General features: G+C 43.2%; 1 protein-coding gene and 1 long non-coding RNA gene across 6 annotated transcripts; one reads left to right on the top strand and one right to left on the bottom strand.

The window, feature by feature from the left end:
• Nucleotides 1–75,838: 75,838 nt before the first annotated feature.
• LOC134173734 (uncharacterized) lies at nucleotides 75,839–90,220 on the top strand. The gene is made up of 3 exons (XR_009968375.1): nucleotides 75,839–75,924; nucleotides 87,320–87,437; nucleotides 90,170–90,220. It is a non-coding gene; the product is annotated as an uncharacterized LOC134173734 (long non-coding RNA).
• Nucleotides 90,221–91,396: 1,176 nt separating this feature from the next.
• On the bottom strand, nucleotides 91,397–134,558 carry LOC134173733 (core histone macro-H2A.1). 5 transcript variants are annotated; one of them, XM_062638069.1, is made up of 9 exons: nucleotides 134,413–134,558; nucleotides 126,338–126,538; nucleotides 115,073–115,179; nucleotides 113,402–113,599; nucleotides 110,762–110,869; nucleotides 104,580–104,679; nucleotides 99,079–99,168; nucleotides 96,468–96,642; nucleotides 91,397–92,147 (listed from the first exon to the last, which is right to left on the bottom strand). In XM_062638069.1, the coding sequence occupies exons 2-9, from the start codon at nucleotides 126,507–126,509 to the stop codon at nucleotides 91,982–91,984; spliced, it is 1,116 nt and encodes a 371-aa protein (XP_062494053.1). In that variant the 5' UTR covers nucleotides 126,510–126,538; nucleotides 134,413–134,558; the 3' UTR covers nucleotides 91,397–91,981. The 5 variants fall into 5 exon arrangements, with proteins under 5 accessions (XP_062494053.1, XP_062494055.1, XP_062494052.1 ...); XM_062638071.1 differs by lacking the exon at nucleotides 104,580–104,679 and adding an exon at nucleotides 103,020–103,110; XM_062638068.1 differs by having other exon boundaries at nucleotides 110,762–110,872; nucleotides 134,413–134,557.
• Nucleotides 134,559–144,179: the final 9,621 nt, after the last annotated feature.

The following is a 144,179-nucleotide window of genomic DNA, read 5'->3' as shown; positions in this document are numbered from 1 at the left end:
TCCAAAGCAAACCCTTTCTGCAAGCCCATGTACACAATGCTCGGCCACAGCCTGGACAGGACAGGCACGAATGTCCCAAACTCACACGTCCGAATCCACGTCGCCAAGGACAGGCGGTTTGCGCCCGTGGGTGCCGGTGGGAGCCTCCATCCCTGCGGCAAAGGCATCAGCGGCATTAATATTCCAGGCTGTTTCCAGAGGGGATTCCCGCACCACCTGGTGGACAAAGGGGGCATTTCCTCTTTTTCGTTTCACGGAAGGCGGAGGAGCCCTTGGGAAAGCCCAGTTTTGGTGGGGAATCCGGCTGAGCATCCCCTGATTTAAACTGTGCGCCATGAGAAATGCCATCTTGCGCTGTTACCTACCCCGGGGTAAGCCCCAAGCCACCCCACATTAATCAAGCATCTCTTTCTTACCCGTTGCTGAAGTTTATGCAATTTAACGGGGAGTAAAAGCTGTTCAATAACAACTACCACAGTCACCTAAACAAGCAAATAACTTTTCCCCTCCCTAAGCTGCAGGATTCATGCTTTTATTTAGGCTTGAGCAACTCCTTTCTGATTTTGAACCGAATGTGCACTTTGAATCCCTCCTGTGGCCAGTCCCAGGCAGGCTGCGAGGGACGGAAGCACTGCTAAGAAGTCTGTGGAGATAGAAAAAATGTAAGTAAATAATAGTGGATGTTCCTGGCAAGTGATGGTTTTCATCAATTTATGAGCACAAACATCGCAGGAGAAGCTCTGTTCCCAGAGATATTTTCGTTTGAGGATTAGAAGTAAATCCCTGAATTGAGGTGCTTAATGAAATGAACCAAAGTGCCTTTTGCTCTCAAATCCCTGCAAGAAGTGCCCAAACGGAGCTGCCAAATAGCTGCGAATCATGAATAAAGAGTGAGAAAACTGCAGTGTGCTGAGAGCACATTTCAGAAGCTGTCGATGCCGGCTGAGGAAATCACCGGTCAGTTTTCTCCCACTAGTAGCAGTTTTACATCCTTCTGCTTCAACCCTCTGAGAGAAACCCTGCCTTTAGTGAAGCCCATGGAAACTTTAGCAGCGATCTCACTTGGGCCAGGATTTTGCCCCAAATCTTTTCCTAAACTCAACAAAATGACTACATAAAAATATAGAGCACAGACAAAAATCAGGGCCAGCAGCTGCTGGTAGCTGATGCCGCATGAAACAACCCTATAGAAAATGATGCATTTCTTTGTGTACATAGCCTGAAATCTCTGTGGGCAGAATGGAGCTGAAATTTGGCTACAACCCTGTAGCTGACACCCCCGACTGCTGCAAAAAGACTAGCCCAAAATCCCTCTGCCAACAATTAGCTTGCGCTGTGATTTTATATCTCACTTGAAAGACGACGTCTTCATAATACCCCATTTAATCTTTTGGGGCAGTAACGCTTCTTCCCCAGGACGTTCAATTGAACCACCCAAAGCCCTGGCTTTGTTTTCCCAAAATGAAGGGGGAAACGAGCACAAATTAGACATATTTTGACTTCAGAATGAGAAAAATCATGTGTTTTCCTTGGAAAAGAAACAAATTGCTTTTATTTTCTTCAGTGGCAAAACCCATATAACTTAGACTGTCCAGAAACGGAAAGCTTTTAATTTTCAAGGAAAATAAACTCCTTCCCTCTCAGAGATTCAGCTTTCACTGATTCAGAATAACTTGCCCTGACTGAGATGAAACTGAATATTTATTCGGTTTGTTTTAAAACCATCTGCAACAGTTAAAAAAAAAAATATGGCTAATAATAAATAATAATAATAAAAGGAAACATGAACATGTTTCACCTAAAAAATGCAGAAACACAGCCTGCAGGATTTCCTCACCCCTTTTAACGCATTTCCCCCCCTTGGAAGTTGTTGTTTAGTGAAATATTTGCTCCAAGAGCTGTCGGAGGACAAGAGCTGCTCTGTGGGCAAGCAGTGGGTGCTGCCTCCAGCCTGGTGTCTGCTGCATGACAGCACCCGCGATGGGGAGGAGAGCCACCTTCATCCTGTATCATCGTGGTGTCTGCTGGGGACATCACTGCGCGGGGAGCCAGGGATAGAGTGGATACAGGCTGGAATGGGGCAGAGGGAGAAGGTCAGGAATGACGGGACATTTTTGGGGTGGGGGAGCACAAGTGGCTTAAACCAGCTTTATCAGCGTGCTATAAACCGGCAATCAGCAGGGCTGAGATTTGGCAATCAGTCAATAGCGGCTCAAAAAACAACCTGGAGAAATGAACCTGGGACCCACTTCAGGTGACCTTTGGAAGGAAGAAAAACAAGTTTAAAAGAAAACAAATGCTTCACAGCGGTGTTCCAAGCAGCTCCCTGTAACCCAGGGTGTGTAAGGACATTTCTCCTCGGTGTGTGAGAACTCTTTGTGTGCCTGGAGCTTTGTGGGGACACGACAAACTGGCTGCCCTCGGCTGGCTGTGGATGCCCCACCTGCGTGTACAGGGGACCTGTTGTCTCCTGGGAGCTCTCTGATGCCTCCAGTCCAGCCCAGTGAAGCTGGGGAAAGCAGCTTCAGCATACCCTGGGACAATCCAGGGCTATATGCTAACAAAGAGATGCCTCCCCTATTTATTCCCTTCCCAAATGCAAGCAGCAGTTGCAGGTATCCCTTAACATGGGTCCATATTCAGAGGTGGTTGAAATCCCAACCAAATTCAGCCTCAGGTTTGCATTCCAGTTTGAAGTTGGCTTGTGGTATCACAAGAACACAGCAATCCCACCTGACCATTGCACAAGGCAGCCTGGGAGCAGTGGCTGGTTTTTACCACCCTGAATCTCCTGTTCTGCTATGCCAGGAATGAATTCCCCACAAAAGCCCAATCCTTCCCCATCTTCCAACCAGGAGATGCCAGTTTCTTTCCCCCCAGCTGTTCTGCTAGCAGCCAACTGCCCTTCAAATGCTGGATATGAAGCCCTGCTTCCGCCCAGACTCTCCCTTAAACCTAATAGGAATATGTGAAATGTTTGGAGGAGCTCAAATCACCACGGATGGCGTGTAGCAGCCCCACTGAGATATCTGGTTCCTGTTACGTGTTTCTTTTCCTTGCATTATCTGTATTAGAACTTATAAAATGGATGATTTGTATCAGCTGTCCTGCTTTGTTGTTACTGCCATGTCCCCCTAAAACGATAACAAACTGCTTGTCCCCAGTCTTTCTTCCCACAAAACATCCCAGCTATGTGATCCAAAAGGATGCCATTTTATTGCAGGGCTGAACCAAACTGTATAAGAAGCAAAATGAAGGGTCTGGGAGGGGCACAACTCCAGGGAAGTGGAGGAAAAGTTGGTGGAGAAGATGGTAACAGGGAATGCAAAAAGGAATTACGAGCCTGGAAAAGTATATAATGTCATTTTGCAACCACAAGTGGGAACCTCATACCTTCCCCCAACAAATCATAGCCTGGGACACTTAGATTTGAAAGGGCAATTCCCAACTTCCATATGGGATTACACACTAAAGGGTTTTGGGGAGAATTTAGAATCATAGAATAGTAAGGGTTGGAAAGGACCTTAAGAACATTCAGTTCCAACCCCCCTGTCATGGGCAGGGACACCTCACACTAAACCATCTCACTCAAGGCTCTGTCCAACCTGGCCTTGAACACTGCCAGGGATGGAGCATTCACAACCTCCCTGGGCAACCCATTCCAGTGCCTCAGCACCCTAACAGGAAAGAATTTCCTCCTTAGATCCAATCTAAACTTCCCCTGTTTCAGTTTTAACCCGTTACCCCTTGTCCTGTCACTGCAGCCCCTAATGAAGAGTCCCTCCCCAGCATCCCTGTAGGCCCCCTTCAGATACTGGAAGGCTGCTCTGAGGTCTCCACGCAGCCTTCTCTTCTCCAGTGTTCTCCATGAATTTGGGGACATCTGGTTCACCTGAATGTCCGGGGGCTGGGGAAAACTATTCCTTGAATGTACCTAATTTCATGAGGTCATGGAGAGTTTTGGATCTGCTCACCCAAATGGGTGTTCCTGATTCTTCCCTGGCGAGCCTTCCCCGAGCCATGTGCATGGCCAGATGACTGCCATCGTGCATTCCTACACAATAATTCCCTCACTCCTCAACTGGGAATTTTTTCCTGCTGCATCTCATGATGAGGTTCTTCAGGATAAAGACAGCACAGTCTGCATTTGTGCATCTGTGAGCTGAAACCCCTCCTTGTGTGTGGTTCATTAGATCAACAGCAGCGTTTCCCAGGCTGCAGAAGCCCTTGTGCACACACTGATTTCAACGCAAACTGCGCCCCAAAACATAAAGTTTTATATGGCTCTGGTTTGGCTCCTCCACCCAGCTTTATGGTGTCCTCCTTTCCAGTGACCACAGTTTTCCGCAAAGTATTTGAGGTGTTTATATCCCTTCCTCACTTTATTTCTTCTTTCCATCACTTGCGTTGTGAGGTTGGTACAAGCAAATATAACCTGTGTTTTTCAGACTACAAAAAAGAGCCAGATCTGAAGTGATTTATCCTTGAAGGAAGTGAGGCCAGATCCAGACCCATAGCTCAGGAGAAGCTGTGGATACTGCTCCTTTGCCCAAACCATTGAGCCAGACCCTGCTTAGCTTTGGTAGTCCCACTGCAGAGCTGCTTTTGGAAAGCACTTATCTTCTGAGTTGCAAATACCGTGACATTTCAGATGAAATCTCATTGAGCAAGAGGAAATAGTAAGGAACTTAACAACTTAACACTTCAGCAGTGATAAAAACATATTTGTCTTTTATGCAGAAAAGGGCTGACAGCCAAATTCTGTAACTGAGAATGCTTCCTTAAATATAGAACACTGAATGAGCAGCAAAAGGGTCAATTCATGTGTTTTACGAAAACAAGCAGAAGTGACTGTTGTGTTTATATGACGTATGCCTGGAGCGTGGGCATCCCGTCTCATTCCTGCCTTCGGAGGTGATGCAAACTGTCACACAAAGAAAAAGCTGGAATGTCCAGGTGAAAAGAACATACAGGAATTGACTTCAAGACAATGGAAGTGATAATTTATCATCAGAAAAAGTGCTGGGGTCAGAACTGGTACTAGTGCTTCAGTGAGGCTAAACTAAACTGGAGGCAGGGAGGGTTTTCGTGAGTATTAAGTGGTCTGGCTAAAGACTATCTCCTTGCATGGCTTCGCAGTGCAGTATTAGTTATTATTTAAAAGCTCAGTACAGCTTTTGTTTCTCCATCTTTCTGTTCTCAGCAAAAATTGTACCTGATTATAGACCTATGCTGGCCCTTCTGCAAGCAGAAGGTTTTCCACTTTAATCAGACATTTTTCATTTGCATCTAACTTCCTGTTGAACGTTACTGACTTCAAAGAATTGAAATCCCTGCTTCTGGTTCAACAAGAAAATAGAGCTCTTTTCCCCCAGATAATCAGAACGAGAACAAAAACTTTCTCTTTTTGCCCCCCCTCCCTCTTGTCTGCATATTTTAGAGAAGTCTTGCTTTGTAGATAAGTTGGAAACCCTTGTCACAATCTCATTAGTAAAGTCAAGTGCTAAATGACCCCCATAGAATAAAGCCCCAATAAAAGGCATGGTTTGTAACTACTCATTTTTGCAACTGTTAGATAAAACTCATACATCTTTTCATGGTGATTCTTTCTTTGCTGGTGACATCCATTTATCCTCTTTCTCCTAAATGCCTATGCTCTTAAGCAGTTGTAAATGTGCCCCCTTCTATCTTTGTTCCTTTTGCAGCCATGCAGCTGCCTACCTGCGGAACTGCTGGTCCAAACAATCCTGGTTTTCCTGGCTAGCCAGAGGAGCATTGCCAGGAGTTGATGGAATTTGAAATGAAAACTGCTTGCAGGTCAGCTGGGAATTGCTCTGCAAATTTGTCTTCAGTTGTTGACTGACTCCCTGGATTACAAAGGCAGAGAGGAGAAAACCTGCCTTAATCCCAAACGCAAAGCACAGGTGGAAACTATCCAATAAAATAAGGGGTTGGGGGGGGGGGGGGTGGAAAATTCTGTTTCATCAAATTGCAATTGTTTTTGCATGAACATGTTCATTTTGAAAAAAACCACAACCCTTTGCTAGAGAGTTTTTTCAAATCCAGGATGTATTTTCCTGCCAAAGCCAGAAGAATCAAGGACTGTCATTCTTCCTGCACAACAGCCCATACAAGCCACCCGCCAATGTAATTTCCCAGAGATAAGGGGATTTAGGCTTCAGCATTTTCTTCTGTCCTTATATTTCCCTTGCAAAGTGCCAACCCAACTTGGCATGGCTTTGGACTGGAACCAAAGGTCAAGTCCTGATTTCCATCAAGAAATGCAATTGCTTTGCAGCCAACCCACTTTGGAGAGGTGCATCGAAGAACAGGGATTAAATTTGCATGCCAGATCATATGGTTCAGAGTAAAGAAGGTTCAGTTATTTCCCTTTGCTCTTCGCAGCAAGAATGCCTCCCAGCAAAGTACCCTGTGTTTGAATTTTAGATCAAAACCGTTGCTGTGCCTCCAAAGCCATGGCTCAGCCATGCCTGCAAACAGAAAGGAGGCCAAAGGAGAAAACTCTTTAAGACACAAGTCAGAGCGGGGAGGGAGTGGAATAAAAGCTACTGCTTGAAAATCCATTCCAGAGGATGCGAGCCAAAGGCGGGGGAGAGCTTTCTGTAAAGATGCTCATGCATTGACTTGCTCCTCCAACAGCTCCGTCACTTTGAAACACCACAATGCTGCTTGCAGAGAAGCTGTCCTGTACCTAAAAGACTGGTCAGCCCTTCATAGAACCCAGAACCTGTGTTTTGAAGCCTCCATGTGCAGGAGAGGTGGAGGGCAGTTCTGCAGAGCAGCAGAAATAAGCTGCACGCTTCAGTTTAATCACAGTCCAGATCTCCCCCTTGCATCCCTCCAAGCTGGTCCCGCTTTTCCCTCTGCCTCCCACTTCCTTCCAGAGGTTTCTTTTAGATGCCTGCTCACTGTAAGCCTTGTCCTGGCAAAGGGCACTGTGGGTTTTGTTTTGACTGGATGAGACGGGAAAAAATGTTTTCAGAGGGAATTTTTTCCCTTTGGTGCTTAAAGGGAGCCAAATTATCGTATGAAATCGTAACACTGCACATCACTCCATGCTCAGAGCCTCTGCTGAATCCTTCGCTGTTGCTATTCAAACATCCATGCCTTTCTCCAGACAAGTATACTCTAGGATGGAACAGGGCAAGAGCAAACTTGCTCCTGTGATGAGAAGATCTTGCCAAGAAGTATCTGGCCACCAGCTATTTGAACAGAGCAAGATGGACATTTTGTGGTGCCCTAAACTCCATTTCAGGTGGTATGCTATGAATTGTTGTATAAAGATTTATTTTCAAGCCAGTAGGAAATGAAAAATAGAAATAAATAACTGGGAAACCGCAGTTTTGGTCTAGATTAGATGCAACAGAAGATACAGCTCTTCTCCCCTCCCAGTGCCACTGTAGCTTCCTGGACAACACAAATACCTCACTCTGAAATAGAACATCAATATAAACCCCAATAAGACTCTTTGAGGTACCAGTTCAGGAAGGGACAAGTATCAGTAATATTCAGAGACCTGCTGGGAGGAGCATTATCCACAAGCTAGTTAGATTTCAAGAGTAAGTTGAAATGCTGCAAGCCACTCCATGTCTTCTTGTTTTGGCAGTAAAATTACGGCTACATCCAGTTTTCCTGCAGTATTTCCATTTCCCATCACCACCACACATGCATGGCAATAACCAAACATTTCAAAAGCAAAAATCCCCCGGCACTTACCAAAGGAAAGATGCTTAACAAACGTTTGGGGTCCAAAGAAGTGGGCACAGCAACAGCACAGGCATGTCCCAGCCCAACCTGCCTTTCCAGGAATGCAGGTTTCCTGCAGAACTGCCCTCCCCACCTCAGGGCAACACCCCCAGCACCTCTCCTCCTGCCCTGCTCCGTGGTTTTTGTGTGCACAGATTAATGGCACAGACCCGTGCACTGGGCTGTTATTGCTGGGTAAAGCTAATAAAACATTTGACTCACTATGAGGAAGCTTTCCCAACTCGCTACACGCCTGATCTTCAGAGTTACCCGTGGTTGCCTCCTCACCTTTGCATTGAATGATGTTATTCTAACCTCTTTCATCTTTGGCTTCCCTCAGTCTTTTCTGCTTTAAGTATATAGTTATCTTAAGTTGAGCAAGATGTTTCAGGCTACAATAACTGGCTGATGTTTTAAATTGAAATCTCCTAATATGCATTCAATTTACATGCACTAAGGCTCTCATTCAATCTGAAATACCAACCAAGTATAAAATAATAGTGACACTTGACATTTTCACAGGGATTTACAACTTCAAAGGGTTCTACAATATAAACCAATGAACTCTGTACTTATGAGATGGGTAAGCAAACACTATTAGGACAGAAAATGGATGAGGAAAGACTGCAAAACTCGCCCAAGGCCAGGCAAGGAGCTGGTGTCAGGGCTGGGGTCTCGGCTCTCTCTCATATACCCAAGCCACCAGGCAGCTGGTAACTTTAGAAGCTGAATTTCCAACACGGACAAGTCAGGCAGGTCTACATCCCCAGCAGATGTATGAGAAATGTAGGCAATGGAATTGAATGCTGTCATCCAACAAAACACACCCAGTCCCTGCCTAGCCCTGGCAGCTTCAGGGCATCATGGATGCTGCGGTTCCTATTTCGGAGGTGCCTCTGCACTGGAGATGTGGTTTCAGCACACAGACTGGGGATGGGTGGGATGACAGACACGGGTAGATCCTGCTTGCCCAGCACAGCGTGTTTCAACCCTGCAGATGAATGATACAGCTGGTAGGAAGTCCTATGGACTGATTGTCTTTAGTAACAACCGGTGCACCTCTCTATGAGGGTGGTTTCAGCCTATGTTCTCATTTGCAAACGGGCCGGGTCCCTCCCTTGTGACACAGCTTCATGGGGAGGAGATGGCTTTGGAGCAGCCTGCTCCAGTAGCCTGAATTAGAAACCTGCACGCTGCTTGATGGATGCTGCTATTGTTAACACAAATAAGCGGGTGGATGTCTCATTAATCACAGCCCATAAACCATTTTGACTAAGCGAGAAAATATTTCCTCTTTCCTATTCACGCAATAGTTTCTCTGAGCCTTTTAGCCCATTTGTACGGGCTGGAGAATGAGTTGCTACCCGTTATACAGCATGTCCTGCCCTTCCCTTTCTTTGTAAACATGAGCAGCTCAATTCCATGATGTGTTTTGATGAACTGCCAAGAGCCAGCTAATGTACTGTTTGCTGACAAGTATTTGTTATTAATCCAAAAGCACTGAGCTTGTGGGTTGGGATTTTATTCTTTTTTTTTTTTTTTTAATAAATATCAAAACTAAATTAAACAAGGGTGTGGAGATTCCTCAAATGTAGCTACTGTTTATTCCGCGATGCAGTTGCAAATATGCAGCTTCTCCAATTCCTGTGAATCACTGAAGTCATTCTACCCCATTATCACATTCATTTTCCTACAGATATCATAAAATCTTAACTGCGTGTCCTTTTCTGATGATCATTTCCAATAATGAGTTAGAATTTTAAGGCAGATACAAGGGGATAAACCTGTGGCAGCACTCCCTTGTACATGTCTTGCTGCTTCAAGTGGCTCCCTGGGACCAGGTGGTGACAGCAGTGTGGCAACAGGTCACCAGCAGAAAACCCTCAAACTCAACATCTGTGTGACCCGGGAGGGATGTTGCACATCACCTAATAGGCTTCTTAGACAAGAATCCACCTTATAACCTCCATGGCTTTTGAGGATGTGCTCAGGGCTCCAGCCAGCATCATCCCCATCTCACGTCCAGAAACAGCTCATGTGAGGGCAGTGTGTGGAGCACAGGAGGCAGAGGGGGAAGATGTGTTTTGAAAGCATTCCCAAGCCAAGCACATTTGAGGTGAGTGTCTCCATACCAGCCACAGCGACACATCAGGCTGCTGAGCTCACGGCACCAACAAGCTTGTGCAATGGGACCCCCCACAACGTGGAGCAGAAAGTGCCCCGAGGGCAGATCAATTTTAAGCTTGATGTAAAAAGATGACAACTCTATATGAGCCAAGCAGGCAGAAAACACAGGGGCTTTCATTTCCATGTGCAGGGCACCATTTGCCTTCCAGATTCAGCTGACAGCTTTTGAGGCAGTTCTTTCAGGTGACAAATGACAATAAAGCTCCTATTTACACTGTCTGTTGACTCATCTTAGGTGGAATTATGTACCGAAATAAGTAAATAGCTTCCTATTCAATGTGATCCATACACAGCTATGGGCCAGAGTACAATGCAAAGCTCCTGTATAGACAAGACTCTTGTTTGTTGTGTGCTTTTCTAGGTCACTTAGCACTTTGCTTCATAAATGTGCTTTTTAGGAGTGAGACTCCGGGTGTGAATGGTCTTTTCCTTGTACAGAGTATTTCACCCTTAAAAGCTAGCAAAGCTATGACTGCTTTTTAATTTACATTGTAAACACATTAAAGAGGAGCTGAGCAAACCAGAAGGACTTAGGATGCCTTCTTACATACCTGAATATGAGGGTTTGTGCGATTTATTTTGTTAGTATTGCCATTTATCTCTGGAGTTTTGGGATTGCTAGGAAAAAAACACCTTGGAAAAAGGTTTTCAAGGTAATCGCATTTCAGATGGTGCAGTTGCCAGCCCCTACATGTGCACCTAGCGTTTTGATAGCTCTGGTTTGTGTTGGTCAAACTAGTAGCCATCTTTCTCTTTTGATTCTTGAAGGACTGTGGAGAAGCAAAATCCTACTTAGCTGACAGACTACCGGGGCTATTTTGGGCCACCTACTCTGTAAGACTGCCCATGTAATAGCCAAGATGGTTGATCATTATCTCTAGCAGCTGTAACAGATCCAATCTTGTGGTTTTCCATACATAGAAACTGTCCTTACCTAAAAAATGATGTTTTTGTTCCCAGAATTTTCCGGACCAGCCAGTCTTCAACTTTCTTTGTAATCAATGATAAAGGCCTTGCAATAGTTAGAGAATTGTGGCAAGTAGAAGTTGCATCGAAGGTGGTTAAAAAATGCAGTTTCTTAGTTGTTGGCACTGGAACTTGAAGCAGTGTAAGGAATGTATCTGAGGATTTAAAAACGTAAGACAAATTTCTTCTTCCATTAGATTCTTCTAAGAGCGACTGTAACAACTCACCCAGTGTGTGCAGACCAAGTCATTATCGAGTTAGCATCCAGCCAAAGGGGCATGACTGACAGCTCTTAATTCTGTTTCCTTTATGATTGTAGACTTGACTTGAAAGTTCCCAGCATCTCCAGGCTGCCTGGAGATTTTAGCACTTGTGGAAGAGGCAGGGTTGAGGAGGGAGTTTGAGGAGGCTTGTGATGAGGTACACAGGGACAGGGAGCATCTCATGTCCCCTGGTAACCCTAAGCCATATGCTGCATGGTTCCTCTTGCCTTTTCTTATCTTGTATTATTAGTGTTCATATTTAACTGTTCAATCTCTCAAAGCAATCCCAGGTCTTCCAGCACTGTTGCAGGATCATGCCCTACCACCATTGCTAAGAGGAATCTTTCCTATCTCAGAAATCTGTGTTTCTGTGCAGAGAAGATCAGACCTGCATGTCTGATACATACACAAATGCACATGCACCTCTGCTGGAAGACAATAACCATTGTCTTCTGTTGCTGGAGAGGAAAAGAGAAGTAGGCGAAGGTGTTGCCATTCTCCAGAGTGCAAAGTGACCTACAGCCCCTCAGTGGGAGGCATGAAGTTATGTAGCTCATTAAACCTTAAAAAAGCAAGGAGAGAAGCTGCTTCCAATTATCAGGATGAAAATTAATGAAATAAAAACTACAGACAGGCTGCAGAATTATGCAATAAAAAGGGCTTTGCTGGCATTAACAAGGCGGTGTGTAATATTTGTGTGGTTCTAGCTCAGCCTTGGCTTGAACACGTGGTGATTCCGCACATAAAATGTATCCAAATTAATGAATTAAAAATCCTTGATAATCCCACACAATTTTCTGTTCCTAGTTCAGTATTATTAGTTGGGAAATCTCTTGGAAAAGGGAAAATGAGGTTGTGATCTGTTGTCTGAGAAAATAACCTCTTTGTTAGTACCAAAAGAGTCATGTGTGGAATGGCTGGTCTGATTCATGGCAAAGCCCAACTGCTTTCTTGTGGGGAACAAAGGCCCAACGTAGCAATAGCTCCATATAACAGGCTCCAGAAGAGACCTACAATTTGGGGGACTTGAGACTGGAATGAAGTGAGTATAGCAGTGAGTATACATGAGAAGGTGTGCCTTTAAGAATAGGAACAGCCTGACTAAAAGGCTCCATATCATCCCACAGAGAATATCTTCCACAATGTTAGCTCTGCCTTGGGATACCAAGAGTGCAGCTGTATTAGTCCACATCTAAAATCAATCTAGTGCACTCTGTTATAACCAGAAGCAATAGCCTTTAATAGATTAGTGCAAAATTTAACAGACTGCATGAACTTGATGGAGAAAATACTGTTTTTTCCTCTAAAATCCAGGGCCACCCCTTCCTTTCCGCCTTCTTTCTCCCCATTTCTGTAGAAGGACAAATGGCCTTTCTAGGCAGCTGGGTGAAGAAGTCCTCCTTTGCTTTGCAGACTCCATAAATGTAATCTTTGTTTCTGTCGTAGTGATGTTGTATGATCCAGAAAGCGTTCACCAAGGACTGAAGAGCCTGCTGGCCTGGTAAGCAAGGCACAGTGAAAGCAGTATCCATGAAAACGCGTTAGTGAGATTGCTGTTCCCGTGCATGTAGATACAGAATCTCCAGAGAGGGGAGAAGGTTGCAATCTAAACATTTATATATACATAGAAAAAGCGAACATCATTTGCTTAGACATAAATTAGCCCCTATGAGACAGATTTATTGCAGTATGGAATGTTTTAATGAGAAGAGGGGGTTCCACAATCACAGGATACATTTTGCATCAAAATGTTTGATATATAAATAACGTTTGGGTGAAATTCTCAACCCCCCAATATTTAGCGCTTAACTGGGGATGGGGAAGGAATCCAAGGCAGAGGGATGTGTAAATTGGTGTTTTCAGTTAAATTCTGAGCCCTCTGAAGCCTGACGTCAGGTTTACGCACGGGAGCCGCGCTGGGATGCCTGCCGCGGGGCAGGGAGAGGTGAGAGCTGAGGGCTGAAAGGCTCACAGAAGTGATGCTTGTGGGGAGCAGCTCTGCTTCTCGCCTTCCTACATGCAAAGCCCTTTCTACGCCTGCTTCTGGGCATAAGGGAAATGACAGGACCACAACTTCAACTGTTTGGCTTTCACCCCCTGCTACCCCAAAGTCCCGTATTTCACATGTATCTAAACTGTTCAGTTTAACAACAATTATTATCGCTATAGGGATCAACTCCAGGCTCCCTAAATGGATCTGAAAAAGAAGGTAGAATGCAAAGCTGATAGATCAGTCCCTGGCTGTGTGGTGGTGCTGGAGAGTCAGTTCCCAAATGGCAAACAGGAGGATTTTTCCTACTTCATATTAGCTATGAGTTTAACATCCTCTGTAAGGAAATGCTAATGTGTATTCAAAGTAATGAGCTGGGTACTGAGCTGAGCACATCTTATTTCTAGCCTGCACTTCTGCCAGGAGCAACTTCTCTTTGCTAACTTCTGATTGAAAGATGACAACAGCAGCTCCCAAAACTCTTCCTCCTGGTCTGATTTGCTGAAGTGCACCTGAATAGGAAAGGGGGGGGGGAAGAAAGAATTGTGATGCTATTATATTGTCCTGATTCATTCCCTGAGAAATTAGGAATATAACAGAATATGGAGGGATTTGGATTTGGATTTGAACAACTCAGATTTTGTCGCTTGTGACAATGGGTATTTTTTAGACCTTTGAATAAATGCAGACAATGAGCTATGGATTTAGGGGCTTGAGCTGGTTTTCACTCCAAGCACAACTGCAGGGGGGATGCTGAGCACTGGCATCGGGAATACCCTTTGGCTGGGGCTGAAGGCTTCACGTTTGAGAGCGGAAAGCGGGTGTTCAAGGTGTGAGTCTCGTTTGCCACCTCTGAGAACTCAGCAGAGGTTTGGGGGGCAGCTGCGGCAGAAGCAGCGTGGTGATTTCCAGTTATTGCCAATTCTGTCTGAAGAGCCCAGAAGAGTTATTACCCTTCAGCTCCTGAGCTCAGTACTGTCACCTCTGTCCTGGTTTTGGGCTGATTTTCCTGGTGTGATGCCCTGAGCACCTGCTGAGGACATGGCCTCTGAAGACGTCATCCCTGGAGAGTTTGCACTGAAATCAATGGGATGCTGGTTCCAGTGAAGGCAGCGGGATGAGCAGGAAACGGCTGCTCCTTCTGTTCTCAGGGGTTTTCCTCATCTGGCTTTCCCACTCCTCCAGGATAAGGAAAAGGAAAAATGCTGGCAAAGCCAAAGCTAAAAACTGCAGACGTTTAGGTGTTTAACTGCCAAAACTGAGGAGAGAAATGGAAAAATCCTGGGACATTACTGGGACAAGAACTCAAACTGTGTGCCTGCCTGGCTGGCTCCGAAGAACATGAATTATTGTTTGGCTATGTAACCTAAGTATTCTCTCTAGGATGCTCAGAAAGATTCTAATGGTCATTATGTGTTTCCAAACCCATGGTGAAGAGGAAAGCATGTACATAGAGCTTATTTCATGCTTATTAAGAAACACAGCACTGTATCAGGTTGAGGAAATGGGCATGCAATGTCCCCCAAAAGTATTTTAAGCTCAGCCACAGCAGTTCTTTGAGTTATCTCGTGCATAAAATTCACTTATTCTTAATACTGAGAACAAAACGATGTATTTCAAGCAATAAGAATAGTAATTAAAGAAGCAGAACATCTCTTGCATGTGTACAAGGCAGTAGTGTGTGCAAACCCCACCGTGGGACATGTGCCAGTGTGGGACAAGCGATGCAAAGGCTGATGCAGGTGACAGAGAGGGTGCAAAGATGACTTCGAGGGGCACCCTGGCACTGCCTGCCTGGATTTTCTTTGGTACTCTTTAAAGGTATTTTTAGCCTGTTTTTTTCTTCTTCCTTATGTTTCACCATCTTTCACTGCTACAGATAAAAACATGAGTGTTTTATTCAAGGGTGTTATCTTCAATAGCACAGTACCTGGAGGAAAACTATAGAGTGTTCAGCTTTGATGTATATAAGTTAAGGGAGGGAGAGCGAAATAACCTCTTTCCTGGGCTGATAGAGGAATTTCTAGCAGTTTGGGGAAAATAAGGAATATTGAAGCCTGACCTTGAATTTGTTGAGGTTTTCCACAAGAAAAGGTCACGTTGAAGCAGTGCAAATGCCTCATCGTTCTAGGAAAAGCTGTTTTCACCTAATTCATAACATGTTTGCAGTTCTTATGTTGGTAATGAACTGCACTGATTTTGCTGTGTAAGTAATAAATTCAGTGACTAAATCTGGCAAAAATAGCAAGCCTGGCCAAATTTGCAAGATCTTGGGCAAGTCATGAAACCCATCAATCCTGGCCTTCGAAAGTTTACAAAGCTAAACGTTGTTTTACACGAGTGCTGTTCTCATAATTTATACATTTCATTTAACATTTCTTTTACTTAATAAGTATATAATTCATACAGGGCAGAAATGAAATTGTACCACACTTGGTTTCAATTTTGCAGTTCCTATTAGGGGAGTTTAATGCTCTCCTATTATTGCTGCAGAGTTTTTTCCCGGTGCTTTCGGTCCTTATCATGCATGTGTCGGTCAGCTTAGATGAAAAGCCACACTGCACGCACTAAACCTTCCTAGCAATGCCACCAAATTAATCAATTCCTACTTTCTGACTACTCAACCTACCCTAAGGTGAAGGAAACACGATCCACTGAGGATCATCTTGCAATTAAAACAGTTCTCTATGAATCAGCATGACAATGCAGGTGCTAAGCAAGCATCTGTTCAATTAAGTTGGTTTAGCAGTTTTGGGACAAGTCTATTTTGCTTTTTTTTCTTCAGATCATTAAGCTTACACTTAATGCTGGAAGCAAACAATAGCTCATTAGTGGATTAGGGGTAATTACCAACAGCAGTCATTATTCCTAAGGCTTAATGGGCCAATTTGCTGCTGTAATAGTACCCCAGTATTGTGGTGCTCCAGCAGAAAAGCTGGGGGTGCTGGAATGAGCCATTGCCTTTGAAGGTCTCAGGACATGCCACCATGGGGTGAATGGGGCCTTGCTGCCAGGTGGGGGGTCCCATCAGCTCCATTTTGGGAGCTGGGTTCAAGCAGTAGAACACCCACTTGTGGACATCTGCCTGTTCCCAAAGCTGCCCAGATCACTGTCCATAGAAAGTTCCATAGGGAAAGGGGGGGACACCACAGTCTGTGCCCGCTGGTCCAGCTGTCACTGCCCCACCTGGAGCATCTCTTGGCCTTTCCTCCCCAGGGATGCTCGGGGGTGTTTTGAACGCTGTTCTCATTCAGAGCAGAGACTGAGAGCTGACATCTGGTACAAAATCTTTTATGAAGCTCTGTAAGGTACCAGCTTAGCTAAAATTTCCCAGGCATCTTGGTCTGCCTGCAGGTCTCAGCATCTCCATCCTCTGTACAGTCCATGGGCAAGGGCTGAGCAGAGAAATGAAGGAACCTGAGTGCAGAGGACTGAAGGGGCCATTAGGAGAGTTGAAGTATGCATAATTGTAGGCGTGTTTGCAAGCAGAGTAAAATGATATTGACAGCTATGTTTTTATTTCCAGCATTATATTCTCAGTCACACATTCAACCTAGAGCGCCGTATCATTTTTCTGCTTTTAGGAAGGGGATTAAGGAGGCAAAAAAAAGACATAATGCTATAGTGGAGTTAAGTGCCACTTCTTCAGGCTACTGTCAAATCTTCTAATTTGGAATAATTGCCGGTGTCAGGTTTGGGGAAGGAGTTTGATGCAAATTGCCTCGATCTGTGCTCATCCTGTGAGAAAAGAAAAACAGTGTTAGCAGGCAGAGGGCTGAATAGGCATCACCAGGAAAATCACTGTTTAAGCAGCCTTGCTTTTATATACATGACTGTATTTCCTTTCCATTTTTCTTCATGTCATTCAGATCTGGGCAAATCCTGCTCATGCTGAGACCAATGGTGACTTCTCATTTATTTTAATAGCCCAGCCGATAGATCCCCTCTTAGCAGGAGGTCTTGTGGCTTGCTAAGCATTGTATTCATTACTATATATGATCCTTTAAAAGGCAGGGAAAAGCTAACCAGACTTATTTGTAGCTCCATTCAGGGAAAAGACAAACCATCTTCTGCAAGCACCCTCAAAAGACGTTTGGGGGAACCCATCTGGATTAGGTTCAGCCTTGTAGTCCCTTCTTGGTGTCCTGAAAAGCCTTAGCAGTGATACCTGTGTTGCTGGGTAGTACAAGTGAGGGTGATGGAAGTTTCTAAGGGGATGCGTCCACTTCAGTCTGGAGCTCTAGCTGATGTGGAGCAAGAGATGCCCAGGCTGGAGCAGGGAAAGGAGCCAGTCTGGCTTTGGCCTGTTGTCATCTCCCATCCACTTTCTTGCTTGCATCTGCAACTCATCTAAATTTTTAATTTAGAAATTTCTTTTTGATGGGGAAAAAATGTCCTTCTCAGAAGCATTTGTGTACTTTTAGTGAATAGAATCCAAAACCCAAACCCCATAAAAAGTTGAAAATAATCAACCCACTCTCTTGGAACACGACTCAGAAAACAGAGCATTTTTTATTTCTTTCCATTTTGTGTGCATAAAAACCCATGCCTCGTTTTTCCCTCTTTGCAATTTCTTTTGAGTTATGGGAGCAGTTTTTGTCCGTGCATTGAAATAAATCACCGCCATAAAAATCACAGTGTATTGCCTTCTCCACTTGGAAAATGGCCTTCAGATCCTGGCACCATCACACATGCTGTGATAGGAACCCAAGTAGGTGCTTTTGCATTAGAGGCTTTTGCAAACATGTCCAAATTTGCTGTCCCATTGTCATCCCTAAATCCAAGTGTTCCCGTCATGCCACATGGGGATGACAGGATGCGATGCTTGGTCCTGATCCGTTCTCAACTGAGCACCTCTGCCCGTGCACCAAAGGATGCTGGTGCTTCACGGCACCAGCGTGACCTGATGGTTAATGTAAACATCCTCTTCAGTTGTAATTGCCTTTAATCATGGCAATATCTGATACATGGCTGAGCCATGCACTGGCTGAAACAACAGCCAGAACACTGCTGGACTTCCACAGCCATCAAGTGGGTTTTGAGAAGGGACTGCTTGTGGCATGCAGGTGGGTCTGAGCAACCCATGAGTCACCACAGCAGGTTTTCACATGCAGGTGATACATGACCTCAGCAGTGACATGGGAAAAAATGTGCCAAACCCGATGGAACCTGTTGCTTTGAGAGGTTCCCAGATTTCATCACAGTTTGTGATGGGGTAGAATTGATGGCCAGTCAGACTCATAAGGGCATGGTTTCAGCAGCAGCACACATAGGCATCTTCTGCTCTATTGCCAGCGCTCAATTCCCATCTCAACTCTAAATACTAATGACTACTGCAGAGGCTGAGCAAATAACGAGTCCTTCAAGTGGTTGGTTACTCCATAGAGTTAGAGATGCACTAGGAATAACTGGATGCCAAAGGATCTGAGAAGGACTTTGCACTTGTGCTCAAAGCTATGCTTCCCAAAGGTCTGAGGGCTGAAAGTGCTGGACACCCCATACAAAGAATATTCATGTTACCATGCTTGCTGGTAAGGGCAGTGATGGATGGGAAGGAATGATAAGTGGGCAAGATGGGGCTGCTCTTACATCATGTGGAATTTAATAGGCAATAAAATCAGGTTTGCCAGAAAATATATTTACAGATTATTCAATTGCATCATTGCAATTATTATGAGTTATATTCCAGCAACACTGAAGGGGCCCAAGTGAAGCCCTGCTCTGTGTGTGTTGCTTAAATATGTCAGGAGAGGTTGTTTCTGCGCTGCAGTTAGTAATCTAAACTGAAAAAGATAAATCAAGCAATTGGCCCAACTTAATAGGAAATTAATAGATACTGAGCTCAATTTATTGTTATTATTAATAAACATCTTATTAGTTTATTATTGATTTATTATTAATAGATACTGAGCTCTGTATTGAAGTCACTCAAATCAAGCCCCAGGCTCTAGCAGATGATGCTGTATTCCCTTTTGTTTATCCTGTGTTAGCTTTTCACTATAAGCGTGCCCTACAGTTTACCAAATCATGCAACACTTGTAGTGTTATGTGGGTTGCTTGTCTAAATAGTCCCTTGTTACAACTTGTATTAGGCAACAGATCATAATACATAGTTAGAGCATAAAGGCGGTCAAAATAACATTCATCTGTATCAAATGTGACTAGTGAGAGCAGGAATCCTGCCAAGCAACAGCCCAGCAGTTGCCCATCGTGAGGCTGTGAGCGTACGGTTAAGGAGATCTACGGTGGCTAATCCTGTTGTCATCTGAATTAACTTTCTAATAGGGGGAAAAAAAAACCCGGCAGTTGCATAATAAAAGGCTTAAGGTCTTGAGCTGGGGAGTAATGTGTGTATTTTGTGCATGCCTGCTTAGCAGTAGCATCTTCAATGTCATTTTGCTGTAAGAGGATTGTTTTCCTGAGTAAAACGGGTGATGCTCTTCAGCTCACTCCAGCCATGAGCTGACTCTGTGTGTGTGTGCTGAGAGCCTACAGTGACAGTTAAGAATCATTCGCCTGGCTCCTTTAAAGCACCAGTGGTCCTTTAAAATGGAAGGGGTGAGCAGCTGGGTACCAGTTCGCTCAGGCACCTTGCAACCAGCTGCTCCTGTGAGTGAGGGCTCTTACACATGGTGATGCAATTGCAGCTTTTGGGAGGTATCTTTCAATCAGCATTTAATTTTCTCTGGAATAAATCATAACCAAGATTCTCAGGGGAGGGAGGCAATTGCCTTATAATACAGCACTTGAAGAAGTATGAATTCAAAGGCAGATGGGAACAGTGCTCTTACTGATGGATGTTCGCTGCTTGGTTTGGACTATTTCCTTAAAAGCAAAAAACAGAGAAATGGGTTGAGGTTCAGCACCAAAGATGACTATTTACTGGAGAAAGATGGCATCATGTTCATGAGTGTGTTTTTGCACTGGGACCCGTTTGGTTGTCACTGTCAACGAGAATTTCCCCCCTGAATCCTCTGGGCATTGCATTCAACCACACCTGAGCAGAGCTCTCAGCAAACAGTGTTCTCAGGAGGCAGAGGGGAGACACTGGCATTCAGATGAACTGGAAGTATCATCATCCTCTCCTGGAGGAAAGAGCTTTTCCCCCAGGGCGTGGGTTTCAGGTGAGATCCTGCTGCCTTCCCAAAGGGCTCATGTGCAATACTTGGCCAAGTTAAGGGTACAGAACACTGCATTCCCCAATGGTCACCTCATTTGCACTGGTCACTCATGCGGCTCCTGGTGTAATCGGTGTCCCCAGAGATCCCACCCAGGGACCAAGGGCAAACCTGAGGTGAAGGAGAAGGCAGGGAGTGATGGAGAGCCTGCAGCTTGGCTGTCAGCAAAGGGGCAGAGAGCCTGCTGAAAATGCTCTGTAGCTTTTCATGCTTTTATTTCTACAAAGGGATGACGGAGCTGAGCCCCGAGGGGGATAACTGCAGTCCAGTGGCCCATCACTGCTCGGCTGACAGCTCCGTGGGTTCTCCAGCCATTGGAGATGATTGCCAATATTTAAAGCATGCATTGTTGTGGTTTAAACTTGGGAAGGATTCTTTTAGGAAAGCTTCATCTCAGGATAAATGCCAAAGAAAACAGCTTGCAGCTGCTCATGCACATATTGCTGCAGATGCTCTGGCGCGGGCTGTTTGCTTTGCAGCAGCACTGCTCCGAGTCTGTCCTGGTGTGGGATGTGGAAAGTACATCCATGAGACAGAGCGATTTCGAGGGAGCTGCTCCTCTCTCAGCTGGACAAGGAGATGTTTCTGCTGTTCTGGTCTATTTTGCAAGTCAGAAACAGAGATTTTGCTGATAACCGTTATCGGTCCAGCTCTTCCACCCCCTCTGCTGGCTGCTGCGCAAGGTCCAAGGCTGAAGCCCTGCAGCCCCATGGCCGGACCTCAACCAGCAGAACAAACCAGAGCAGCTTGACCATGCTGTGTGTCCCCAGTTGCCTTTGTCCCCCGTGCCATGAGAAGTGGCTGTTGGTAGGGAATGGAGGAGGGACAAGGATAACCTTGATGCTGGCTTCCCTTGGGTCTCCCATCCCTTGTGTCCCTGCTGCAAGGGTGTGCAGTTGTGGACTTCAACACCAAAGAGCCCTAACCCCTCTGAAGGCTCTTCTCGCTGTGGTGAAACGCTGAGGAAGGCTTTGCTGCCCTTTCAGCAGCACCATGGGGACTGAGTGGCTGGGTTTGGGAAGGGGAGGTGGAGCTATGCGCTTCCAGACCTGATGGTCATTCCGTGATAAAGTGATAATGCTAATAATCCCTAGGTCCTTTTTTCCTTTTGCCTTTGAACTGAACACTGTGCCTGTCTCAGCCATGGCTGCCTTTTTGAACTGTCAGTTTGGGAGGATTAGATGCATGTTTAGGCTGGGTGAACTCATGAATGAAAATATTTTCCTTGGCAGTTTCTAAAATGCTTCCCCCCTCTAAGAGCTGAACCCTTTGGCAAGGATCTGCTTTTTGCCCAGATTACCACTGTCATTTTGGGAGGTCTTTTCCCGCAGAACAAACAATGGAATTTTAATAATACAGTGAACTAGATTCGGGACTGCTTTATTTATGTTTTCTTTATTTATGCTTCAATACTCAGTATGCAGCTCCAGCAAAGGCAAATTTAAGCTTTGTCTTACTTCAAAATGATGGAATAATCTATGGGAGATTTGCTGCCCCAGAAAAAAGATGTTTTGATTCGCTGCTTTGAGCACGTCTCAGAAAAGCAATAAATAGCAGAGAAATTAGAAATAAGGATAAAAAACCTCAGTAAAAATTTCAGATGCAAAATAGAGCCGACGCAGAGCATTTGCACCGCAAGTCCCTGCTTTAGTGAAGGTTTGACTCAACAGTTCACTGACCTAATGCAATGATCACCAGTATAATGAGGCTAAATTAATTCTGGCCTTCTATTTAATGCTAATTCCCACTTGGATCCATGCACTAAGTGCTCAAACCAACACCAGCTTTTGCTACCTGAGCAAACAGGCTGCTTAAGCTCCCGATGCCATTGCCTGAAGGACTTTGCTTGCAGAGCATCTTTCTAAATCATCTAACTTCGTATAGAAGCAATGAAGTCACAGAGTGATGCAGAGTGAATTGGGAATCACCTGTGGTGAAGCATAAAATAGTATCTATTAAGGCTCTGAGCTGACTCTGTTACCAAACTGAAATAATGCAATTTATGTCTTGTACAAGCTCACCTCAGAAGCCCTCAAGTTTGAACATCAGCTTTTTCTATGCCTAGGTTTGCACTGATTGCAGTGGTAAATATTATTCTACTTGACGATTAACCCCTTAAGGCTTCTTATGTGTATTTTTCCCCACAGGAGAATTCTCTGTTATTTTATCTTCCCTGCACATCTCCTTCATTCCTGATGCACCATCCTCCCAGCTTCCCAGACAAGGAGCTGAGGAACTGAGATATTCACAGATCATGTATAACTCTGTTCCCAGGTTTTCAGTGTTAAATAGCTCTCTGTCAGATAAGGCATTGATATGCTGCTGTATTCAATTAAGACAGATGGCACATGGTATAGATGGAAAGCAGCCATATGTTCCAGTGCTTCCAGTTCTAGACAGACTAGATAGAGACAGAAGTGTACTGGAAAGAAGTGTTGTGTTGTGGGAGGTGTGGAGAAAGGGAAGGAGTTAGGGCATTTTGAAGGATGCACTGGGTATTATTTGTGCCTTATTGTTCTGCTGATTCTATCCTAAATCAAGTAATTTTAGCACGTGCAGCTCATTGCTGCGGCCCTATGGGAATCTGAAAAAGCCAGCGAGCAGAGCAGGTCTCTGAAACAACCTTTGCTGAGCATAACTGTGATTTCTCAGCTCAGACCTCGCCAGCGCTTGCTGGCATTCACTGCAGACTGGAGTGATGCAGGCACTGGCTCTCTTGCTGTGTGTGACCTACCATTTGCTCCCCTGTGCTGGACAAAGTGTTTCTGCAAAGCCCCATGTGTGGTTGCCTGCTGCATGCTCCGGGTCCTGCATCCGCTCGGCTGACAGCTTGCGGGAGGAAACACCAGCTAAACCCTATGAAAGTTCCATCTGGCTGCTGCCAGAGCAGAAGTGAAGGGGTTCAGCCATCTCGCTGCTGAGATACGATAATTACTGAGCTACTGTACAACTGTATCTGCCAAGGATATTACAGCTGCTTTTCCATTTCCCTCCTCTTGTAAAATCCAGGGTGAAGAAGCTGCAGGAACATGGCTTGAGTCCAGGAATGTGATAAAGATGCAAAGAAAAGCAATGATTCATGGGGGAATTAACATCCTTGGCCACTTGCTGTAGCTCTGCTTGCCTGGATCGAAGATGCTGTTGCACCTGCTCTGCACAGATGTAGAAGATGCCGTTCTGCCTGGATCAGTGGGACACACATGCATTCCCTCCTGGAAGGGTGGCTGGAGGTGTGGGCACAGCTCCACAGGCACACCCACGGTTCACCTGATCTGTGGCTATACCCAAACCTGCTGGGCAATCTCAAGAGCAGCCAAGAACACCCAAATCAAACAAAGTGTAGTTTTGAGTTCATTTAATGATCAACTGAATTTTATCAGGCAGTCCTGCAATGTGAATGAGTTAAGCCAATAGCTTTAATGGGGATGATAGTTGGGTTTTTTGATTTCTAGTCAGCGAAGTCAATGAAAACACTTTATTTTTTAGCTAATGCCAAATGTGAAGTCGGTGTTTTCCTCCAACCACGCTGTACCTGCCTTCCATGGAGTCTCAGGTATCAGCGTTTAATCAATAGTAAATCATCCTCATAGTCTAAGTGTTTGCTTATGTTGCATCAAGAACAGCGGTGGTGCCCCTAATCTGCTTTCACTGGGCTCCCCAATACCCTAATTATGTCATTTAGAGAAGGACATTTCCTGGCAGCAGTTCCTCAATTCACTGCAGCAGCCTCTATTGGAATATGGACAAAACAAGGGTGTAATAGCTAGCACATGTGAATGATGGCTACAGGGACAATTAGCCTTCATTTCAGACTGAATGCAAGTCCATTTTGTTTAATATTTCCAAATGATGATACCTTAACAACAAGCAGAAGTGGCTCTGAGTTCCAAGCTCCAATATTTACTTATCCAGTGTCATGCTCAGGTGTATCATCATGTCAAACACCCCCGTTAGCAGTAAACTGTGGGTATTTGTGATTGCAGTGTAATTGATATATTCAAATGCACCGTATTTCTGTGCCTAAACTTGATTCTTGCAGGGTTAGAGCAAAGGGTGAAGGTTTTAGCTTATACAAGAGCCTGTGACCACATAGTGGTATAAGACACACATTTACACTAGAAAACCAATCCTTTCTGGGCTTGTTTGAACTCCTAAGAACATTGTTCCCATCTGCAGAACTTGGTTTAGGAGTACTAAAACCATGGGCACCTGTGCAAGATGGTGGCAATAAAACCACAGCTGACCTAAATCCACTCCACACACCATCTACCCATTTACTGACCCAAGTGGGCTTTGTACTGCTGTGGAGAGTCCAAGAAATCATTTTATAGAATTAATTTTAAAAGCCTTATATTTGCTTTCCACATCGATGGGCTCCCTCTGCCTTTCTTACTGGTGTAATCCTACAACAGTATCTTTCTGCTGGGAAAATGTGGAGCTCACAAGTGCAATAACAAAACAAAACATCCCCAAAATGGTTTAGCTTATTCCTCCTTATTTCTGCAGCTCCCCTGAAAAGCCATGATCTATGGGGAAAAAGACAAATGGAAGAATTCATTTGTCAGTTATAATAACTAATGTTAATAGAGACTTTAATGGCTGGCTACAGGGTACAAACACTGAACATCTTTTCAAGGCAAAAAACCTTCAAAGTGCTGCAACAGTCGATATTCCAGAAGGAGCCAGGTCCAGCAGTTCGCTGTGCTGATGCCCATAGTGTCACTGCCATGAGTTCCTGAAATCCAGCTATTTCTTCTATTACAACTTCTATTAGGGGTTTTTTATGTCCACAAGTTTTCAGATAGAAAATTGATCTAGAAATACAGGTGATGGATGGTTTTAGGAAAGCCACTCTAGTCCCTGCTGCAGGTCTTCCCAGTTGAGGAGGAAGGGCTGTGCTGTGAGCTGGCTGCTCTGACTATGGGGAGATGACATAAACCTTCCTGATAGCCAGAACCATAGGGAAGCTAGGGGAAAAAAGAGAAAAGAAAGAAGAAGAAAAAGGTGGAATAATAATAATAATAATAATATCAAAACCAAGGGAGAATTTCCACTGATTCATAGCACCTAATTGACTTTTTTTCCTCTGTGACCTGCCTTGGTAAAGCAAGGCACAGCTCCCTGGGGCAGCTTTGTTTGGCTCTGATGCATCGAACATGGCCACCAAGTATTGATAAAATCATATGAGGCTCAATAATAATAAGCCTCCACCGACAGTTTCCTAAGAGTCCATAGTGAGGTTTTGTTACTCTTCCTGCTAGCGTTTACTAAAGGAATAATCTTATTAGTAAGGGTTGTAAAAGCCTGATAAGGTGCTTCTAATTAGTGAAATATCAGAGGTCAAGATTTATGTTAAATGCAACAGAGGATGAGAAATAAGGTTGATAGAGTTTGTGCACTGATGAAAAGTTCTTCATCTGTTTCACATTCACATATGGAACATATTCCCTGGGGAGAGCGAGTGGCATAGTTTTAGGACACTGTTTCATCTTAGCAAATCAATGTACAGGCTATTAAAACTCCATTTTTTCCATGAATGATAAGTGTAATTATATCTCCCTTGCAATAAAAGCTAGTGCTTATTAAATGTAAATATTTAACAACGATTAAAATAGATTTGAAGGAAACTTTATAGCTTTCTTTTATATGTCCCCATCTGGGTTGCCTTTCCTAAACCACTCTGCTTTTCAGAGGGCTATGAAATGATTATTTTGAGAAGGACTAACACTCTGCGTGTCCCTTGCTTCGATTTTAATTCCATACACTTTCAGATTTTATTGAAGCCTGGTGAGTTTCAGATTCAATCAATGCACTATTGTATTTGTAGAGCTGCATCAAGGGGAAAGTGGCTTCGCGAGGTAGGAAATACCACGTTGGTGCGTCTTTTGTGCGGCCGATTTTGATGGCCAGATATTGTTTCCTGACTCCACATGCTCCGACTCCTATTTGTTTCCAAAGGCAGAAAGTTGGTCCCTTAAATGGGTTTCTTCAGTTTTACACATAAAATGCAATGGTATAAATTGCAGATATGTTTACGGAGCATGATGCATGTGAGTTGCTGACACAGGGTACAATTCATGGCTATACATGCAGCACTGACCCTTCACAAAGCAGCATAATAGGATTACTCGAGAAAGGAATTCACCAAGGGTTTGTCACATCCTAAATACAAACCCCGTCTCCAGCAAAAATCTTCCCTATGGAAGGTCCTTTCAAATGGCCAGGGAAGCATCCTGATGGATTTTAAGAGAAATCAGTTTTCAATAAAGTTCTGCAGTTGGTTTAAAACTTGCATTGCAGGGATATAAACTATTACACTGCTATGGAACAGCTAAAACCCTTCCAGAAAGGACAGCACTCCCTGTTACATTTTTATAAGTGCTTGGTATAATTGTGCTCTGATGTGCTGGTTTCACCTCTCTTCACTTTTACAAGGGCTGCGCTCTTCCAGCGATCCCTAATGCTCTCTAATTGTTGCTTTCTTTAAGGAAACACATCAGCGTTCAGCTTCATACTCAGGATCATTCCGAAAGGCTGGAGTTTATTTTTAATATAACTAGTAATTTTGGTCCTGTAAGCAATATCACTGAAGTTAGTTACTTACTTGAGAGGGTGTTAACAGGATTAGGCCACTGAGAGCTCATTAAAACTCCTTACCCTGCAAAGAAGCAGGAGCTCGAACTGCTGCTGAGTTTCTCGGAGTCACCAGATTGCCCTTTATGGCAAAAATCATGCTGTAAAAGTCACTACTTCTATAACCTAAACCAATATTAAAATAAAAGAGACAGAGAAAACTCAGTAGCTTTGTCCAGCGTGTTTAAAAACAACAAATAACTGCCCCAAGCCATGCAAAAACCTGGCGAGGGTACACACTGAAAGCATCTTTAGGTTTTACACCCTCCTCCTTTCAGCCTATTAAACCCCTTTAGTAACTCAAAGATGCTGCGATAGACAAAGACTCAATGTGGATGTGTGGCTTTTCAAACAGCTCTTGCTGAGGAGGAAAATTTCTCCTTAAATAAATTCCCCTCCTCTATTGAAACGGGTACTTAAAAATCAAACCTACCCGAGGAAGCAGCTCTTTATTTCTTCAGTAACACACAGGACATCGTTGCACAGCAGTGTGTTCAGTGGTTTAAGTTACAGCTTATGAAAGAGAAAATTCATTTCAGGCAGTGATTTTCCACAAGATAAACCTTGGGAAAATGAAGGTTTATCCTATAGGAAAAGCAATAGTAGTACTACGAAAGGGCTTGGCAGCGTGGGCATCTTTAATTGCTCCTTCAATTAAAGCCCTCAACAACATTTTCTTGTATTCATTTTGTACGTATTTTGGGGGCTGAAAAACACTGGTTAAAGTTAGAACATATGTTTGTTGGTTATAATTACAGCTGTGCTTTTTCCTACAGAGCCAACAGCACCTCATGAATGCAGCAACAATGGAATAACACAGGCAACCTCTCCTGGTGACTTCTGTAGCCTGTTACACAAGACAAATACTTGTGTATTTTTGGCCGCTGCTGTTGGCATTGAAGTCAATGGGGCATGAACCCCGGTGGGAGCAAGAACAAGCACTTTCTGATACAGACGTGACAAAATAATCTAAGGCACTCTGTTTCTAGGCATTTCTGAGCTGGTTTCGCACAATGGTTAAATAGAACACACAGTTGGATATGCATATGTGCGTGCACACGAGCTTTAAGTTCAAATCTTCTAAATACCTTACAATTTCTTCAATAATATCAGGCACTTGTGGAAAATTAGATGTGCTTTAATAATCAGCCCTATCTGTGTATTTTACCAGTGGAACTCATTGCATTGAAGCCATCGCGTCTGCTTGTCAGGGTGAGTTAAGAAGGATTGGCTCAAATAATACGCCACTATTTTGATCTGGGATACAGGAGTTTATTCCTTGCAGTCTCCATCAGTTTTCACTTCTCAACGTGTTCAAAATGTAATGCCCAGATCTAGTTCACCTTTACGAAAACAACCTTTCTTCTCTGTGTTGTAAAAGCAAGCTTTTTTTTGTATTTTTGTATTTATTATTCCTCTCTTCCATCTTAAAAACCATCCTCCTGGAGGTGCCTTAAATTTTAAGTACAAATGAATGCATTTTGCGTGTATACAGTGGAAATAAAAGCCTATGAGGCTGCTTTCACAAGCATTAAGAAGGGGAAATCATTGCCTCCACTTCTGCCCTTTGTTCCCACACTAGTTTCTTGAATTGAAAATTGCAATACAACATTCTGGCTTTAACCTGAGTGCTTCACTCTGACTGAAGCTCCTTTCGTCTGGTTCCTGACACAAATTAACTATCAGTCTGCCAGCATTACCAGGTATTTCAGCGTGGCTGGTAATTGCCCTTTCTGTAATTCTATAATGGCAGATTTACTGCTGAATAATGATGCATTATAGAGGATAGCAACTGGCTATGGGAAAGAAGGACCCTTTAAAATCGTGGCTCTTTTTTTTCCTGCATGTTAAATACACGTAGAGCTGATCCAGAGCACATCAGTGACACCCTTCTGCACTGTATCAATGTTCCTCCACATGTAAGCCTGCGGAGATGGACACCCCGCTTCAAGGTGGAAGGGCTGAAACTCTCCCTCTGTATTTCCTTATATCATCATGCCCAGGTAAGGATAAATGTGTTTGATTTAGGTGGAAATCTTGCTGGAGAAAACAACTAACCTGTATTCTCTGTGCTGTTTCCATGTGTGGGTCACATTCACGATTGGAAATACAGGATTCAGGACAGACTTTGCATTTTTGTTGAATAAATCATTTGCAACCAAAACATTTCCATGTCCACGCTGCTTGCAAAGCTGAGGCCACTGAACCAGATTTACCAGCAGAATTCCACAGAGCTAATAAACCCTTTTTCTTTCTAATGAATTATTTCAGCACTTCACTGTCTACCGGTTTCTCTTTGCACTTTACAGCAACCAAGCAATTAAATCCATGCTTTCCTCCAGCAGACACCTTGGTGTTTAGACTTTTCCATAGTGCTTTTATAGGATTCAGATCACTCTGCAGAAGCCCTTGTGTGCAATATCTGCAGCAAGACTTGGTCTCAGGGCTGGGGAGGGAGCCTGAAGCTCGTGCTGTGAAGCCCTGGGCTGCAGTGCTGGTTCCTATGCCTTTTTGCTGAGGGTTTTTAGCCTCTTGCTCGGCAGCCTGGTGTAGTACTATAGAGAGTGTAACAGGGGAAGGCGGTGAACACTCAAATCGGTCTCTTGGCTCAATTGCTTATTGAAAAAGAGGGACTGCCTTTAAATGCATGAAGATTTCTCGCTTCTTGATGGGAAAACATTAAGGCTGATGCTTTAATCTCGCTGTATAGCCCCGAGTTCAGGGCTTAAAGCTGAAAGCTTGCAGTTCCAGCTCCTGCTCTTTCTGCAGAGATTTCTGACAGGACAAAATGTAGCTCACAGCAGTATTAATCCCCTCTACAACCCCTCTAACAGTGACACCTTCCCATACCACCCAGGCTCAACGGTCCCAAGGCTTGCGGCAAGCAGAGATAAGGCAGCCCTTGCTCCCCGGAGCAGGAGGAGCCCCTAATTGCTGGCATTTATTACCTTTAGGAAATCTGGGAGACAGCCTAGCCCAGGTCTTTCCTGTGTTTCACTGCAAGACAAGGCCCACCGGCTTCAGCAGCTGCAGGATCAGCCCTGAGTTTTGCCATCAAATCCGAAGGAGCTGCACGCCTGGGGAGGGAGATTTAGGAATCCAGATTTGTACTGCTGCAATTAAGTGCAAAATCTGGCCTTAAAAATCCCGCTGATGTAAACAGCAGGGCTGCAGGTCAGCACCAAGCACACAGCCCGGGATTAGCGGCAGCTCACTACTGGAGCAATTATCTTCTGGCAAAGCCCAAAATCTCCCTTGTTAAGCAGCCATAGGGCTCTCGGTGCTCTCCCTGACACCTGTAAAATGCCAGGTAAGGCCACCAAGCCGGAGTTCCTAGAGCTCCCCTGAGAGAGCAACTTAGTGAGCAGCGTGTGCTTAGGGTCGGATGGAAAATAAATCTCGGAAGAAGAGTCGAGGCTGAGCTGAGTGGCTGGACCTGATGTTTACTGGGAGAGTTAACTGGCAATAAACCCCGGTGTCATGATGGCTCTGAAGAGTTACATTTGCTTTGGAATTTACTCCTTTAAAAGCATGACATTTTATGTAGACACAAGATCTATAACCACCGATATAAAAAGGGGTTTTAGTATCTCTGAGAACAATGGGCTAGATTCCACGCTGCTACTGCAGGACAGATCTTGTATTAGGACTGTAGGATCAGAGCTTAGTGAGTAATTCAATATTGGTTATTTCATCAGCTTTGACTTTGACGAGCATAAAATAAGATTTTCTTGAATCCATTTGTTAGAAGACCTTTTTTTTAAACGCCAATCTCCCTCTGACAGGCTTATCCTTAACATTTACTATTGGAAATTCAAGCTGGTTTGGTTTCTTTTGTGTAAATATGATTGCAGAAATTATTTTCTTTGCCTTCCCCCCCCCCCCAGCAATGTTTGCCCACAATTCCTTGTTTCCAGGACAGCATCAGTCAGTACGAGGACAATGGCACAGGGAAAGTGAATTCACAAATCAACTTGTAAACTTGAAATAGAGATGAAGAAAGAACATTCTGGTGGAGTTTGTCCAACTTTCTAACAAACATCCAGCTTAATCCTCAGACTCTTCACAGAGAAATAAGGCTTTTTCCTCAAATTCCTCCCCCCACTCTGCTTCATACCACAATTTAACAAAAGCTCAGATTTTACCACTGCATCCAGGCAAAATTCCCTTTAGCAGAGATAAAAGAAGATTTACACGAGTAAACCTCGAAATGTTGAGGATAACAGTTGTCTTCTTCACGTCCGGAATAAAAAGTGCAATTAATGATGCTGGGTAACCCCCCAAATTAACTTAAATCGGGGCGGGATTGGGCGGGAATACGGGAATTTACTTATCTCCTTTGGCAAAAGCCTGGCTTTCCTGAAAAGAGCAGTCACAGGAACTAATGGGATCAGTCCTGATTTTTCCGCCGCCCTCGGCGCCGCAGCTCGCAAACCCCTGGTGTGCGTTTTCATCCCTCCCCAAGCTTTTCCTCCATGCATCAGACACTGTTGTGGTGCTTCCCACAAGGCACCCATCCTTCCTGGTGAGCAAGGAACCACACTTATTTGTAGGCGTGCTATTTAAATCGGTGCCATAACATTAGAATATATCAGCACGTTAATGTGAGACATCCCGTCGCAGTATTCTTGTTACTATAGGAGCAAAATACATGTAAATATTTAGGTGGATGCCTTCCAAGTGCAAAGGGCAGCTCTGAAAACACCCGATGCCCTAAGCTGGGACAAGCCCTGACACACGTGGAAAACCCAGGCAGGTGGGCAGCCCTCCCCTATATCATTTCATGCCAAGATGTGCACTGCTAAATACACACCAGTGTTGGTGGGACTGATGTCTGACTGCTTAGGGGAATAATCCCACCAAAGCCCTTCATAAATGTTTGCAGGATCAGGCCAGGAATGATTTGGGAGAAAGTTTCCCTGGTTACTTTTGTTTCTTTTCAGCCTCTGAGTGACAGATGACGTGTAAGAGTCTGTCCCTAAAGATCCCATGCATTGCAGACAGACAACAGCCATAAAACTGCCCCTTCCCTACAGGTCTCTCTCTTTTTCTGCAAGGCCTGATTTCATGTTTAGGATGGTTGGGGAGAAGCAGAAGGAAGGCAGAAGGAGTCCTTCCCTTGACTTTACTGTGTAAAGAAATAAGCTTTTGAAACAACTGCTTAGCTGTTAAACTACATCAGACAGAAGAGGACATTTTAGGTCTGTAAAAATACACCAAAACAAGAATCCTAGAGCTGCATCAGCTGTAAAAGAAACCCATGGAAAAGGGCTGGATTTACCTCCCTGCTTCACTGGATAACGATGCTAAAATGTATTCTGAGTGACTATAGAATTTAAATAGAATGTAAATGTCTCTTTCTTGCTTTCAACAGGAGATAAATTGGTTTAAGTCATTTAGAGCACAGGGTTTCTTGCCTGACATTAGTGTATGGAATAGCCAGTTGTCTCTGCACTGTAGTTTATTCATTGTTCGGGAGAAAAGTAACAAATATTGGCTCCCCACCAGTAACTGTTTGAGAAAACCAGATACGTGCTGCAGAGTTTGGCTGTGTTGCTAGTCCTTATATAAGCAAAACGGGTTGTTTCTAAAACACTGCGCTCGTCTGAACCAGGCGTACAGATGGTATTTGTACTAACCAAGCGCATTCTGCCCTCCACAACATCCGCGCCAAGGCCACTGCCAAGCTTGTATCCCATTTGGGAGGAGTGTGGAAAGGGGGAGCTTTGGTTGCTGGAGAGGCACAGCAGTGTGGGTAGAGATCCTAATTCCCCCTGTTTAAACCTTCCCATTAGGGAACAGAAAGGAAACCTTATAAATTCCCCTCAGCTCCGAACCCCTTTACAAATCCCTCCAGCCCTCCTGCCTGAACCATGCCATGCACCCTCCCACCTGCGGTCCCTCCTGTTTTATGGGACAGGGACTCCCATGTAGGGTGCGTGTCCTTAGGGTTTCCTATGGGCTGCAACCAGTACGATATCCTGCATCCGCAGCAATCATTGCAACCACGGCTGATGCAGTGGCATGGCCCAAACCTCCCCATGGCCAGCTTCAGAGGGAAACCCAACAATGGTGCACTGTATTTAATCCTGTGTGCTGTGGGAAACGGAGACAACACAAATAGACTTTATATTACAACATAAAAAAATGTTACACCCTTTGGTAATATGTAACTAGCAACCTAAATCCATTAAAAATCTGTGTTCTGTACGATGCCGCTCACAAAGAGAGCCAAAGCTGTAAAAATTCATGAAGGAATCAGTAGCAGGCTGGCTGGGGTTACAGAATCTACAAAACCTGCTAGAAGTCACAGTTTTCTCCGTGGAAGTCATGGCCATGACAAATACACCACACAGCTTGCTCTCTAATCCATTCCCAGGAAGCTGCATTGTGTGAGGCTGAGTGGATCTCAACATCCAGCAAGGTCGGGAAGCAACAGGGGCAGAGAGGAGAGTGTGCAAGGATGAGATGGATGCAGGGTCCCACTGGACCCCAAAACGTCCCTGACCTTCTAGACCTGGGTTTGCCCTGTGCTGGATGACGCAGAGCTGGGAGTTTGAGCACACTGGGAAACAAAAGCTGCTCCTTGAAGAAAAGGGCTCCTTTTCATTTCCGTTCCCCGTGTCAGGCAAAAATTAATGACTAAAGGAACCTTTCTCTGATGTTGTCCATCATGCAAATACCGGTGGGCAGGAGTCAATATGAACTTTAAACACACCTGACACAGGTGGCTCTGGCTTTTCAATGCTAAATGGCCACTGGCCAACAATTCACGGCGCAGTATAAAGGAATCCTTGTGGCGAGCAGCCTTCCCTCTGTTTATATTTGTTATTTCAGAATGAAGCTATTCATCGGGGCTGAGATGAAACTGCCCAGGTGAATAACTTCCTGAAACCCATAGCTCCTGCAGGAGTGCGACCAAAATCAACTGCGAAATGAATGTGGTGTGTGAGTTTGAACATCAGAGGGAAAGCACGGGAATTGGAGGGATGATGGAAGGCAGGATGAAGCAGGGAGGAGATGCCCGGTTGCCTGGACCCTGCTGCCCCAGCATCCTTGTCCCAGTGTCTCCCCCAGGCACTGGTCAAGCTGAATCATTGCCCTGGGGTCTTCTGGTCCTTTGGGCCATGTCCTTCTGCCAACGGACCATGGATGGAAAACAGATCAGTGCATGGTGTTACGTGTCCTGATTTTAGCAGTCTGTGGGTTTTCCCTAAAACAGGAATCTGAAGCACTATAAAGCACTCACAGCTTATCTCCAGGAAAGCAGATGTAACCCCCATGTTCTTCAAGTACTTCATACTTCTGCAATTTCAGTGCAAGCCTGTGTATTAATTTCTCCCATTTGGATGAAGCGAATCCTACTCTAAAATCTTTCCATCAATATAAAAAATAGACTGTGCTGTATCCCAAAAAGACACACAGACAAAATATTTTGGTGTGTAGTCACCAAAATAACTGTAAAGGGGATTTTGTAAGAAGTTTGGGAAGTTTTCTTTCGGCTTATGCAGAGAAAAATCTTTCCATACTATCAGGGTCGGGATTAATTTATCACCAAGCCCAGGAACTGTTCCCAATCGGAATTAGCCACACTAATGTCTGGAGCTGACAAGCACAGCTGCAGCAAGCTCGCTCATGTTTATTGTTGTAGTTTTTCTTGTCTTTTAGCAGTTTGTACCCTAATGGAAGAGCTAAAACTGCTCATCTTTGCCCTGCTGTTGCAATGGGTTCGTTCAGACAATAAAGCACCTTAAGGCTGGTTTTTAAGCTCTTGATGGGATCAGTATAGGTACAGAAAATAGCTGCATGCTGCTAAGTCTTTTCTAGCTGTTCTTTTAGGAAATCTTTGGAAGTCAAGGGCAGAAGTTGCATTCAGTCTCATCTTTCTCTGTGGCTTGATTCCTGCTTTAAAGCCTGCTTTGGAAAATAGTGCTGTGTAGCAAAGGATGGGAGAGACAAGCAAGCAAAATTTAAAAGAAGGAAACTTGAATTTAGCTGGTGTATATATACATATACATACATATATATATTTCAAATATGGTGACTAGCAGAAAGAGGGTATCAACCAAGGCAGCTGGCAGAAGTGGGATATTATGGCATCAAACATGCTTTATTTTCCTTGGTGCATGTGCCGGTTGGAAGTCATTCTGCCTCTGAAAAGGAAATGTACTGACAGCATGAAAATCTTGTTTATTCAATAAGAAATTGCCATAGATCAAACTGACAGGTTATCAACTGGTGTGTATTAAACTCCCATGCAGTGCTCGTGGTATAATCTAGACCTTAGGGCTTATACCAGGGCTCCACCTTGGCTGTAGACAAATCTCTGCACTGGGACCCACGGCCACATTAGTTCTTTTGGGCTTTGCTGTGGCTTTGGGCCTATGTCCTCATTTATTTTCCCCATGGAAACCATGGAGCAGGGTGAGAAAGCAGGTCTGACTTCTGTCTCACCTGCTATGGGAGCTGGGAGACAGCCAGGACAGGCATCTGGACTGAGGACTTGGAAGCAATTCCAGGTCCTGTATTCTAAGCAGCGTAATAGGTCAGTAATGTGTTTCTATCCTCAAGCTCATTCCGAGCATCATGTGTACACTAATTCATCTGGAATACATCCAGATTATCTATCCATTTATACAGGAAAACAGCCAGAGGCAGACCTGCCGAGGAGACAGTGCCGGTGACTGCCAGATGTCACGTATCCCACAAGATCCCTGTTTGGCTGGTGGCCCTCATCCTGCCTGCTTGGACCAGGCACCTCTGCCAGACACGAGCCACAGCACCTGCCTCAGGGTCTCTCTGCTCCCCCCCAGCCTCCTGGCCCTGTCCCTATGTTGGGATTTGGGGAGCTGCAGGATGGGAGAAGCAGTGGGGAGGGATGGAGAAGGAGAGGGGAATGAATTGCAGAGGGACAGAAGAAGGGGAGAAGAAGGGGGGCTTCTCCCAGTGTTTGCATCGCCTGGATGCTCATCGCAACCCCGACGGTATTCACCCCGTCCTACCTGTATCCGCTTCTCAAAGAGGAAAGAGCTGCGCTGGCAGCCTGGCTCTGCATCTCTGCTGCTCCCCCAGGTGGGAAAACCCAGAATTAACTCAGCAGAGGTAATGCGCTTCCCAGCAAGCCTAGGACCGAGGAAACACTTCCCCACCTGGTCCTTCTGACAAACCCATCTCACAAGGCTCTGTGTGCGCGCGTGAACCGCTGCTTCAGACCCAGGCTAAATTTCCTCACCATTTTCCATCATGGATAACTACGTTTCCCTCAGCCACCCATGGGGATTAGGATACTGTTAATGAGCTAATGGAGCCCTTTACCTGCAGCTACCCAGCAGTCCAGTCCAGCAAACCTTAAAGGCTGTATTTTCAGCTGTAGAAGAAGGAATGGGAGAAGGTATCAGTTCAAACAGGGAAGCAGCTGGGAGAGGAACAGACTTTAGGATTTCTTTTGATTGATGTTTTTGCAGGAAAGCTGTGAGGGAAAAAGCAAGAAGTACTCCGGCAGAGCACGGAGGAGGAAGATAACTAAATGAGACTGCTTGTTAGGGAGATGGGGAAGCAAATTAATTGCTTTATCACCTTTGCTTCTTTTCTCCCACCCTTCCCCACTCCCCTTTCCCTCTGGCAGGTTATTGCAAGTATCTCACTAAGGTTGTATGGCTACAGACACACAGGTTCTCAGTCCCCTGGGTGGCTGCAGGACTGGAGTGGCTGCTCTGTGTTCAGATGTACAAACCTGCTGTGCCCAGGGGCCCTGGGGTCTCCTTTTTCAGCTTTTCATGCCAGTCAGTGCCAAAAGCAAAGAACAAGCAGGTAGCAAATGAGCTGGGTGTTTAGGTTCCTGCATTTGTGCTGACCGGCATCACTAAGCCTTGGAGTGGACTTGCCGAGCATCCCCCTGTGCTGTACCAGTATCAGGTAAACACCTTGTGCTGCCTTTTCCTTCATGTCCATTGGAGGGCAAGCCCCGGGATGGATTGCTTTGCTGAGACAGGAGCTGGGGTACAGGGGGTGTCTCCGTGTTGCACTGACCGGGAGGAGAAGGTGTCACTCCAATTAGAGACAGTGAAGGAAAGCTGCATCCCTTCCCTTTGCCTCCAGCACTATGCTGCTCTCCTATAGTTATATTCATTTCAGCTGTATGCCAGCTTGAAGGCTTCAAGGATTTTCCTGCAGTGACCTCTAAATCCCTTCACTGGTCAATATGATGCATCACCATTCAGTATAATATCCTTCTGTCTGGTTTGCTTGCTCCAGACTTATTATTTTGGGTTTCTGTACATTAAACTGCATTTTCCATTCACTGGCCCAGGCAACCGGTGGATTCAAATCCCTTGTTCCTCGTTATTTGTTCCCTCTCCAATTTTGTGCCCTCTGCAAACTTTGATAGTTTGTGGAGGTACTTTCATTCAAGTCATTTGCAGGTATTATAAATGAGGGAAGTCCCTTGGTGTTCTCATTTGTTGAGCCTTTACAGTACAGGATTACCTTTTCAAAGGAGGATGTAGGGTTTAACAGCATGACTACTGGATATTAATAGATACCTCTTGGTACAGAGCCTCTGAAAGATGCTGCTGCTGCCACTGTGGCTTTCATCTTTGCAGAGATGAAGGCTGTGAATCAGAGCAAGGGCTCATGTCTTTGGTTAAAATTGCTCCAGAATGTAAAGCCTGTGAAAAATGGAAAGAGAAAAAGGGGAAAAGTAAGGCATTAGGAATAGCAGCTGATTCGGGTGTGGGAGCTCTTGTGGGAAAATAGGAATTTGAGGCACCTGAACTAATGCTGTAGGTGCAAAGGGGAATTTGGATGTGGAATGTGGACAAGACTGTAAAGGAAACATGCTGCCTCTATTGATGCGTTTCTTTGGCCCTGCTTTGTACATCACCCTTCCCATCAGCTTTTAGCCCTGCTGCCTACCCCTGGTTTTCTGGCAGGTTTCTCCTCATGTTCCGATTGGAAAACCGGAGCTGCAACCCCAAAAGCTGCAAAATTAAACTGGATCCCTGAGCCTGGTGTCTGACCCCAGCCCAGTGCCACCGAGGGAGCAAGCACAGGCCACCAGCCTGCAGCAATGGCACAAGCCCCGTTCAAGCCCGGATTCCTTATGGATATTTACAGCCACCACGGCACCACAAAGGGAAACAAAAAGGTCTCCCCATCAACCATGCAGGTTTTATTAAACATGTGTTTTGGTTTGAAGCCAACCTGTGCTCCGTTGTTTTATCACTGTTTATTCCTGTCTTTCACAGCCTTTATCAGTTATCCACATCAGACCTGTGAGCACCACGAGGGCTGAGTCACACAAACAGTGCTTTTATCTGCACACAGATCTCAAATCAGGCAGCAAAACCCCCCTCATCTCGGGTCTATTTAGAATCCCAGCTCAGGGTCTTAAGGAAAAAGGGACTTCAGAAAGGAATTTCAGTAATTATCCTTCCCTTCCATCCCCCAGATGTTGTTTTGTATGATATAGGTACCTGTGGATACTTGAAAAGAGAGCTCAGAGCTGCCGTCTCTTTAATGGAAAGACTTTTAGGAAAGTGAACTTTAACTTTTAAACTTCCCTATGAAAAACAGATCCATGTTAAGTTTGATACCATTTGCCTCAGGATGATCTCAGCTCTTAAAATATGATGGGTTTAGTCGGATTAAGAGCCTATATTGTTGCTGAAGAGAAAGAAGGGTGCCTCTTTAATTGCAGCTCAAATCTACCTAACAATTGCCACATGTTGAACAAGATTTAAGAGTTATTAAATATGAAAGCCTCTATTGCTCCTCCACCATGAGCAGCCATTGGTTTTGAAACCTGGAAAGCACTAAATAAAAGGGGGAGGAAAATATAAAAGAACAAACAGAAAACCCTACTGAAAAACTGAGGTTTTTCAGTATGAATTACGAAGAGGTATATTTGCTGTCTGTGAAGGCTGAAGTTAGTGCAATGAATTTCTCTCTGCAGCAGCACCCGCTGTGCTAACTGAAACGAACTCCAGGCAGGTCTGATAATCTTATTGCTAGGACAACTTTACACAACCTCACAACAGTCGTTGGTTTGCTGCCATCGGTTATCTGAGGTTATTTACAAGCAATGGGCTGGTAACCTGACCACAGCTGTGCTAAGCAAAGTCTCCTCTGACACTGGAGTTGGCTCCTGATCTGCATCTTGACTGCTGCCATGTTTCCCTGGAGCAAGCCTGCTGGCTCACCCAGCAGCAAAGCCCTAGCTGCGGCATTAGATGAGCTCACATTGATGGCATCAGTTTGGGTCACTTGGCTTTGCAAACCAAAAACGCACCTAAGCCCAGGTACCAATCCCAGGGTAGGCAGAAGCCCTCAGGCAGGGCAATCTGCATCCCTCTCTGCTGTGGAGGAGGTTTAAGTTAGTGGGATGCTCAGGGACCTCTCTGTGCCTAAGAACTTCTGTAGGAAAGGGGCTCTTCTGCAGAGCTCTCTACTAACTTTGCATCCCTCCATGCTGTACATTACTCTTTGCTGCTTAGAACACTGATCCCCGTGGTAGCTCAGCTGGCTGGATCCCAGAGCCCTGACACAGGTCTGGAAGGATCTTCAAAGTGGAGCATTCTCTCCTTCCCCAGCTGTGCTCAGAACAGTGCGGGTCGTTCACGAGACTTCTACCATTGCTCATCAGTGTGAATTTTCCACTGAATGTGCCACATTCTTTTCTCTTTTCATGCTAGAGATAAACCTTCTGTGGACAGAAGCTCTGCTGGCCTGTGGTGACTCTATGGGGATGGTCTGCGTGGCTTGAGCTATCAGCTTCAGTCCCAAAGTAACAAGCCAGCGCATGCACTCAGCTGAGACTACAGTTAGGCAAGAGCAGACATAAAACAGGTCAAGGGAGTAAGAGGTGTTTTTTATAAATCATCTGTTGCAATTTGTAGAAAGTTAATGTTGAAGAGTTACAGCCACTGTATCTGAAAATAAAAGGAGAAAGAAAACCCTAGCCCATGGTTTTCAGAGGTCAGTGATTAGATTTCTTTTCAAATGTTAGCCCTCTACTCCCTTTCCATTGTGCTTGAGAGTATTTCAGAGAGGTCCTCAGCCTCCAGCAGCAGGATTCTAACGTTATGCTAACAGAGTTTTCATACAATACATTATTCATTTGTCTAGGTCTCATTTAGCAATCCTGGCAGCTGAGCAGGATGGTATAGTTTAGGGCAGGGGCCACTGCAGGTCTTTGCAGTCTGGCAGGAGAGCTCAGCTAAGCCTCTCAGGTTACAAAGGAAAAGCAATTTTCATTTTCCCTCCTGCTCAGCAGAGTAAAACCCAGCTCCTAATTTTCAGCAGAGAAATCACAATGGTTGGACTTTCCGTGTCTGATCTCAGACCTACCCCTGTAAATCTGGAGATGCTTAAAGAGCTGGGAACGCTGTTCCCTCTATGGCAAGGTGTGGGAAAAGGGAAAGCAACTGGCTTTCCACCCCGTTCTTAACCTTCCCTTCCTATTGGGCTAACAGAAGCCATTTATTCCTCCCAAGCACTTTGTACTGTCTCAGCGTTGCCCCCTGAGATACCTGCTGGGGAACCCTCCTGCAGCACATTCTCCAGCCAGTTTCCAACCTCTCCTTGCCATAGCTCAGTGTCAGCCTCTTCCCCAAACACCAGATCAGCTGCTCGTGGAACCAAGTCCTAGCTGAGGGTGTGGAAATGAAAGGAGGCCAGCAGAGACGCAAACCTTTTCCACAGCCTAAAATCTCCTTGACTAATTGCAATTTGTGCTTACAAGGCGAAATTAACCCCCTTCATCCTTACAGTAGGTGGAAGCGTTGTTTAGAGTATGTGGTTGTCGCCAGGAGTCCCAGGTTCTGCTTTAGTCCATTCTGATGTGTTTCTATGGATTGCATTCCCCCGGACATGATGTTTTGGATACTTGACCAACAGGACCAACTTCCAGAACAAAACCAAACCTTTGTCCTCTTACCCATCCCCAGGATAGAAATGGAAAGTTGGAAGAACAATTTCTTGACTAATTGCAAGGGGAAAGGGAACAATTGGGGCATTCTGGGAATAAACCAGATTTCCTGAACTTTCACTCTTTGGCTCCACCTTGTTCCCTCAATAATAAAACAGATCTTCAGTTGTTGTGCTAACAATTATGTGGACAGGGAATTGGCATTGTTTCTTCTTCTTTTCCTTCTTCATTTTCTTCTTCAACTTTTCAACTTCTCTTTATTATAAAATTCCAACTTCCAGCTGACCCTTGAATAATTGGTTTTGTTGCAAGGGTTATTTGAGGTCTAAATGAGCCTGATGACATCTGTTTAATTTTAGATGCCTGGAAAATGTTCGGAAATTAATGAAATCCAAATGTACGACAAACTAACAGAACAATTTTATTTATTAAAAAAGATGGTCAAAATAATTCTGAACATTTCAGGAAAACAAAGGAGGTGAATGGGATTTGTCAGTGTTTAAATTGTACTTTATTAAATTACATTGCAGTGAAATGCCCTCTCAACCTTGCACAGTTCGCTCGATTTCCTCGTCAGGCTCCTTCCAGCTAATTTGCTTTGATAGAAGCAGAAAGAAAAGAACTCAAGAATCAAATGCAGTCATCCAATATTTGGGGTCTCGCTGCTGATTATAGCCAGATACAAATAAGAATGAATGGAACTTGCTAAAAGTGGGACCATGTTATTAATTCTTCATGAATATTTGGATGGTCATGGGAAATGGAGGAGGCCACACAAATCTCAGCCGTGTCACAAAGTGTAGCTTGAATGCTTGCTCCTTTTAAAAACGTGCAGCTGAAATGCACAATTTGCTGGGTTTCTCTTTAGCAAGTCTCAGTCCACCTCTTTGGGCTGCAGAAACATTAGGTGGCTTAAGACAGCAGTCACAAATCAGGAGTGAGGAAAGGTGATTTATCCATTTTATGCACTTGATTTGCTACATGTATTCTTTCGGAAGGAATGCTTAGCCAGGGGAATTACACAGACATCATGGATCAACCAAGGCACTATTTCCGCTGGCATTTGTAATGGTCTCAGTGCAACTGGTACTGGGATTCTCTTTAACTATCACCTCTTGTGTGGCTTAAAACCCTCCAAAATAAATACAAATGACAGTTTATGGGTGAATATATGCACAAGTATAATATATGTCTTTTTATAGGAAATAAGATAGGCTAACGTGGGGTTTTATGGTACTTTTATATACTATAGTACTATAAAGTAAGTGATAAACAGCAAATTGGGCATCACAAGTGACTTCTCTTGGTTCCTTGGTTGAAGTTGCCAGACAAAGGTATTCATATTGCAGGTCTGCTTTTGTACTCTGGCAATTCACAATTGTTGTTGCAGGTTACTTTGCTTCCCAGGTAAAGGTAACTAGTTTCTGTCACAGGTCAAAAGCTGCTTAACCTGTTCCCAAATTCTCCGAGCAGTGTTGTCAGCTAGTTTGGTCCTTCCTCAAATAGCTGGATATTTGAGAGGAATACCCCACCTTGCATAGGAATTGCAGGCAATTTTTGATGAAATTCCAAGATTTCTGTAGGGGTGAGCAGAATCCATTCTGGTGCCTGTGAAATCTGTCAGATTCTTAAGAATCAGTGATTGACTGGTAGCAGTAAATTAGGCTAACACTGACAAATAGGTAAAGGATTGGTGGAATCAGGGTGATCAGCACCATTCTGGAAGCTGGTTGTATTTGCTATACTTATATCTGATAACAAAGTAAAACTATTTAACCATAGTTTATTGGACATTTCTCTGTAGTACAGGTGCTGAGCTCCAGATAACTGTGTTACGTGGCTCAGTGCTTAACCTTATCATTCGGTCATTTTTAGCTCAGTTGACAGAAGGATCACTGGTGTAGCTGTAATTGGAGTTTACAATGTTTGCAAGTATTAGGTGACTTGTAGCTTAATGCCATAACTATAGGGACAATAAATTACACGGTCATTAGAGGGCTTTAGCTATTCATATAGTATTAAGCATAAGAAGGACAGTAACATTTCTCTAATAACACATAAAATGTATATTCCAATTAAAACCATAATAGGATAGAGTTGGCATTACATTACAGCCTCTCATGAATTTCACTGCCTAGAAATTATTACCGTTACAATCATGGTTTCAAAGACTGCACACTGGGGTAATAAATTCTCATAAGTAGGTTTAGACAGAAGCATTGTGCCCCCATGGAGGAAGACCGTGCTTTAAAGCTGTGAAAATGCAGTTAGTAAGCAAAGGGTTGAGGGGTTGGGTTTCTTGCTTTCCTTTCTCTTCTCTGCGTTGGCTGGCTCTCCAGTTGCTTAATTAAAAGCAATTGAGTAAGCAAAAAGCAGTCAAAAATGATATTTAGAGGCTTTTACCTTCTTCTAGAAGCAGTTCTGCCCCTGTGTTATTTGCTGTGTTCTTGGGAGACTTACGTGAAGGAATGTTGAAGCCATCGTATTTTTAAATCCCAGCCTCTTTTCTATCCTTGATATGTGCAGGGTTTCATTTACCGCAATGCAGGTAGGCTTTGTCTAGGAAACATTTGAATGTAATATATACTCCAGTGTTCAAATACGAAGTTTTTGCCTCTCTTTCCCCTCACTATTGATGTCCCCAAGGACAGCACACAGCTGCTATGTGTGTGTGTTCAGACATCAGGGCTTGGTATATTCATTATCCCAAAGGTATGTTTCATTTACGTTTGAAGGTGTTGAGTCCTATGAAACTCAAGCATCTGTCTCACTGCAAAGAAACAAGAATGTGCTTATATGACCTTCCAGAAGAAGGCTGCTGGTCAGAATGGGACCCCCTTTCTTTATCTGAGATTAGGCCTCCTTGTTTGTTCACCCACCACTTCATCCTTGTAAAGCTGTAAGAGATACGGAGCTGTTTGGAAGACAAACTGAACTGTGCTTCCTTGGTGAGTTCTTCACCCCTCTCTCCCTGCCCATCCTGCAATAACCTCCATAAGTCTCGGTTGTTAAAATGGTTATAAACTCGCTTTGGGAGATTATGGGTTTGCATCACAGTTACACAAAGGTTATTTGAAGTGTGGTTAACATGGACTAGGAGTTATCTCCCAAAGCTGTTTCACAACAAGCAGAACTACTAAAGACCTCATTCCAGATTGTTAGGAGACTAGAAAAGAAAGTTAAATGGGTCCCCAGGGAGGAAAAATGAAACACCTTTTAGAAAACAAGAATGTTTCTTGAAACACAGTTTCAAGGATGGCGAAGGGGTGAAATTACTGTTTCTCATCAGGAATCTTCAGCACCAGGCAGAAAACAACAACAAATAAGCAAGACCGAAGCCACTACTAAGATGAGGAGAGTATCAGAGCCCCGTATTGAATTGGCAACTGCTCCTTTCCCTACAGTTGTAGCAGACCACAAAACTAGATGTAAGAATTACCCTTCTTGCACTGTTGAGGGCTTGGCCGAACAATGTAGACTGAATAATTCCAATCAGCTGCAAGTTACATCCTTCTGGTGCATTCCCCCATAAAGGACCCCTCCTCGTACTTTAGGGGTTGAAGCACAATCAGCCCCTGCTCTTCCCTACCAAAGTTTCTGGCATATAATGAAAATAAACAAAGAATAGTCTCCAGTGCACAGGCCAAAGATCTTATGGTTGCTGTAGGAAACATACACAGGCATCTTCCAATGGAAACAATGTGATGTCTTCTTGCATGTCCAGAAGTTTTTCATTCTGTCATAACATTGTGGTCTCTCCACTCCTTTTCGTAAGCCCTTCATCCCTCTTTGCTAATGGTTTACAATACAGAACAATTTAACTGTATATATTGATGTAAATCATGTCACCTTCTCTGTGAATTATATAAAATAATTCATACTGAAGAACTCATGGAAGGGGCTTTAAGGCTGCAATTCATCTTCCCTTTTCCATTACCCTGGGCAAGAATAAAAGCCAGATACAAATTTGGCTCTTTCCTTTGGAAAAGATAAAATGCAGTTATTTGATACCTGAAAGTGTAGCTCCTCTATATTGCTAAATTGGACTGTACAAGCTCTGAGAAAGGTGTGATAGCCTGGACTCTTCACTGAAATCAGTGGAGCTATGGAGAGCAGGCAGCATAGGTTGTTTTTGTTTGTAAAGTCCCAGCTGGTCAATAATACTAAAATAATTAGAGAGAAAACCAACTTACCAGGTTCTTGACTTCCTACTCAGTCACACTTTTCATAGCAAGTCTAATCAGTTGGTGCTTGTACACTTGGAAATGGCTATTGGATGGTTCGATGAACTGCCTCTTCTCCTGTCTGTGTAGTAAAATTGATGTTAGTGAGCTTGGACCAGGCTGCATTTCATGCCTTGCTCCAAGCTAGCTGTGATGTCCTACAAACACAAGAAAACATTGGCTATCCAAGACTCCAGCTTGTCACTGTGCACTGCCCTTGGGGTAGCCATAAAGGATGGTACCACTTTTCCTTCCAAAATGCTATAAGAAGCATCCACAAATTCACCCAGCAAGAGAAGGGAGGAGGTATGGACTGTAGAAGCTGCATTACCTTGGGAGTGAGGAGTCCTGTTCTATGCTCACCCTCTGCTCACTGAATGCACAGGGTTTGGATTGGTGTCACAGACTGGATCCCTCAACCAGCCACCATGTCTATAACCAGGAAGGACCCTGCACATTCCCGAGCTGAGAAGAAACACTTTTGTAATCTTTGCATCCTTGTAGCTCTTTGGAAAGCTTTCAGGCTTCTTTAAAAGGGGTCATATTTTATTCAACTTGTATTTCCCCAACCTCTGGTTGCCAACACTAGCCCACAGGGCTGGCTGATTTGCACGTAAGATCTGATATTGAAATACAGGCACTTAAGCAAGTATTGGGGATTTAAATGGTCCAATTTGAGTATATGAAATAAGACTTTCATGCATTTTTTCTCAACCTCACCACCCAAAAGTGAGATTTAGATACCCATTTAGGTGGCCACATCTGAGAAACTGGCACTCAAAACATATACATGCTCATTAAGCATGCAATTGTGGTCACTTAATTGTGGTATTCCACCATAGGGGCAATTGCTTGGATTTCCTGTGGGGAGAAATGAGCATGCGTCCTCTGTGGAACAGGAGAATATTCGAACTGTATGAGGCTGTACTTGTATGCACAAAATGCGTGGAAAAGCCTTGATGTGGGGCATCTGTGTTCAAACCAGACAAGGAGAGCCCCAGGAACTCAGGTATTAGGAGTTAACATTATAATAGCACAACTTTTAAAATCCCTCCTTGTACTGTCACTTTAAATGTTTTATTGATTAAGGCCTAGATTACTTAACCTAAAGCCCTGTATTTATATTTAGCCAAGGTAAGTTATGAGTCACGAGTAATCCTTTTGATCCAGAGGTTGCCATGGGTCACCAGAGAAATGAGTTGAGTTATAATATCCTAGCAAACTAGCTGTGTGTACAGAAGAGTAAATTAAATAAACTCTCCTTTAGCAAGTCCCAGTGATTCCGTCCTCTGTTTCTGTTTAACCGGAAAATGTTGTGTTTGTTTTCTTTTCTCCAACCCCCCCCATCTAAACCCGAAATCTATTTGTGATGACAAATGCAAATACAGCCGCTGAGGTTTGCAGCCAGCTGAATTGTCTTTCCACCAAGGGTGTCAGCACTTCAGTCCTGAGCGTTGCCTGCTCCAGATGAGAACTGAAAGCTTTAAAAACACATGTGAATAAATCTGAGCTCCAAGTTGAAGTGGCATCACCCAGGTGTGTTTGCATCTGTCTGAGCACGTCTGTTGTTCACTGCCACAGCCAAATAAAGCTGATCGTCATAAACTTCCAAACCCGCAAAGCAGATGGAATACAAGCATATGTCTAAGTATTCCCTTGTCTGTGCAATCCAAACCTAACTGCAGTGCAGGAAGTTATTTCAGTTCTCAGGCAGGCCAGGTCTGTAGACCCTAAGGAGAATAGGAATTATTTGGTTTTCTTGCTTTTTATAGTCTTGGACCCTGTTAAAGAAGGTGGTGAGGACTCCCCTTCAAATCCTGCAGCATCTCTGCCTTCCAGGGATTGTTGCCTGTATCAATCATGGATGCAGAGAGCACCTTCAAGGACTGTGTGGTGCTATAGGATTTTACACCCACCCCCAGTGCACACAGCCACGCCACGCACAGACAACAGTGTGAGAGGACTGAGTCTCTGCATACCCTTGGGAAGGGTGCAGAGGGACTCCATAGCCCTGAACAAATCTGTGCTTGCAAGTTCTCTCTTTGGGCACAGGAAATTTTATACTAACAGACAGAAATTTTACACTGGCAGACCTCGAGCTTTAGTGCAGACATAGCCCAAGCCATAGGTCTGAATTCACTTTGAACTGAAATTGGTATCATAAACTTGCAGAACCTTTTGCCTTGTTTGCTTTCTTTGGTGTGGTTTATTTTTAAAATGTATGCATATTTCCAACAAGCATCTCGAAAGTTTCTTTTTATCATGGAAATGGAATGCTTCCTGGCTTTTTCGAGTCTCTTGATGTAAGCTAATGTCTTAGATCAAGTTAGCATTAGCAATTGCTTACCAAAACCATGTAGGAGAGATTGAAACAGATGTGACTCCCCATCCAAAGCAGGTAGAACTTGCTCATATGAAGATGGATGACCAGAGACTCAGGAGACTGTCCACTGAGTTCTTTTGGCATACTCTAGTAACCTACCGAGCAATACATTGGGATTTCCCAGGCTTGCTCAAAATATGAGATACCTCATAGTCATCAGAACACAGATGATGAGTCCCAGATGTTCAACACTCATGGATTAATAAGGAAAGCAAATAGAGAGAACAACTTTTAAGGACCTAAACAAGAAATGTCTGGTCTGGTTTAGGTTCCTTGCTAAGAGGGTGTCTGTTCGTATCCAAATAAGTGTGGGAGCCCTGGGACTGTAAAATCATTACATTAAAAACTCTATAGATCACATGCAAACGTGGCAGCTGGCTGCGTGTTACTTCAGCCTCTAAGTCTTCTCTTAACAAGTGCTCTGATTTTATAGCAGAAAAAGCCAGATTCAGGAAAGAATTTTCATCCCAATATCTGGGGGAGACTGGAGGAGTTTTTGAAGTACATAACTATCAAAACTTCCATTTTTTATTAATACACACTTCCATCCACACCAATCTGTGGCTGTGTAATTTACCGGGCTTAGCTGCACATAACCCTAAAGTATAACTCGAAGAAAGATTTGTCCTCAAGAGATTTCCTGTTTCACAAGTGGCCTGTTTCTGAAACAAGAGGATAATAAATAAAGAAGTGCTTTACTACCCCAGTTCAACAAACGGTTCCATGTTGATAAACTCCAGTATCCAGCAAGGGAAGGTCCATTTGTTTCTTCTTTCCACACACCACCAGCATTTTCTCTTGAAGTCCACAGAAATCTGGATACCCAGTTTAACCAAAAGGAAAGTTAATCTGGCAAAAGTGCCCTCTACTTTCTTTTGCACGATCGTGTTTCCCTATATTTGGTGCTCAGTTATTGGTCTGCAGCTCACAAACCCTCCTGCTTACACACTTCAGTGAAGACCCTGTCCCAGGGCTAAATTCCTGTATTGCAATGTTCACTTTTACAGGTTAATAGTTTGTCCTTTGCTTGAACACACAGGAACTCGTTGGCAATTCATCATTCTGCCTGCATGCCTTTTGTTGCATAGGCAGGTCCTGGTAAAAGTGACCTTTGCACAGGTTTAACGTTTCCCCTTCACACCTTCAAGGCTGAGGAGTTTGACTGACATCAATAATTAATTTTTGAGCAAATAGGGCACACCTTTCCCTATGGTTCCTCTGACAGATACGAGCCTTTGTGCATCGCAGTTACTGCCGTGTTATGAAGGGGGGAGTCCAAAGGACACTGGTGGGGACCGAAGTCTAAGATTCAGCTTGTGTTGGTGTAGTTGTTAATGCTGTGTCCCACCTCTGCCATGCTCTCATGTCCCTCTGGGTGCCACAGGCAAGACAGAAAAGTGTGTGTGACCACTGCAAAGCTCAATACATTCAGCTAAGGTTGCACCACTTGCACTGAACAACTCTAAATAGCTGCTTTGGGCATATGCACCAACCATGATGGGTAGTGCTGGGAGCAGAGTTGCTTCAATTGACTTTGCCAGAGACAAGAAAGATCCTCAGATCCTGGCCAAGCAAAACGTTCTCAGGGGAGAAAGAGGGAATGATATGGAGAAACCCAGCAGATGGCTATGCTGCATCCTTAGCTATTCTGGTCTGAGGTGTTGGTTTGCAGTGCCACACTAGCACTGGAACATCGCACCACTTTTCTCACTTTCTAGGTGACGTAGGTGAGATGTAAGCCAACTAAATGGAACAGAAACTCTGTCTTCATTGACAGCCTGGTGGGAATAAAATACTCCCAGAGAGTGATGGAGAAAAGGGGAGAAGATGACTCATTAAAACATCTCTCCTGCATGGCTGACTATTGCGTGTCTCTACTGATCTGAACTGATCAGTAGTGGCACAAGCAGAGCTTTATATTCTTGGAGGCTGAAAAAGTTATTAAGTGTGAGAGAGAATGATGCAAATTCTGAAAGTACCCTCTTGTCAACCTTGCTAATGACAGCATGTGCTAGCAAGAAAGAACAGATTAAAAAGGCTAAGTCACTAGAATGCACAATTTGTCTCATCTTTTGCTTGTTGGATACTTGTTACTACAACTTTTGTTCTGATCAAGGACATTCAGACTAGAGAGCCAAGCGAGCTACAGCCATTACTATTTGTCTTCACATGTTTTGACTTAAATTCCTCAATTTTTGTATATGAAGCTCCTTTAAAAATACCCCCTTGAAAATGTGGGTAAGCAACCATCCCCAGTGACCTGAATCCTAAACCACGCTGGCCATGGCTTGACCTTGCAGGAGACTGGTCTGGGAAGAAAGGAGGAATCTGGACAACAGGTGCTCTTGTCAGCATCCCTCGCCTTTGAGGGCAGCATAACTTACAGTGCAATTTGTATTGCAACATAAATCATGGCTGCCTCAAGTTCCATGTAATTCCTCTGGTGCAGAGTCTGCAGTTCATGTGATACGGTGGGGGCTGAGAGCTGGTGCTGCAACAGATGTTGGTGAAGAAACTAGGTGACAAGTGACACAGCAAAGGTTGATGGATCGTGGCCTTTGTATGACAAACCCAAACATATGGAAGCAGGATGGAGGTGGGACATGGTTCTCATCTAGTCACACTCCTGAGTAATGTTCTTGTCACAAAGCCCTCAGAAAATGGCACTGGGACAGATGTCACTGTTCTTCAGCCAAACCCCACTTCTAATCCCCCTTTTTTGTGTGTTTGAGACAGACTGTAACCAAAAAAAGAGGAGGAGAAGAAAATCCAGGAGAAACTTAGACCTTTCCTGCACATACCACAAAGAGGCACCACGGTGGAAAGCCCTGCTGAGCTTTGAGGAGCCAGCAGACTTGGAAGCTTGCAGACAGGGTTGCAGGCAGCTTCCCCTTTTACTGGGACTTGGAAAATTCATTAGGCCTGCAGATTGCCAGCTCTGCTCCGAAGGGAGGGGGGAAGGCTCATGTACAGCTTGGAGAAAATTCAAACCCCTTTTCTTTTAATTTGCAGATTGTGAAAAATCAACCTGGGCTTCCAATTGTACCGTTTTGCCTACTAATAAACTGGGGTGGGGCTGATCCAGGCAGGAGATACAGTGATGAAGTGTTGGGCCTGGGCAGTTTCTACTGGCAGAGATCTTCTGGAACCCAGATTGGGTTTTAAAGCTCCCTGTAGGAGCAAAGCTGGCCACTGGTGCTCATTCTGTTCTGCTTCTTCATCGGCACTAATCCATACATGCAGCAGCACCCCAGTTATTTATAGCTGAGCTACATTCAAAGTTGGTTAGGATTGTGCACCAAAAAGAGGCAGAAGGCAACTTAGAGGATACCTACATCAGAGGGATGTGTAACCAAAAGGAGAGGGCAGGGGTAATAGTATGGAGCAGGTTGATAATGAGTTTTGAAAGCTGGGATTTGTTGGCCGCTGATTAACAAAATGAAAACCTGAGGCAGAGTGCAATGAGGAGGATTAGTGTGAGCTCCTGACTCCTCCCCAGCTCCTGAGAGAGTGGTTTGTTAAAGTGACCTTTTGCGGGGCTGGGCTGGAAAGATAGAAATGAGCTCATCATGCAGGGGTATTTTCATTTCATAAAAGTGCCCCCAAATGTGTTTGGAGTTCCCAGGCTTCTCAGGAGGAAAAGAAAGAGAGCTATTATGTTCTACAAAAACAGTGACATTTTACCCTCTCTGTTTATTCTTCCAATAGAAAATCTGCAGTAGGACAAGATCCCTATCACAGCAACACTTGGCACTTCTACTGTGCATTTCACATGCTGCTGGACAACCAAATATGCTTGGAGAAGCACTTTGCTTCATTCATCAGTCAGTGCTTCACCTTCCCTGCAGTAAAATGAGTTACTTTAAAGCCTTCCTGACAAATAATCCCTCTCAGCCTGAAGAAGGATGGGTTAAAAATAGACAGAGATGAACAGAAAACCATTCAAATTCCTGCATGTGAAATCTGGGAGCTGCTGGAGCCACATCTCGAGCAATCCCCCAAGCGCATTGAAGGCAGGTGAGGCAGGACCGCTTGGTACCAGTGACCAGTGAAGCCCAAGCATGTCTTCCTTGTGCCTGCTGCTTCCAAGATGAGAGTTAAAGGAAGGGAGGGCCTGGCCAACAACTCTGAAAGCTCAACAACAGCTCATAAATGTTCATTTGGAAACGCCAGTCCATCCCTTGTGCAATGCTGCATGGGCGAAACATGCTGAGTTGTCCATACAGCAGTGATGTGGGGAGGGTCAGGGGAAAGCAGCACCAGGGTTGGGGACCCGGGGCTGTGTGAAGTGATCACCCCTCTTTGCTCACCTCAACTCCTTCAAGCCAAGGCACACATGGAGGATTTGGGGCAGACACTGGCCATGAGGCATGCCTGAAATGAGCCCATTGCTTTCTCAGTGTCCCCAGTTTAAACCCTACATGGTGTTTCAGAACCATGGATGCTCGTATGGTCAGATGCATTTATGAGTCCCCAGCTCATTTTGCAGAGCCTGAGAAGAGGAAAGCATAACTAGAAGGAGAGTCCGTGGGCCAAGTCTCCGGCTCTGCAATCTCAGCACTCCAATCTGAGTTGGGAGAGGCTATAGGCTGGCTGGGGCTTCCATACAGGAGATGTTTCAGCAGAGGTTGCCACTGTTTCTTGTTTCCACAGCATACTTTTCCTTGGCATGCATGTCCTGGGCTGTTAAAGGGCAATGGCTGCCTTTACTGCAGGAAAGCTGAGGAGAAATGGAGCCATTGATAAGTCACTAGAATATCCACTTTCCTTTGAAAGCCTCCCCGTGTGGTTTGCTTGAGTACCAAGCAACTTAATTGTTGGACATATTTAAGTAATATTAAACTCTGCCTTTTTTTTTCTTCATGTTCAAAGGGAAAGAGCCTGTATCGGTACAGTTAATTTTTTAAAGCCTTTTAAAAGTTCTCTTTGGCAATAGCTCTTTGAAGTCTAATCCAATCTGCAATATACGTCTTCCAAGTTAATCCCAATTTTTTCAGGACAACCAGTAACGTTACATAAAGGCCTTGCAAAGAATAACAAGAGTGCAAGGCACAATGTACTTAAATCTCCTGATAAGGGGGACAATTCTGCTGTTATTTACAACAGCATAAACCCACAGTGAGTTGCCCATGCAGGACGAGCCCTCTTTACATCTCAGTTTTGTGGGGTTTACTCTGCATTTGCCCCTTGAACTGAGATTTAGGTTCAAAATGTTAATTTTTAGTAAGGGAGCAGTTTTATTTTGGAAGTCTCCAGGAACCGTTTCTGGTTTGTGTTCACTGCAGAGCTTTATGGCTTTCTCAGGACCTCTCTAGATATTCCATACGCATTTTCTAAGTACCTTTCTATGCAAGCTGCGCTGTGCTATGTTTGACCCCTGAAGAGTGAAATTAGGGACTCCTTCTTCTGGCATAAAATAAGACACTGGATAAAAAAGACCCTTAAGTGGAAGGAAAGGTCCGTAAGTGGAAATGAAATTCTAGGTTGTGCTACCAATCCTTAAATGTCACAACTAGAAACCTGTTCAAGGCTGGCAGACAAAACAACGAAGCCAAGCATAGGAAAACCAAAAGTGGAACTAAGAAAGTAAACTTTAAACACAATGTCAGTTATCAATGGAACAGCTTTGCAAGGGACATAATAGAGTCCCCATCACTTGATCTCTGGTCTTATTGCCCATTATGATTTTCCTCACGCAACCTCCTTCTCCGGCTACCCCTCTAAAACTCCAGCTCTGTGTCCCACAGGGTTAAACATGACCACCTTCTTCAGCTGCTGATCACCCTTTTCGCTCAGACTAACAAAATGATTAACACAATCACACCAAACAGAGGTTCTCTCAGCCTGTGTTGGGCTTTTGTGCCCCAAAGCTTCTCCATTGTTTTCCAGGAATATTTGGCTAATGGAGAAACATCTCCTCACAGACTGTGCCTCTTCAAACCATGTCCTGTGAAAAACACTTCCAGTGGCTCAGACATGTTGCTGTTGAGTGTGGTGCAGGAAGGATTGACTTCAATGAAGAGAAGGGCAGCCCCCATTATTCCTCTGTTCCTTAGGGCCTCCACTCTGTGCCAGACTGACCTGGGAAGGTCTCTATAGTAAGGTTTCCCCCCAGAACACGTTCAGAACTGGGTTATTACTTGTTCTCCATCAGAAGAACACCTGGGCAAAAGTGGTGTCCGGTCTGAGCTGTTTTGGGTTTGATTGTGCTTTATGTTCCTGGATGGTGGATGCGGGGAGACGTTAATGTTCACAAGCCAACTTTTCTGAGCCATAGCTGCTTTCCAGGACTTTCATTATGTGGTGCAGGTGTTCTGCATTAGAACTCATTTTTCACTCACAGGGCTGTAAGAAGATAGTGCAGTCCTGCTTATTATTGTCTTGTTTTACCAAAGCATCTGTATTGGTGCTTGCTATTCACTGATGGCTCATTTGTGTCGTCAATGGTATGATATGTCTAGTAATATGACCCAGCAGATTTATTGCACAGTTGGCAGCATTAGAGCACCCTCAGATGTCAGCCAGAATGAAGTCCAGAATAGATTAGGTGGATTGCTATTGCAGATACAACATACTCTATAATGTTGTTCGCAGGGTTCATTTGGATACTGTTAAGTGCGTTTGGCTACGAAACATAAACCTGTTTCCATCTACATTTATTTACCTTGCAGCATGTACACGCTGTTTGTGTGTACACATCAGTGCATACACATGTGCCTGTGTGTTCATCTAGATGAGGTTACATACACGTATATGTATGTATTTACCACTGAAGTATTTTTCAGTCCAAGAACCCCTCACATGTCATTCCATCTGTTCCCTTTTACTGATTTAAAAGGCATGTCTACTGAAAACAGTTAATCTTCCCTTGCTCTCTTCCCTGAAGATGTGCTGCAAGAGTAAGGAAATGTGATCAAAACGACTGTTTATACGAATGAGGCATGAATGAAGAAATGTAGCATCCACTTTGTGGATAGATGTTATTGATGTGTGGAGCTGATAAAAGATTGGGCAAGATTTTGCTGCAGAAAATGTGATGAAAACAAAGTTTCCATTAAGAGCAACTTGTTGGCAGGAACTCATGCATAAAATTTGCACTTTTCAGCAGATGCGTTTCAGCACCCGGGTTTTCCTTTTCCCAGTGCAAAGACAAAGCTTTTAGCAGAAGGGAAGCACTGCACATGAATTTATTGCAATTGGAACAATAGTTTTCCACAGAAACAAAAAAAGAGATTTTTTTAGTTCTATTTTTTTTTTTTTAAATAAGGCCTAGCTGTGTGGTTTTCTGGCTTCAGACTCTAATTCCAGAACTGGCTTAAACTAATATCTGGCAAGACGAGCAAACCTCAGTTAGATTTAGGTCATATGTTGAGCACTGATGTCCCAAATTATTGCCTTGTTGCCTGTATGACTTCGTAACGTCTCATCAACACAATCTGATCCCTTTGTTGGACAGATAGCACATTAGATCATGCTGCCATCTTCAGAGTGGGTTAAACCCCTTTTCTGGTCAAAGAACTCCTCATGCTGCCTGCGATAAGTAGAGGACTCACCTCATCAGTTAGTTACAGAAGTAATAAGTTTGCAAAGACATAGCAGGGCTGGACATAACCCCTACTGCAGTGGTTGCACAATAACAAGGCAGAGTTATGATATGATTTTAGGCTGAGAAATGCCATATTTCTGTCCGGGTCTTGCTTTCACCAAGTACACACTGCAAGGTGACCTCTGCAAACCCAGGGGCTGTGGGGTCCTTTGGCTAGGCAGTGGCTGCTATTGCTCTGAAGACAATGCATTTTAAGTGGGACAAATGGAAGTAAAAAAAGGATTAAAATGCCCAATCCCCCATGGTCAATATCTGTACCATTGTTATTCCCTTCTCTAATCATTGCCCCACATGGAGGCTTTCCCAAAATGAAAAGGGAACGGATTCCCTTTTTTCCTGGCTGCAAAAGATGTGGCCTTGTGCACAGAGCAATGCACAAAAGTAATTGCCTTTACCAGACTTGTGTTTCCAAGAACGCAGTCCCTGAACAACAGGGAAAGCAACTTATTCTTTTCATTTTAAACTGAAAACTGAGATTCCACTTCACATTTCTGGGTCTCCGCTGCCAAGAAAAGGAGTTAGAAAGGCCAGTGGCTTTGCAGACCTATGAAATTCCCCCCGAGCTGTTCTGAAAATAAACAGCATCAAAACTAGATAGTTCTGCTGAAATATAACCCTGCGTTAATAAAACAAATGAGTAACACTTTCTATTGGTCTACGTAGAGTAGTACATGAAACATACGTGTAAGCAAGTCAAGATGGATGAGTCATCTTGACTTCATAAGGCTTACAGATACTTGCTGAACATTTGAGAAGTCTCATGCCAGGAGCCTTCATCACTTGTTTTGTGAGACTCCTGCTTTGCCAAGCCAAACCAGTCAGAAATCATAAAAAATAATGCACACAATCTGTCTGAAAATGCAGGTTTTGAGCAACATTTGTCTTGGTTTACAGCAGCGAGTCCTTCATTCCACCATCAGAATTGTGCAATGGGGAGCACGACTTCCTCTTCTCATAAGGTAAGCAAATGTTTTGCATTTATCAAGTTCCCAGAGTCTAAATGGAGATAGAGAGTCAGCAGACCTCACATGTTTATGTTTCTGTCCTGGAAATGAGCCACGGGAAGTTGCAGTTAAAAGGTTGCTATGTCCCAGGGTTCAAGGGACACAATAGACTTGAATGACTAACATAGCTGAACATGTGAAGCCCTGTTTGCCTTCAATATGAATTATAAGTGCTCAGAACCTCCTTAAAGAGGGCAAGAAACCAGACACCTACATTTATTCTTGAAGTTTATGCTGGTTTACAGCCTTGTTTTCCTATTAAAACACTAATTGCAGCCCCCACCCTATCAGTCTAAATCCCATCCAATCTAGAGCTGCTCCTACATCTGGGTTTCCCTGGACACATTTCCCACTTCTCCTGAAAACTTTGGCAGTGTAATTTGGAGATTGAGTTATTTATTTATTTATTAGCTTTTAGGGATGGATATCCAGATGTTTGGCAACCCAGTTCAGCTGCTGGCCACCCTGAAGTTTCAGCTCTATCTGTTGCCCATGATTAGATCAAAGCAATCACAAATGTGCATTGAGAGAAGTGCTTTGGGAATAGTCAAGACCTACTGCTCGTGAGCTGCAGATGCAATCTGTGGTAGTGATACATGTGATGTGTTCAAGACGTAGTGGGCTTGTACCGATACATGTAAAGAGGGACTGAGTCTTCCCAGCAATGGCAGGATCATTAAATATGCCTAAAAGTGGAAATACTCAAGTGGTGTCTGGAAAGCCATACTGCAAGATAACCCAGCAGTGCATGAAAAGGCAACAAGAAAAACTCATTCCTTGAATCAAAAGCAGGGAATGGAACCGGACAGGTGAAAGGATTGAAGTTTCAGTTCCTATTTCCCTCCATATTACTGGTGTAGGTTGAACCAATTACTCCCTAAGCACAAATGTAATAACCAAGAGTCAAACAGGCTGCTCTTCCCTTGCAACGGCACTCCATAAATCAGAGCTCAGGTGTGGCCCTTTGGCAACAGAGGTAAATGAGTGATTGAATGTCAGTGGAACAAAACAAGTGACAGAAAGGGCTAAACATTATACACCGGGTTGCTGGGGAATTACATTAGCTTAATTGACCAGGGATGGATAAAATTTCTCTTGTTACCTGTCAGTTGTGTTACATTCACCATCTAAGGGCTTAATGCAGATTTAGCTCTCTGCTGTATGCATGCTCGGTGCCTGGGAGGAGTTGGTGCACTGCTGAGCTGGAGTTCTGCAGTTATAAACAGGAAGGAAGAGCATTTGGCTTTTACTGTTGAATGTGTGTCCCGCAGCCTTCCTCCCATCACTTGTCTCTGACATGGAAGGAGCAGCCACATTACTGGATTAAAGCTGTTGAGGCAGCTCCCTGGACCACTCCAGATTTCTCTTTCCACCCTGGAGATGGGAATTCAACACAGGCCCTATGTGGTAAGGTAGAAAAGCAGACTCCCTCTTGGGGATGCCTTCACAGGATTTTAGAGGAATATCAATAAGCTAAACAGTTGTAAAAAATAAGCAATATAACCCCACAGCAAAGCAAACTACACAGGGATTTATAAACATGGATTCGGGAATTCTTTTGTCTTTGTTGGCTGCTTTCAAGGGAATCAGTTGGTACTATGCATCAATGACAATACCTTCACTCGATTTATGATGTTTTTAACTACTGAAATTCAGTGGCCAAACCGTGGACACCAAGATGAACACAATTAGTTATTTATTAGTGTTGGAATTTTAATGACTAGGACTCTCTTTCTGTTAATGGAATACTTAAATGGAATGGTGTTTTCCCTTTTTGATGGTATCAGCCTTGGTGTTACATCCCTTCATAAATAGCGACACACCAAAGATTTGACACTACTGTAAAACAGTCTGAATTATGTTATTAATTAGTATTATTAATTATTAGTATGGACATTATTAATGTATAGCGCTTCTTTTGCCTCTTTTCCTATGGTTTTCAGAATAAGGAAGTGATTTACATGCTGGAGTAAAGGATGCAGCACCCCTTCCTTTTCAGCCATCTTCTTTGTGTTTGCTGTGCACTATGTTCCCCCTAATAAAACAAAATATTCAGACTCCCATTTTACAAGCTTTTAACAGAACACCAGGCTCCAGCGACTTGGTAAAATCTCTTGGTTTTTAACCAAAGCTTAAAGAAAAGGAGAAGGAGTAGATAACTTGGGAATGTGCGGCATTCGTATTTGCTTTGAAAGCCTTTGATTTCACAGCATTCGCAACCACGTTTTGCACGCGGTTGCTCAAGACAAGCAGTCACTGGGCTTGCTTATCTTGGGCTGTACAGATCCTCAGTGGGAATAGCCCTTTTTATGTACAATCTGAGGTTTTTCTTTAGCAAAATGTGCTTTTGCCTCTCTTGTTTAATTGCACTCGGACTGCAGAATAACTCTGACAGTTTTAACATTACAGTTATCTTTTAAATTCAATTGTAATGTTTTCATTGTGTGTGCTTGTGAGAAAGATCTTTAATTGGGCCTGAAGGGAGAACATGTTGTCAGCACATTATTATTACTCATAATATCAGAGTTTCAGTTTCTTACTTCATGTTCATTTAAATCTAATCTACTGAGAGCTTTGCAAATCTTTAAGATGACCTTGGAGAACTCTGAATCAGGCCCTAAAATGCTTTAAACTAACTGGAAAATACAGTACCAAGCAAAAAGAGATGCAGCAGAATATTAACCAGAAAAGACTGCATTTTGTTTGATTCCTACAGACTAAAATGGGTCATTTCAAACTATGGAAGTTGTTGACTATTTTCACAGAGAGATTTCCTCAAGCCCTATATTTCTGAAATCACTAAAAAGAAAGAGATTGAAGTTATCTGATTATATTTATTTGCTTTATTCTGCATGTAGAACCCCCCTGCAATCAAATCGGCTTTATTTTTATGACATAAAAATGGAAAGGGTTTTGAGCTAAGAAAATGTTTTCTCTATGCATCAGCAGAAACAACAGAGAAACAGCTTACATATCAGTGGTGGATCGTACCCTTCTCTTGTTAGTCTGCGCAGCTGAACTATATGATAGCAGCTTGTTAGGCTATAGGGTTTTATTGAAATGCCTATTGAGTAAAACATAATTCATGCTGCTGTTCGCCCTTAAAACAGGAAATAATATACCCATTTAACTTAATCACAATTTATATTACATGTGCATATTTCTAAACAAGTGCTGTAGATGGAGAGTTTGGTAGCAATAATATTTATGAATTACACTTTTAGTTAGCAAAGGAAAATGTGTGACCTCTTACATTTTGTTTGACATTTGAATTTGGTATCCCGTATATGTGACAGGGGTGATGGATGCTTATTAACAGAGTGTATAAACAGGAAATGCTTCTAAGCTGACCATTTATTAGCACAGTATGTGTGCAAACTGAAATCTGAATTTTAGCTGCAGTATTCCTCCCTGACAACTGAAATATAAGGTGGGTTTCTCTTTTTTCTTGCCTGCTTTCCTCTACAGAATGGACAGATTTAACAGCATATAAGGTTTATATCTAAATCAGTTTTCGATATGGAGCCTGAGTAAGGATATGAACACAAAGGCTTTCCTATGAATTGTACGAAAAGGAAATGTATCCAATGGAATTCCTAGCAACTTTTCCTGGGCTAAATACATAAATATATGTACCCACATTCCCCTTCGCATCCTGACTTATGCAAGGAGCTGTTTTCCCCTTTACTTCATCACTGCAGAAACGCATTGAAGAGTATCATTGACTTCACCACAGCTTTGACTGCCGATCCACTTCTGATCTGTCCCTTGCAGGACTGGAGACATGATCATTTTTCATTCACACTTAATAGCTTCTTTAAGAAAACCTCAAATCCCTGACAAATATCCCAAAAGCTTTTTTCAGGGAAAGTTTCAACACTTCATCTTATCAAAGCAGCAGTGAAAAACACATATTTAGGTGGATTCTTCCAGTGGAGAGCAGCTTAAAAAGCAACCCCTCCTCTCCAGTGTTCCTGATGATTTACTGGGGGAAAAATAGACTAATACAGAGAATCTGTTTCCCTCTCTGTATCATATTTAGAGCCAGCCCTCAGGAGAGAGAACATGAATACGTTTTTTCCTAAGCACAGGCTTAATATTCCGAAGCATTTGGATAAAAATGATTTGTTTAATAAAAGCATTGTGATAAGCCAGTAAAGTATCTCGAAGGGAAGATTTCATTTCAAATATCTCTGTCCAAAGGGTTCTACTGTATTGTACAGTGTAGGTGAAGGAAATTATTCTCTGTTTAAAAAGTCGGTGGAGAGCCTCCATCTCTTGCAAGTAGCAGGTATAAAACCAACTTGACTGCTGCTATTAATATTAAATATCTTCACTAAATACACAGCTTTCCACATTTCAGGACCCAAGCACAGGAAGGTTAGCAACCTGGAAATTGAAACTGGCAGATCTTTAATCTAACGTTCTGCTGCTCGGTGGAAAAAGAAGTAATGTCTTTATAGATGGGAGTCAAAGGTTAAATTTAGTTTGTATCGGATTACAAAAATATGCTTTTGGTGAGGTTAGATTCTCATGCTCAGAGCAATTCGAACTGTAATGAAAGCAAACATTGGAAGAGATAATCCCATTAAAGATGAACTATTCACTTTAACCTCAAATATTTGGTGACTAAAATAAAACCATCCTAGTAGGAGGATGAAGTTCAGCTCCGAAGGGAAGCTGGAACTCAATGCGATACCTCAGAGTGCACGAGGCAGAAAACAGCACTCCTGTTTCTAAAAGAAAACCCTATTTTGGGGAACAAATTAATTCGTGTTCTCATCTTGAGGTCTACACCAAACAGTGGTGACCTTTTTGATGGTGTGGGCTTGTGCACTGAAGGGTAAATCATGCTTTGCTCCAAGGAGCAGTGAATCCCATGCGGTGTTGTTGGACAGCAGGGACTTGGGAGCAGGGGGATGGATGTCTGCAGCTGCGAGCTGGCTCAGGCTCATGTGTGACATCCCACAGCAAAGGTCTGTGCCTACTCTTTCTCTGTGCCTATTCTCCCATACATTCCATGCCTTTCTTTCACATCAGTCCCCTGTTTCCCTCATCTCGTTTCTGAGAGGGAACTAAAATTCTGCTAAAACCCTTAAACCTGAGCTCAGAATAAAATATCAAACCAACCCGATTTCAGTTATCCCAGTCTGATCCCTGTGTCCCCACAGCCTGGCATAAACTGGGGAGTGTAGCGGGACTACTTACCTGGGGCTTGGTCAAGGTACTGAGTGTGGTCTAGAGGTGCTGGTGATTTAAAATGATCCACTTTTCTGAACAAGAAGGGGAGGAAGAAATAGTTTTAAAGCCCCATTGCTAAAGAATTGAGCCCTTTGATATAATATGACAAAGCTTCTGGCTTTCAAGAAATACCAAGAAGTGTCTTTAATCCCTGAACTTCTGATACCCCAATGAAAACTCACCCCTAAATGCAACCACAGCCAGAGTCTTTCTTCATTCCCAGAGGCCTGGATGGTGATTGAAAGAATTTGGGAAGAGTCTCATATTCTTTCCTTTTACAACTTAAAATAGACTGAAGAGATTCTTTTGCTAAGGTTAAAAAAAGAAAGAAAAAAGCAATCATAGACTGATATTTCTTTTTTTATGCCAAGTTTCAGCCTGGAGAAAATTTTATGGCTGAGTTCTAATCCCCCCCAAACCCTGGTTTATAACAGAAATGCTGACACAATGATAACTACAGCGTTACGAATGCTGGCGCTATGGTATTTATTGCTCCCTCGTGCCAGCAGGGGTTAATCCTTATTAAATGCATTCATTTTCTGGCCTTGTGGAGAACGGATCTTTTAGTGATCAGGCAGAGTATGGGTCCCTGGTAGCGTTAATGGAAGATATCACCCAAGACATAGTAAGTGAGGAGCATATAAGGGCTACTGTAGGTGTTTTTTGAGGATTAAGTAGTCCTCTCTGGAGGCTTGAGTTCAAATCCAGAGTGTCTATGTCCAAGAAGTGTCTTTGCTGCAGCAGAGCAGCACTCTGAGAACTGTATTCTTTTCAGCATCAAGTAAGAGTATGAAGGGAAACACGACATTATCATCTCCTTCCACAGACAGCAGTGGAACAGATCCCACACATGGGAATTATCGATCTCTCGCACCTACATATCCAAAATCCTCTTCTAAATTAACCTGTCCTATTTAAAACTGAGGAATAACCAGATCCCAATTAAACATCTACCAGCTGATCCTTCTATTATTTACCAGAGAAAGAGAAACTTACAGTTTAATTGCATTCAGAAGTCTTTCACATCCCATCCTCATAAACATGTGTTTTAGCAACAGAAGGAACTGCAAATCTCACAGAAATTTTCCCATAAAGCTATGTGGGATGATGGGTGTTTTCTTCCCACACTGACACGGTGTTTGCTGTATTGATATGATAAACTGGACAAGCATGAAGGGGTGTTGCAGATTTAGTTTCGAAAAGAGGGGGATACAGTGGACATCTTCCTCTTGCTCCGGGTTATCCGGTATGAGCCTGAAATCACCTGCCAAGCTCTCAGCCTTAGAAGTCAGTCTGCAGAGCTTCAGCAAGGGGGTTGCTGGTTATGAAAAACCCATCTCAGGACAGAGGGAGTGAGCATGCGTGCAAAGTTCATGGTGAGTTCAGTGAATGATCACATTTTCCCCACAATAATAAATACTTCTATAATTTATAAATGCCTCGGAAGGCTGAGATATGTGGGGGATGCAGAATCAAAGTGCCTTGACAGGAGAGAGACAAAGGAATGAGCCCGAGAGTAAGCTGCCTGCTAAAATTCCTCATCTCTGATTTGTTTCTCTTAGAACTTGTCCCCAGAGAAAAAGCTGCACTTTCTAGAGAGGCTTAAACAATAAAAAGAAATCCTCTGGGCTTGTGAACAGCCAAGGGGAGTTTAAAACCCCTTCAGTTTGAGCACAGAGCTGAAGGGCAACGCTGAAGGTTTTCTCCTATTTGCTGACTGTTCTTTAAAATAGGAGCAACGAGACAGAGACAAAAGTGAGGCTTTTTATAAAGAGATTAAAATCACAGATAGGTTTTCATCATTCCAATGTTCTGCTTTGCTGCAAGTCTCTAGTCGAAGAGAACCAAAGTAATTCCTATCAGAAGTACTTAAAACAAACCCAAAGTGTTCAAGAGATAGAAAGCCGTGTCCTCAGAGCTGGGAAGAACATGTTTCCATTAAAGAGATGTATTGAAAGAAAAGGGGCTAATACACATTGCCTTGGCATGGAGAGGAACTGGAAAGGAAAATAAAACCAGCTTTATTTCTGTTTAATACATCCACAGGGCAAAATACAAAGTCATGACCTCCTCCAACTGATAGAGAACAGGAAAATGCTCGTGTGAAGAAAACAGCCACTGGAACGTTCAGAAAGGTGCCTTTGGAAATAAAGCAGGAAGGAGTAATTTTGTTTTGTCCTTCTGTGGGGAAAACCAGCTGTGTGTGGGACCATGGGCTCCAGGGAAGCAGGTCAGACCAAACCCAGGACTGCAAGGTCCAGAGCATCCCCAAAACCCACTGATTTTTAATGGGAGCTGTGGAAGGACCAGCAGGGTCAGACACAGCCCATTCTTATCTGGCCTGCCCACTGCACCATCCAATGGGAAAGATGGTTTGGGCAAAGGTTGGCACAAGGCAGTTAATGAAATTTCCAGCATAGGGGAATTATTGAAATGGGGAAAGAACAATATTAAATCCTACTGGAGTGGTTGCAGGGGTGCCAAGAGCTTCCATGGCCGCCTCTGCAGAATGGAGAGGAAAACTCAGAGATTCATTCCTCACTTGTAGGGTTTCTTAGCCTCACCTGGCTGCTAATTTGTTCCCTGCCTTCATTTTGAAGGAGGATTGAGGTCTACAACTGGAAGAAATGTTTTCTCACCCATTAGCCATTTGACAGAGATAGGTTCACACAGAAATCAAACCCAGCCTCCTATTATCTGCCTCACCAGCATAGAGTGGTCCAACACAGCTTTCTACAGCTTTGAAGTAAGCAGCATAAGTAAGCCAGGTCTTTTTATAAGGTTGCATGTGAGATTGTCAGAAGAATGAAACCATTTGCAGATGGTGGCGTGATAAAGATGGTACAGTATCGCAGTGTCTCACTTGTGCTTGCCCCTCATTTCCTTGGGAAGAGAAGGAAAAGGGGAGGAGGGAAAGGAAAGAAAAAAGGCAGTGGAAGGAAAGAGAAATGAAATTCCTTTGACAACACAGTGTTGAAGGAGTAAGTGAGATCTCTGGCAAAACCACCAGGACTCTGAAGACAAGCTGACTGCTGCAGTATTTATTACTTTGCTTTCATGCAGCCTCTGACATCAAGGACTTTGTTAGTGACTGATTTTTGTCAGAATAATGCTGCAGGAACTGGAAGTGACAGATGATTTTTTTTGGACATGAAGCCTGTGTATAATGGCATGAGAAAGAGGACATAAAAATGTCTGCCCTGAAGCAGCTTAATGTGGCCCTGGAGAGCAGAGCTGTTATCACTGCTTACTGATGTAGTCACAGCAAGAGGAGCTGCTGCCGAAGAGCTATAGTGAAGGCAGACAGCTCAGTGTGGGGAAGGTTTTCTATGAGCTGTGCTCCCTTATCCCAGCCTCGTGGAGGCTGGGACAAGGCAGGAGGAAATCAGGCTGAGGAATGAACCTCCAGAGATGAAATAGGAGTTGTCTTCATTGTGTCAGGTCTCTCCCCCGTATTGCAACACCACAAGAGCACACGAAGCAGTGAGAAACATGCTGAGCTTGATGCACGTTGCTGGGGCTTGTAACAGGCATTGACACAGAACACAATATCCCTTTGCATGTTCTTCTGTATTCCTGAGCACAGGGCATGCAGGGTAAAAGCACACTGATGTGTCTACCAGGAGGTGACTGCAGCTACGCACAACCCCACAAACCTTCCAGAAGAAATGGTCCCAGACCAGCCATAGGATCGTATAAGCTTGTGTGCAGCCAGCTTTTCAAATAGCAGTTAGTACCTGATTACTACAGAGCATCCAGGATTATGTGAATATAGAAACTTGGGGAATAATTGCGGATGTGAGCTTGGAGCAGCCTGGTCTAGTGGAAGGTGTCCCTCCCTGTGGAACTGGATGAGCTTTAAGGTGCCTTCCAACCCAAACCGTTCTGTGATTCTAGGTAGTATACAGTAGTGGAGGGTATTTTCAGTGTCAGTAATTGCTTATAATATTAACCACCTTTTTCTCATGTCCATCTATACATTCATAGAATAGTTATGGTTGGAAAGCACCTTAAGATCATCGAGTTTGAAATGTGGGAGAAACCTGCAGAGCAGTCTAACTTGGGGAAGATACCTCTTCTGATTTTCTTCCTATCAAAACCAGAGACACAGCTACAGTGCTCTGCAACAGGATGGTCATCTTTAAACCTAGAGGCCGGTGTGGCAGAAAAACCCCGCAGTCCTCGGGTATCCCAGTGCATTTCTCTGTGCTGTACAAACACGTTTCTGCTTTGCTTGCACCTCATGCAGTGCAGTCAGGCTTGCTTTCCATGGGAATATTGTGTGGTGTACAGTTGGTGCTTCTATATTTTGGTGGAAAAAAAGGCAAAATCTTTTCAGACCCCAAACGATGTTTTCATTAAAATCAGATTTGTTCCGACTTGCCTAATACCGGTTGGACATTGAGATGTGGGCTTTATTCAAGGCATAAATCTGCCTGAAAAAGAAACTGGACAAAATGCATTGTAGCAACTTATATTGTAAGTGTAGAAGAACACCTTCCTGAGGGGTAGATACAACTTATTAGCCTAGGGAAGTAGCGTTGCTATTGGGCAATTGGTTACTCTGGGATGTGCTGAATTCCTTTTGTTACATAGAAAAGGATAAATAAGCAACTACTAACTCTCGAAACATCTGAGGCCTGGAGTAGGAATTTATAATTCATACATTCTCCAGGAATGTGACAGGATTTCCAAGTGCTGGAACAGCAAACTCTGCGAGATGCTGCAAATTAACCCACATGTGGAACCGCCGGCTCCGTCATTCCTGTTCATTGACTCATTTCAGTTGAATTGACAAGGCAGGATTTCTCCCTGGATCTCTGTGTGTTACATACACCTGTCAAGCAGAAGCTTCAAGCCAGCCCTGGGGGAACGTCTTGAAAAGACACTCCTGCAATACCAATGAACCCCCCATCCACCGGCAGGCTGGTTCTTTAATAGGATCATCGATTTAAGAACACACTGACCAAACCGCTGTGATTTACACAGCGTGCTCTAGGGCTGAGTGTGATAATGCCCAGGTTTGGACCTGCACCTCCTCTTGCACACCCACAAGTGAGGGTAGATCTAAGCAGACATCAAAGGGCACTACCCCCTTGCAAAAGTGGGATGAAGAGAGGGCATAGTGGCTGGTATGACTGCACCAGTACCTTGACCTGAGGGAGCCGATAAGCATTTCTGAAGGAGCTCTGGCATTCAGCTATGCAAAGTTACAAGTCATTAAGATTTTATAGTAACCCTCATGAGTGTTGCTCATATCTCCTTGATAATATTGCAATGTTCTGGCCCCATTGTACCCGGGTGTACAAAGCGCATCCACGAGCAGTACTCAGTGGAGCTGCCATACACAGCCCGCAGGTTGCTCCAAGCAACTGGTCCCTTGACTTCTTTCTACCAAGGGTTTCAGGGACTCCACTTTCTGCTGCTCTGAGTCAGGCTGGCTTTGCCTTGGCATGGGTGTGAGTAGCAAGGGCACAGGGAGCTCATGCAAGAGGCTTGGAGCCACTGGGTCTCACACGAACCTCTCTAAGTCCTGTCTGCTTGCTCCGGAACGTATATACCAACTCAGCCATGGGCTAATGAAGCAGATGAGTGTTGCCTTGTGCTTCAGAAAGAGCATCTTAACCCCAGCAGGACTCTGCTGACTGCTCTTAGGCAAAAAACTCTGTTGTTTGCTTTGTACGAGATGGAAGGATTCGGCTGATGGTTTAAACTGGGCTAAAATGTGTCACTGGCTTCTTTCCCTTTTCATTGTACTTTTGCAGTGTGTTCTGGCTCATAACTTTACAAACTGGTTTTCACAGACTCTTTACAAAAAATAAGCATCTTTGGGTGGTTTAAATTTGTCCTTAATAAGTGGAAAGATTTACTAAACCAGGCCTGATGTGAAGACTTGGGAGGGATTATTCACCCCTGATGCCAATATATTCCAGACAGCCTGAAGAATTAAGCAGTCTGGGTGTTGAAAGCAAGCTGAATATCTCCTATAACTTGTGCTGAGGAGAGCTCCTGTCTGCAGGGAGTGAGAGCATCAGGAGTCCAGGGCAAGGCAAGGGACTGCCTGGCAGGTGAAGGCAGGTAAGACCTCACTTTGCATTTTCAGGTGAGCTTCTCAGACGGGTGAAACCTGCCTGATAAAGCTGTGGGGCACGGCACAGCGTTGATGAATGGTTAAAATCACATTCCTCCCAAGTGCTGCCGTCACTCACATCGTGTTTTATACTAATGGGCGTTGTATCCCAGGTGTTAGGAATTTTCCCTTGACTCCCTTATCCTGCTTGTGCTTTCCCTTCTCTTTAAGGAAACAGATTTAACCGCTTATAAACAGAATCTGCTAACAGTTTTTAACAGCGGTCTCTCAAACGGAAAAGGAATCCTAAGGAATTGCAGACGCTCCCAATGGATCGATGCATGCCGGTAGCACTGGTAGAAGTCAAAGCAGAGTCCTGGCAGGATGGCACATCCTGTGAGAAGGGCTTTCCAGTGAGGTCATTCAGGCATTAACGTGTTGAGAAACAGGCAAAGGGAATGCCAGGAATTATTCCCCAGCATGGCCAAAGCTGGCGTTGGTGTAGGATGCTCTTTGGTAAGATAGGCTCAGTTCCATTTGATGTGTTTGCCCCTGTGTGAGTGCTCTGCAGAAGGCAGAGGTCTCAGCTTATATCATGGCAATGTCCTCTGGGCAGTTTTCCTAAATGAGTGTTTTCCCAGATCAATGGACAGCTGGCAAGCAGCAGGGAGCTTATTTTCCAGTATTGCTGGCTTTCTTCCTCATGTCTGCCTGTTAAAATGTCATATAGACTGTTAAATACCTATGTAAAGATGAGCTTGATATATTACTTTTGCTGTAATAACTAAAAGAATGTTACAGTACTGTGAACAGAAAGAGAAAAGGCTCATTTAATTGCAAATGAATAGACTCATCCAATGACAGAGCCTTGAAACCCCTTTGTAGACCCAGAGTGGATACTGATTTGTTTTGCTTATGTTAGAAATAAGTGTGTACCTGCTTAATTCTATGTATATACATGAGCCTGTGTGACCTGTGGAAGGGTGTCTGCTAAGGAGACTGTAGAAAGTTCCTCTTGGCATGTCCTTTTGTATGACATAGCTGGTGATCAAAGCACAGATTCCAAGTCTAGTTTAATATCTTTCCTTCCACACTTATAGAAAGAGAGGACAGCGTGAGGTGCTCGAGTTATTGCTCCAGCAAAGAAGTTCTTCACACCAAACACATGGATTTCCTTATTTTCTTGTTTCTGGTGTGTTTGTGAGGGTCCATTCGAAGATGCCTTGACTACAAGGAGTAAGAGCAAACTGTAAGAGAAATCCTTTGACATCACTGGTTTGGTTTCTGGCTTTCCCTATCAGACAGTCACCTTTGAAACCAAGGCCTGGCAAGTTTCAGCTAGGGAAGCGGTGCCAATTCCAAGTCTGGAATCTCACTTCTGCTACACACACAGTTGCCTGTGTTCAAAGTTAGGGGCTGGCTGAGGCTTCCCTGGAGCTAAACACTAGCCAGGAAGGTTGGGATCCAGATGCCCTTTTTACACACAATCTTTTTCATATCTACACAGCATGCGAGGATGTCAAGATCATGACTTACAGGTACATGGGCAGGTACAACTCATGGAATTTTATGTTAAACTGCCATTCCCAGTGTTCTCCATTGGTGATGTAGCCTCATGGTGCATGGTGGATGACAGGCTGCCAGGGGCAGCACCTTTAGGACTCCCTCTTTGGGAAGTAAACACTTCAGTGAGAGCTGGGTCTGGCCATAACCTTTGGATCTTCCTCTCTCCCTCTCTTGTGAACATCAAAAACCTTTATGGGCTTTGCTTACAGCCAAATTACTTTGCTGTACAGTATTTCTTTATAAGAAGTTATCCTGGCTGGAAGACCTGATTCACATTTGTCCACTACACAAAGCACCTCAGAAGGCAGTAAATTGTACAGCTAAGTCCCCGGTGGTACGAGACAATGAGCATCTTCCCTCTGCCCCATCCTTAAGTATTCCTGGAACTACCTCACTGCAGGAAAATGAATTGGCTCGATCCATATGAAGCGATTCCAGCAGGGAAAAAGCATCATCAGCTGCAAGATACATTTTAGCCTTTTGGATATAGTTTCAACATTCAAGATAACCATTGCTTTGAGGGGCTCTCACTATAAATCCCAAAGTGCCCGCAAGGAGTTGGGTGGAAGCCAAAAATGCCAAGTCAGAGGGAACTAATTGTTTTCAAATGGAGACAAACCTGGAATGTGGGCAGAGAGCAGAGGGGTTGTGCTGCTGAATGGAGATAGCCATGGAACGCAGGGCTGTGAGCACTGTACACTAACCAGAGCCTAACGTCTCCACAGGGTGCTCAGCTGCTGCGAGCGCAGAAGGGGACTGGTCTGCACTGGTCTAACTCACACGGCAGAAATGATATTGGAAGAGAATCTAAAGACGTGGGGTTTAGGCAGAGTGTGCACTGCTAATGCTTTGACTCGTTCTGGTTTGGTTTCCAGAGGTGAAGAAATGACACAAATTATTGCAATGAAAATAATTTGTTGTGCAAGGCAATGCAATAAATATACAGTCAAGAATGTCTGGGGATGAAGGATCCTTCGAGTGGAGGCTTTGCCACTGGTGTTGGTTTGGGTTCCTTCGTACCCTGGACAGGTGCCTGTGCAGTGTGGGAACACGCTGCAGAAACTGCAGTTGCAAGTCATGTGGAATCAGCTTGAGGGAGCCTGATGATTACTTTCTAAGGACATCTGCATATAAAAGAAGGTATGCCTGGTGGTATAAATCAGCATAGCAATGCTGACTGCAGCATAGCTGCATCCATCTACTCCAGCTGAGCATCTGGACAAAAGCACTTAGGCAGCACAGGGGACTGAAAACTACCAGAACACCTTTAAAGCTAATGTGCCAGCAAGCAAGGGAGGCATTCAGCTGCGTGGAGTAGGCTTCTTTCATCTGGGGTAGTTCAAGCAGGAAAGTGAACTTTAGATTCTCACCATTTTACTGCATCTGTTAAAGCAGTATTGGCTTTCAGCAGTGAAATGAGTGCTCAGGCCAAGTGTCTCTGCAGAATTTCGGGCACTCCATGAACGGATAAGATTTCAATTGCAGAAACAAGAGAAAGTACCAGACACAAATGCACCACGTATTACATTTAAGGGAAGACAGGGAAGCGGGCAGGTTACACCGTGGGAATAGGCAGCAGCTGGTGGCTGACCCTGGTGTTATGATTAAGTCATCGACGAGGCCATAGGAAAGTGAAGAACATCAGTAAGTGAAGGCAGCCTGCCCTTAGAAACCCAGGAGGGCTGGTCTGTGGGATAGAACAGAGAACCACTAAGAGCTGGGCTTGGGCTCCAAGCTGCGTCCCTTGTTCCCAAGCAGACGGAGTTGGCAAGAGCCCGCATCACTCTCTGGTGGCCCCTCGGGCCAGAAAGAGGAGGTATATTGGCAGCCCAGCGAGGGAACAGCAGCCAGCTCCCCTTGCCAGAAATCAGGTTGCTGGGGAAAAGGCAAAAGCAGGGCCCCTTTGATGCAGGAGGCATGGGGAGCCGCACGGAAAGGACCTGTGCCCGTGCCATTGGGATACAAGGCTGGAAAAGCCCAGGCCAGGTGGGACTCACCAGTCAGACGCCTGCTGGTCCAGCGAGCGATCCCGGTTGTCCTTGCTGCTGGCATGCTGCAGAGCCGGGTGCTGGCACAGCCTGGGATGTGAGTCACTGTCCCACCTGGCCAGAGCAGAGATTTCCTGAAGACATCTGTGCTTCAGCAGCTCCTGCGCCTGGAACGGGCTGCGGCTCTGGTTTCCCCATGCTCAGGGCTCTCTGCATATGGCTTTTCTCTTTCCACTGCTGCTCTGGACAGGCCACCCGCTCATCCTTTCGCTTCATTAAAAGGGCCTCAGCCCCTCCTCCAGCATCTTTAGAGACAGTGCTGGGAAAGTCAGCAGTGACAGGAGTGACAGGCAGAACCGGAGCAACTACTGCACCCTTCCACTTAAAGCCCCTGCAATTACCTCCTGTCTAGGTGGGAATCTCTCCCAGTGATTATCTGGCTCTTCTGATTTTCATCAGCTGGAGAGCTGCATCTTTGGGATTATCCTCTCAGCATCCTTGCTTACCCCTTAATGTCACAGGCTTTGGCCAGTTAGTCCGGTTATAGCCTCACTCAATTCCAGCCTCATCCTCCTGCAAGAGTAACTCACAAATAAAGCAAAGTGGGAGTTGCCATGTTAATGTGCTTTCCCCGAGCCCTCAGGGAAAGGTCCTGGACGTGATTCCTTCCGCTTGGATGGAAAGAGGCATTTCTGTTCGAGCCTCCATGAAATTACAGTCTTCTTTTTCTCTTTTATGAAATGTAAACCAAAGTCAATATTACCTTAGAGTCTCTTATTCGTGTTGCAATAAAATGAGACACTTCCTTGGAAACCAGTTTTAAGACCCGAGTCTTGTTCACATTTATTGGAGTGGAGCTCACGGCTGACCTGAGCTCCGGAGGGTTTGGAAGCAATGGTCTATGTGAACTTCCAATTCATTCTCTCCTTCTCCAGCACACGAGGTGCAAAACTGGTCAGTTATTCAGAGACTTCCCCACCCTTCATAAGCTCGTGTGCTCATATATCTCTCACGGTACATAAAGAATGACATATTGCAGTGAATCCGCTAAGAATAGCTTGTAAAATACATCATTATATGAATCAGCCTCATTAGAAGCCTCCTTCTCTCATGATTTAAAACAGACACAGCACTTGCAGGAATGGAAACCAGGGCTCTTTTTCCCCCTCTCTCCTGCTGGCATGTTGTGCTCCACCAAATGTTGAAACAGGAGAAAGTAATTCTCTGTTCTCAAGGCCAGAAGCAGAAAGCAAGCACTGCATTATCCTGATGCCTCTCTGGCATAATGAAGGCCTCGGGTGTTTCCCTGGATATATGGCTTTCCAGATCATTAATAAAATGTTATGTTGCTCTTCTAAACAGCACCAAGCCGCATTCTTTGCATACTCCAAACCCCCGGACTCAGGACCCTCTAACACCTCACATTCAGCATCCTCAGCCATTGCAGGCTTTTCTCCCCCAGCTGCTGCTGTGTTTATGAAGGGGATTACAGGACATGGTGCCTGTGATAGCAGGAGACAAGGCTGGGTGACCCACGAGGCCCCTCTCAGCCCTATTTAATGCAAGGACTGGTGCACCAGGTGTGGCAGGGCTCAGACCTTGCTCACGTTCCTTGCATTCACTCAACGGAGCCAGTGTTTTCCCCACAGCAGATGTGATCCAAATGACACACAGGGATCACAGCAGCGCTGGGCTATGGCCATATCACGCAGGACACATGGTGGAAAAGGGGTGGCTCTTTGCTCCAAAGCAATGACATAAACTCTTTCACTCCCATTTGCTCTCAGCATCTTGCAGAGGTCATTGACAAACTGCTGGTGCGGCAACATTTTAATGCTTCTCCCTTGTCACTTCAGCATCAGAGAATGTTTCTTGCTGTTATTTCTTTTATACCATGCCAGCACACACCCTTCACAGCATGTTCTGCCTTATGAGCCTCTGGCTCTGAATCACACTGAGTTTTTAATCAGTTGCGATAAGTACAATTACTCAGCTATCCTCGGTTGCTCTGATCTCTTAATGCTCCCAAACCATGTAACCCAAGCCTTGCGTTGTGGGCTTGTCACCAAAGAGCCTTCTTGGCTGAACACTGCAGTATGTTTCTGCCTCCCACCCATGATTTTGGGTCACGGACCTCATGAGGAGCCTTGTCACAACCAAGGCATCATGCCTTTGAAGTCAAGCTGTATTTATCTTGAGCTTACTTGTTTACTAGACTGCTTTGAGTAGGATGCTAAGATGGTGAAAGGCTGCACTAAATAAGCCAGAGAGAGACAGGGGCTGTGTGTCCTGCAGCTGCGTTAGGGAAGGAAGGTCTTCAAGTCTCTCTTGTACTTTGGACATCATCTATGCTTTTATCAATAGCAAATACAATCCCTGATTTTCCTTCTGCCATAGTTTGGCTCTTCCAGCTGGTGACCAACCGATGTCTAAAGATGAAGGAGTGTTTGCTTGTACTCTGCACCTCACTCTAGCAGTGGCAGAGAACAAGCACATTTCCTCTCTGTTTCTAGACCTGCTCATCCTTTCCCACACATTTGCCTCATTTGTCATGATTTGGAGGAATTCTCCTTAAGAGCAATTCACATAACCTTCGCATCACTGCTGGTTTGCCACTGACAGAAGCGGGTTTACGTTTCTTTATCATTCACTTTGCTTATCAATAACTGCTTCACAAGACACGCTGCGTTTTAGCTGTGATTTTTGCCTCGGGGCTCGGCATCCTTGTAACGCAAGTCTTGCCTTCTGTCCTTTGGATTTGATGGGGAGGATCTGGTTCCCAAAGCTGGGATTTCACAGCTGTGGTCTGACTGGCTTCCTATCAGCACATACAAAAGAAGTGAGCGCAGCACAACAGCTAAATACCCACTTCAAACTTCAGACTTCTCAGCTGGAACAACTGCTGCGGTTTGAAGTTGTTTTGTTAACTTCTTTGGCTAATTGATAACATCTGCATCTCACCACCCTTGCCTTGTGTCTCAAGCTACTTCCAAGGAGATTGGATAGATAATACTGGGGCAGATCTCAGTTTCTGTAGGAGAGAGATGTCGTTCCGCTTTGGAAAGTTGTGTGAGAACAGGGACATGTCTTCAAATAATGCCTCCTTTATAAGGGCTTCTTTCACACAGCCACGGAAACAAGCCCAGAGACACTAATAAAACCCCATGCGATTCATCTGGCATTTCTCTCGTGATCGTGTTCAGATAAGAGAACTTTGGATTTCACACTTTTTTCCCTTCTGTTTTTCCCTACTGCAATTCCGAAGTTTGAAATTTACATCTGGGCTTTAAAATATGGGAATTAGCTTTTATTTTTCATCAGTTTTCTTTGCATTACAATGGATGGATCAGGAACGGGTATACGTGATATTATAGTAAATAAAATCCTCGTATTCAGGATCACACTTGAAGTCTGGTAATACACAGTGACACCATATAGGTCCCAAGGAGACATTATGGTTGTAATGGAAATATCACATATCTCATATCCCAGGTCTGATATATCAGCTCAGCAATAAAAAGAAACAGGATATTTGCAACTATATTTTAACAGGGATTTTGCTGTTACCATGAGAACATGGATTACTTGGAAATTTTGGTGAGAAAACTCTTTAATGGTTTCATCAATGTCCAACCCCAGGAGATTTCAGTTCTTTCCCTGCTATTGAAAGACCTATTAATGCAGTGAAAATCAGAAACGTATGAGTGTGCTTCGTTGGTGTCTTACTGTACATCTCAGGCTCAGTCCATGTCAGATGGTCCCTTCTATCACATTTCAGGATTCCCAAGATCAGATGTGGGTTATGCCTAGAGACACACGTCCGCTAAGAGCTCTTCACAGCTTGACATCTTCCCAGCTTTGACTGCTGAGAGGTTCCCTCCATCTCCACTTCCCTCTGGCTCTTGGGATGGTTAATGCTGTTACTGAGCAAGCCTCGAGATGCCTGCAGGCCCTGTGATGTGCAGGGAACCAGGCTAAGCCAGGACTTGAAGGCTTGACATGGCTCAGCCAGCCAGAAAGGCCTCATGAATTTCCTTGTAAAAGGAATTTCTTAGGATTCAGGGAGACTTGTATTACATAATCCTTTGAAAACAACATCTGACACAGGATAAGGCTATCCCCTTTGCGAAGTCCCCAACAGAACCTGCAAGATGCCATAAGCACCGTTATTGTTGCAACTCGCTTTGTGCCCTTCCAGCATCGCTAGCATCCACAAAAGAACTTAAACCAATTCCCAAACACGGATCTCATAACTTCACCTCAACACATTTGGTCTTAATCTGAGTGCCTGGACCGGGATGAGCTCTGCAGGGCTGTAATAAAACAAATATTTTGCTGCACTGAGAACGGCTCAGTGGAAGGTTCAGTGTCAGGTCAGCACAGCGAGTTCTTCAACCACGTTTTGTTAGACGTGGACCATGTCTTCACCTAAGGAACTGTCGCAGCTCCATAGCAGCTGGTGGGGTGGAAGTGATTTAAACCTGGATTTGGTCAGTGTTTGAGGGCAGTGGGCACAGCCCCAGCTTCCAGAAACAAACCCCAGCAGTGAATGAGGGACTTCCTGTGGTGTTCCCTTTCCTTCTCTGCCCTGCTCAATTTGGATTACTTACAGAAACAAAGAGAACAAGCAGCCTTGTTGCACAGACTAAGCCCAGGTGAGTTACTGGGAGCTCCTTAACAACTGGCCCTATAGGGAGAGCTCTTTTAATTGCTTTTACCAAGCAAACCTGAGCCACCTGTTCCGCCCTCTTAAAGCAGGGAGGAAAGGAAGGGAGTCACAGATGTGGTATAAAAGGGAAGCAGAGCTGCTTGGGAGAGGACCTTGCTTTTCTGCTGCAGCATGAGGCAGAGCTTAGGAAGTCAGTGATGCTTCCTTTGTGCTGCTATTCAACTGGGGCAGAGCCAGTATGGACATCAGAAGGATTTGTGAAGGTTAGTAGCTCTACGTTCCTTCTCTATCATGCTGTTTATCAGTATGCCATGGGTGAATGGAAAAGCCCATCTCCTTGCCAGGTGATTATGAAAGCCCTTCCTATAGAGAATGCTGCTATACTGAAGTTCTTGGTAATCCTACACCTGTTTTTTGCCACCTTTCTTGTAGGTGGGTGCTGCTGTAAGGTCAAGATAGTTCCCTTTCAGTTTAGTGAGAATAGACTATGAACCTTAAAGTTCAGCTCTTTAGGTGGTAATTCCTTAGATTGAACTGATTTATCAAGTGGCTTTATTAAAGGTTTATACTTCCCTTGTCTGGGAAGTGAATCATCTTTTACCTAAGTGAGCAGGTAGCTACTGAATGGTAGCTCTATTGTGCCTGTTAAAAGCACCTTTCTCATTTCTAGACTCATACCAGCCCATACAGAGAGCAAAGAGGATTGAGAAAGTTCATGAGGAGGACTATGAGTGGCACTGGAAATAAATGCAGGGGGGTTGGTTCCAGGTCTTGGACCTCTTGCTAATTAATTACTCACTGATGTGCACTGGTCTTCAGAAAGATCAGCCTTACCCACCACAGAGTATCTCAGCTCAAAGCGGAGCTATCAATACACACTTGCAGACCTGGGTCAGCAAGGAAGCCATTGTGTGCTTGTAGCAGCAGTGGATGATGCTCTACACCTGGGCCTGGTAGTTTTACTGCTCTGTTAATTCAGCAACTCCATTTACTGTAATCTCATGTCTCTTGATAGAGCCTGGCTCTTCTTGTTCAATGAGACAGTTATTTACCAAGATACTTCAGGAAGAGAAGATGCTTTCTTGGTTGGATTTACTGCAGAAATCCTCATTTGGGATGTCTTTTCAGGAGAGGACATTTAAGGAAAGATGGATCTAAGCACACATTGTTTGTTCCGTGGCTGCCAGTAGAGAGGTTGATGTGTTCTGTCCTTGTAGGAGCTGGTTAAGTGAAAGTATTTCTTTATGGCCATTGCCACTTATCCTTTCATTTTGGAGCAGCACTAATCTTTCTCCTTTTAGGGTGTGTCAGTACATTTACAGTCTATGATAAGTTGCCCTGCATTGAAGGGTTTACAACCATATGTATATTTCTGATTTTTTGGGACACATACAGAGCATGTTAAAAACCAGAAGTCCATTGTTCAATCAATCAAGTTAATCCTGGTGCTCCTTGATAACTATAGCTATCGCATTTCAGAGTGATTTTATTGGATATTACCGGGATTACTTGTAGTAGCCACTCAGTCTAGACAGGGGTTTCTATTACAGTGAACACAGACAAAAGGGTAAGAAATATTAATGCCCAACATCCATTAACCATGCACAAACTGCATATCGGGGAGTGGATCCTGTTCACTTGGCTGTGGTTCCCCCTCTCTTTTGTACATCTCTCAGGAGGGCACTGGCTTTTTCTTAATTAAAAAGAAACAGGTTGCCTTAATAAAGGGAGTCTGGGGGGATGGAAGAGCAGCTTGAGAAGAGCTTTGAGAGAACTTTGTCATTTGGAAGTTAGATGCTTTGATGAACTGTCCTAGTGTGGAAAGGTCCAAGTGTTTTGGCCAGAGAGCTGTCTTCAGGATGGTTTTCTCTTGACCTTTCTGCAAGATGGGAGCAGGGGCATGGTGATATTCCTTATAGAATCATAGAATAGTTACGGTTGGAAAGGACCTCAAGATCATCCAGCTCCAACCCCCCTGCTATGGGCAGGGACACCTCACACTAAACCATGGCACCCAAGGCTCTGTCCAACCTGGCCTTGAACACTGCCAGGGATGGAGCATTCACAACCTCCCTGGGCAACCCATTCCAGTGCCTCACCACCCTCAAAGTGAAGAACTTCCTCCTTACATCCAATCTAAACTTCCCTTGTTTAAGTTTTAACCTTGGATCTCTGAGGATCCTCTTGTTGCAAGAAGTGTGGTGAAGTTGTTCTCAAGACTGTCATCAGCGCTGCATAAAATTATCCTACCCGTTGTCTCTGAAACAAACCCCTTTAGAATCACAAGCGCTCCAGGAATGCTGCTGCTCGAATGGATGTAATGTGGCAGTGACCAGTGACGTGCAGTTCCCACCACCCCCTGCAAAACAAGTCTGCTACATTAGGGCAGTTGGTGGATTAAAATTAGGCCTCGTTAACAAGGCACTGAGTGGGGTGGTGATGTTAAACTCTAAAGCATTTTGAATTCTACTCCACACGTTCAGACTCATAACATGGGCAAACATTGCAGTGCTGCCTAGACCATGGGTTGTGTTACAGATTGTAGTTTGGCTATGGTGTATCATAGACTGGTTTGTGTTGGAAGGGACCTTAAAGCTCCTCCAGCCCCAACCCCTGCCATGGGCAGGAACACCTTCCACTAGAGCAGCTTGCTCCAAGCCCCTGTGTCCAACCTGGCCTTGAACACTGCCAGGGATGGGGCAGCCACAGCTTCCCTGGGCACCCTGTGCCAGCGCCTCAGCACCCTCACAGGGAAGAGCTTCTGTTGGCTGACCTAGCTCAAAAGTAGGTTTGGTGGCTCCCAGGTCTCCCCTCCATGCAGAGGGGAATGAGCCATGTGGTTGGTTTGGTTTGTTTTCCCTGTGAGTTGTGTTTGTATCCCTATTTTATGACATGGGAATGTTGCCATCGTGAGGTTAAGGGCCCAGTTTATCAAACTGTGCAAGTACCTTGTTCTCTGGGTTCTATTAATTGGTAGTTATGTTCTTAATCTTGTTATTAATATATTAAATGCATAAAACCTCTAGAGCAGGACAGTGCAGTTGGCTTCCTTCAGATTTTAGGCTTTCCAATGAATGTGTGTTTCCTCTTGCTGTGTATATGTTCATCCAGAAGCTGAAGGTCTGTTTGGCCTGATGCACCTCCTCCCTTGGACTCTCACTGGTAACAAACCAGGTATTTCCAGGCTATTTCTCATAGCAGCATCAGAAAGAAGAGGGAAGCATAGATTTCTGCCCTCATTTCCAGGAAGATCATCATGAGTGGTGTGTTGTGCACCCTTGTTTTGAATGCAAAGCCTTTCAGGTAAGCCCAGGGCAGCAGCCTTCTCCACGCAGTCAATGGGTAGACGTAAGCTATTGCTTGGAGAACAAAACCAACCCCTCCTTGCAATAGATTTCCTTGTGTTCTTGCAGGTGTGTGCACTGGATGTGACAGTTCTTGCTGTGTCTTCTGCTGTAAGGTGGAGGGTGATCCAAAGGAAGCATATGGTGTGCTGTTAGAGCCTGGGAAGAACAAGATAGGAAAACCTCCCCTATGGAAACACTGCCTTTGTCTGGGCTGTTTTGCCAAACAGCATAACCTGGCTCTATTGAGAGAGTTGAATTATTGCTGTATAGCTTTAAAAACACAGGATCAAATTATCCCTATAATTTGAGGCTGTTTTTTAATAAGGGTTTTCTCTTGCCTGTGGTTCCCTCTGGTTTCAATGCTCTCAACTCCTTGGTCAGATAAATAACAGCCTAGAACAGCGCTTCTAGGAACAGATGATGCTGGGTGATGCCTGGGGTTTCTGTGGCTTTCACCACCCTTTAGAAGGCTTGGGCTTATGCGTGTGCTCTTCAAGGAAACAGGGAGAACAACTTGGGAAGGTTTTAGCTGAAACATCATTTAAGACTGTTCACAACTTCCCCTTCGACTGGGGGAGCTGATGGGAGGGTTTCTCTCAATATAACTGGGCCCTCTCAGTCTGTGTACACTTACCCATGGTTTTACCTTATTCTTTTGTACTTTCCTCTGTCTTGCTTCCTTGTTGCTCATCCATTCTTTCATGTCTCTGTGCTCCTCTCGCTGTTTCTACTTCGCTGTTTCTCTTCCCAGTTCTCCTGCAGTTCAAAATTACCTTGTCTAGAACTGTTCCAAGCAGCCCTGGCAAAAGTCATCTCCTTGTCAAGGCCAAATTATGCTCTTGGTCTAACGTGGAGATCGCATCTCATCCCAAATGTGCCTACATCGAAAGGGACAACACTATAGAGATGCTGGAGATGAGGGCAGGGAAGCTTGGAGGAGTGTGCCATGGGATGTCCCTGCTTCACTTCAAGCTTGTTTCCACAGGGCTATCAACAGCTGAGGGAGGATGATGAGGCGTGAATGAGAGCAGAGAACACAGCTCAGTGTCTCGGATCTTCTGGAGGCAGAAGATGGGTCCGGGTGCTCTGGGTCTGTGGGAAGCTGTATGCACAAACTCAAGGCCTGGGTTTTATTATAGAGCTTTATTAAAACATAGCTGGGGATGGGAAAGTGACTGGGCCTAGGAAAGCAGAACCAGAGAGGTCCTTACCATGGAGCATCCAAAGGTTTTTGGCTGATTCCCACTGGCCTGTGGATGAGGTCAGTGCTTTGAGGAAGCTGGAAGCAAGGAGGTTTCTTCCTTGTGCCAGATCCTCTTTGATCCCTTCTCTCCCTCCTGCTGGACACCCTGCAAAGCCTGGCCCTGCAGTGCCAGTGGATGGCAACCACCAGGAACAGCCTGTAGCGATGTGGGATTAACCGTTGTGGAGGATGACTTTCAAGTCCTCAGATTTCCCCTTTTCTGCCCAAATTATGCTACTTGACAAATCCACTGCTTGAGTGTGCTGTCACCTCCCCGCAGCTCCCACTTCCCAGCTGTGCAGATCAGCTCTGGATTTCAGGGAGCAAAATGCTCTTCAGACCTAAAGGCAGTGAACTGCATTGATTTATGTGGCCTCTGTCTATCCTGTGAGTTTTTCCATATTCCATTACTTCCCAAATGCCACTTGGGCTCCTGCAAAGTGAGCAATCAATGGGACAGTGTGCTAATGTACCAATGGCATTGACGTTGCATCCAGACTTTTCTCTTTAACGTTCTCAGGGATGTGGACACTTTGGAAGTTTCAGGCTCTGAAGGAGGTAATAATCATCTGTGGGAAAGGCTGACTGATAGCTAGTTCTTTGGCCATCTGGCTGGGAGATCCTGGCTTGTACAACTTCAGGCAGCTTTAGAAAGCCTGAAGATGTAGATGTTTAAATGGTGATTAATAACAGTTTTCATCTCGGTGATTCTCTTGGCAAAGCTCTTGCTTTAACATGGGCTTTCAATAAAGCTCGGCCATCTAAAACTTTCATTTTAAGCAGAAAAATGCTTCTAAAGTTTCAGATTTAGAAGCTATTTTGGATCTTAATAAGAATTTGCTTTTGGGGCAAAGCACAGTTGGTAGCTGGACTGGTGGCTTCTAGGTAAAACCACGTCCCTTCTGTTTGCTGCACTTGCAGCTGCTGAAGTTCTTGGTCTTGCTTCATCTAAGTATCTTTTACTATCTGATAGGCATGAGAGAGAAGGGGGGGAAAATGCCTCCAACATCACCAGTAGAGAGGACTTCATTTTAGTCTCTTCCATGACTCTTTGTATTGATGTGGGAAGGATCTGGACAGGTACCAGGGTGCTGGGGAGAAGAGGATGCTCTGTAATGCACACAGTAAATGGGATGGTCAAACACTCCACTGTGCTTCACAAACTGTTGTGGGGTACACAGGCAGCAGGATGGCCAAGTCCACCAGGCCTTTGTGTAGGAGCAATGTGCCCTTCATCCTTATCTGTTCCATGACCAACCTGCCATTAACAGGGCAAAGTGCTCCAATATATAAATGTGTTGGGCTGGAGGCTTCTGGCTTAAGTTGCATATAAGGTCCTACAGAGACAGTAATGACTGTGGTGGGAATCCTCATAGATGCTGCTGGGTTTGGACAGATAAGCAACAGCAAAATAACCAGAGAAATGTGGAGTATTCAAAGAGAATTATATAGGGGAAAACATTCACATATGAATTGAGTGGGTAAAATGACTTTCTGGGATGTGGCTCATCCTATTGCCACATTCCTGCATGCCTCTCACTTCTCCAGGAAGAAGTTAGCAAAGGGAATAAAAGGAAATCAAAAAGTTAATCTCTTCCCTAACTAGTAGCTGTATCTCTTTACCGGCTTAGCACTTCTGGGGCATATATCCATGCAGGAACCCCAGTTGTAGCTCTTTTTATGTGTATTGACTTAGTGGAGTGCAAACATGTTAAAAAGTTCACTTTCTCCTTTATACGAGTCTATAAAAAAGCTCTTAAAATGGAGTCATAGGGTTTCAATGAGACAAATGCATGATCAGCCGAGGCCTAACAGCCCTTCCCAATGGATTAGGTGCTGCAGTGTGAGAAACTCTAGGATGATAATCAGCCTGGTGAGTCTTCATGCCTCCAGCACTATGTAATGACACCGAATACAGTGATGCCTCCAAGTTATGATGGAATAGGTGAGGAGGATGCAGTAATAGCTATCACTTGTGATACTTGAGTCCAGTTAAAACTCTGTTTGCAGAAATCTCTAGGCAGCAGAGATTTCTTATGCATTTATGGGAACTTGAGTAAAACTAACCATGCACACACGAGCTTGGAAGTGTTTCCAACAGCTCTTTGGACACAGTAATGCACAGACCTAATTGTAAACACATGCACAAGTGGATCAGTGTGTTTTCGATGCCTGCTTTTAGGAGGAGTAAGACATTAACATATTTTCTGCGTTTTACAAATGCACAGCCCAATTGCAGCTCAATAAACTCCACTTTATAAGTTCTCCTAAACTGATGACACCGGTAGAAAATCAAGATGCTTTCCAGTTGGGATTTGGGAAGCTGCAAGACGCGACAGAAGCGTTCCTAATAGGAGGTTTCAGCACCAACTTGAACTCCCACGGAGTTATCGGCAGTCAGCTCTGCAGTGAGGAATGGATCTGTTTACAGCGCTTCCCGGGGAAGGGATCGATCCCACTGCCAGAGCAGTAAAACACACATTTGCTGCAATAGCACAGAAGCAGGTCACAGCTTCCCAGAAGGAATCGCTTACTGCACAGAGCTGCCTTAGTGTGCCTTAGTTCTGCACACTTGTTGTCCTGTCGCTTACTGCAGCCGTGCGAGTGCTGCGTTTGCGTTCTGTGCTGGTTGTTGAGATCCCAAACATGATCAGCACTGGGAAATGAAGGAGAACAAGCAGGCTCATTCCTCTCCATGTCTTTCTAGGGGTGGTATTGATTTTGGGGGGGGGGATCAAGAGCAAAACTGAAGTGTTTGAACGCAGCCCCCAGCACAGTGCATTCTACAGGCTTCACTGAGCATCAATAGGAAGCACCTGAGCTGGTGCTGAAGTGGTTAACTGATAGCACAGAGCTGTTAGGAAATCAGCCTCCATCCCTGGCACAACTGCTGCAGGAATGCTGCCAGGAGCCAGTAGCTGAAAGCCTCCCTAAAAACAACAGGATGACACTGCTAAATGCCTGGAGTCTTAAATGGTTGGTAGCTTGTCAAGGTGACATGCTTGTGGTCTTTACTGAAGTGCAGGTTGAGACATACCTCATAGACATGAGTAAGCAATGCAGTTTGTGGGCACTTCTGATGTCATTACAAGAACAAAATGTTATCTGCATAATTATGAAGCTGTATTCTGATGGGGATTCTTATTTAAGCCTGTTCCATGCTCCAGCAAAGCAGAAAATCCCTTTCTGAGCACCGTTAATAATGGAGCATTAAGAATCCATTGATTTTTCTTTCTTCATATACATCTATTTACTTTTAAAACAACAGTTTTGGTGCTTTCTAGGGTTGCTTTCTAAGGTGCTGCAGAGATCTTCTCCCTGGACCTGGCTACAAGAAGGAATGGTTCTACAATCACCTCTGGTCATGTTCCCTGTGCCTTGTCAGCAGCATCCTTCTTCCCAGTGCAGCCCACGGCAGGGCCTGGGACAGGGATTTACGTGGGTGATGTAGTGAGGGGGGGTATGTTGGCTCTAGGCAAAGTGCATGGGCCAGGAGAGATTGATGATGTTCAGAGATTGGTTTTGGTAAGGATCAAACTGAGCCTCCTTGTGGAGAAATGAATGATGGTTAGTGGTGGATTTGGCAGTGTTAGGTTAATGGCTGGACTTGATCTTAAAGGTCTTTTCCAACCTACATGACTCTATGATTCTACATGATGCCAGAGGACTAAAATACCTCTAACTTCCCCTTGGCAATCTTAGTAGAGTCCACGGCCATGTCCTCAGGGATGTTCCAAGCATGGACTCGCACCTAGGCAGTGCCTCCAGTGGTGGTGGGGTTCTCCTGGGAATGCTCCTTGGGGACTAAAAGGGCTTTTCGGGCTGTGCTGACCCAGCCCTGCCCTCTCCAAACCCAGTGAGTAAAGGTGCAGCATTGTTGTGTGCAGAGCTGTGATAGGTTTGGGAAATAGGGTGTTCCTTGCAATGAAAAGGGAAGGGAAGGAGTGTGAACACTACAAAGGGAAAGAAGGGAGAACGCAGGCAGGAGGGAAGGACGGATGGGTGATTCCTGGTGGTTAAAGCTTCCTGGAGGCAACCCCAGTCCCCCCAGAACCTGCCCGGCTGCTCCTTCCACTGGTGCCACTTGTGCACACCAGATGCATTGGCACAAGCAAGGGTAATGCAAAGAAATGGCCACCATCAATCAGGCTTTGCTTGTTGAGCCACTGGGAGTTTGTACCTGGAGAGGCTGAGGAACTGGTCCTGCATTTAGTGCTGTGTCCAGCCGAGATGTGGTCAGACAGACAAGAGGGGACCAGTCCAAGGAACCTGGCTCCCTCCAGGGATTCCCACAATGCAGAGCCCTGACACTGAAGGATGTCAGCAGGCTAACCCACATCTATTCCACTTAATACAGCTTACTGCTGGGATCCATGGATGTATCTTAATACAGCTTGCTGCGGGGATCCATGGATGTATCTTAATACAGCTTGCTGCGGGGATCCATGGATGTATCTCCCCAGGTTTAAGGCACAACAGTGAATTGAGCAGTAGAAAAAGAAGGCAGAATGAAACCCTTTCTTGAGCTGGGCTCTTGAAGAACATGTTAAGTATAACACTAAGTTATGAAAGTATAATGTTAAGTACAGCATTAGCATTATGTGGCTTTATTATGGACACGTATCCACTTGGATTTAAAGGCCAGTGGTTGGACGGTGGGAAGGGGAGAAGGGGAAGCATCTCTTTTCCTGTGTCAGTACAAAGGATGATGAATGATACCAGGAACAGCTGCAGTGCACTTGAAACCATGGGAGCCCAGCTGATTCCTGCCATGCTTCCCAGCCAACAGGCACCACCTGAGACCTGCCAGGTAAAAACCAGGCTCTGTGCTTTGTCCAAGTCATTACAGCCCCACTTGGGGAGCAGAAAGCAAGGAACAAGCTTTGCTTCATTGCTTAAAGAGCTGCTCCAGAAGGGGAAAAATACCTGGAAGAAATGTTTCAGTCCAAGGTAATATTTGCTTGGGTGCTTAAAAGTCTGTGAAATGCCCCGCAGGTCACAAGCCATCCATCCTGCTGCGTATTTCTCTTTAAGAAGGTGCTTGTAAGTACTACTGGAACACATGTGGGATGAGGGGTTGCCATGGCAAACAGGTCTTGGCACTATTTAAGACAGGGTTTTATGGCAGGGCAGAATAAATAAGCATGTTAAAGCCACATACAGGAACTTGTTGGCACATACATTAATGCTCCCAAGGGCTGCAATAACTTAAGCATCCTCCCTTTAAACGTTTTTCAGTGTTTTTTCTCTTTTATTGACTACATGCATTTAGTATTAGGGTGAGGAATGTCCCATTTCCACCCCCCTTTTGAAGTGAGTGATTGAGGCAAAAAAGGGGGACTGTCTAATAAATCAGAAAGGGGCATTGTGCACGGACAAGAGGGGCAATTTTCCCATTCCTGACATACATGAGGATAAGCCAGTGTGAGACCTGGCTGTGCACTAAATCCTGGCTTTAGATAGAGTAGGTTGGCCTGTTTGTGTTTCTGATGGGGCCTGAATAACCAGCAAGAGTTTCACACTGTTTGCTGCTGCCTCTTTCGTGCCAAGCCCGTCTCCTACCACATCACAGCAAGGAGCTGGTTACTCCGGCTTTAGTCATCTTATGAACCACTTGTTCTGTTCCCAGTTTGGCTTCCCAGTTCACACCAGTGAGCCCTGTCGGGTCTGGAAACACTCCCAGCTTTCAGGAAGTGCTGCAGGGAGGCAAGAGGCAAATCTGTGCCTGGAAGAGGGCTCAGGGTTGTGGTGCTCTTAAAGGTGAACATAAATTACTCTTGATAATGAAAGCTCCGGTTTAAGAAGCGTTATTAGTGCATCAGGCTGGGCTTTATTAGCTCGGAGGGCTCGGAGCCATGTGGGAGGTGTGACACTGGCTCCCTCTTCTGTGGGAAGCGGTAACTTCCCTGCCTTGGAGGAGGAAGCTGTCAGCGCAGGCCAAGCGCAGTCTCCCCCATCCCTTCCCACTTCGGGTCACCAGTAGAAAGCGCATCAGTGCAGATGCGCTCACATAACACAGCTGGAGGGCGAGTGGTCCAGTTGCATCCTCCCCGGCGGAGCAGAGGATGGCTGAGGCTGTCAGTAATTGATTTCTGCTCAAAAACTAAGGAACTGGTGAGTGGACGGACCTGATTCTGCCTGGTTTGTTGGTGAGAAAGTGACTTGGGAGACAAGTCTGGTTTTACTGGTTTATGAGGAAGAGCATCCTCCCTGTGAGGGTGCTGAGGCACTGGCACAGGGTGCCCAGAGATGCTGTGGCTGCCCCAAGGCCAGGTTGGATGGGGCTTAGATCAACCTGCTCTAGTGGAAGTCATCCCTGCCTGTGGCAGGGGTTGGAACTGGATGAGCTTTAAGGTCCCTTCAACCCAAACCAGTCTATGATGTTCTCTATGGTTTCAGGGTGAAAGCTGTAACGTATTTTGCCTTTTGCCCCATTGCCAGGCTTAGGCCAATCGTCAGAGCCGCTTGTTTCTCCTAAACTTTCCTGTATGCTTGGCAATCACTGAAGCTGGCTCAGGCCTGTGAAATGGGGAAGGAAACGGAGCAGCTTATTTCATGAAACATACATGTTTAATACTGCACACTGATAGCTTCATTATGAATTGCAATTTGCTGAATAAGAGAGCTCACAAGGGAGGGACAGTGCCTGGAGAGAGAAGGAAGAAGAAGAGGGAGGTGATTTTATGTCTGTAAAGGTGTCTCCCGGGTATAACTGGAGTTGAAGACCTACCGTTTCCTTCCAGCTGTTTGGATTTGCTGGCAATTAAAGCCTAGTGGAGCTGTCAGGGGCTGTTGACAAATATATTATAAGCAACTTCGGTTAAGTGAAAGTTACTTAGAATTAATCCATCCCTGCACAAGACTCCTGTTTCACTTCAGAGGAATGCGCCAGGAGGAATTCGTACGCTCCTGGCCGCGTTCGGAGAACCTCCTCAAGGTGGAAACTTGCAAATAGGGCTACTGTAGTATGTAATGAGAAGCTGCAGGGCTTTCAATTATCCCACATAGTCTGTCTCCTTGCAACTTGACTGACAGTTAATTATGCTGGTGCCATTTTTTTTTTGGCAGTGGAATTTAATCTCCCAGATGGAAAGCAAATCAATCTGCCCATCGCTGCAGCTGAGGCATACTTTGGCTCAACTTTAATTTATTCTCCTAAGCCCAAGAAGGCTCTCGTCGTTTCAAGGTACAAGAATATCACATTTCTGCTGTTACCCAGGCTGGTGGAAGAGTTGGGATTTCATAGGCTACGCTGGGAACCGTTGCTGCTCCTTCCTCCGCGTTCGGAACCAGCGGCATCCTGTCCCCTTGATTCCCGTTCGTGGAGTCTGATGGGGAAGAAGCATTTATGAGCAGGTTGCTAGTGATAATGGTTAAACATGAGTTGTGGAGGCATTAAGTAGGATTCTATGGAGGAATGAACTAAATCTCTGAAGAAGTTGACACGAGAAGGAGTCGGTGGCAATTTTCAAGCGCTTTAGCCAGTGTGCAATAGCCTGGCTCCCCTTGGGTTTCATGTCAGGGATAGGGAAACAATCCTCTATTTACCTGTACTCTTCAAGCCTATCAATTATGCTGCTCCCTCCGAGCTGCTGTTACAACTTGAGGCGTTACTGTCCTCTGTAAAACCATCGCAGAGCAGTGTATGTGACTGGTTGCCACCGGCTACAGACCTGATCCGATCCTCAAGTACTCGGGCACCTGCAGCTCCTGTCAGTGGGAATTTTTTTCAGGCTAGAAAACCTGATTTTAGCTAGGATCAAGGGGAAAGGAGCTCGCAAGAACATGGTGTTAATGAGTGCTGGGAAATCAGAGCCTTGTTGTTCTGCAGACTTCTGTTTGGTTTAATGCTGTTTCAGGCTGGTATGGTACTGATGCTTCTGCCTTTTGGGATACTTTGATTTCTTAATCTGTTGGGTTATTCAGTGCATTTTTTGGAGCATTTACAAATAGAAAGGTTCCCAATTCCCCTTTTTAATGTAAAAAGCATTTCTAAGAGTGTTTTGCTTACACCTAATGAGTCTGATTCTCTTTCTCACACTTGTACAAAAACACAGCTGTTTTACTGACTCTTCCTTAGTACATTTGGAGGCTGAAGTGTTACAGGCCCTCTTACCTCTAGCTCTTAATACCCATATTCATATTATGCTTATTAAGTTGATGCTGCTCCTAATAAGCCCTTGAATGACACTTTAATTATCATGAAATCTTGTACACGGAAGCATTTGTTCATGATGAATCTCTGGAGAACAGATGTTGTGATGCTGTCCCATCACTGCTGTGCTGTGTGATGTATTTCTGCAGTGTGGTAGTTGAGGCAGCCTGTGTGATGGCCTCGCAGCCTGCAGCAGGGAGATCATGCAGTAGATGATCAGAGCACTAATTAGTCTGCAGGAAGAGTGATCAATACCTGGGGAAATTTGGTGCAGGAGCAACTGCAATTCCTTTGGAAAGAAATGTCCTGTGTGCCTTGTAGCTACGTTTGAGGTTATAAATGCTGTTTAGAGCTGCAGGTATTTTGTTGAAAGTGTGCATGGGAATTGAGCTCACCTGGAAATCACCAACAAAATGGAGCATCATGAACCCCATCACTGCCACCAGATGTTCAGACTCAGAATTTTGGTAAATTCAGGGTTACATCAGCCCATGGCAAAGCTTGGCACATCAGCGCAAGTAGGTGGCAAAACAAAGACCAACCCCAAACTATGGAAGTATGGTTAAGACTTTTCCCAGTTCCATCCCTGTTTGTGGCATGGGGTCCCCATTTCCCCATGCTTTCAGGTGAGCAGGCAGCAACCAGCAGCTGGTTGTACAATATGGTACATATTGTCATCAGCTTTAAACTTCTAGGATGATTAAGAACAAAACTGAACATCCAAAGGGGTGACATCCGGCAAGGAGCTGAAGGAAAAGCAGTGGGGTTTGTTACTGGATCTTAAATGAATTGTGAAGTCTGGAGGGCTGATTTCAGTGGGATGTAACACGAGGCTGAAAGTCTCACCTGTCCATCAGCACACTAACCAGCCAGCAGCCTCATCTGCATTACTGCTAGCAAATAATCCACCCTTCCCAAATCGTTTCAGGCAAAGAAAGGTTACACAAATGTTGTTCATTGCTCCCATTTTCAGGATTAAAGGAAGGACTTCAGGGGAGCAAGGAGAGCTACAGCATGGTTATTAGCTCTCTTCTTTAGGGGGGGAAATGACCCCCAAACTTGGGTTTTTGCTTGCTTCCTCTCTAGGGCGCAGCCAGGCTTCTGCTGGGAGCTAATTGCAGCTACACCCAGCCTGGCAACCAGGCCATGAACAGGGCAGGGTAATTACACATCTCACACAGGCTGACAGCTCGGGGTGAGGGGAGCTTCAGGAGGATGATGGCTGTAAAATCAGAGGGAGCTTCTAAAGTTACCCAATTTGGTGCACCCTAAGGACAGCATTACAATGAATTTTTGTACAGTTGACTGGAAGCAGGGAAGTGGTGAGAGCAGGATTTGAAACTGCAAGTTGAAAATGCTGTTGGCCATAAGATGTTTTTCATCTTTTAAAGTATTGAAACACTTAAAGAATGTATATTTTAACTACTGTTTTCAGGTAAGATCCATAAAGAACTTACCACCAGTAAGAAAACAAGCTGTAAAGGCATTTTAACTGTGGCAATCCCAAAGTGCAATTAGTGTATTTCCTTTGCAACTGGAGCTTGCACATTTATCTGTGACAAGCAAAATGCAAGAGAGATTCTCAAAGCAATGTTGTTCTGGCTGCAGTGCATGTTAGGAGGAATTCCTTCTCTTGTTTCCCTTGTTATGCATGTAACATGGTATAACACTTTTCAGGCTCTTGAATACACACCATAACCTACTTGGGCTGTCCTGTGTGTCTGAGTTCGAGTGTGTTCTAGGATCTCTGCCTTTCCTGACAGAGCCTGCTGGATCCTGGAACAGAAGAGGCTTCTTCAGGCTGTGGGGAAGGCAGGTGAATACTGATGCAGAGGCAGGGCCAGACTGGCTCACCCTCTGTGTACAGAGACTGTACACAGGAGCAAAACATAGGGCACAGTTACCAGTTAAGATGGGAAGAGAGGCTTCCTGGAAATGGCTGGGCTGTGGCCTGGCCCACCATGGGATAGCAATGAAACATCTTCCTTGTTGAAGATGTTGTAAAGTGTCCTTGCTAGGTGATTTTTGGTTGCACAGGGTTGTATACTAGCTATAAACTCTACAGTGAAAAGAGACTGAGAGCTGCAACCTGTACACACATTTTGATGTGCATGTTCTTTCTGTGTTAAAAATCCCCTTCTGTGCTGAAAACATCAGGGTCCTTCTCACACCAGGTGTTCCCTGAGGTACCTGCTCAGTTGTGCTTTATTTTCCAATCCTTTTAGTGACACCTAGTGCGACCTGGGGGAAGTGCACGTTTTAGTTTTCCTCACAAGAACCCATGCCACTGCAGTTAACACACTTCAAAATCAAACTGAAGTCCTTAAACTACACATCTTTAGTTTTTGGTATTCCTGAGCTGAGTGAACAGTCAGTTGGCTTTGGTCCACTCATTCCCGAGTGGCTGTGAAATCTCTTTCAGAAATGAAGTTTTCCACAGAGATGGAAAATGTGTGCCTCCTACCTCAAAAGCAGCCTAAACACTTCAAAGGAAGAGCTTCCTCCTCTAAGTGAGCATTCCCAGGCAATGGCTTTTGGACATGTAACCTCTTCTTTCTCACAAAACTAAGTGGCTTCTGTAAGGGTTTATGTTGGTATGGATTTCAGCTGTGTGAATGATACAGCAACCAATACAAACTGGGCTCATAAATGCTTGGAAAAAAAATGCAGAATGGCTTCAAACAGGCCAATATTAAATGGCTGGAACTAGTTAAAAATTCCTAGGCCTTGCTTGGGCTAAAAGGCTTCAACGTCCTAAACTAAACCACCCCTGAAGTCAGATGCTGAACAGAAGGATCCAAAGCACTAAGTGGAGAAAGCCCTGACCAGAGCATCTCTGAGCATCCATGGGTTCAGCCAGCCCAAGTAAAAGGCTCAGCATCACCACACACAGTTCCAGGCCACCAGTTCTGATCTGTCCCTCTCACAACTAACTATCCACTTAGAAAACAAAGGCTTAAGGTCAAAATTAATCCAAGTACACCACCAGCACCAGTTCAAACATTTTACTAAATCAATTCACACAATCTCAAAATTGTAAATATAATTAAGGACAACAGGGTTTCTGTATCTGGGTTTTTTTCTCTTCCAGATTTCTCATTAAGACAATAAACAAACACAAATTAGGTTTATAGCATCTGTTCTTTAAAAAAAGATGAAAGGAACGCCACTCGATGTATCGATAAAGCACCACAACACAGTTACAAAATAGGGTTGGCCTGTTTCTGTCACAAGTAAAAGACTACGTACTCCTACCAGCTTCCTGCCTCAATCCAGACTTCATTAAAATAAAACTATAAAATCTCCTAGATTACACTAAGGTCAGACGATGCCTGGTATACAGTGCATTAACAGCAGTAATGCCAACTATCAGTGCCAACAGAAAACAGTTTAGAAAGTAAAAACAAACAAAAAAAAACCCCAAACAAAATAAAAACCAACAAAAATCCACCTTTATTCCCCTAGATGAGCAAAATTCAAAATAAGGGGTGCTCTGCTCCACAATGAGTTAAGGATTTGGGGAGGATGAGGGGTAGAAGAAGGGGTGGGAGGGCTGGTACTGCAGCTTTCCAGGCTTAGTTGGCATCTAGTTTGGCCATTTCCTGCACGTAGATCCCTATACTCTCGCTGTCAAAGAGCACGAAGTACACAGTCTTGATTGAAGAGGACATTGTTGACACGAAGTAGCTGGAGATGGCTTTCAGGATGAGCTGAGCAGCCGTTTGCTTTGGGAAACCATTTCTAGGAGAGACAAAAGGAAGGAAGGAAAATCAGGACTTGCTGACCCAGCTTCAGATGGTGCAGCCTTGCAGGGAATGTGCCAACTTCTCTCTACCGCTGCATGGTAAATACCACTGCAAGGCTCAGTGGTTACAGCCTGATTTAGAAGCTGCAAACTTGTCTTCTTACACTTATAATATTCAAAATTCCCAAAATATGGATACAGAATCTACACACTTTAATGGGTTGAACCTTACAATATCTGATGGGTCAATTACTCTCATTTAACAGACAGGTAAACCAACAGCCTGAAGGGCTCAGGAAGCAGCTATATATATATATCAGGGCTGCAGAGTCAAGCCTGTCCTGAAAGCAAACCAACCATTAAAGAAGAATAACAAGGGACAGAGAACTTGATAAAGAAAATGGAGCATGAAAATATAGAGTACAAAATGGTTTTACCACTACTAATGGTTAATAATAGAGCACAGCATTTTAAAAGTTACTTGTACAGCCTTGCTGCAGGCTGGAAAGGAAAAGAGAGTGAGTGCTAGTAGTTTGGTAGCAAGAAACAACTCTGGCAGCACCCTGAATCACTTCACATGTGGTAACACAAGTAAAGCAGCCCGAGTGATGCGGAGAGCCTCCTGGGTCACATCAAGCCTTGTCTGGATGGATCAGTCTAACTTTACTGGGGCTGGGAAGCAGAAGTACCTGTGTCAGGTCTGACCTAAGGGACCTGGTGGCTTTTCTATAAGCCAGCCTCAGCATCACTTCCAACACTCCTTACATCCTTTTTAATTACAGGCTGACTCAATGTAAGTGCAGTCCTAAAGAAAAGATCTTGAAAAGCCATCTGCTTCGTATTAGCTGCAGAGATCTGAAAACCAGAGGCCTTTCTACTCCTCCAGCTCCTGCCTCCTCCTGGAGAAGCCACAGCCACGCAGAATAACCCTCACTGCTTTCCTAGAGGACAAAACTCTGCATGACTGTATTTCAAAGCTCACTGCCCAATCTGGGACCACTTCTCACAAGCTTTCTCACATTTTTATCCAGCAGCCCTTGTCCAAAAGTTGTATCTAATCTTAGAACAGGTCAAGCACAAGTAGAACGGTCTGAACAAAGCCATGACTTGAACTCTGAAGTTTTATAGGTCATGGCAAACTCCTGGTAACTACACTGAATGAGGTCAAAAGCTCTGCTGCTCCATTACCCATGAAGTACTGCTGCCCACCGAGTGGGGTTTCACTGCAGCCCAAGTCTTAAGCGCTCCCCAAACCACAGTGAAGCATGCTGCAGTAACTAGCCCGAAGGAGATGGGACACAATCACTGTTACAAGTGGGACCCAAACAATGGGAATGAGCCCACTGAACATCACCTGGCTCCCCGTGCACTTAGAGACCCACAGTGGTCAATATTCCCCATTATAAAGCATGTAGTATTAATACTGAGTCACAGATTACACAAGTGACTGAGTTTGTCAGAGTTTCCTCAGCAATTCCAAGAAGCTGGGCTAAATCCACCTCTGGCACTAACAGGCACCACATCGCTTAGCATTTGCTCACTGAAGCACCACACTGATCATACATGCTGTTGTACTCTCCTTCTCATTACATGCTGCAAGACACAAAATGAGAAAGGCAACCGGCTGTGTCATGGCCCGCTTACTGCACATTACCTTACCATAAGATATACTCTGAGAGCAATGCTGTACTAGTGCTGCCTGTAATGTGATATTATACCTGCTGCCCAAAGATAATGCTTGTTATATTTCAAAAAATGATGTCATGAAATAGCTCATGCTATTTCTTTTCTGAAAATGACAATTTGTCTTTTACTGAAGAAGGGGGGGGGGAAGGCAAAAGGTGTTGTGAAAAACCTTTGTATTCTTCCAAAGCCAAATGAGCTGGTCAGGGAGAATCAGCTGGGTGACAAGTTAATCAACTGAGAGCATAGTTTTGACACAGGAGCTGCTTCCCACTGCCAGCTTACCTAGAGAACAAGACACAGACTCAGCATGCCTCCACAGCTGATCACTTGCTAGTTACTTATGAATGCTGCATCCTGGCAAATACTGAACAGATCTTCAAGGAATTTTGCTCCTGAGCTGGAATTGTCATGCAGGCCAGTATCAAAACCAGGGTATGCACTGCTATTGAATCGCTCACAGAGGACACAAGTCATCCAACTGCCACTTCAGCAGCATGGTCACCACAGGGCAAGTGAAAGAGCAGCAGCCTGGTCAGAAGGAGGCATGCACATGGGGAAGCCAACAATGTAAATCGTTTAGGACCACACTCCCAAAAGAAAGGAGAGAGTAGAAAAAGGAGAAGGAAGGTGCTAACCATGTGGCCATGGGCTGCAAGGAACAGAAGCCTCTTGCACTGATCTAGTGGTCTGAGTTAAACTCCTGCGAAAAGGCAGTGTGAGGCTTTACCAAGCCAGTGTCAATTCAGATCAAAGTCAGAGCCTCAGGATGAAATCCCTACTCCAACGATGGTTTTACATTCAATCCCTAACTCTCCCTTTTCTCCTGCTGGCCCTACCAGACTGAACTCCAGGCTACCTTTGCACCGCATCCAACTTGTGCTTTCCACAAGTTGGCCGTAGCTGAGCATCTGGCCCGCTGAATGCTACAAGTATGTGATTTTATTTCCCCCCGTGATTTATTTGAACTGCCCTCATGTAATCCCATTCCTCAACTATAAAAGAGAATGAAACTGTTTATGTGGGTTTATTGGGTGATGTCTGCTTGACAGATGTCTGTACTGGAGCAGCTGCATACATGTGGTGTCTCTGGCATTTGCTGTCTTTAAAAGCTTGACTTTTATTTTTCTTTTAATGCGTCTGACTTCATAAAGACAAGTCAAGAGCATTGTCAGAACATATTATGTTCTCTCCAAATTTAATTTATGCTTAAGTATCTCTAATTAAGAGGAAAAAGAAAATACACAACCTCATCTATTTCTCAAGGCCTTTTGATTCCTCTCCATCGTTTAAAAGCACCACTTCAACTGGCTTGAGTGAGAATGATGTGCACATGCCAAGTGGAGGACTTCGCCTCAGATCTTGCCTGTCAGTAATCAGGTTTCATAACAGAATGTGAATCTAATGATTGTTTGGGGTTTTATCATCTTCCAATACCAATCAACTACTTCACAGTGAGGGTTGGGAATGATTCTTCCCTGGGAGCTCTCCAGGAAAGACAGGGAAGATACACATAGTCTTGCTTTTAGATAACCAATTCCATAGTTGCTCTACAGGCTGTGGAGGAATAGAGTTTCTCCCAAAAGCAATTCAAAGCTTCTCTTTGTAGTGACTAGCCCATGAACCTCACAGCTAATTCAACAGGTTAGTACAAACCCTTTGCTATACTCCTCTACTGTTGCACAAGGTTTGCTCCTGTTATCCTCTTAAAAAGACTCTCATGCAAATTAACCTTATTTGGAGCTTTGACTCACACAAGTTGTTTAAATTCATTATCCTTATTTATTATATGAAACTTCTACGTCTTTATTGCCATTCACCCAAAAGCTCAAATATCGCTTTCTGTTCTACCCCACAGAACAGGGAGGAATTAATCCAGGGCTGCAACACAGAGCAATGGGAAGAATATTCTTCCTGTACCTCAGCCAACTTCTTTCATGGCAAATTCAAAGGGGGCAGGTGTGCAGGGTTAAATACACAACCATGTTGTTCAGCCTAGAGTTGGCCTCATACAGAACCATCATTAAGGTCCAAGTGTTCCCTCCCCACCCCAAACCCAAGAGCCTCATATTAACAGCATAGCCCAGACTCCACAGGCACTGAGCATCTTGCACAAAGCTAGAGGACCTTAACTTTAAACTTTGGCTTTCAAAGACCACATCTTGAGAATCAAGGCATTTCAGGTTTGCTGCATAAATGAACACTAAGTCACATCTTCTGGCTATCCTAGGACATACATTGCAGTAAGTTTAATTATGCACTAAAACTAGGCAAAACGGACCCCTTCATGTCCTCCTCTACATCCCAATTTATGTGAACTATTTGTCTGAAAAAAAAAAATCTCTCTTTTAGTATCCTCTTTAGAAGTTTATTTTATGCTATTTAACCTATTTGCATGCTTTAAGATTCTGCAGGGATTACTATGAGACCTGCCTGAACTAGCGTTCATACTGCAGGCTCCACACACAGCTTGAACCAACCCAGAAGAAGCATTTCATTTAGGGAATGGATTTAAACAAAGAATAAAGTCAGCATTGTACTAATGGGTTTGTACACGAGAAGGGACTGCAACATATGAGATGGCACTTAGAAAACGTGACCTATTTGGCACTGGGTTTGTGTAACAGCCTTACCTGCCACTGCCAATTGAAGGAAACGCAATTGATTTCAGCTTCTTTTCATCAGCCAGAGCCAAGCAGTTCTTCACCGTCTTTTCCAGCAGCTCCTCGCATTTGTCCGAGCCCCAGCCTGGGCTATTACAGTGGATCACAAATTTTGCAGGCAATCCATGGCCAGCACTGACAACAGCTAGTAAAAACCGAAAGTGAAACATAATTACTTTCCTCTCCTTAGGATTAAAAGAGTGCAAATGTGATTAAAATCGCAAACAACTGACAGACATTCCTTTAGCCCCAGTGAATGTTTTAGATTACAAATCACACAGCCTTAAAATATAACAACATGATTACAGAGACTTTGTATTTTCCATTTCCAGCTGCACTTTGCTGTGGTAATTTATAAATCATAGCTATAATCGAGCTTATTTTCAAGAGAGCAAGAATTCATGGCTGACATCAAAGGAAACATTTAAATTGGGGTTTGTGCAAACCTGTGCAACTTGGAAGGAAAAAGGCAGGAATGTTTTAGAAGCTAAACCTGTTCAAGGGATGATCTTGCTTTGGTTCAGTTTATTGCAGAGCTACAGTAAGTGTCAATCAGGGTGCTGGACAGTCACATAAGAGACTGTGAGACCTTCAGCTAAATACAATTTGTTTAGGTTGTATGTAAAAAGAAACCACACTACTCACAAGAGCATAAACTGAACCTTCACAAAGAGTCAGGCTCCTAACACGCTTTGGGATATAATTATACAAGCCACAAAAGCGTAGGGATAAAATGGCAGTTTATGCCTTCAAAAACAAGAGTAAAAATGCCAGTAATTTAAAAAAATAATAAAAAATAAAGAGGTTTGTAAAGGTGCTTGGAGAGCAGAAATCCTCCACTCCATTCTGGAATGTTTATGAGGTATTTTGTTATTTAAGTGTAGTAGAAAAAACCTCTTGGAGCACAGTCATCACATATGGATACTATCCTATAGCTGCTGCAGGAAAGAGAAAATAGACTTTGTCCTATGGCATTCTGACTGGAGGTGAATCAGAAGACTGTGTTCTTAAGGACAATGGAAGCATGAGCATTTCTGTTCTGATGGGTTTGCAGATCCCCAACATGTTCAACAGCCTCACTGTTAGGCAATGTTAATTTGTCATAATGTGCAACTAAAATGTTGGCAGATTCAGAATACATCATAAATCCCAGGGGAAAAAAAAAAAAAATCTATTAAAAGCAGCTGATGTATCTCTAGTCAGATGTGAAATGTGGATAATAACTTCATCCTGCAATAATAAAACACTGTATTCACACACATCACCAACTTCACTATTTCTCAGGGACTGTTTTCTGGGGTTGTCATTAATTAACTCATTAGGATGCTGTTGAACTGTTCATTACCAAGAGCAGTTGTCCCTTAATACAAATGCAAATTCAAATGCTCTGAAAGGGGAAGTTATGCTTCTGCTGTAGAAAGAGACAAGCATGCAAGCATTCTGTGCTGGGTACAGTTACATTCCCGCTAAGGATCCTGATTATTGGTAGATTAAAGGGATATCTATATAATTGAGAAGTCTGAAAACTGGGTATCCATATGACTGAGAAACTGACGTGTATCAGCTCTTCTCTAGTCCTCCTACAAGTCCCTGCCACCCAGTTTCTCACGGTGCAGTGTAGAGCTCCCCATGGGGTAAGATTGCCAAGCAGCTCTCACATCTGGGGGAACTTTCCTCTCCAACTTGCAACCTATTTGTAAGCAGCTGGATCTGGGCTGATAAGGAATGCTGTACAGAAGAAAAACATAAATAACTGATTCTACAAACTTCTGCAGGACAAGAATTCCAAGCAAAATGTATTAAAAATTTTAATAAGCCAGGGGAAAAATAACCCCAACTCGATGTATTAAGCACCAGAAGTAAACAGTTGTAATTTTTCCTGTCAGAGCTGAAGCCTTACATCTCCCCTTCAGCTTTAGTTAGAATTCGTTTACAAAACTGCGCACACTGTATTTATTTTTATAGCATAAACACAGATGGCAGAATCAGCCTCCTATATGAACAACATGTATCAGCAATTTCACAGATGGTGTAAAATTATATCTCGCCATTACCACACTTTATTACGCATATAGTAGATTTTTCTCAGATATTACATAAATTTTGATAACTAGGCATCAAAAAGTCATAAGCTTTTATAGTGATGATTTTGGCACTGACTAAACCAAGTGCCCAAGCAGATGCTGAACTTTAAGCATGTGCTGAAGTTCAGTGAAAGTGGGCAGCATTTCAGCAAAGCAGATGTTTAACAGAGTTGGACTCAACTCTTCTGAAAAATAAGAGTCTCATGAACTGCTTTTCTTAATAATCAGTGTTCACTGTGTATGTGTATACCTGTTAAGAGACTGCTCTTACTAGGAGTATCACACCACTTTCCTGGTAATGGTGACTTAAGATGCAACATGTGTACATTAACTTTGGAGAACAGAAGTATCATGTAAGCCATAAAAGCTGCATGCAGACAGTAGGATCCCAAGCATTGTATTAGGGCACTAGTAGGAGCTCTGCTGTCTGAATGCTGCAGACAGTGAAGCCAGTGCCTGTGTGTTTTGGCTGCATGCTCCCGAGTGCAGATCCTCACCTCCAGCTATGTCCAATGGCCCGTTCTTTTTGCGGAGCTCAATGACAGCTTCCACAAACTCCTTGCCGCCTTTCTTTTCCAAAGTGCTCCCTGAACAGAGAATGGTTATTTTACTCATCTGATCCCAGTTTCCACAGCAAACATGTGACTCATCATTATTTTATGACATTCCTCTAGAGTTTTCTACCCAAACATTTTTTTTTGGGGACTGCAAAGTAAGATCTAAACCTTTTGGGACTTGAGAATTAGCTACTCATTAAAAACAACAACAACAAGAACAGAAAGTAAAACCAAAAGAGACAACCCTAACAACCCAAAAAAATCTCACATTGGTTTATCCCTTGCTAACATTCTCCAATTTCAATGTCAAAACATCTGACATGACGTCCCTACCTCCTTCCTTACCACGAGCATCTGTTAGGGTGCAATGTTCGAGCAGGATGTGCTAGCTCAAGAGTGGTCGAAGGTTCATAATTCCTTCCCCTAAGATTCATTTTCCCCTCTCTCTTACAAATTGCTTTAAAGAGCCATTTGCCACAATAAGAATTTGAAACTCACCTGTTCTTGGTCCCTGACCCCAACAGGTGGCACCAGGAATGAAACAGTCTCGTGAGTGCAGCGGGCTGCTTTACTTGGTAACTGCCCAGCTTGTTGAGCCACCTTTAACCAAGAGGAAGAGCCTCAGAAATAAGGAGAATCTCTAAGGAACATATTCCTCCCATGAACTTCTCTAACTACAGCTAAGGAGCTGGACAACGCCATTCTGGGAGGAGAAGAGCTGTGCAGTGTTTCGGGGCAACCAAAATGTATGCTGTTTACAAAGGCAGTCCATCACTAAATGGTTTAGATCTTATTTTGCAGCTCTAGTTGTAAATATTAATGTATAAAAAAGAAAGCATTTTCCTAACTACATAAGCATCCCACATAATTTTGTACTGTGCATATTAATTATAGAGGTAGATAACACAAAAAGCAGTGATGTTTCATGAAGTCTCTGATTTATTACTTTGAAAACTGATTTCCATCAATTCAGAACTAGGATCTATAAAGAGCTAGACATTCATTTGGTGAAACCCCTTACTTTCATTGATAAAGAAAGAAAACAAATGCATTTTCTGATGGAAGTGCACATACTATATGCTCAAGGAAGCAGAGCCCTTCCTCCAAGAGTCCATTTCCTAAATAGGGTTATAGCTCTAAGTACTAAGAGGACTGAAAGATGCTTTTGTTTTGACACCATTGCTAAATTTCTTCCAAACTGGAGATTAAATATTGGAAACAATGCATTCAAAAACTGACCCTGTGGCCCTGCCTCTATTTTGCTATTGGGAAGTTCTTGCTTTTTGAGGTACAAAAGCTGAGGACGATTATAAAGTGTCTGTCCTTCTTTCCTTTTGCCTTTTTTCATAGCCATTTCATACTGGGTGCTTGCCAAAAGCTGGATTGTGAGGTCAGACTGTGGAGGTCAGAGTGTGATTTTCTTTTTGTGCTCATTTAAGCTTTCTTATAGAAATACTTCAGTCTAACCTTATTCATAATCCTAAGAAGTTTCTGAAACTCCAAGTAACCCATCCCTGTGCAGCTCGGATCTCACAAATCTCTTGGGAAAGGCAGTAACTGCTCTTTCTGTAGCAGCAAAGAGTCTTAGGAGAGTGCTAAGGAAACAGATCCACATCAGCACGGAGGTGCCTGGATATGTGCTGCCCTTCCAAGGCAGGGACGTGCCAGGCAGCACGAAGCCCTTTGCTCAACCAGCCTGATGCAGCAATCTTACACAATCACTCTGACAGAGAGGGGATGGGGAGGGAAAGCAGCAGTCTTCCATTCTAGTTATATCCCTGTTGTATGTATTTCCATACCATTCCTATTTATATTTGCTTATATTCCAGTTATATTCCCCTTAAGTCCATGAACTCAGATCAGTCCAAAACCCCATGACATGCATAATCCTTAATTTCTCTTGTTTCAAGGGGAAACATAATTAAGCCTTGCATAGAACCCAGGAACAGAAAAGATCTATTAAGTAGGTCATTTCTTTGCCATTGCAAAGCTGTTGTACATTTAATGGAATTTAGCCTAGTTTGGTTTAATTCAATCCAGAAGGATCAGCTTTTTCCCTTCTACTGGGAATTAATTCATAATTAAAAGCAATGAGCAACACTGTCAGTCTATTTCACTGAGCTCTCTGCTTGCAGAGCTGGTCTATAGAAGAGCAAAAGCAGCGTTTGGTATGACTCAGTAAGGTTTTCTGCATTTACTCCTCAATTATGTTCTCTTTCTGATTAATAGCAAGGGTTTATATTGAAATTATATTTCAGAACTAGGTTGTAAATTAGCTTCATCTGGGAAAGGACAGACTGTAGTTAAGCATTTTCCACTACATTAGCAAGTTTCTTGATGGAAGTCTTGCTTCACAGCTTCAAGGTTAGTAGCTTATTTGCTCACAGGCATAAATATGTGTCACTCCCATGAGAATAAGATCATTATCTCATGCTTTCCAAGCAGGCATTGGTATCAGTGTTGAAAACAGCGTTAGCAGAAATTTAGGCTCTAAAATTCTCAGGATAAAACCCCAGTACATTTAAATTGTTAGGGAAAAAAAACCAACAGAACTTAAAAATAATTAAAAAAAAAATTTAGATGGGGAAAAGTTAATCATTGGAAGCTAAGCATTTGTGCACTTCTATTCTTTCTTACAGCAGTCAGAGGTAACAGGAACCTACGCTAAGGAATGAGCAGTACAGCTTCGAGAGACAATTTTCTCTGTAGGGTAGCAAAGCATTTCTTTGTCAAAGAGTAGGAGGCACATGAGCTAAATGGGTCTGACTTTAGAAAGTTAGAGCTTTAGACAGTTCTAGACTTTAGCAGTGAATGCTTCAGATACAAAGTGTTATGACACTTATTTCAATGTCTTTGCATGATGTTTAGCCAGCCAAGTCACAGCTGTTCCTGCCCAACAGGCCATACAGAGCTACATTAGTCTACATGTTACGTGGAAAGTAGCCCCTTTGGAAAAAGCAGGAGTTGTGGGCCATGCCAGCTCTGCAGCAGGACACGTGTCCCTCTAACCAGGCACCGGAACAGGGCTGCAGGCGTGGAAGCAGACCATTTGCATAGCGATGATAAGGTTAAGGTGAGATGTAGAGCAGAGCCTGGCAGCTTAAGCATGGTGGGTCATCACCTTTACCAGTAATTCCACATTCAGCCCAAATGCTGATTTGCCTTCTCAAATTACCAAGGCAGTTCAGTTAAATTACTGCTACCCTTTTAGAAAGTCCTTCCAAATACCGTAGAGTGGGGTGTTACTAAGGGAGGAGTTACTCAGGGACACTGGAGATACTGAATTGAGATGTCACGTTTTCTATCATGCCTTCTCTCATCGGTGTAGCTTATGGGACTGACTGCCTGAAAAACATATGTAGCATCACTACCTGCGTGCTTGTGTGTGTGAGGACTGTTGACTGGGCTATGGATATAATCAGTCCATAAAACACAAGAAAACTAACCTTAGAGTTCAGAATATATGGATGGGTTAGATCCAGCATGTCAGATGTGAACATCTGAAACTTGGCATGGAGAGGGTGTACTGGAACTGGTTAGAAGTCTACAGATCAAGACTCAAACCACATTCAAAACAGGCACTTAACATGTCAAACAAACAATGTGGTAATTCATTTTCCTTGGTCACATGCCTGCACTGAACAGACTGTTCCTGCACTTCAAATTTTGGCGGTACAATCTATTGTTACTTCTGAAAAGCCTGATTTGGTGATAAAACCCAAAAATGCCTACTGACTTTGTAATTCTTCATTTCTTTTCGTATCAGTCAGGACTGCTGGAAGTGAGAAATGAATGCAAATCTGCATAGCTACAACAAGCTTGTGGCTGCTGATTGACCATGCACACACATACAAACTCCGCAGCACTGAACTTGCCATTACCTACTTCACCACCGGTGTAGAAGTCAGAGTTTGTCGGGTGAACGACAGCATCACTGTCGATCGTGGCAATGTCAGCCTGTACAACTTGCAACTACAACAGGTAAACAGATGTATATCAACCACGTTGGACAGAGACCCAGCACAGGCTCTACATTTACACATGTACCAACGTCCATATTTTCCTACCTTTACATCTCCAAACCTTGCGCCAAAGGAGTATGCTGAGTTGTGTGTGCAGGTGTGTGTAGAGAAAGGGGTGTAGGGAACAGGAGGAGGAATATTGAGTATGACATGATCAAATAAATGTTAAAATGACAAGTCAGAGCAATCACATGAGATCATTTCCAAAGCTTTAAAATCAGCTAATACCCCATTTCACTTGGCAGTAACCTAGAACAACCAGTTCCCCACAGAGCATGACACTAAAATATGGAATCTGTTTAAAAAAAGAAATTCAGGATCATCAAGCCAAACAAAATAACTAGTTTCTCCATTTTGTCAGCATCAATAAGCTGACAGGCGCTAAGCTTCATATGGATAGGATGCATTGCTTTGTTTCTATAAACGACAGTCTCCTTCAGATGGAGGAAACTGTACCTGCAGACAGGGTTGGACTGAATGGGCTTTAAAAAATAGAAACGATTGTTCTTATATTTTAAAGGTTAAGACACATTTTCTAGTTATGTGTTGAATGGCTGAGACACTTGTAAAAATGTACATATTTCTGGGAAAGGCTGATTTAAATCTTTTCCTTGTTAAATTACTGTGCACATTCCCATAGGAAATACAGTAGTAGAAGAATTATGGGGTATATTCCATTAAGGAAGTTTAAAACCAAGACAGCAGCAGGTGTACTCAAATAAAAAAGGAACGCAGTACTTCATGCATGGCAGTTAATCTTTCTTTAACTTTTGCTGAAGAACAGACTTCTGTTGAAGAAGGATTTACTTATTTTTCAATATAGAATAAGACAGAAGCTTTAGAAGCGATACATCATCTACAATAGTATCTACAAGTTCAGTGTTGGTATAATATCAGTATTTGTTTTCAGCTGAATGAAAGTGCCAAGGAGTAATTGAAGTGTAATGGAAATAAAACTATTTGACTGAATTAAACATGAAATTGAGGTAGGAAAGATTTGGGAATAGTTAATTATTTAATCAATCCTCTTTAGAAATATTTATGCCTACTCTGAGTATCAGAAAAAAAACCCAGATTGCAGTGAGAATGGAGAAACTGCTTATTTTGAAAACAACCTGACAAAGAAGTATTTTAGTCCTCAAAGTATCCAAATAAGAAACCCCCCAAGATAGCTAACAGTCACATATGATCATTATGGAAAAGAATTTATGAGTTTTGCTTTAACAGAAATCAAGACTAGCAATTGCTGCGAGTAATCAGATTTGGTGAAAAAGGAATTTGAATGTAGTTCTTCAACAAAACAGAACCTGCAGGATTTGAATTTCTGCTCTTTTTAAATATAGGAAGCCCTAGAGAGTAAATTCTGAGTTCCATAATTTTCATGTGACCATTAGTTGTGTCAACCCATGCCCCATTTACCTAGGTCATCTTTAAGGTCAATGTCAGCATTGGTAGGATTGATAATGGCCTCCACCTCGAAGCCGGCTAAATTACTGATTTCACTGTGAATAAGGTTCAGCTGAAAAGAAAAGCATGAGGTGGGAAATAACAGGACAGCTGGGAAATCACAGAGAAGCTGCAGAAAAGTGAGCTTTGCAACACAGATGGAGATAGCATCACTGCAAACAAATATGCAAAATAAAAGGCAGGTCATAAAGGAGGGTTATTACCCAAATAAAATTCAAACACAAGACTCAAACATTGTTCACACTGGGGGGGGACATAAAGGTACCTACTAACAAGGTCTGGTTTGGCTTTATGCTGACCACTATCTGGGATTGTTATAAGAGGGTATCTGTTTCTCCTCTAAGTATAGATGAAGGACACCCTGACCATTTCTTGAAGTACCAATTACAGGAATGTGCCATGACCCTCGGGCACTGAAACTTGGATAAAAGATGCTGCTCCTCCTCCTTTAAGCCAGTAAACTTGAGAAAGCACACGTGTCTCCAGCAATCCCTCCAGCCTAACAAGGGGACATGTTCCCTTATGAGTGGTCAACACATTCTGTATTGCATTTCAGTTTTCATTTGCACTGCTCTGCAGCCTTTGGGAAGGGCTGGGGACGTCCCATAAGGAGGCACTATTATGTGCTTACTGCTGCTAGGTTTTATTTGTTTTATTTCCTTTTGTCAGTTACGAAAATAGAGATTTTGCCCCCATCCATTAATGCTCATGAGCTTCTCCCACTAACACCATGTATTTCAAGCATGCCTTTCAATTTCTGTCTGAACTGCTACAAAATTGGAAGGATTTCTCATGGGCACACAGTAAATTGAGAAAGTCAGCACAGATAATGTATTAGGAAAATATTCTTCCCTGCGAGGGCACTGAGGCACTGGCACAGTTTGCCCAGAGCAGCTGTGGCTGCCCCATCCCTGGCAGCGTTCAAGGCCAGGTTGGACACAGCGACTTGGAGCAAGCTGCTCTAGTGGAAGGTGTCCCTGCCTGTGGCAGGGGGTTGGAACTGGATGAGCTTTGAGGTCCCTTCCACCCAAACCATTCTATGATACCTCACATCTGTACTACCTGTTCTTAAAAGAATAAAAAGAATTAATGAAATATGAGGAAGTGCAGATTTCAACTTCTAACAACACATTCTGAGCAAGACTTAACAAAATATTGTATAAAATAAGAAGTCAGTGAAAAAGTCAGACCAGCAATGGTAACAAACTGATCCTGCCATGTCCTTCTAGTAAGAATGCTTATTTGGAAGTAGTTAGAGGTCTAAAGTGACAGCACAGCTTGCTTCCTACTGATAGTAGAGAAAGTTCTCATTCGTTTATGCAAGCCTTGAAGCCAACTGTAGCTAAAGCCAGGTTCTCCATCCAATTCCAAACCCACCGGGTTCAACCTCTGAAGCGTAACATTCAGGCACAGCAATTTATCTCACCAATAATAATTTTGTCTCTTGGTGTGTATTCCATGCTCTATAAAATGAACTCTTCATATCTCCTCCTTGTGTCCCTCAGTTTATTAATAGGGAATATGAACTAATTCATGAAACCAGTACAAGTGAATGGGTCATTTAAGGAGGCCAACATCCATGTATTTAAGTTTTATGAATAAATTGTTTCCATTTCATTCATGTGATTATATGAATTGACCTTCTTTCTCTTCTTAAAAGCCTGCAATTTCATGTAATTTGCAGATGGTGCTTGACTAAACTACAGTCCCTCAAAATAGGGTTATTTTGGCTAAAAATGAGTGTAATTCAGCTCTGCTTTAAGTATGGGTCTGTTGAGGAATTTGTAATAAAATCTAAGCAGACTTGCTTTCCAAATAGCTCAGAATCCTTTAATATTTCACACATGGTGACTTATTCATACTGGAGTTTGAGTCTTGAGTTTGACTACAAGCAACTGCTGTTTAAAAAATAAAGTCAAATCAAATCAAACCAAAATGTTAAAAAAAAAAGGTGAATTTTGAAATCACAAAAAGAAAAAAAACCCAATGACAAAACACATGCACACACCAAAAGACTGTTTTGTGGGGATTTTAATATGTTCCTAAGCATATTTTGTTCATTTAGGTGATGCTCTGATTCCTGTGTTCTACAAGTTTATGCTCCAGAATACTGGCTGCAGAGCATTTTGGTTTCAGACCTCTAACCTATCTCTGCGCCTCATATATGGGATTTACATAGTAACTAGATGGCAATTAAAGTTTCAATTTAACAGTAACATCAAAATGCTTTAAAAGATGCCCATCCCTGACGGCCTCTGTTGGCAGCTAAACTTTGCATTCACTGCTCAATGCAGTGTTAGCAATTGCCCAAAACAAAACACCCCAGAAGTTTTCCTATAGAATTAAATCCTCCAGTGGGTTGTTGCTCAATTTTACTACCCAATAGTATGAAGCGTGCACTAAGACCGAAGTGATCCCCCCTAAAGAGCCACTTAAAACCATATAAATAGGCATGACTTGCACATACATGTGCAGCAAAGAGTGGATGTAACTTTAGGTAGCATTTAAATCTAATGTTAGATAAAATGCAGGTGGTACTTAGCACATCCATGTGTATTCTCTGGGGCAAGCCTTCCATTTCTTATTTCAGACAAAATTACCTTCAAAGTCTGGGGAGTGTTTCTGGTATGAGTTTCATACAGAAAACTGAAGACGCCTGTTGAAGTCAACAAGCTGAGGAGCTTGGAAATTCCAAACCCTAATGCTCAGGCTTGAGGCCTTACACCTCTGCCTCTACTCTGTAATTGTCTCAGGAAAAACAAACTAGTTGATGCGCAGAACATCATGTTTCCATTGGGACATCACTTGTAGATGTGCAATCATTTACCTATTAGCTAGATTTTAACGCTTAGTGTGTTACTAATATACTTCTAAAGGTGTAGCTGAAGGGTTTGTTGCCCTTTCCCGACCTCTAAGAGTTTCTAGCTGAATGTCAGCAAGATTTAATGATTTCATGTCAAGATTTAATGCAGTAACTACATTCTAAAAACTGCGTAATACCCAGGTTTGCAGCATTCTCATTTGTGTTTTCAGTAATTAAATCTGCGGATATTAGAAGCATGAAGAACTACTCTTGCAAATAAAACCCTTCCCTTCTGCAAGCTTGGAGCCAAGATTTTTCCCATTAAACACTTCTGAATGACGCGATCCTAAGGATTACTTTCTCCCTTCTCTGCATTAAGTCCATTATTTCCTGATCTACCAGGTAGTGGTTTTGCAGACCAAAGAGACATGCCGTAAAGGTGTCCAAAGACGTCACACGAGGTCCAAAAGGTACAGATTATTTGTCTGGCTGGGTTTTTCAGTCTCAGGTTTCTGTGTTTGCACTGCACTTTATTAAGAACACACAGAACACGAAAATCTGTATGTACAAACTCGAGAAAAATCAAATAACTATGACTAATATGAGTGGGTTTGCTTTTCAAATGGAAAAGCTCAAAGTGTTTTATCAGACTAAGCTTTCCTACCATCACTGTGAAGAGTATCTCCATTGTGTCTCCATTACACAAACGTGGAAGGCAACAGAGGGAGAGGAGATGATTTACAGTACCTCTGACTTGGCCAAAACCAGAAGCCAGAGTCATGGTTTCCAGGCCTCCAGCTGAACATGAACCCACTATCCTCCCTACCCAAGAAACCAGTGTATTTCTCCTTCCCTCAAAATGCTGTTTAAAGGAGTGCAGGCTCTGCTGAACAGAAGGAAGGTCCTCCTCTTCTGCCCTCATGCTTTCCAAACAAGCAACACACACACATCTAAGGAATCAAACTGCAACTCTGTCTGCAGTCACTACTGACAAAATTCTTAGTTCATTATGTTGATGAATACCTTGTGGCATTCACTTAAAACAACCCTAACAAATGTGATTTTCTGCTGTTAAGCAGACTTAAATTTAGACAACTAGTTTAAGAACCAAACAGTACCTTTTTAAACAGCAATTGCATGTAGAAATGACTAAGCAGAAGCATTTACCTGATTAGAAGCCACTTGAGTTTTTATAGAGATTGTTACATTTAATTTGTAGATTTGCCAAACAAAGGGCACTTACTTGGGACTGCCATGTGTCAGTTCACTAACAACTACATTAGCAGGCTGCTAAACCTGCACGTAGCAGCAGATATCCTGTCACACTCAGGATCTCCTGGCCCATGCAAAACACACCTCATGTTTAGGAGCATTCAACTCTCCCCAGTTCCATTATTGACAGTTTTATCTTTGTCTTTTTTATCACAAGAAAATCAAAATTTTTCTGGGTAGTTTTGAAAAGGCATGTTTTGAAATTAATTTCTGGGGAATAGTCTGAAAATATTCCTGTGAATAGGCCAGCATGGGGTTTTTTTGGTTATTTTAATGCTAAATAAAATCTCTTTGATCACTACAGTGTAAGGGGGTTTTTGTATTTTAAGCTTTTCACATTTCCAGTTTTAAAAGAATTTAGGTTGGTCTCAACATGCTATTTTGGGGATAAAAATCGGAACAGATACATGAATGCATTATTTAGCAGCTCAAGCAAGGCAAGAATTTCATTTTTAACTCAGAATACAGAAAATTCTTATATTTGTTAGACATTGCCTATCTTTAGATTTGTATGCTAACCATTCACTGCCTCTGAAGGCAGTTTCTGCTAGGGAACCAGAAGCGAACTATAATCTGTGCTAGACAAATGTGCTACACTCATATCCACAGCACCTATGCATGCTCTAGCCCTCAGAAAACAATCCATTGCATTTAGAGTGTTTGCTCCTAATGGAGGGGGTTTAATTTTTGTTACAAATAAAACCTGTCCCCTTCTCACATGCAGGGCTGACAGCAAACAAGTACAGGGATGGACATGTCATACCATTGATTTTTAATAGGGGGCTGCCCTCCAAGTGAAGGAGAAAGGCAAAAAGTCCACTTCCCAGTGCAAGGGTCTCACTGGAAAGTTCTACAATAGGCACTGGCTTTGCTCATCATAGCTTAAAGCAGTCCCAGCGCTCCTGACTTCCACTGTGGCTGACAGCAAAGCCACACTGATTTGATGGGTCACTCTTGCTGGAACACAACACTAGGCATTACTACAGGATTCCTATGGTAACTAAAAGCTGTTCAAAACCAGATACAAGACTCTGATGCTACTTGCTTTCTTGAAACACTAATGGGTTTTACAAGTTTGGGGTTCTGATTTAGTCAAAGTATGTTCAAAACCAGCCCCTTAGTGGTAGTCAAAAAACCACCCCCTACCAAAGCAGCAATTCAGCTCTAGCTGTAAAATTCATTGTGGAAAAATCAAAACTCTTGCAAAAAATAACAGTACTCTCATGCATGTTAAACTGAGCAAACAAACTGTGGAAGGGTAAATGGAGAACAACCTCAGCATGAAATAAAAATGAGTCAGAGGAGATGCATTCCACAATGGACAATGGCTCATCGTTTATGACTTGCAACACAATGAGCTGATTACTGAATGATAGAAGAAAGATGCAGTTTTACTTCACAAAATTTTCTATCACAAACTAAAGGCAGGTTTCAAGACAAAAGACCAAATTAATTTAATGAATTGTCTCTTTAACTGGATCCTCTCTTTAAGCAGGTATTTCTATTAGACCACCCCATGTCCCAAAGCATATTCACAGGGAAGAAAGGATTGTTGATGTCTAGCTTTTCATAAAAAGCATCATTCATTATTACACAGCATTAACTTTTGTAAATAACAAAGCAGAACAAAACACAAAACCACTATTATGAACCAATGTTTAAAAGAGGTTTTGATAAAAACCTGGAAATCATTTCCATCAGCAATGAAGTGGGCTGCCCATTGGAAAAAAGACAGTTCATTTTTAGGATTAGCTTTGGCAGAAGGTTAGCTGGAACAATTCTGCTGTTATGAATAAGGTAAGAGATACAAGCACACGGGCTTGCCTTCTCTTGGAGTATATATGAAGCCATCTGAAGACTCTCTTGTATATTTTTAAGTGTTTTAAAAGTTGTTTCAGAGAATTGCTTTGTTCAAAAAATTAACATACATCTCCTCAAGTGCTCAGTGGGGAAATGTCCATTGTACCTAGGTGGTTTGGGGAACAGGGAGGGGTGCAAAGGGGTATTCCCTAAGCAGCACTGAGAAATAGGTATTCATTTAGAATAATACAGAGCATACCTTCTGGCCAAGAAACAGACTTTTGGTGGACAGGACTGTGAAACCATCTGCAGGAGTTCCCTCTGTTGTGCTGTCAGCACTGGCTGATTTGCTCACTTCTCCCTGCTTCTTCTTCCAAAAATATAGTTAATTAGTTAACTCAAGGCTGAGTAAAACAGTTTGATAACACTACGATATATGACATGCCATAAATGCTCATGGGCAATAAAGTACCAGTACAAACACCAGCATTTGGATTTTATCCTTTAGTCTAACTGAAGTGACTGATTACAGCTGAAGGAATCAATAGCAAAAGCGACCTCAGTGTCCATATATCCACATTAGTCTTTTCTTGCCTACCACAGTGCACACTTCAGAAGACAGTTGTCTTAAATAAGAAAACAAACAACCTGAAACTTTTAACAGATTCTTAATGGTTTATATGGAAAAAGATAATGTATTTGTTCATATGTATGAATAGACATTCATTTTAAGGTAAAACCTGACTTGCCAGAGTGCAAATTCTCTCTCTCTCTGTAAAGAGAGGAGCTCCCAGGTGTCACAAAGTTCTGTTTCAGAAATACTGCTTTGTAATCTGGCCGCCCTTAGAGGCAGGGTTAAAAGAACACATCTACTTTCTACCTGCCTAGCAGTAGGAAATGAACTGAATCATTTTCTCTGTCTTGTTTAATACTGTCACCTTCCATTCTCTCCAGTAAAGCTGTAGGTGGAGAAGGTGTTCTCCTCCGCCACCATTCCTTTTTTCAACTGTATTCCTGAGGTAAAATAACAGGTTTCAGGAATGAAATGATTTACTGAATAGAAACGAGAATTAGGAACATTTTGAAAGGGATGTTTCATGGAGACAGTGAGTTGACTGCTGTGGTTATAAAGTCAGTTTGTGCCAAAAATAATTTCATATTTTCAATTAAAATTACTACTTATGATTTCATATAAATACTTGGTGCCTCAGCAGTACCTGTGCTGAAGCTAAAAAGCACACCTGGAATATTAAGCTCCTTTTTGTTCTCCTATTGGCCCTTTCCAAAGTATATAAACTAAATCAGTGGCTGAGCAACTAAAATGACTTTGATGCAAAGGTATTGGTGCTTTAGAAGCTGTAACCATGCTTTGCTTTACACAAATGTTTTGGAAATTAGATTTTCATGGGCCCTATTTCAGTTCCCCAGGAGTTTACTGTTAGCCAAATACCAATATAGTAAGCAGACAATACAGTTTATTGTGTGGAAGAAAAACAGAACCCTATAACAGACTTCCTGCTTTTGTAATCAAGTAAGGGGAAAAAAAATCCAGATTTAGGGAACTTATTAGTGCATGGTTATTAGAAGCACTGCACTTGAAATGTCAGCTAGTCCGTGTTCTAAGAGAGAAAACTAAATTCAACAGTTCAAAACAAGAGTGAAACAATCATTTGAGTGACCAAGTAATTAGTAACAGAGACACATGGTTCTGTTTGACCTGGAAGCAACTTTTCACATGCACTGTTCATTTCATATGAAAATCGTGTACTTTTCTTCCCATTTTCATAACCTATGCCTTGACAGTAGTTGCTTTGCAAAACAAACTAAAGATCCTTTGTCACACACAGACATTAGAAAGATTCCCTATTCCTACAAACAAAGAAAAAGGAATGAAGGAATGTTCTCCTCAGCTTAAAAATAAGATGTTATTCTTGGGTGTCTTTTGTCATAAGAAAAATCGTATTTTGCTCCTCTTCTTCTTGCCCTCACCTCCATATTTCATTGTGAATGACTTACATTGTTTACTAGGAAATACCCCCCCCCCCCCCCAAATAAACATGGATTAGTCTCAGCTCTAATACTAACAGCAGAGAAGGACATTTGTGGGACTTCAGCCCAGCCAAAGACATCCTGTATAGCCAACAATACAGTTTCTTTGATGCAGCCATCTGATGGAAGCAGTATTGCATCCTACTTCAGGGGTATTTCTCACTCCTTGGATTTCATCAAATCAGCTATGAGGAACCTTACACTAAACTAGACCAAACCAAAATGCATTAAAAAACCCAATAAGCAACAGAAAACCGCAAAACTTGAAAACAGGACTCTGACATGCTAACGGCTGAGGGCATTTTTGCAAGTGACTTAGGCTGTTGTTTTCATTCATCATTTAAAATTGCAAAACGCTGCTTTAGTTCGACTTTACCTGTTCAAAAACCACCCCAACCCCAGATTCTTTGTTTTTTTGCAGGCCCATAGCAATACCTGAACAAAGTCCAAGCCAGTGCACATTGCCCAGCCCAATGCAGGCACTTGCACAGTCACAGCAGACGTGCCCCTGTAGTCACTTGTCACTTCCTATGATCTTTTCGGTCACGGGTAAGGCATGACTTACCCTCCCCAAACCCTTCTTCTGTTTCCTGGTGCCTTCAGCCTCTGCTCACCTAAAGACTGTTTCATACAGTGTATTTACAGCTTGTCTGCACTCTGTCCTGCAGACCTATGCCACTTCCGATGGCTGTCAGGGTTCCAGCTCTGCTACAGAGAGGGCAGCACTCCCTTCAGGATTTGCTTACACTGTACTGTCATCACTACTATCAACACATGGAACAGACCATGCTACTCCCTGCAGCTACTACTAATAAGCTTGTTTGGGTTTAAAATGAACAGATTACTCTACCTTGGATTTCCTTGCCCCTTTCTTGCCGCCCGTTTTCTTTGATACAGTTTTTTTCTGTGATGGAGACTTTGCCTTCTTTGCTGGAGGTGGTGTGATGATGGCTTCCAGTTTTCCTTTTGACCCCCGCTTCTTTGCCAGCAGCTCTGGGTGAATATTGGGTAACACTCCACCACTGGCTATGGTGACCCCTTTCAATAGCTAATGAGAAAATATAAGAACAAGTTGTAGGGGACAAATTCCAGCATTTACTCACCAATCAATAGCAAATGGCATTTACTGTATGTTCCCTTGAGATTTAATTGGTTCTTGCATGTTTCTCAACACATTGTCCTTAAAGAAGGAACATGAAATGTACAAAATGAACCTGATCCCATATCAGATTTTAACTACAAAAGGATTATGTATTCTTCTTGCACACATGCTTGTAACTATCAGTGCCTCTTGGGCTCACACAAGGTCTGTTTCTGTGAAGCCATGAAATGAAAACTGTTACCCAGCTATGAGAAAACAGGACAGCCCCAGGCACAGACGTGAGGGCAGCTTCTGAGAAAGAGATGGGATCCCAAAGTCCATCATACAGGACTTCAATGGGTACCACACTGTGGAGAACCCAATGTGTGTTCCAACTGATGAATTTTCTTAAAAGTGCATTTTTAAAACAGACTATTTTTATTTTTTTCCTTAGAAAAAGAAGCCTCAGCTATAGGGTCACATTTGTACGAATCTCTATACCTGGAAATCTTTCTTCAAAAAAATCTTTATGTAGTTGAAGAAAATAGTATCAAAAGTGTACAGCTCATTCAAGCCTTTGAAAGCAGAGGTGAAATAGATCATGTTCTGTATTTAAAAGCATTTTAACCTATTTCTTATACATCTAATGGGGACTAATTCACAATCCAGGAAAATACAAATAGTGACAAAGTCCCTCAGGTACCCCCACCTTCTGATTTGTGCTTACTGCTCTCCAACCACAACTCAGTGAGGCTCCAGGCTTACAAAGGGATGATGAGTGGAAAGTGTTATCAGGCAAAGCCAGAAGGAGGGTGGTTTGGGGATATTATTCTCCCCATCATGATATAAAGTTTTGGAAAAAGTACCTTTTTACAGCACCTCACACAAAGGTGCTTTAATCTTTGCCAGTGCCTCTGGCTGACACCATAGCACTGTAACAAAAACAAAGTCCAAGTTTTCTGTGGCCAAGTTAAAAGTATCTTGAAATCTACAAAGGTCACAGACTTGCAAGAGTTCCAGAGCTCTTAATTCTATGGTCACAGTGAGGGACTTCAATGGGAACATGATAGGTTTTACCGAGTCCTAAGCTGCGTAATGGGGAAAACAAAAAAACCCAGGAAACCTCATCTACAAGATCTTCTCTGTGTCTTTGTAGAGTTTATGACAATGTCCAACTCTAACATAAGTGGTTGTAATAGTGCAAGCAAATGTCATATTACATCCCCATTGCATTCTGCACATTTTAAGAGTCCTGAAATGCGTAATTAAGCTGAGTGCTGCTGTTAGTTACATAGGCAGTGTGCTAGTGAGAGAAGGAGCTGATTCCTGGTGGGTTACTCAATAACCAGAGATCTTGAGTTACAAGTCAGCTATATGGAAAGACAATTTAAAAAGCCCTAAAGGAGATCCTGGCCCTCACACGGTGGAGTTCTTTCTCACCTGATTTAATTCTTCATCATTTGCTACAGCCAACAGGATGTGTCTAGGAGTGACTCGACCCTTCTTGTTGTCCCTTGCTGCATTTCCAGCCAATTCCAGAATTTCCGCTGGGAAAAAAAAACAAGCCCCTTTTTAATCACACTGTGATCATCAAGAGAAATCAATGTGTTATTTATTAGCAACCATGCAAACAGATATCTTATTTACATCATGTTATTCCTGCCTGCTGTAGAATACCATCAGTAGGTATCTACTTCTAAAAGTGTAGTTTTCTTTTTGTAGGTTTACTCCCTGAAGGGTGAATGCAATACACACTTCAGGTCCTGTGGTCTAAACTGTATTCACTTTTTTGTCCTTTTAAAGCAGCTCCCCTAAATTCTTGACTTTACAATGTTCTTCTCAAGGCTACTGTGTGCTCATCCCCAGGATCCCTCTCCTGCCAGGTGACAAAGTTTTAGATGGACAAATGCCATAGGTTTTTTCACCTCAAACCTGTCATAAACATGAGTTCTGGCTTGCACTGCTTCTACTTTTATCACTGGGAAAGATGCTATTCCCAGTTTCTCATTTAACACTATGGAAGTATACAAGCACACATCCAAGTTAAGACACTAAAAATATAAACTCTGCTGCTGCACTACAATGATTTTGTTTTTTCCTCTGAGAAGAACTTTCTGTCCAGAAGAAGTAATTGATGAATCATGTTTGTTTGCTGCTAGTAAATTATCCCTTAGAAGAAATCTCCAGTCCTGACAAAACACATTTAACAGCTGGGCAGATGATGGCTTTTATTAGAATTAGGAACGATTAACTTGTTCCCCTGCAAGGATCTATGAAGCAAAAGGCTGCAGCATTACCTCCTATCTGTCTTCTACTCAACAAGCCTTAGGCAAAGAATGCTATTAATTACAAGAAAGTCAGGGGAACAGTTCAAGAAGTGACATAACATGTTTATCTAACTGCAATTATGTGCTACTGCTGTCTCCATTATACCCAACCTTTCATCTCCTGTACAGACTGTGCTTCACTATTGCTTTTGGTGCATTTCCTCTTGCAAACTGGTGGCGTTTGAAGAAAAAGGAAGCAAAAAAAACCCAAACCTTCTTTTTTACATCTATTACATGCTAATATAATAAAATTTCACATTAAAATAGGCTATGATATTGATTTTACATTTAGCAACTGACTATACCATGAAAACTCTCCCATAAGCTTGCTGTACAGGCAAATAGAACTGAATTAAGACATTAATCTGGAAATGAAAAAGACTAAAATCAAAGCCCACATGACCACATACCTTTACCATAACACATAGTAAATCTTAAGTAATACTATATAGCACAGACGATGGCTTCTCATTAGCCCAAGTTTAACATAATTCTCCAATTACTTTTCATCCTAAGTCCCATAATAAGCTAGTTATGACAGCTGCTTCTGGAGGTTCTACACTTAAACTTGATCAAGGATTTTGGTAGGCTTTCACTAGTTTTATGTTCTTCAAAGAGCACAGTTAACTTTATTACAGGACGAGACAGAATATTAAGTCCAAGCCCTCCCAAACTCAACATTTCATGCTGACTATTACTCTAATTTCTTTTTAAAGCAGGATTAGCAGGGTAAGGTCAACCTGACCATGCTTTCCACACCTCCAAAGAACTGCATTAAGCTGGCATAATCCTTTTCACATACTCTCAGAAGCCACAGCTTGCATATGCGTGGTTTAGTTTGCATTCAGCACCGCATACAGCCACTTGTGACACAAGACCTGATTCACCTTCCAATGGACAAGCTGGGTACATCCTGTGCATCCCCACTGACCTCAGGACGATTCTGTATCTCCACCTCTCTACATCAGGAGTTGTTCTGTTTGTACCTCAGACGTTATTAATGGCTAAAAAGCATGGGATGGATTTGTTGCAAGCAGCAGACTACTTTTTGGTTTGGGTTTGCCTCTGCTTCCCCCACCTCCACTCCTTCACTGCATCAGGCATTGCTAAAACAGTTGGGCCGTGTTATTCCCTGCGAGTGATCAGCATAACTATGCAGACAGGTCATTTTGTAACTAAAGAGCCTAAGAAAGTGTTATGCCTGTAAAGCACAGAGGAATGTTTTATTTGTTCCTCATAAAACTGAAATGTCTGCCTTGTACAGTGGAGAACTGTTCTTGTAAGTGCTAAGCCCTCTTCCTTGGACAGGAAACTCATTTTGAAATTACAGTTTTCTAATGGTCCTTTAGGGAAGTTGAGGTACCCCACTTCCCTTTCAGGAACAGAACCCTTTGCACTGGTGTTGAGGACTGCAAAAGTGGAGCTTGGGGAGAGGGAGACAGGAGGAGGAGGGCATGGAGGGTGGAATTTTTCTGCTGGCCTTCTCCTCGGCTCTCCAATAATAAAGTACTGCTTGTGTACACAGAGGGATCCAGCAGAACTCAGCTGTGCACACAAGGCTGGTCCAAGGGCGGCTCTCCCCTCTTTAAAAGCAAAGGATGGGGAGGTGTTTGAGCTGAAGCCAACATAGGTAACAATTTTTGATTTGGCATTGACAGAGACAAGCCTCATCCAAACCCAACAGATCCGAGCACTTACGGATGCTAGAAATGGAGAATTTCTGGGTCTGGATGGGGGCTGGACTACTTGCCTGTATTTTGCTTGCAGCCAGCTTTATTCTTACGCTCCTTGAATTCTGAAGATTTAAATGGTTTCTCATCCATGTTTTGAACCACTTTTAAATTAGAGTCAAATCTCTCTCTGCAAGGGAGCCGATTCAAATTGCCAGAATAATCATTCTCGATTTAGGTGTGGAGCTGGAAAGGGTAGTAGGTGGGAAAAGGTATTTAAAAATTGAGATTGGATCTCAATTCTTAGGTCAGACCTATCTTTGGAAGTGCCATTCTACCAGGTGCAAAGGTTGAGTCATTGAGGAGTTCTATTTCATTAAGGGTAATCTTTCCAACAGTGGCAAAATAACAAACACAAAAGTATCAACTCCTGCAACTGAACAGGATCAAGAGAAAAAGCTTTGCTTGTGAGAGCTGAGGCAAAAGCAAGTTTTAAGAGCTTCCATGACATCAGGATTCACTCAGCTTGTATCTACCCGGCCAGACTCAGCCTGTATTTATTCAGCCAGAAGACCAAAACAAGAACAGTTTACAAAACTGAGGCCTCACAAAAAGGATGGAAGTTGCATAATGTCTATTCCATTCCTTTCATATATTGACTCAAGGCATTTCCCCCCTAGAGAATAATTACAGCACCACCACTCAGGCGAAAGGCAACTCTGAGACACGCTTTACAGAAGGATTGAACACCAAAATCCCTATTTTTGTTTTAAATGAGGAAAATATAAAAGTTACTCAATATTTTAAGTTTAATACATACCGAAACCTTAGGTCAATATGAAGAGATACTCTTTACATTTCCACAAGTGACTTTTCCTGTGCTTTTCAATGATTTGAACAAAAAAAAAAAGCAGAACATGTATAGCTTTAACTGCAGGTATGAAACCATCCAGTGAAAAAGCTGGGAGAAGTACATGATTAGGAAAGGAAAAAATTGATTAGGAATGCCATGCCAGCATGGGATATATTCATGTATGGACAGCTCTTGTGTAGCTTTCGAAATCTGACTCTAAGATGAACACATCAACGTGATTTAAAAGACATAGCTATGATTAATCTTTTCCTTTTCAGTCATCATTAAGTGGAAGATTAAAGTGGGAAGAGAAAGGCTTAAAAGTTACGAAATTTTCTCTTAAAATTTAACTTAAAGGCACTTCTTGTATCACTTGAAAAAAACCCTCTGTAACATACAGAACCAGGCAGATGGCTATGGGTAGTGAAAGCTGTTCTAAGCCTTGTCTCTGCACTTGAATTAGAACTGCTTTTCTTGTGCTGAGTTTCTTAAAGTTCAGTTAAAGTTTTTAAACCAGGTTGTGAATCTTTGTACTTCAGCCTGAGATAAGACCACAGGAAAAGCTATTCAAGGCATTTCCTACTCAAACACAACCAAAAGCCTCCACAGAAACCTCATCCTGAAGCAAGTTTTGAGGGCAAGTTCCTCATTCTTTACTTGCAGAGACCCTGGTCATGTCTTGGACATCCTCCCAAGCTCCCAATCTCACTATTTGCACTTCCCTGTTTTGCAGTGGTATGACTCTGCCTTGAATACCGTTGCTTTGGTATTTCATAACACTTGGTGCAGTTTGGAACAAGAACTCCATACAAGGTTAAAATGAAACAGATTACTATTAGACCAAAACAAAGCAGGCACAGTAGCAACCACAGACCTGGATGGAAACAAAGGCAAATGCATTCTTCTCCCACTCTAGTTCATTTATCCTCATTTTCAAACAATATATTACTGGTCATTACTGAAGATAACTCCCTTAAAGCCTCAATGACAAGGCCTTTAGCTTATCATGCATTCCAGGCTGTAACGCTTTATAAATGTAAATACTCAACTGAACCTGGTCTGAGTTCATCCCCAAAATGCTTTTGTTCTGTTTTTGGTTTACATCTCCGGCTAAAACCCTGCTGTTGCATTGAACCCTTCTGTCCACCTTCTCTTCAGGGAGATGAAATCATAGCTTTGAAAGTAAACTCTTAACAACTAACAGGTGATGTGCTGACACAAAGCCAATTCCTGCACACACAAGTTCCAACAGGAACAAGTCAGGGGTTTCTAAAAAGCATGTGAAGCCTCCCTCTCCTCAGGACCAAATTGAAAACAATGTCCAGAAATGAAAAAAAAAATGGATGTTGATACAATTCCACTGAGAAAATACATATTCTCTACAAAGCCAACTACATGACAAGGAGTCTGGTTATTGTACTTTAAATTAATCATCCTTCCATCAGGATTTTATTGACTTCAGAATTATTTTCCATGATTCCGGAAGGTTTTAACCCAATCAACCACGACTGTTCAGAGTTTCCTGCATTCTTCTCTCTGTGTATTCCACCCACTCCCCCTGGAATCTGCAGTTGCGAGAGTGAAAGTAGAATCATTTAACAACACTTTCCCTCTTACACATTCCAATAAAACAGTTCTCAGCCTTGGTTCAAAGTCATGGAAATCTGATGCAGTGAAAAATCAATTCTTTTACTGCTTTGAACAAGCCTCGATGAAACCTTAACTCTCAACAGGACAATCATTCTCATTGGATACAGTAAAAACCCCAAACCAAGTCTTTAGCGTCTGAGCTCTATCAAAACTAGGCCCTGTAGAGGAGAACCTGTAACTGTGCCAAGTTATTGTAAGCTTTGCATTTCTGTGAGGCAGATGACAGACTGCTGTTTACATAAAACTCAAGTTCAGGCCACAAAAGCCACTTCCACTTAGAGCCTTCTGATGCGCCTCACACTTCAGCTCTTTTCTACACTTTAATACCATCCATGTTTTATTTTTTTTTGGTAAGAGATCCAATATTATTTAACTTCCTAAGTCTTTTAATTTCCTGGTTTACTATTAATGCAAATTCTGATACATATTTATCCCTCTGAGCTAAGTATCTATACTGACATATCAGTATACAATGATGGGGCTTTTATTATGAGAAAATGCTTTGTCTTTTATTGGTTTTCATCTATCCTGATCTGTGTAGCTTGGTGAATACACTAGGACAACTAATCAAGTAAGCAATTCTCTATTGGCTTAGCTTTTTTAAGTCGGATATTAGCTGAAGTTTATGGAACTGCAAGATAAAACAGGCGCATACGTGTTTACAGGGCTGGAGCCAAGGCAGGGCATATTGGTGAGAGAAAACTTCATTTATATTCATTTGAAGCTGATCAATTCATGCATTTGTAAGTTCAGAAAGTTGGTCATTCAACTGCTAACAGTGCAAAGCTTTGTATCTAAAGAGGCACTTTTTACAAGCACAGCAATCATGACAATCTCACTTCTCATGACACAAGTCTTATCTAGAAGAGGAATGTTACAAAGGAGCTTTGCTATGCTGACATTCTCAAAAGGTCTCTGCTTGTGAGGTTATTGCCATCAACAGCCCTGCTGTATTTTAGGTGCAGTAGTGATCCATATTAAAGCCACACAGGATCTGAAGAGGTAGTTTCATGCTTGCTCAAGTAAGGCACAAGTGCTACAAGTCCCCAATTTATTTTAAACCTCTTTTGGGACACAGTTTGTAGCACAACACCATAACAGGGACTAGTGCTTCCATTTAAACAGAAGAAATGTATCTTGGTGGTGAATGCATGTTTCAACAGTATCACCAAGATACTGTCAATTAATTATCTCCTTAAATTTCATTACTCCCTAAGGACCATTATTTATGGCAGTCTCAGAGTGCCTGGAACTTGAACCTGCTTTTAACCTAATGCTTTTTTGCTGTGGACCTCTAAGCTCCCCTCTGCTTCCAAGCAGAAGTTCAGCAGTACATTTGCTTTGACAAACAGGGCAAAGCACTGTTTTCCTCTGTGGCCCTGGAAAAGTTTTCAGCAGCAAGCAGAACACGAAAGGTGAAAAGCAGTTCAAGTTGATCAGTTTGCACATCGGAAAGTGAGCATCTGAAACTTCCTGCATTGAGGAAGGACTTTCATTTTGCAGACTATCAGCAGCTGGCTTAAACTTTTCCACATCGAAAATTAATCAAGATGAAAATGCAACAAACTGAACTTCAGCACATGAACCTCCATTAAGGGTTTCTGGTGTCATCACAAAGCCTGGAAACAAACACTCAGGAAAGTACCAGAATGCCTCAGACGCAATTCTACCTGTGGCATTCAAAAGGTGCTTGTTTTACACTTGAACAAAACACAGGATCAATAGTACACAACGGGCAATAAAAATTCAGTTGAGAAAGAAAAATCTAATGGAGAAAACAGACATTTAACATTTTCTCCTACCTTCCTTCACTGTGTACAGGACAAATATAAATCAAAGTCTCATTTCTTCTGTATTCCTGTTCTCCTGCTGTTTTATAAACTTCTCCCTCTCCTCATCTGCTATGACACTTTGGCAACTGAAGATTATTTACAGTGGAGAGAAGACGATGGGGGCCAGGGAGAGCAGAAATCACTTGGTCTGGTTCTTGCTGCCTTTAAATATGCTCTAGAGATTTCTCTTTTTTAAGGGCAAAGGACTATCTTTTTCAGTTAGTAAGAAAGTTTGGACTAGATTGTAACTTGTGCAAACTATACATCTGAAAGAAACATACCTGATTACACATATGGCTGCACCAGTTCTGACAAATACAAGCCACACAACTCCATCTGAGTGAAGTCTGTGGCCATCCTCTGGACTGACCTAGTATTTTTCTCTTCCCATAAACTGGTACTGATGCACTACTTTGCAGAGCAAATAAGGAGTGGATTGCAGTTTTCTGCAGTACACATTATGGAAGATAAATAAGAGATGAACCATTGTAAACAAGTGCCACAATAACAAAAGAAAACAAAAGCAATTACTAACACCAAACAATCTTAAAGCAGGTGATAATGCTTAAGATTAGTTCTGCAGTAGAAGCAGAAAGTAATCAAATATGCTGATTAATCCCTGCAAGACAGGCAGCACTGCATGAAGTGCTACTGCAAAGAAATAAGAACTTTGCATTCTAGCTCGTCAGCATCCACACTGTTCCTCCAGACTAAAGAAAGGAAGTACATACACTTGCTTCAATACTGGTAAAATTCAAAGGTACCTTCTGCACATTCACCCATGAATAGACATTTACATCCTGTTTACAGTGGACATTACACTTTATTTCCTTAGATGAAAAGCAGGAAAGAATAAGCAGGTGGTATGCTTAAGAAACCAAACTGCATACACTGAGTATGCTGATGAGAAAATTACACTGTAATATTACTTGTAAGGAAGAAGAACCTTTAGTGAATAAGTAATAGGAGGAGAATACTTGCTGTGCAGCCTCTTTATGTCAAGTATACTTAAATGGAAGATAAAGAAAACTTTATTAGCTGAAGGCCAGAAGACAAATTGTACATCTAATAACAGTAGTTTTATTATGATTACTTTTGAAGTTACTATAACAGACAACAGAGGGAAGATGCACTGCAGCCAGCCCCTGTAGATGAAGCTGTCAGAAGCTAAGCAACTGAAATTTAGCACAGCAAAGACACACATTTTTTAGTTCACAGCAACTGAAGCAACCAGACTAATTCCTACGTGCTAAAACTGTGTGTGCTCCTGCTAGTGGAGCTGTACTGTGTATGAACAGGCAAATACAAAAGTAAGAACAGCATAAATGTAGTTTGAAAAAGCATTTCATTGGGCATAGACTGAAGAAGAGCTTAAATTACAAATGGGCCCATGCACTACAGGGAATTAGAGACCATATATTTTCACTTTTAATGAGTAGCTGTATACACATGGTAACAGTGTACCATGTCAAAGTACCAAGTGGATAAAGTCACAACTACAGATGGATCCCAAACAGAACTCCAAGTCTGAACAGCTGGAAGCATTATAGAAGTTCAAATCTCAAACTGAACCAAACCAAAACTTCAGATCTGAGCACATTATGGGCTAATTTCAGATACAGAGTTAAATTTGCTTTAGCAAAGGCAGCAAAATTTAGCACTTCATCTTCTAAAGGATTAAAATCAGTGCCATATTCTGCACACACGAGACTGTTTTCAAACCTTGGTAGGTTCCTTTCTATTAGGTCACATCCCTGCCATTTCCCCTCATGGTCTTTTCTGAAGTTCTTTTTTCCTACAACTGTTTTTGATATTTTATGTTTCTTCTCTCCTTCCTGAATGCACAGGATCAGGTTTTTGATGTAGCCAATTTATTAGCATGCCACTTCACATGGTCTCCTTCCTATTATGTCACGTTCCTGCTTTTACTTTGAAATGGTTGAAATGCTTTGATTTAGTCTCAGATCATGTGCTGGCATGATCACCTTTAAAAGCTCTCCTGGAGAGAAGTCAGGATTTCTCTGGGTTTGTGAAGTAATAACTAACAAGAGGTAAAAAAGAACACAAACAAAAAAGCTCCAAGCATCCCATTTCAAGGGAGTGTTTCTGAATTATACTGGAAAAAATAAATGACCCGAAGTTCAGAAAACATACTGAGCATTAAGGCAAAAAAAATTACACTACATAGAGTGTGAAAAACTTACAGAAAGAGAAAGGGGGAAAAAAAACTAAAACCACCAGACTGAAACAGTCATAAACCATAGAGCTATTGCTAACTCAGGAAAGAAAAGAGCATCTGTGCTTTTGAGATGCATTTATGTACAAGAATGAAAGAAAACCCTGAGACACAAAATACTAAGCCTACCTACCTTGCCTTCAGAGGAGGCAAAAAACCCAACCAACAAAACCAGCTTAAACATATTTAAAGAAAGAAAACAAAAACAAACAAAAGGTACCTTTCCCCTTAGCTTTCCTTCCCCCTTTTTCTCAAGGAAGCAAGTGGTTTCAGCTTCTTGTTAACCTCCTCAGACAGTTTCCCAAGATGCCCAGCAGTTACAGAAACACCTTCATTTCCCAGCCTATTCTCAGCTGGCCAAGCCACCAGTGACTTAGTAAACGCTTTAAATCAAAGAGTTAAGCAATACCATGTGCTGCTCATTAGCAGTGGCTGAAGCTCACCTGTATTGTTCTACTTCTTTAAAAGGGCAGCATTCAAAGCACCCTTCACCCTAAGAAGCATTTTATTTGAGTTGTTATTGCTGTAAGCAGGAACCAAGCTGAAGGAAATGTTAATTTTTTTAAGGCCATCTAGGAAGTTTAAAAGAATTCTTTGAAATAAAAGGCCCAAATAAAGAAAACTGTGAGCATGGACAAGTGAAGGAAATAAGAAAGGTATCTGATGGCTAAGAAAATTCAATAATGTGATATGAACACCTTACAGAAAACAGCTTCTCTATTATTCTCTAATATTACCAATCTTCATCTTTAAGGGAAGAAGAAACTTCACAGCAAAAAAAAAAAAAGAAATAATAAAATAGACTACTTTGTTCTTCAATGTCAATATCCATGATAAGATGTAACTAAAATTGTCTTAAGAGTAGGGTCATGTCAGTTTAAAATGCTCCTTCCAGCAAAGTTAAACCACATCTTGCTACAATGTGCTTAAGTCAAAGAAAGAATAAACTGCATTGCTTTCTCAGAGACTCTGTAACAGCTCATAGACTACCCTCCCTTGAAACACTTGAACCTGCTGCAACCAAAACACTGATGTAAGCAGATGCACTGGAAAAAGAAACACTGCTATGAGAAATTAGATCCAATTCAAGCTTTTCCTTCATCATGCTAACAGCATCTCTATCCAAACAGTAATCCACCTACCGCTTGTGCTTTTTGCTAGATCTCTAGCCTACAGGTATACACTTAGAAGTCAATCTGGCCATGTGAATGTGACTGAACTGGTGATTTATTCTTATCCATTTTTTTAATTTTTTTTTTTTTTAAACAAGCCAATATTGCAAAAAGCCCATATGTTGCTGCTATTGCAGTTGGGGTTAGTTTTCCATTAAAAGAATACTTTTGTATCGTTGTTTGTGGGGTAAATCCAATATTTTAAGTTTTGTTTTTAGAGAACTGTTATATAAAGATCTTTACTTCCATGTCTAGTTGTGTACGCCTTTGGCAAAGCATTTTCTTCCTCTGAAACTCCTTTCTAAACGGAGGAAAAATAGCAGTTCCATTCTCCTCCAAGAAGGTACTGTGAGGAGAAGATAATGACTTAAGGTGTTCTCATTCTCATGTGATGAGAGGAACATAAAAGGACTACACATGCAAGCAAATAAGCTGTGTTGATGCAGGACAGAACAACAGTGTGCATTTATACACAGACTCAAGCAAACAAACTGGAAGCAGCATATGCAGTCTCAAAAATAATCTGTAAATTCAACATTAAACAACACTGTAAGCAACCTCAGCCCTGGGTAAATAAACACTGAGAAACTCTCTATGTAAAAGGAATGTATATGCTTAACAGACAATTGTAACCCAAGCAAAGCCACCAGGCACAAAGTTGAAGCAGGAAGCGCTGCAACACTGTAAGCCCAGCCCTTATTTACTGATATTAACAAATCCCTCTGCCTGCCTATGTGGAAGAAGAGTGTTTACATGTCAAAGCAGATGCAGTGCTGGAATGCACAAAAGCCCTCCAAGCTGAGGCAAGGGTAGGGGATACCCTGATTTTGGCTTAGATGTGTGATCACCAAGCACGCACTTCAGCTACAACTTCTTAGTCACCAATAAATCAGAGGCTCTTTCTCATTTTCCTTGTGCAGAATTCAGTTTGTATTATTACTTTCACATTGTTCAGCAAAACCTACCAGTCAGATATTCCAGTACAGCAGCCATATACACTGGAGCACCAACACCAATTCTGTACTTGGGATGGCCTTTCTTAATGTAACGTAGCATTCTTCCAACAGGGAATATGACCCCAGCCTTTGCGGAACGGGAAGTCTTGGTTGACTTCTTCTTTCCACCCCTGCTGGACATTTTGTCTGTGTTGGCTCTGGAACAGCACTCTACATATTAGGAAGGAAACAAAATAGAAATAAAAGGTTATCAATAAGGACTGATGCTATAATATCACATATTGAATTTCTAGATAGAGCAGTATTTTGGGATAGGCAATGCATTGGGGTGCTTAAAACATACAGACAAGTTGCCTTTTTAGAGTAGATATAAGAACCTAAAATAAACATCCTGTGGAAAGTTATTTGCCATTGCAATCCCAGCATAAATTTATACAGTAAATATATAGGCCAGAGAAATTATTTCATATAAATTTGCTTTGGAATTACTTTTCTGAAATTCCTAACAGATAGAAGCCAGTACCATTAATGCAGCACAGTGTGATAACTACCTAATGCAGAATAGAGCTTCCGCATTAAAGTGGAGAATGCTTTCTGCAAGGACACAACCCTTTGCTCTCTGGGAAAAACTCCTGACTGGGCATTTGCACAGCTGTGGTAGGACTGTTATGCTCATGAATAACTATGTTCTTAACTAGGAAAAATTGTACCCACTAAGGCTTGCATAAAATGGATTCACCTTCCTCAAAAAACTAGATCTTTTTCAAGCATGTATGAATTCATAGAACAAAGCCTATGCATAGCAAAACACATTTCCTATACACTAAATGTTCTATTTTTAGATAGATCTGAAATTAATCCCTTTAGATTTGAGCCAACTACCTCCACATCAATGACCATACTGCTTCAACATGCCCTCTAGGAAGCTGATGAACTTCCATCTGCCACCTTTCCTTAACATAACGGTGGTTTAAGCACCCAGCACATCTGACAACTGTATCTCAGTTCATCTCAGTGGAGATGTCCTACTGCTGATACAGCTGTCAAGCATATTCTTTTTCTCTCCTTCATTTCTGCTCAGCCTGTAAATAGAAGCTGACAAATCCAAAGAGGTGGAGGGTTTACAAACTCTCAAAGTATCTTTAAAGGTTTAGGCAATGTGCTAAGTTTTGAAATTAACTCAGAGGAAAGGAGACAGTCCCCACCTTTCCCTCCCTTGAGGCTGAACTCTAAGGAAACCAGAGGCATGTATCAGTGATGCACATACCTCTGTGCATCTTTGTTCATTCCTTGCTGCACAAATCCTACCTAATACAAATGCAAATCTGCAGGTGTGTTTGCAGACTCCACAATGGAGCCCCTGTAAGCCTGCTTTGCCTTTCTGGTTTCCTGTTTTATTCTGCATTCTCTCCTTATGAACCTAACTGTATTTGCCATACATCTGAATCCACAATGGGGCAAGCAGAACAGGTTCACCAACCCCACTTCTCAGTTTTGCAACTTCTGTTCTGTGCTGACATGTCCTCCAGTCTTTTACATCTCAGTGAGTCACTAGCATTCAGACTACATAACTGTCAACGAGGACCACTCAGGATAACTAAAGAAATGTATCAAACATCACTTTGCTTTCTGCTTCCATGCTTCACTTATGAAAGAGTCTGTACTTGCATAGCGCATTAATTAAAATAAATGCAATGGGTTTACTGCTTGATAGAGGTAAAGAAAACAATCCTATCTTAGTAGCTCAGATGAAAGTCAAGTCACGCTACATTTATGAAATATGTCAGAAAACAGACAGGAAACTGCAGAAGGGGGAAGCCATCAAAAGGGCTCCTTCTCCTTTGCTCTGTTGTGAGCTCAGCTTTGTAATAACTATTATTCTATGATGAAGAGGACAAAAGCCCATTTTCTTGCCTTGAGAAACTAACTGGAAAGTACAACTGGCTTCAAAACCCTTTCCATTTAATTGTGTGTTCTCCTCTAGTTAGTTCTTTGTTAGCACAAAGCTGGGTGTGGTTTTGAGTTGGCTATGGACTTTCTGCCAGAAATTATTTTCACAGTTCATATTCCATTTCCATCAATATCAGGCATGTCTAACCTCACAAATGTTGAGTGAGGGAAAGCAGGCATTAGAAATACCTGTGCTTCTAGCTTCCCCCATAATTCCTTTGCTTTGGAACTGATACACGAACTATGAAACCCCTGATTTTTCTAGATAAAACCTGCAAGCAGGAAGCTTCTACGAACCATGTGGCTTATGAGTTTATGGGATAGTCAGAATAACTGGAAGAGTATATGTAAATTACTACTTCCTAATGTTGTGAGTTTTTTTTCCCCTTTAGGAGAGTGTGATCTAGCCACCAGCCGCTGTAATATTTGGATCAAAGGATGATGTAGCAACACCAAATTACTGCCAAAGAGGCTTTGAGGGAGCTGGAGGAAGTACAACTCACCCAATCTAAAAATCCAATTGGGACACACACAGCTGTGCTGTAGCTGGAGACAGGAAGAGATGAAAGAGCACTGCCCCTTCATTTTTAGTTCCAAGAAAATGACTATTCATAGAGAAGGAAGTGGTTCCTTCACACACTGAGATAAATGGGTACTGTATATCACTGTCTCCGGATACATATCACCTATCTAGAGCAATGCTAAGTTTGTTGTTAACATACTGTCATCATCAGTCACACTAAACTGACTTCCCTTATATCACCCTTGAGCAAAACACTTTGCTGTTGATTTCCAACCTCTTTCACCTGATGTCCAGAGGTTCTTCCCTTTAACATACTATTTCTACTCAGTACCTTCAAGTCTTCTGTCATCTGCAGCTACCTAACACCTCCCCATATATAAAATGGCATATTTTCTTCTTTCATAATAAGCTTATTTATCACTTCTGCAATTTCTAGAGGTTTATTTCCCTCTCTATTTTATACTCCTGGTCACATTCCTCTCATTAATATTCAGGATAACCCTGGACCTATCTTGACAATTAACCTGATCCTCTTACACTGTATATTAAAGAGCTTTCTAGCTGAAAGTTTATTTGTAAAATGTGATAAAGATGAGCTTCAGAGCTTCCTGTCTCATGGACCCCACTCCTACATGTAGTCAATCATTGTATTGCTAGATGTTGGGGATGGGGGAAGGGAAATTCCAATTAAGTTTTAAGTACCACTTTTAATTTTGCCAACCATGTACTTCAGAAGGGGGAGAAAAAGAGGGCCTTTCATGGAAGACCCTTTTGGGGCTTAATTATGGATTCAAGATCATTACTTTGGAGAACCTTTCTGTTCTACCTTTGAGCTGAGGGATGGCCCAACAATCTTCCAGTCTCTTCTCTACTCCTGGCTCTCCATAGCAGAAGAGAAGGGAAAGGGAAAAGATTTCACTTGCAACTGTTACCAAAAAAATGTATTAAAGTTCAATGTGAGGAGCATGGCAAGAGTTCAAAAACCAAAGAAAATCGTATGCCTTACATGTTCTCAAAAGGTTTATCTTTGTAACGCCAGAAACTCTGGAATGCTGCCAACGTTAGTGAACCAGAGCTGTGTGCTGAGTCACTGCTAGCCAGCAGATGAAGGAGGCAACCAAAGGGAACCTTATCACACGTGCCATGGTTCAGACAAGATTTGAGCAGGGTAATTAGGACAAAAAAATTAAACAAATCACCATCAGTGACAGTCAATGCACCAGGCCTTTCCTTTCTGCCCCCGCTGCTGCCTTTGCCATGGAATTTCTGAGAAACTTTACCAAATACATTGCAAAGTCTTCAAAGATTTGACACTAAAATGATTTTGTTTTAATGGGACAGTTCACTAAATTATCACTGTGATAAGGAGGGGTTATCACTGAGGAGTCGGCTTGCGACTTTCAATCAAATTTAACCCTGTGCTCTTCAATGGCTCTGCCAGGCTTGGACACAGCTTGCCCTAGTTGCAGAATTGAGCACCTGAGTCATAGCCTCTGGAAAACCCTGTCAAGATTGCAACAAGAGTCACAGAAATGAGAATTTGAAGATATATTAGTTTGGCTCACAGCAAAGTTTCAAGCTACAAAGCTGCTCTGCAGCCACATCTCTGCAAGCCAGTAATGCATTTTCTATGAAACAAAGTAATATTAAGGTGTAGTGATGAAAGCTGCAGGATTAACATTTTCTTTCTGTAGTAACTCTGGTTGGCTGGCTGTTCCTGTGTGAAGATAGATACTCTGCTAAACCACACTTTCAAATACCATCTTCCTAAAATGCACACAGGCATCTGTTTTTCTGAAAGGTTTAAAACCCTATCAAAGTACAGTCTGTACATCCTGGTAAAGTGGTACCTGATTTCCAAATACCAGTATTTCATTAGCTCAGTCAATCTGACACCTTCATCAAAGAAGCAGTAATAAACCTCCTGCTATTAATGGCTTTCAGGTAGTGGTTCTTAATGACTTAACGAATTACTATGAATGCTGCTCCTGGCCTCATGGGCTTACACTGGTGTATTATCCACACTCAGCAAACAGATGATCTAATTTATATCTACATCATCACATCAGTAAGTGTAGTGAAATCCAGGAGAACATTACTATAGCACAAAAATTACTAAGATATAGTGATTATTCTTCTCTTCTTTCCAGGACAAAAACTGTGATGGAAAGTTCATTTTTATATCACAAGAGATTAACTGCAATGCTATTTTCTTTACACTGTTTCAAAAGATTAACAAGTAAATGCTGCCATTCTCTCTTCCTTTTATTTATGTTCAATAATAAGAGCTGCTCACTGAACACTTTTGGAAAAGGTGCATTTGAATTTGCTTTGACAACTAACTTGCTCTGTCCTTGGCTAATCAGAAGCTAGTCTGGCATATTTACAAAGTGCACTGCTTATGGAATTGGTATTAAATGGTCTCTAATAACATCTGCCTAGCACAACAGCATCTCAACCTGTGACTGTGGTTTATAGATAGGATGGTAATAAATGAAGAGCTAATCAGTCCCTTATCGTTTGATCTGATGGGATCTCAAATTCTAGCTTAAGTGTTTTATCAAAGCAGTAACTCTTTGTGGTTTGAAACAGACAGAGGAGCAAAACTGGTTGTGAAACAGCCCTTCCAGCATTACGTTAATTTCTCACCTGAAAAGATAGCACCTTATGTAGATTTATTTTCACTTGGAAAACTGAGAGAACATTCCTCATATAGGAATGCCCAATAGGCATACTTGTACTTTCTGTTACAAACTAGAATTCCCATAGCATAATGTAAATGATGGGGAAAAGAACAACGTTTTCCCCAAATCTGTGTGCAAAACAAAATACTGCTGCACAATTGTATTAAATTGGCAAAAGTCCCCATCTTCCACAATGGGTCTGAAGCCCCAAACAAATATCCCCTCAAGGTGCAAACCTCCACTGACAACAGTACTGGGAGTATGACAAGCATTTTAGCTGGGCATCTTGCCACCAATAGTCAGGAAAATGTAAATACAATTGTCTTCACTGACCACTGCTGGGAGCACTGCATGAAATCCAGCCCACTTGTACACTACAGCATTTTGTTTGCTAGGTAGGAAGCATAAAATTTGATGCAGGATCTTAAATGATTTGACCATTCATGAATTTGATGTTCAGAAAAAGTGTTTTAAAGAATGTTTTGAAAACTTCTTTGCCCCTTGACATTTTTGGAAGAAAACAAAATGCAATAAAGAATTCATGTGCATGCTTCCCAAGGAAAAATCCAGATGCAGAGTGAAACTTAGATGCTATACTGCTGAGGCAGGGAATGCAAAAATTCAATCTGCTGAGGAGACCATTAATGGCATGATTCTAACATCATTCCTTTTGGAGCAAGGACCATGATCTGAATCATACCATCCTCTCTTCGGAAAGGGCCTGGGTAAGAAACTGGAGCTTCTTGATGTGTTTATAGCATCTTACCCCAAGAAGCCAGCAAGTTTTCCACAAACGCTACATGTTTCTCTTCTGATTTTACCACTAGGAAGCACTGAACTGACAAAACCTAATGCTCACTGTGCTGCCCACTGGGTCGATATTCCCTCTCCCAAGAGAGGCTCTCTCTGAAGGCTCTTTTTATCTCTTGGGGCATAAGTTCCCCATTCCTGTTCCTTTATCCCTAGTTCATAATCTCACTGGGGCAGGACTACCTTTTATGCAGAAGAGACAGCAGGCTTTGATCCTGGTTGACAGGATCAAGGATGTATGAAAAGGATTTTGTACAAAAATACTTGTGAACTTCTTTGAAAGCACAAGATTTGGACCATTCTTCCGGACTGTGACTAAATCACCTATCTTATCAAGGGAATACCATTGCTGTGCACTGGAATTTTACCTGCAGAACACCACAGCTCCTAAGGACAAATTTCAACATGCCGATTTCTTTTAAGGCTAAGTTTGCAGTGGTAGACTTCTTTTTTTGCTAATGTTGATCTATAAAATAAGCAGTGTTTAAGCTTGAACTCTGTGTTAATGTCATTAGCGAATTTCCAGTCTTATTGCTAGTTTTTAGACCGCTTATGGCTTAATCTACACTGTCAACATTCGGCTTTACTGGCAATCAGAAGGGTATGCTTTACACACAGCAAAACAAAGTTACTCTTTAGGAAGTCAGAAGATCTAGATGATTTCAGTGTGAAAGGTTATGATACATAGCAAAATAACGCACCGTTACTAAGTAAACAACTTGTAATTCCGTTCTTTCAGAACACTTAAAAACTCCACCAAAACCCCAAACACATTGGGTAGTTTGCTATGGACCAGTAGATACAAAGTATCCCATAACCAACTGCAGTAAGAAACACTTTTCAAAGCAACTGTAACTTTCTTGTTCCCAATTAAATCTTGTAACTCTGGGCTATACCTAAGAACCCAGGTTCTGGTTTTACTAATTGCTCACTTGCTCCTGAGCTTATTTATTTCTTCTGCTCTTCAGAAAGGGGGAGGCAGAGGATCTGCAAAGTTCCCTACAGACCTGTTGCTAAGTGACAGCCACACACAATCCTGGGGGAAAAAAATGGTTGTTCGTTTGTATGGTCAAGAGATAAATAACCAGTATCATCCAACTATATTTCAACAACCGGTCTCCTTCCATCAACAACAACGAAGCAACCTCAGCTTTACATCACCCCTACTCGCATACGAGCTGGCTTCAGCAGCCTTCATGCCCCTTCTGCAACTTACTTTTAAAGATTACAGAGGAAACAAAAGGATTATAGAAAGATACAAGTTACAGGAACAGTTTGTTCCCCTCCGTGTCTTTTACACGCAGAAACACACCAGTGTCTGGTCTAAATCCAGGCGCTCCTGCATTATGCCTTGTGCAGAGCCTTAGGAACCTGCATCCACCTGCGCCCTGCAGTACTTGCAGTCCCCTATGAGGAACACCCACACCCAGACAGTCCGTATAGGTTGCTCAGATCCTGCAGGCAGACATATTGCGGGCTATACAAGAAGTGACAGTCTTAAAAGAATAAGAGACCCTGTTTCTAGCTGAATATTTACTTCCACCAATCTCTGAAGCTTTTGCTTGTGGTTTTAATAAGCGGCATTTGGCTGTTTTGTCACGAAGTCATTCACATCTGGCAGGTAACTTTCACGCCACAGCGTCTTCATCCCAAAGTGAAGCACACTGAAAACACGTCCTGCTGCTTCTCACTCGCGGTCTCTCCCCATCACGGTCTCCTGCCCGCGGTGGGAAAGACTCAAAACGCGCCCGTGCAAAGGCGGCGAGAGGCGAGGGGCCGCGGCTCAGCACCCCCAGCCCTGCCCGGAGCCCGCTGCGCTCCTTCCACACCCGCCACCACGGCCCCGCGGCGGACTCCACACCGGCAGAACCCCGCTGCCACCATTTCGCGGGGAGCGGGGCGGATCTCCCGGCTTCACCCGAGGAGCAACGAGAAGCGGCGGAACCGACAGAGCGCACGGTGCGGGCCCCGGTTTGCCTCAGGGAAGGACTGAGGCGGGGGGGGGGGGGGGAGCAGGACCCCACCTCCTTCACAACCCATCCCGGCACCCCCACCTCCTCCTCCTTCCCCACACAGCCAAGGCTAACGCGGGCGCTCCTCCCGCGGCAGTGACTTACAGCACGGCCTCCGGCGGCAAAGATGTCTCCCGTGGGCCGGCGGCGGCCCCGCTCCCGCTGCCTCCACCGCTGCCTCCGCTCCGCCTGCGGGGCCAACGGGAACGGCTCAACGGGCTGGCGGCCAAGCTCCCACAATGCCTTGCGCGCCCCCTTGCGCGTCACATCCCACTCCCCCCCTCGCGTCCAACGGCCGCTCCACGCGCGCCCTCCTCCGCGCGGGGCTCCTCCCCTCACGGACCCGCTTTGTGAGGGGGGGTCCTCGGCTCGCTACCGGCAGCGGTGCGGGGTCCCCCGCTTTGCCACAACGCCTCCTCGGCTCCCCGCAGCCCGGCGGATAAGGCTCCCCAGCCCCCGCGGCGGCTGGCTGCCGTGTGGGAGGGAGTCTTGCTTGTCTGTGGAGTAAGCCTCGTCCCTCCGTGAAGGGCTCCACAGCGGCGCCTGGCCATTGTGTGTGTTCGCTCCTAAACCTTCCTCGGGGAGGACAAAGCGGGGGTTAATGCTGCATCCCTTCCGAAATGGAGCTTCTTGATCGGGGGGGGAGAGCAGAATGACTGTATGGTTTGCTGCTGGGGCGAGGCGAACGCGCTCGGGCTGCTCTCCCCTGTACAAAAGTGCTGCCATTTCACAAAGGCCCCAGATGAAGCTTTCTGAGGAGTTTCCAGACGGGTGATGCGGATGTCCTGGAGCTGGGAGTGCTGGGGTGCTGCTGCTCCCCCAGCCGGGTGACCCTCACTGCCCTGGGGCTGGTCTGAGAAGCATCTCTTCAGAAAGGGTATGTGAAGTAAAGGGTGAGAAGACGTGGTACACACAAGGCTGCGTGTGTGGAGCCTGTAAAAGCAATGCGCAACTCCGCAAGCCAAGCTCAAGCGTTATAATTACAGTGTTCTCGTCCATAGAAATGGCCGGGCTTGGCCTGTTTTTATAACACAGTTAAACTCCGTTGCCCAAGCCATCTCTGATTACCGTTCTGTGCCGCGCAGCCTTGGCCTGACTGTGCTCCCCAATGCTAATTGTAACCTGAATACTATTCACACACGCAGTTTTGCCTAACAAAGCCTCCCTGCTAAGGAAAGTACCCTATAGTCCCTGATTGCCCTTAAGCCAAGGGTACGGATACAGTACCATCTGCCATGGCTTGTCTTACACAGCTGAGGACACACTGCTTTCCCGGTGTTCCCATCCACACACACCAGCTCCCTCCCACCTCCTCCTCCGTGTTCATAGCACAGCGAGGCAAAGCTCCTTTTTCCTTGCTGGTACTGCTACCCACACAGTGGCCCTTCCTACATGCTGTGCAGAGCGCCAAACAGAGCTGGTTCGTCAGTGCTTGGCTCTTCCCACTCCGTTTTGCTGTCACCCACACAAGTTTTATTTAAAACAAAAAGCCCCAACAAACCCCAGGTACCCCTGCTGACATGATGAGCTGCATAGGGCCATCAGGAATTTAAAGAACCCCCAATGTTGTGTAATGATACAAGGCTACACGGTGAAGGGAGCTGACCTTCAAGGGCAGGTAGGAGTCAACTGGGAAACCAGGATAAGGTCGGTTTCTGTGCCCTTCTGCTATCATCATTGTGTCTGCTTCTTAAGGGGAGTCTCTGGATTTTGTGATTTAGAAGAAAGCTTTCAAAACACACTTGGTGAGACTTTCTGGAGTGAGAGCTGCCTCAGTTTGCAGAGGGCCTGGACAATTTGTCCATGGGATAGGATGCCAGCGTGCAGATCACTGTTGGTCATTTTGATGTCAACAGTGACTGGCTCACCTCCTACCAGAGCACACATTTATCATACTGAACATCTACTGGGTCTGCAAGGAGCACCTAGTTTGAAAGCACACAGTGTGTCACGAGTGTCTAGAAGGGAGCAATGCTACAAAAGTCTGTGAAACTGCAGTCCATAAACTACCTCACTAAATCAAACCTTGGCTTACATTTTATTCCCTTTGCCAGTTTAGTGATGTATTTATTTATATATAGAATGATAAAAAGTACCTTTCCAGAACTCCTTTGTCTTTATGATTAATATGAATGGTTCCTATTCTTACATCCTGGTATTCTTACTTCATTTTGACATCCTGGCTCTCTAATCAATTTTAGCAGTCTCAAAGGACTATTTGCAGATGATAGTTCTGAGTGATTGAGAATATAAACACCTAACTTGTTTATGCAGCATAGGTGGTGGAGAAGAAATTATTACTTGGGAGGGGGCAGAGCAGTGTGGGAAGAGTTGTGGCTGATGGTAATCCTCTTAAACTTAGATAAGTGTTTTCACTTCAGGATAGCTGTCTTAATTCTGAATGCATCTCCTCATTTCTCACTGGTGTTTATTTGTCACTGTGGGTTTATTGGATATTAAGAATGCCTCTCCTAGGTTACTTCAGCTTGCTGAAGTATCTCTGGAGGATGTAGTGTGCTCAGCCAGCAGGTCCCTGCTGTTTTCCCTCCACTTTCGCATGATCAAAAGAAAGTACAGATTCCTCAGGCACGACCTACTTCTCTGAAGGGGCTCTCTGAGCCTCCTGCAGCTGCTTAGTGTCCTCTCTTTTTGCAGACTGTCTGACTAATCCATGCTCCAGTTAACTAGGTTCTTCACACATATGTACCTGTAATGCGCATAATGCTATTGACATTCTTGCATTCTCTGTCAGATGGGCACAGTGACCTTGTCCCAAATCCAGCCAGTGCTCATCATGCTCTTAATGCAACCCACAGACTGTCCCAGAGGAGTATTAACTGTGATTTCCAGAGGGCTGACACTGGCCTTCCAGCAGACTGCTGTAATCCACCATGGTTGTTAACTGTATTGAGACATTGTGCACTGTAGTACTTAAATGTGCATGGGACAGGTCTTTTCTTTCCCTTCTCTCTGGTTTCTAGCCACCATAAAGATATGCAGCTTCCCTGTTATTCCAAATTAGCCCATCAAGATCAGGAGCTTCTGGAGGTGAGATTGACCATAAACTGATGGTGGAACCATGGTGTGTTTTGATACCTGCTTTGTTCAGGGTCAGAGACACTGATCTTAATGATCCCTTTTTACCTTCATCATCTAGACAAATGGAGATCTGCAGTTTGGCTTCCAGCACGCTTCCAAAGCTGACAGCTGACTTTGACAAAGTGAGCTGCTGCTTCACACTCACCCTTTATCTACTGCAGGTTGAACAGAATTAGTTCCATTTTCAAATAGTCACTCTCTCCTTTGACATCCAAGTCATGACAATTAGGAGGATATTCCTCCTCTTCTGAACATGGAAAACAATAATTTGTACCTGCCTCAGTGTTCTCAAGCCACTGTTGACTCCATACTAATTGCCAGGCTTGTTGTTCTGTAGGAGAAATGCCAATTCGTACTAACGTGTTGTGGTGAGATTAATACTTCCAGGGCAGAAGAGTGGAGGTCTGAGATTCATTTCCTGCCCTGGTAGGCAGAGATAAGTTAGCAATTTATTTCTTTTGTTCCAAATTTTTGTAGGCAGCTACCTCTTTTTTTCCAAAAAGTAAATTTGTGCCAACCAACTTTTTCAAATACATTTATGCCATTTTAGTAGTTGCTTTCTTCTAGACAAGTATCAACTATGGACATTTTAATCTATTTGACATCCCTATCAAAAAACATGATCAATTGCTTTGAAAATGTAATAAACAAAATGCCACTTTTAAAAAAAGAAGGCAAACTTTTCCCATTTTTAATCTAGAAAATGAGAGCCACTGTGATAACTGTACTTTTTAACCCAGCTTTGAAGTCATTCACACGGCTAACGGATGCTGGGACTGAAAATAACACTGAAGTCTGTAAAATCATAATTAATCATAGACTAGGAATAATATTAACCTCTAACACCTGCTTCTTTCAAATAACAACTAAATGCTGTTTGGAGTTACAAAATCAGCAGCCCGACAGCAGTGCGACACAATGACAGGATGACAGGAAATGTAAATGCTTGTTTTCCATCAATGGGGAAGAAATGTGCTCTAAAATCAGACTGACGTACCCTGGAGCACACAGGGAACAGGCGCACATGTTTTCTTCTCCTGTAGTCAACCTTCTGCCCTGAGCACAACCTGATGCTGGGCTGCGCATTAAGCAAAGAGGCTCATTCTCTTCTGGTATTCATAGCAGCCTCTTGCATGTCTGCATTTTTAATGTCGAGTGGCTGGGGAAAGTTCTGCGTTATTGTGCAAAGCAAGTATTAAATCTAAGAGCTATGATTTATATTACTAAGTCAGAGGATTCAAAATTACATCCCATGATGATCTGCTCAATGGCTCCTTGTAGCTGGTGAAAAGCTTGGTGGATAGTCATGTAGTAATAACTCACATTTCTTATATTTAGTTATTAAATCCCACTGCTTCCCCAACATTAATTTTCCATGTAAGCAATAGCTATAGTTGCCAGAGGGATTTTATGTAATTGCAGATGGTAGCAGACATACTTGGTAATTGCAGAAATACAGAGGGAGATGTCCAGGAGATGATCTGCTATTAAGATGTGGCTGTTGCTATGGCATACTTTACTAACTGCTGTTCAGCGTGAGAGTGCTATGATACATCATTTCAAATAGGAGGTTATTTTTAAAGCAGGCCCATTTCTTTGCCTTCAAAAGCAAAATCAGATCACCCCTCTGAGGAATATTAATTAAAAAACCTCCTATGCTGGACAACAGACATTATATAGAATATAGCTCTTGAAGGAGTCAAGAGAATTAGAGTCTACCATAATACCAGGCAGCAATGAAATTGGGAGCTTTCATATCCATCTCATGAGACAAGCCCAACTCTTTAAGTTAAACAAAACTTCTTTAGCAGATACAAAAATCATGAACTGTCATAGCAAACAAAAGCTTACCTGTGGCTGATGTCCTCGGTTTAAACTGAACTTCATAAATTCAGTCAGAGAGACCATTATTTCTTTTATTTTGAGGCACTTTCTCTGTGTGGAGGGAGAGGTACAGCAGGAAGAAATGATGCTGATGGATGTTTTTGTTGGACACAGAAGTATGAATTGCACCCGTGTGTGTGTGTCAAAAGGACTGCCAGGTGACATGGTCACCCTGGGCTTTGCTGAAGGACCCGCGGGGTGCTGGGAATTGCTTCATAAGAACAGTTTCTATCTCTGTCCCTCTTTGGGAAATGTAATAAGGATGGGTTAAGGAAACAGTCACGAATTGCAAATTTAGTAATGCTGTCTCCCCACTTGACAAGTCACTACTGTGCATCTTTAGCTCTTTGTGGAGTAGAACTCTAAAGATAAGATCTGTGTCAGGACAAATAGACACGAATCACAAGTTCTAGCGCAAGCTTTACTCATCTTAAACCCCTGCATGTTGGGCAGCGTCAGTGCGACGAGACTACGGCAGCACACAAGCCGTTTCCCATGGCACGGACAGAGGAAAACTGTAAAGCGAGGCAGAAGCAAAGCAACATCTCCCTCTACGGGAGTCACCTGAATTGCACCACAGGCTCCTGCCACTCTCCTGCCGTGCTGACTACCTGTCCGCTGCGCCAATTCCCCGCAACGGCTCCTGCGAATTCCAGAGCTGGAGGTCGTCTCTGTGAGCTGACAGTGAGCCGATGCTGAGGATATGAACTCAGCTATTTCTAACTAAAGTCTTTGTTTCTTGACGACTACTCAGAACTTGTGCCTTTAAAGAGTTTACACGCGTTAAGGAGAAACCCAATGATTGTTGCTGGGTTTTACCTTTCCTAAAGGGTTTTGCAATATGTCTGTGCTTACATGTGCTGCTTTGGAGAGGGTGCTGCTAACACGTCCATCCTACTGTGCTTTGACAACCCAGCCCTTCTGCTTAGCCCCTGGAAGAAGGAACCACATTATTTTACCCATTACAGAGGGAGGAAAATGCACTGTGTTGATCCCAAGGAAAAGTCTGGAGATAACAATAGGCAGGTGCCTGTATATGTATATATATTTTTTCTGTGGGCAAATAGTCCTTGTTGCTTTATTTACATAAAGCCCTACAATTATTTTTGGGGTATCTTACTTCCTTCTACTTGCTTCTTGCTAATTCATCTGATGACATTTTTGCTCATTAAAAATGGCTTATGGAAAGCACTGGGCTGAATATCAGTGAGAAATATTCCAGGATATTTGTTTGGAAGTGCTTAGAGGGTCATTCTGAAGCTTGTGGATCAACCAGGCAAGCAGAATTAGTCCCAAGAATCAGTTGACCTGTCCTACAGATTGCATTAGGGAACATAAAGTATTCTCTGGGTGCTAGTTGTAGTAAATGCTTTCCAAACAATTCATATGATAGAAATATGGTCACATAAACTACTTATTGCATAATAAACGAATAGGAAATATGAATATGAAACAAAATGAAAATCTGAATCTTCCCATGTACTATTTTGAGAGGAAAACATTGGTGACTTCCTGAATGTACTGATTATTGTGAATAAACCCCCATATCTTGGGAATATGCCTCTTAAATTGATTTTTGATTTCCCTGTGTGCTGTGCACTGAATTCTCAGAGGTTTCTCTCTCATTAATATCATACCATTTCTCTAAGGTCTGGCCAGCTTTGAGAAAATAAGAGATGTGTAGTTTTATGCTAAATTACCCTTATCACACATGGAAACATTTACTAGTGCACATCATTGCTCCTGAATGCAATCCTCCTACTTTTAAACTGCTCTAGAGATTGTTTTCCCACTGACGATGCTTTTTAGGTACTAAAATAAAGAAGAGAAAGCAAAATCTTAATTCTCTTACAATGTCTGGTTTTGTAAAAACATAGGAATAGGAATCCCTACAAAAGTAAATGTCCACTTTCTGCACCAATCCCGTCACCCTCATTATTGTGTGCGTGTGTCGTGTTCTGCATGTGTATGTACGATGAGTGAAGTCCATTATTATACAATTACTTGAAATATCTCTCTGGAAACTGGATTTGGCAAACAAAGCAACATCTGGTCACTCAAACCACTATTTCAAGCCTTATTCCTGAATTACAGTCCTTATTTTTTTAACCGAGAGGACATTTATTGCTTCTCCTTAGACCCATTTGTGTTCCAGAATATTCTGGGCTGCTGTGGCCATAATTTTTAAAGGTGATTTTGCAAATCAGATATTTTAGACGTGTTTCCATTAAACAGAGCTATGGTTCATTAATCGCTTTAGAAAGTCTTGCCTAATAATGAGCTCTTTCTTAAGCCCCTTTCCACTGAAAGTGGAGCATCTGAAGCACCTTTAGCATCAGCGTGTGAAGCCGTGATGCCATTAAGGAGCTCAGCCAGCAGGTGGAGTTTAAATTGCATTTAGACAACAGGGCTTTTGATTAAGGTTTAGCTGGAACTGTGCTGCTGGAAATGCCTCTTACTGACAGCTCTGGAAGAGCATTGGGTGGTTAAAGCTTCCGTCAGCTGGCGGACCATTTACATATAGGCCACATCACTGCAGCGAAGTGGCATGTACAGTTTATGAACTCACTCGTTTTGCCTTTGGAGTGATGTGGCGTGCTAAATAATTGTCACTGTGTGTAAATTAAGCTTTAAAAAGTCAGCTTTCAATTTTATATGTACCTGAACACACATGACAGGAGAAGGAGCACTCAGATGAACTCAATTCCCAATTTAGGCTTTTGTATTTTGTGCCTTGATGTCAAAAAATAGGATTAGGATTGGATTAGGGCAGGATTTTATGACAGTGCATCACTAGAAGCTGCATTAAGCACTGAAAGAGATGAGAGGGTCAAGAAATATCTGACAAAAATCATAATGCTGCATTGGTAACGGTGGGAGGTAGATGAGAGAAGGGTTTATTGCATCTGTCACTAAGCTTTATTGTGAATCTAGTGCTGAACAACAGCCAAAACAAGAGCAGCTAGAGCTGGCCGGCCGTTCTGATCAGGAGATGGCTATGGCTGGCATCTGTCCAGGAATGAAGCCAGGCTCCGAGGCTTATACCTCCTTCTTAGAGATGAACTGTGCGGTCTGGCACCACTTTATCTTACACTATGAGCTCTGGCTTAAAGGCAAGACCTAATTTATAGATGCTGCTATGATAAGTTATTCTGTTCTGGAGGTAGTTCCTGCTGTTATCCAGAAATCAGTGTAAGAAGTGTATAAGGGTGTGAAATAAAACAGTGATGGGATTTGCTTTGGCTAATAGAGATGTAAGCAGCTGACATCCAGGGAAGTCTGTATGTAACAGTTTCGGGGGGGGGGGGGAAGAAAACATTACCCTCTTCTGTGGTGGTTTGAAGGGTGAAATTTTGCACCTTTCTGATAGGAATGGCTTGCAGAACCTCACAGAGATGCAGCCTATAAAATCTAAAGTCATACTGCACACAAAAACAGGCAGGAGTGTGCAAAGAGGAAAGGGAACCAGACGGGCAGATCAGAGCCTGCCAGGTTACCCTGCCTTCCTCTAAGCTATGCAGGAGAAGAAAGGGAATTGGCAGCCATTAAAAGCACATGATGACACAACCCAGCTGCTGCAGAGACAATGTGAATTACAGGCAAAACACTGAAGAAAAATACACAGGCTGAAATTTCAGTTGTAGAGGCTATAGAAAAACTGCTGCTTTAGTCAAAACCAGGTCTGTTCCTGAACTGGTGATACTAAACCTGTGACAAAGCACTCAAAGGATTGATGCAAAGCACCACAAAAAGCATGCTCAAAGCAGATGATACAGGCTGCAGAAATACTGCTGAAAAATGCCCCCGTGTCTGGAGGCATTGAAATGCTTTTCAGGTCCTTGCAGATGAAAACACACTTGTAAACTCAGATCAGAAGGCACCTGCTCAGCAGAATGTCTTTGAAGAGAGAATGAAATAACAGGAGCTATAACATGAGCATCTCAGCACCCATAAGGGATGCAGCAGCTTAGGGACCAGATGGACAAACTGCACCAGACCCGAGTAACACTGAACAAAGCTCTAGCAAGATTTTACTAGCAAATACCCTCGGTTCTGTGAATTTCATCTGGCAAAAAGGAGAATTTCCTCTGTATTAAGCGCCAAAAAGAGAGAAGTTGGCAGCTGATGCTGGAGAAGGAGAGCCGCTGTGGCCACGGAGGCTGGCATGAATAACACCGGGAAGCATTTCAGGAGGCAGGGCATCCCTGCCTGGGTGGTCTCAGCCAGCCAGCCCTGGATTGTTCCTGCAATCTCGCTGGCTGCTAACATTAACAGCGTTTTGCTTGCCACCTCAGCAAACCTCAGTGATGTAAAGGCCTGGATGATGTGCCTTCTGCCCTAGCACAACAGATCTAAGGATCTGTTCCAGTCCTGGGTCTAGTGTTTCACTTTCACATCATCACTTTTTCATAGTTCGCAGTGGTGCAATGCTGAATCAGCAGCTCACTCCACGAAGAATTCTTATGGAAAGCTACAAAAAGCAAAGAAAATATATGGTGTTCCACTCTTGAAACGATGTGCTATAAACTGCCTTTCCAGTCTCCTGGTGCAATGCTTCATGCCTGATGTCAGCATACTTGCGTACTTTGGTGCTTACAGTCCCACCATTATTAAACCTGCCAGTATGTAAAGGAGTTGAAGACATAAAGGAAGAGAAATGTGCAAAGGATGAAGGCTGCAACTACTGGCAAACTGTAAAACTCATCTAAACTATAAGTGGGAAATTCTGCCAAGATCAGGCTATTTCTTTTTTTTTTTTTTAAATTAAATAAACTTTTCTCCTATTCTTTTTCTTCCGCTTCTGAACAAAATCTTGCTGCCAGAGTGTGGAGCATGAGGTCAATGGGATGCCCCTGAAATCAGATGGGATCCCAGTCGTAATGTGCTGC

The sequence above is a fragment of the Pezoporus occidentalis genome, unplaced genomic scaffold, assembly GCF_034315485.1.
Source record: "Pezoporus occidentalis ecotype Australia unplaced genomic scaffold, CSIRO_AGI_Poc_V1 ctg55, whole genome shotgun sequence".
NCBI classification, from domain to species: domain Eukaryota; kingdom Metazoa; phylum Chordata; class Aves; order Psittaciformes; family Psittacidae; genus Pezoporus; species Pezoporus occidentalis.
This window is presented reverse-complemented; position numbering and strand designations above follow the sequence as displayed.

Excerpts from the sequence above, each read along its gene's own strand:
- LOC134173733 (XM_062638068.1), bottom strand. The coding sequence starts at position 126,509 with ATGTCCAGCAGGGGTGGAAAGAAGAAGTCAACCAAGACTTCCCGTTCC. Across the intron at positions 115,180-126,337 it reads TGTACTGGAATATCTGACTG|CGGAAATTCTGGAATTGGCT; the intron begins GTAGGTTTTGCT and ends TTTTTTTCCCAG. Across the intron at positions 96,643-99,078 it reads GCCATTGGACATAGCTGGAG|CTGTTGTCAGTGCTGGCCAT; the intron begins GTGAGGATCTGC and ends GGTTTTTACTAG.